The sequence below is a fragment of the Peromyscus maniculatus genome, chromosome 1 (assembly GCF_049852395.1).
Source record: "Peromyscus maniculatus bairdii isolate BWxNUB_F1_BW_parent chromosome 1, HU_Pman_BW_mat_3.1, whole genome shotgun sequence".
Lineage (NCBI taxonomy): Eukaryota > Metazoa > Chordata > Mammalia > Rodentia > Cricetidae > Peromyscus > Peromyscus maniculatus.
Window position 1 is genome coordinate 156,745,685 of NC_134852.1, and position 137,116 is coordinate 156,882,800.

General features: G+C 51.7%; 9 protein-coding genes, 1 long non-coding RNA gene and 2 pseudogenes across 15 annotated transcripts in view; 7 read left to right on the plus strand and 5 right to left on the minus strand.

Annotated features, from left to right (window-relative positions):
* Nucleotides 1-1,961: 1,961 nt before the first annotated feature.
* LOC102905591 (transcription factor BTF3 pseudogene) lies at nt 1,962-2,621 on the plus strand (annotated as a pseudogene).
* Nucleotides 2,622-19,107: 16,486 nt separating this feature from the next.
* LOC121826864 (translation machinery-associated protein 7 pseudogene) lies at nt 19,108-19,448 on the plus strand (annotated as a pseudogene).
* A 14,734-nt stretch (nt 19,449-34,182) lies between these two features.
* On the minus strand, nt 34,183-36,881 carry LOC102905900 (glutathione S-transferase P). The gene is made up of 7 exons (XM_006980525.4): nt 36,741-36,881; nt 36,437-36,472; nt 36,122-36,228; nt 35,940-36,027; nt 35,501-35,604; nt 34,592-34,699; nt 34,183-34,435 (listed from the first exon to the last, which is right to left on the minus strand). Coding segments are annotated over exons 1-7 (633 nt in total). The 5' UTR covers nt 36,742-36,881; the 3' UTR covers nt 34,183-34,246.
* A 17,083-nt stretch (nt 36,882-53,964) lies between these two features.
* Nucleotides 53,965-56,863, minus strand: LOC102906209 (glutathione S-transferase P 2-like). Of its 2 annotated transcripts, XM_006980526.4 has the most exons (7): nt 56,759-56,863; nt 56,604-56,639; nt 56,113-56,219; nt 55,914-56,001; nt 54,771-54,874; nt 54,559-54,666; nt 53,965-54,385 (listed from the first exon to the last, which is right to left on the minus strand). In XM_006980526.4, coding segments are annotated over exons 1-7 (633 nt in total). In that variant the 5' UTR covers nt 56,760-56,863; the 3' UTR covers nt 53,965-54,196. The 2 variants fall into 2 exon arrangements, with proteins under 2 accessions (XP_006980588.1, XP_006980589.1); XM_006980527.4 differs by lacking the exons at nt 56,604-56,639; nt 56,759-56,863 and adding an exon at nt 56,374-56,398.
* Nucleotides 56,864-63,332: 6,469 nt separating this feature from the next.
* Cabp2 (calcium binding protein 2) lies at nt 63,333-68,023 on the plus strand. The gene is made up of 7 exons (XM_006980528.4): nt 63,333-64,227; nt 64,758-64,916; nt 65,576-65,606; nt 66,263-66,397; nt 66,862-66,971; nt 67,094-67,241; nt 67,788-68,023. Exons 1-7 carry the CDS (start codon nt 64,171-64,173, stop codon nt 67,811-67,813), a joined length of 666 nt encoding a protein of 221 aa, XP_006980590.1. The 5' UTR covers nt 63,333-64,170; the 3' UTR covers nt 67,814-68,023.
* A 4,768-nt stretch (nt 68,024-72,791) lies between these two features.
* On the minus strand, nt 72,792-77,784 carry LOC143269808 (uncharacterized). The gene is made up of 2 exons (XR_013046561.1): nt 77,670-77,784; nt 72,792-73,092 (listed from the first exon to the last, which is right to left on the minus strand). It is a non-coding gene; the product is annotated as an uncharacterized LOC143269808 (long non-coding RNA).
* A 245-nt stretch (nt 77,785-78,029) lies between these two features.
* Cdk2ap2 (cyclin dependent kinase 2 associated protein 2) lies at nt 78,030-79,901 on the plus strand. The gene is made up of 4 exons (XM_006980531.4): nt 78,030-78,249; nt 78,560-78,660; nt 78,746-78,878; nt 79,381-79,901. The coding sequence occupies exons 1-4, from the start codon at nt 78,168-78,170 to the stop codon at nt 79,446-79,448; spliced, it is 384 nt and encodes a 127-aa protein (XP_006980593.1). The 5' UTR covers nt 78,030-78,167; the 3' UTR covers nt 79,449-79,901.
* Nucleotides 79,902-80,911: 1,010 nt separating this feature from the next.
* Nucleotides 80,912-94,820, plus strand: Pitpnm1 (phosphatidylinositol transfer protein membrane associated 1). Of its 2 annotated transcripts, none has more exons than XM_006980532.4 (24): nt 80,912-81,121; nt 82,030-82,148; nt 83,589-83,803; nt 83,893-84,014; nt 84,172-84,396; nt 85,826-86,152; nt 86,240-86,335; nt 86,431-86,538; nt 87,510-87,571; nt 87,661-87,911; nt 88,764-88,953; nt 89,057-89,164; nt 89,398-89,555; nt 89,638-89,843; nt 90,603-90,773; nt 91,316-91,480; nt 91,657-91,805; nt 91,894-92,004; nt 92,402-92,518; nt 92,679-92,827; nt 92,912-93,061; nt 93,140-93,323; nt 93,554-93,682; nt 94,317-94,820. In XM_006980532.4, exons 2-24 carry the CDS (start codon nt 82,071-82,073, stop codon nt 94,578-94,580), a joined length of 3,735 nt encoding a protein of 1,244 aa, XP_006980594.1. In that variant the 5' UTR covers nt 80,912-81,121; nt 82,030-82,070; the 3' UTR covers nt 94,581-94,820. The 2 variants fall into 2 exon arrangements, with proteins under 2 accessions (XP_006980594.1, XP_076412716.1); XM_076556601.1 differs by lacking the exon at nt 80,912-81,121 and adding an exon at nt 81,189-81,413.
* A 477-nt stretch (nt 94,821-95,297) lies between these two features.
* On the minus strand, nt 95,298-107,530 carry Aip (AHR interacting HSP90 co-chaperone). The gene is made up of 7 exons (XM_006980533.4): nt 107,508-107,530; nt 102,802-103,011; nt 99,935-100,114; nt 96,887-97,075; nt 96,171-96,347; nt 95,913-96,054; nt 95,298-95,620 (listed from the first exon to the last, which is right to left on the minus strand). The coding sequence occupies exons 2-7, from the start codon at nt 102,898-102,900 to the stop codon at nt 95,415-95,417; spliced, it is 993 nt and encodes a 330-aa protein (XP_006980595.1). The 5' UTR covers nt 102,901-103,011; nt 107,508-107,530; the 3' UTR covers nt 95,298-95,414.
* A 144-nt stretch (nt 107,531-107,674) lies between these two features.
* Nucleotides 107,675-112,726, plus strand: Tmem134 (transmembrane protein 134). 4 transcript variants are annotated; one of them, XM_042258692.2, is made up of 7 exons: nt 107,676-107,930; nt 108,800-108,864; nt 109,291-109,380; nt 109,482-109,558; nt 112,024-112,068; nt 112,217-112,270; nt 112,504-112,726. In XM_042258692.2, the coding sequence occupies exons 1-7, from the start codon at nt 107,757-107,759 to the stop codon at nt 112,704-112,706; spliced, it is 708 nt and encodes a 235-aa protein (XP_042114626.1). In that variant the 5' UTR covers nt 107,676-107,756; the 3' UTR covers nt 112,707-112,726. The 4 variants fall into 4 exon arrangements, with proteins under 4 accessions (XP_042114633.1, XP_042114626.1, XP_006980597.1 ...); XM_006980534.4 differs by having other exon boundaries at nt 107,680-107,930; nt 112,358-112,726; XM_042258699.2 differs by lacking the exon at nt 112,024-112,068 and having other exon boundaries at nt 107,675-107,930.
* A 3,740-nt stretch (nt 112,727-116,466) lies between these two features.
* Cabp4 (calcium binding protein 4) lies at nt 116,467-121,033 on the minus strand. Its single transcript, XM_006980536.2, has 6 exons — nt 120,680-121,033; nt 120,082-120,112; nt 119,857-120,000; nt 118,049-118,158; nt 117,216-117,363; nt 116,467-117,116 (listed from the first exon to the last, which is right to left on the minus strand). The coding sequence occupies exons 1-6, from the start codon at nt 121,031-121,033 to the stop codon at nt 117,088-117,090; spliced, it is 816 nt and encodes a 271-aa protein (XP_006980598.1). The 3' UTR covers nt 116,467-117,087.
* Nucleotides 121,034-136,925: 15,892 nt separating this feature from the next.
* Nucleotides 136,926-137,116, plus strand: part of Gpr152 (G protein-coupled receptor 152) — a 1,656-nt gene continuing 1,465 nt past the window's right edge. Inside the window, exon 1 of the mRNA XM_076567065.1 lies at nt 136,926-137,116. This exon is cut by the window's right edge and continues 985 nt beyond it. Coding sequence (XP_076423180.1) covers nt 136,926-137,116 — 191 coding nt within the window.

The following is a 137,116-nucleotide window of genomic DNA, read 5'->3' on the forward strand; positions in this document are numbered from 1 at the left end:
TTGCCCTCCCCTTTCCAGGGAATCTAGCCCACACTGCAGCCTGATCCCTCCTGTCCTCAGGATCCAACCCCAGCTTGGCATTTGAGGATTCCACCATCCCTTCAGCACGGTCCAAACCACTGTTGTCTCTTCCAAGACCCTTTTCTGGGCCTCAGTGGACATTAGCGCGTGACTGTTGGTTGCTATCTCCTTCTGAAGGGACCAAGCAGATGCCATAACAGGCTGCTCAGTCTTCTCTCAGAGATCAGGCCTCAATTTCAGTTTCCTGAGACTTGAGCAAGCAGTTTCTGGGAGGGCGGTGAACAAAAGACATAGTCCTTGCAGTAGCTCCCCTTCTGCACATACTCTGACCATTCAAGGTTCAGTCAGTTGTTTACAGGTCTGGGACCCCTCACCAACTTAGAGCTACATGCATGGGTCAATGTGAACATTGACCAGCCAGCCTCCACGGCAGCTCAAAGACAAAGCCTGGGACTTGTCCAGGCCTGCCCCAAAATGATAAGTGTAACCCCCAACCAGTAAATTCAAAGGTTATGCACCCTCACCTAATCATATGATGCAAAGGTTTGTGCCATCCTGTTGCAGTTTTTCCCTTTAAAAACCTTACCCTGAGAGCTCAGGGCCGTCCTCCTCTATCCGCTGTGTTGGATGTTGGACATGGACCAAGCCTGGGCTTGCTTGTTATCAATAAACCCCTGTGTGCTTTGCATCAGGTATTGGCTCTGTGGTGCTCTTGCTCAGGGGTCTCTCGACATGGCACAACACTTCTCCTTATTGTCTCTGTCCTCTTCAGTTCCAGAAAGTACTGGGCACTTGATCGATCTGTAGAGGGGTCCCAAAACAGCTTGACCACACAGCTGCCATGACAGGCTTTAGGGGCCGAGACACAGCTTCTGTGACAGGCTTACTGGCAGGCAACACCCAGATCCAGGAAAATCCTTAAGCTGACACCACCCAGAAATTCAGCCAGGGATGGGGAAGTACCTGACACCCCAAATTTTCCAACCATTAGATAAGCTGGCCAGGTGTCTGAGTCTAGCACACTCCTGTGTAGCTAGAGTTTTCCGGCCTTTCCCACAGTCAGGACAAATCTCTGTCACCCGCCAGTCCCACAGCCGCTCAGACCCAACCAAGTAAACACAGAGACTTATATTGCTTACAAACTGTATGGCCGTGGCAGGCTTCTTGTTAACTATTCTTATATCTTAAAGTAACGCATTTCTACAAATCTATATCTTGCTACGTGGCTCGTGGCTTACCAGCATCTTCACATGCTGCTTGTCCTGGCGGTGGCTGGCAGCGTCTCCTTCTGCCTTCCTGTTCTTTTATTTCTCCTCTGTTAGTCCCGCCTATACTTCCTGCCTAGCCACGACCAATCAGGTTTTATTTATTGACCAATCAGAGCAACTTGACATACAGACCATCCCCCAGTACAGCCAAGTGCAGACCATCTCATACACCTGCACTCAGGCCCATGGTCCTAATCATCCTCTATGCAAACCTGCTGGGTAACGCCACAAGGAACCCAAGAAGGGCTCCCACAGCACTCCTGTTTTTGTTTTACAGATACCCCTAGACAATTGCCAGCCAATCAGGGTCCTGGACCCTGGAAATCCCCTCACCCCAAACTCTGCTATGATAAAAACCCCACCCTGCCTGGCCTCAGGGCTCTCTGCTCTCACCGCTGCATCAGACAGACCGAGACCAAGCTCAGAGCTTGAAGAAAATAAAGGCTCTTTGCTTTTACATATAGGATTTATGGTGGTCTTTTGGGGGTCCCCGAGATCTGGGCATAACAGATCAATGCTTGTCTTTCTCAGCCTTCGGACCTTGCTCTGGTGCGACTTTTACAGAACAAAACTAAAAATATTTCGTTTGTTTTTCTTTCAAGATAGGGTCTCGAGCTGCCATCTTGCGTCCCCCATGTGTGTGCCTTATCTCAGCTGGTCTGCCCGAGACCCCCTGAGCGCGAACCCTAGTCCCCCATGTGGCCCCATTTCCACTCCGACAAGATGAAAGAAACGATCATGAACCAGGAGAAGCTGGCCAAACTTCAGGCCCAAGTGCGCATTGTTGGAAAAGGAACTGCTCGCAGAAAGAAGAAGGTGGTTCACAGAACAGCCACAGCAGATGATAAAAAACTGCAGTTCTCCTTAAAGAAGTTAGGAGTGAACGATATCTCTGGTACTGAAGAAGTGAACATGTTTACAAACCAAGGAACAGTGGTCCACTTTAACAACCCTAAAGTGCAGCTGTCTCTGGCAGCAAACACCTTCACCATTACAGGCCACGCTGAGACAAAGCGGCTGACAGAAATGCTTCCCAGCATCCTAAACCAGCTCGGAGCAGACAGTCTGACTAGTTTCAGGAGACTGGCTGAAGCTCTGCCCAAACAATCTGGGGATGGAAAAGCACCACTTGCTACTGGAGAGGATGATGATAATGAAGTCCCAGATCTGGTGGAGGATTTTGATGAGGCTTCTAAGAACGAGGCAAACTAAACTGAGGCGACTTCTGAAGAAGGTGACACCTGCAGAAGTTACGGGAGCTGCTATTTTATATCATGACTGCTTTTTAAAATTCTCTTGTTTATGGATCTGATAAAACCTAGATCGCTAATATGTTTAAGCCCGAGTCCCTTGGAGACTGCAGCTCTCTCAGTTTTTGCTTAAACACAATTCATTCTTTGCAGCAAATTAAGCTGAAGAAGCCTGGGAATAAAGTTTGGGAAAGGGTTAATAAAATTCTTTGCCTAGTTAAAAAAAAAAAAAAAAAAGATAGGGTCTCATTTAGTCCTGGCAGGCCTGGGATTCACTATGTGGTGTAGGCTGGCTTTGAGCTTGCTGTGATCATCTGACTTCCTGTTGCTGGTATTACAAGATAGACCCAGATATAAGATAAGAGTTTTCCCTTCCTTCCTTCGTTCCTTCGTTCCTTCCTTCCTTCCTTCCTTCCTTCCTTCCGCTTTGCCAAACAGGGTCTCACTATACAGTCCTAGCTGGGCTGGCACTCACTGTGTAGGGTCAGACTAACCTTGAGCTCATAGAAATCTTCTGGCCCACGTGCAGTGATTACAGGTGTGTGCCACAGACCTGGCTTTCTTTGGGCCTTTCTCCCCATTTTAATCTTCCATTCTGGGTAGGAAGGAACTGCCCTATCCTGTTGTTCTGAACTCATTCTTTTTAAAGACGTACTTGCAGCAGCAGTGGTGGCACAGGCCTTTAAAATCCCAGCACCCAGGAGGCAGAGGCAGGCAGACGTTGGTGAGTTAGAGGCCAGCCCAGCCAAGGCTATACAGAGAAGCCCTGTCTCAAAAAGAAAGGAAGAAAGGAAGAAAGAAAGAAAGAAAGAAAGAAAGAAAGAAAGGAAGGAAGGAAGGAAGGAAGGAAGGAAGGAAGGAAGGAAGGAAGGAAGAAAGAAAGAAAAGAAAGAAAAGAAAAGGACTTGTTGCTCTTGCAGAGGATCCAGGTTTGGTTCCCAGCGCCCATGTGGTGGCTCACAACCATCTGTAACTCCAGTTCCAGAATATTTGACACCACAGTCTAACCTCTGAGAGCACTAGACACCCATGGGGTACACATATATACATGTGGGTAAAACACTCATGCATATTTTTAAAAATCTAAAAAATTAATTGTTTTTAAAAAACAGAATCTTGCTGGCTGATGATAGCACACAATTTTAATCCTAGCACTTGGGAGGCAGAGGCAGATGGATCTCTGAGTTCAAGGTCAGCCTGGTCTACAGAGTGAGTTCCAGGACAGCCAGGGCTACACAGAGAAACTCTGTCTCAACCCCCCCCCCCAAAAAAAAACCCCAAAAACCCAGGATCTTGTTATGTAGCCCAGGCTGGCCTCTAACTCACAATCCTGCTTCAACTTTCTGAGTGCTGGGGTTGCAATGTGTGTAGGAGACTAGTGTGGGCCTGTTCACTCACACACTACCCAGAGTTAGTTTCTTTGTTTGTTTTTGGTCAACTCAACATAAGCTAGAGTCATCTGGAAAGAGGGAACTTAACTGAGGGATTGCCTCCATCAAATTGCCTGTAGACAAGTCTGTGGGAGCATTTTCTTGATTAATGACTGACATGAGAAGGCCCAGCCCCTGTGGGTGGAGCCATCCCTGGGTGGGTGGAGCCATCCCTGGGTGGGTGGTGCTGGGTTGTATTAAAAAGAAAGCTGAGCAAGCCATGGAGAGCAAGCCAGGTCGTATTGTTTCCTCCGTGGCTTTTGCTTCCCTCGCTTCTGCCTCCAGCATCCTACCTCCAGTTCTTGCCCTCACTTCCCTCAGTGATGGACTGTGACGTGGAAGTGTATGTCAAGTAAACCCTTTCCTCCCCAAATGGCTTTTGGTCATGGTGTTTATCACTGAAATAGACAGGAAACTAGGAAGTGGCCCTAGATGGCGTTAACTCCAGGGGCATAAAAATGAGGCTCTGAGGCTTTCCTTCCCATAGTGCTCTGCATGCAGCAGACCCACAGCACTGCCGACATGCCTGTGGCAGTCACTGCATTCATCAAGGCTCCTGAAAGAGGCACCAAGAGCATCCAGGTTCTGCCTGAAGTTTCACAGCCTGGCAGGACAGTCCCAGCCCCCCTCTCACGGGTAGAGGAGAAATGCCTGTGTAGAGCTAGGGATTACACAGTTAATCCAGGGCTCAGACTTAAGTCTCTGGATCCTTTGGGGACAGAAGGAGGGGGAGCAGGATGGAGCCAGAGGATTCCCCAACCCCCGTCTCTCATCAAGAGTACTCAAGTCATAATGGGAGGGGGCAGGGGTGCCAGGGACAAGAGATGGTGGTTATGGAAGTGGTGGAGTGGAGCCTGAAGGACAAGTCCCACATTTGTCTAGTGTCAGGCTCAGTGCCAAGGCTTACCATGTGCTGTTCCCTTAATCCTTCCACATACAGAGTGTAAGTGATGAACCTGATTACAGAAGCAGACAGTGTAGCTCTGATGCCGAACGGTCCACCCAGCATGTTACAGCTGCCAATGTACTTGCTTGCCCGGTTCCTCAAGTAAAGAAGGTCTGAGGCAGAGGCAGGAGGATTACTAGACATTCAAACCATCCTGTGTATGTAGTGAATTCCAGGCCAACCAGGGATACATAGCAAGACCCTGTTTCAAATAGGGAAGGTTGCTTGCTTGTTTGTTTGTTTGTTTTTAAGGAGGCAGCTGGAGATGTCCCTTAGCTTGCCTAGCATGCTCAAGGCCCTGCCTTTGACCCCAGTGAAAAGAAGTGTGTGTGTGTGTGTGTGTGTGTGTGTGTGTGTGTGTGTGTGTGTGAGAGAGAGAGAGAGAGAGAGAGAGAGAGAGAGAGAGAGAGAGAGAGAGAGGCACACAGAGAGACACAGAAGTCTATAAGCTGGCTGTGCAGACTCACATCTGTACTTCCAACTCTTGGCAACTAAGGTAGGAGGATTGTCAAGAGTCTGAGGAGGCCAAGTTAGGCTAGAAAAACAAATCTTTTGGAAGGTCCACTCTGGTGTCATCTCCTACGCAGGCTCCTCTGGGGTGCTTCTCCTTTCTCAGCCTGCTCCTTCTGTGCCACTCTCTGTCTGTATACCAGGAGTCCCGAGGGAGGCCTGCCGTCCCACATGCCCCACGGTCCTTTCCATACACTCCTGCTTCCGTGTCCACAGGCTCTTCCTCATAACCGTGGCTTTTTGTTTTGTTTGTTGTTGTTGGTTTTTCGAGACAGGGTTTCTCTGTGTCATTTTGGTGCCTGTCTTGGATCTCGCTCTGTAGACCAGGCTGGACTCGAACTCACAAGATTGGCCTGGCTCTGCCTCCCAAGTGCTGGGATTAAAGGCATGCACCACCACTGCCTGGCATAGCCATGGTTTTTTTTATCTGCCACCTGGACATTTTCATATCCTCTAACGACCCCCACCCTGCTTCTCAGCCATTCCAGTTCATTCTCTGTAAGTGTGGAGAAATGAGACAGCTTTCTAGCTACCTAGGCAGCAATCCCAAGTCTTTCCATGGTTGTTGGGGGGTTGGGGGGATGACAGAAGCCCCAAAGGCAGCAATTGTTCAGCTGATAGGCCCAGAAGGTCTGACAGAATTTTTGTGTAGAGTAGAAATTTGGGGAGACTGACCCACCTTGACTTTGCAGTATGGGGCAATTGGTCCTCCATTGTTCCACTTATTATTATTATTCACAGTCTGGACAGGATCTTAAATTTTTGCTGTGTGGCCAGCCTTGCCATAAGCTTCCGGGTAGAAGTTCTTCTGTGGCCATCTGTCTTCTTGGAGGAGATACAGGATGCTGCCAGGAGCTGACATGGCTTTTATACTAAATGCCATATTCTCAGATCTCTACAGGTGTTTGAGGATGGGGAACAAAAACTATTAGATGTATTTATAACTTTGAGAGCGTATGTATGACTTAAATCTGGATATACAGGTTTCCCAGTTAGTTACAGTTTAATGAAGTTATCAGGGACAGGGATGTTCAAATTCTTAAGCTGAATAGACCTTGAGTAAGGAGAGACATTTTTTAAGCTGTTGGCAGTAATATCTGAATCTATTACCATTTTTAAGGCCCTGTAGCTGTAGTTCTGATCTTTGAGTACAGCCAAATTATAATCCTGAATGACTTATATAGAAATAATTATTTCTTTTTTTTAAAGATTTATTTATTTATTATGTATACAGAGGAGGGTGCCAGATTTGATTACGGATGATTGTAAGCCACTGTGTAGTTGCTGGGAATTGAACTCAGGACCTCTGGAAGAGCAGTCAGTGCTCTTAACCTCTGACCCATCTCTCCAGCCCTGAAATAATTATTTCTTAAGCTGTCTCCTGAGAAGGCAAAGAAGAGCAACAAGGGAAGGATCCCAAGGCTAAATGAGAACAGGAGAAAGGGGCTGGTGAGTCAGGGTGCAGCCTAACTCTGAGAAAAGGAAAAGGACCCTCTTGGTGGACTCTATGCCAGGGTTTCCATCCCTAACCTAGCCCTCCAGCCTGTCCTGGGAAGAACAGAGAGCACAAGATGGTGTATTCTCCACAGCTGCTTCAAGCTGAAACAGGGCACAGGTGGTTAAGAGGACTCTGGTAATTAAAGGTAAGGAGGAAGCCAGGCATGCGGTCATCTGACCTGGCTGTAGAGGCAGGGAACAATTACAATTGGCTGGGCTGGTCCATATCACATAGACCAGAACCTCTGCTGGCATCCACAGCAGGGGAAGCGCTGCAGGTTGTGGTCCACACTGCTGCTCCGATGTTTCTACCAGCCTGCTGAGATGTAGACTAGAGAAGGGAGTTAAAATGTATGAATTTATTTGGAGCCTTTGGGCCCATGGTCTTAATAATTGGGAAGAGCAAGAGTCCCAGGACCAGGAGAGAGAAAAAAATACCACCCTTATGCATAGACAAGTGAGGAAAAGATAGAAAATTTAGATAAATTAGTATTATCAATCAGTACTGAAATTCAAATTGTGGAAAAGCAGGTAATGAGTAGCCAAAAAAATTTTTTTTAAATCCTAAGCTTGTGGCCCAAAGTGTATCAGAATTGTATTAATATTAAAATCTGAAATTTTAAATCTTAATAGAATGATACCGCTTGCATGTGGTTTCGCTGATACCCCAGAGAGGAGCCATACATCTCTGGGCCCACCCACATGAGCAATGAACACCAGGCCACGACTGGACCTCTGCCCCCACCCAGATGGCTCCAGCCTGAGAGAGGCAGACCAAGGCTGGAGGACTTTCCTTTGGCCCATAAAATGATGGTGATTCCATAACCTCCCTCTATACTGAGTGCCAGGTGCCCCACCCATGCTGCCCTTAGTAAAGATGGCAGTGAGGCCATACAACCTGTCTGTTTTGACCTTATTTAAGATGGCGCCTAACGTCATGTTCATGTGTTTTTGTTTTTGTTTTTGTTTTAAATAAACTGAGCAGATAAGGAACAGATAAATTGAAGCATTTAAAGTCAGTCAGAAAGAAATAGAGATGGCCATATCAGTCATACATTTCCATTCACACATAAGAAAAAAAGATGGAGAAGTAGCAGTGCAGCCGGGCAGGAGGGACGTGCCCCCCCCCAATGCGGCATGGTGCGAGCAGCTGCAGGGGAACGAACCCAAGCCATGAGTCAGCAGCAGTAGTCAGGGCGGGGGGGGGGGGGGGCAATAGGTGTCAGAGGATGAGTGAGGGCCAATGATAACCGTGCAAGATAGCCAATAGACTGCTGTCACAAAGGCTGTGGGCCATGGAATTGAGAGTTATTCACTAAGTGGCACTGTTTACTGTGTGAGAAAAGCCACAGGTACAACAAAACCCAGGGGAAGGGAAACAGAAGGGATGTGCTTAGGTCTATTGAAAGATCGTGCAGGAAGGGGAGAGGGGTATGTGTGACCCACTTTTATAGATGCCCCCCACTCCGCACAAGCACATATGGGCTCATGTAGCTACGCCACACATGCACATAGATTACATGATCATGCTGTGCACAAATTATGTGACCATGCAGCACGAGGATTACATAGGACATAAGGCCCTGGGATGACTAAGTGTCTTGCCGGTGCATGCGTGGCCATGGCGGAGTGCTAGGGATTTTATCAGAGAGGGCACAGGCTTCTCCATATGCCAACGCATAGGGATGGGGGCCGAAGGGCTATGAGCCCAAAAGACATGGGATGCCAGCAAGCAAAATCAGACGAATCTGACCCCCAGTGTCCCAGAGAGTCAGCAAGGACTGATGAACAGTGTAAGATAGACAACGGACCGTCATCACAAAGGCTATGGGCCGTGGAACTGAGTGGGCACAAGCTGTGTCCATATGCTGTTGAAAGAACAGAGGCCGAGGACTAACAGCCCAAGAGAGACACAGTCGCCTGGTACCAGGACTTCGAGAAAAGCCAGAGGCGAGGAGAGGACTGTGCTCAAGAAATGAAGCCTCACATCTGGGGAAAACGTCAGAGGTGGGCGGCCCCACCACAGACCCAATCGTTGTTATGGAATGGAAGACAAAGTTGGTGAGTGAGAAAGCAGATTTATTGCAGGTGGAAGAGAGCGGATCAGGAAACAGATGTGTTGCAGGTGTGAAGGAGGGGGGAGCGCAAGAGTGAAAGTCTGCTTTGGAGTGGGGACTTAGTAAGAGAACGCTTGAAAGCAGGGTACCCCTTCCATCTCTCGGATCCCTGGCAGAAACTGCAAAGGTCCTGTAAATACCAGGATAGGAAGAGCTGGTAAGCGGCCATTGTGATTGGTGGACGGGACAAAGTCTAGACCCTTATGGATGGAGGTAGGCACATTTTCCATGAGTGAGGTAGAAAAAGTCCAAGCCTGGAATCTCTAGCGTCCCAGAAACTCAGCGAGGACCGACAAGGAGGCTCAAGCTGCTCAGTGGACCGTTGTCCAAAAACGCAGGGGCCGATGGGCTAGGAGCCCGAGTGAGACAGTCACCTGGTTACCAGGACTTCAAGAAAAGCCAGAAGGCGAGGACTGTGCTTGAGAAACAAAGCCTCATTTGTGGGAAATGGGGCGTGGCGGGGGAGGGTGGGGTGGTGGTGGTGGGGTAGCTTACCAATCGTTGGTGTTAATGGAAAGTCCCAGCGATCCTTGGGTGGGAAGGAGGGCTGTTACAGGCAGACCAGGTTCCAGGGTCCCAGCACATTTCAGACTACCGGGAGAGCCTTCCCGGTCAGGGAACCAATGTTGCATTTAATGAGCCGGCAGACAGGAGTCACACCATACAACAGGGCCCACGTAGGAGGTTTATTGAGGGGAGGGAGAGAAGGAGGCAGAGAAGGGAGCAGGGACTGGTCCCTGGGAACAAGGAAGGGAAAGAGGAGAGAGAGAGGGATGGGAGGTGTCCAAGGCCTGCCTATTATACCGGAACATGACGAATGCACACAGGGGGGCCTCTTAGTGGCTGCAGCTGAGGTACATCCTGTCAGGACCCCAAGAGTGGCCAGTACAGATGCCTGAATGTTAACACGGATGGTAGTTTTCCCATTGTACTTTGAAGCCTGTGTTTAAACTCTAAAGTCTCTTCACTACTTTTTTGTTTATATTACATCTATGCATGTATCTATGTATCTTTCTATGTATCTGTCTGTCATCTATCTATCATCTATCTATGTGTGTACAGACATGTAGCTGCCATGGCATAAGTGTGGAGGTCAGAGGACAACTTACAGGATCAGTTCTTTCCTTCTACCACATGAGTCCTAAGGGTTGAATCCAGGTCTCAGACCTGTCAGCAAGCACCTTTACCAGACCCGCCCTGGCCCTGCTTGTTCCCATTTGCTTGAGAGTGGGCCATTCTGTGTAGCCCAGGCTAGCCTCCAGCTCACCTTTGTCCATAGTCAGCCTGGTGAGTGCTCAGAGCTACAGGAGTGTTCCATAACACCCGGCTTCCCTTTGTGAATTCCAGCCATGTAGTTCGGTGCTAGAAGCTCTCCACGGCATTGCTTCACATTTTACTTTCGTGAGAAACTGAGACAGGCTTTTGTTCTTGTGGTCTTTGTGGTCAGTGGGCGGTCAGCCTCTTGTGTGGGAGATTGCAGGCATTTCCTCTGAACTAATCATCTCTGATAATCGGATACTCAACAATGAGCCTTGTGCAGAGGAAATCCTCAACTGTTTTTTGGGGGGCCTTGTTTAAGAAACACACCCCAGGCCTAAGGTCACAAGGGCATTGTCTCCCACTGTTACTGTTTCTTCCTTTATTTATTTGGAGACAGGGTCTCACTATGTAGCTCATGCTGGCCTTGATTTTGGAATCCGAGATTACAAGTGACTGCAGATACAATCTGACCACCTGCCTCTTGCCTCTGCTGCCATGACTTCCTCATCATGATGGACTGTGTACCCTTGAACTGTGAGTCAAAATGGGCCCTTTCTTAGGTCGCTTTTGTCAAGGCATTTTGTCAGAGAAAAATGAACTAACACAAGGGATGTGATGTCTTCTAACTGGCCCTTGGAAGCCCCTCAGGGTCACTCTCTCTGCACTGCCCCCCCCCCCATGCAGTACAACAGCTCACCCCCTTCCACAGAGAAGCTGGAAGACAAAAAAAATTTTTTAACTTGTTTGAAAGTCACCCACCCCACCCCCCAAATCTAACACAATTCCCTGTCGTCTCGTGCTTTGCTCTTCCGTGTCTTAAAGGTCATCACGTGGGACAGTTAGTGTTAATGCTAACTTCACAGAATCTGGAGTCACCCAGGAGATGTCCAGGCCTGCCTGTGGTGACCTACCTTATTAGGTTAATAGAGGTGGAAAGACCCATCCTAACTGTGGACACACCCATATACTGTGGATATTGCTCTATATAAATAAAACACTGATGGCCAGTGACCAGGCAGAAAGTAGGTTGCCAGGCAGGAAGTAGGTGGGACAAGGAGAGAGGAGAATTCTGGGAAGCAGAAGGCTAAGGGGGGAGACACTGCAGCCACCGCCAGGACAATTAGCATGTAAAGACTCTGGTAAGCCACCAGCCACGTGGCAAGGTATAGATTAATAAAAATGGGTTAATTTAAGATAAAAGAACAGTTAGCAAGAAGCCTGCCACGGCCATACAGTTTATAAGTGATATAAGCGTCTGAATGATTATTTTATAAGTGGATTGTGGGACTGCGGGGTTTGGTGGAACCTGGAGAAAAGCCCTCCAGCAACACCCATACCCTGACAAGAGCTTCTGGACTGTGTAAGCAGGGAGGGAGCTGAGCTAGCAGGCTCTCATGCACCCCCCCCCCACCGTGACTGTGACTGAGATGTGACCAACTGCTTCATGCTCCTGCTGCCTTGACCTCCCAGCCGTGATGACTGGTGATCTTGACGTGTGACAGAAAACCAGCCCTTCTCCCTTAACTCACTTTTGTCATAACAGGAAAAAAACCAAGACACTGGGTCTTCACTCCTGAGAGTTCTGGACTCCACACGATGGTTGCTGTCAGGCTTGGTTGCTTCTCTGCACTTCATTGCTCTGGGTGCTGAGTGTCCTTTGTTCTTCAGCCCTGGGAACCCAACTCTGTGTTCAGTGAACACTTGGGACATCCAATTAGAGTCCTGCCTGCTCCTCTCTCCCTCTCTCTGGACTTCATCAAACAACACTCCCCTTTTCTTGTATTATCACAGCTTTATCTGCTCCATTTTACACATATTCTCAACTTTTCCTCCCAATATTTCTCATTATAGGCTACCCTATAATAGACCCCCAAACTCTTTCTCGTCTCGTATTTATATCCTGGATGTAGTAGTATCCCTGAAGAAATTATTAATGTTGTCTTGGAGGTGTGTTTCCATTGTCTCTGTTTTCTCCGGCTTCATTTTCCTCCTTCTGTATTACAGATTGCTCTTGTGCCAGTTGTTTGTCAGCTTGAGAGCACTTAGGAAAGCCAAGTTCTTCTGCTGCAGAACAACCCTTCTCTAAACTATGAATATGTATTATTCTCATTGGTTAATAAAGAGCTGACAGGCTGGTAGCTAGGCAGGAAGTTAGGTACAAAAGCCAAACTGAAAATGATGGAAAGAAGGAGGGAGAAGTTGGGGGAGACACCAGCCAGCCACCCAGGAAGTAAGACATGCCAGAGGACAGGTAAAGCCTTGAGCCATGTGACAATACATAGATTAATAGAAATGGGTTAATTTAAGTTCTAAGAACTAGTTAGTAATAAGCCTGAGCTACAGCCGAGCATTTTTTTTTTTTTTTTTTTTTGGTTTTTCAAGACAGGGTTTCTCTGTGTAGCTTTGCGCCTTTCCTGGAACTCACTTGGTAGCCCAGACTGGCCTCGAACTCACAGAGATCCGCCTGGCTCTGCCTCCCGAGTGCTGGGATTAAAGGCGTGTGCCACCACCACCCGGCCAACAGCCAAGCATTTATAATTAATATAAGCCTCTGTGTGGTAATTTGGGAAGTGGCTGCCAGATATTTGGGAACAGGCAGTCAGGACAAGAAAACATCTGTTTAAACTTTCTTTTTTAATTTTAATTTTATTTGTATGTGTATGGTGATATTTTATTTGTGCTGAATTGTGATTTTATTTGTATGTTAATAAATAAAGTTGCCTGGGGGTCAGAGCTAATAGTAAGCCATAGCAGAAGCCGGATGGTGGTGGCACACACCTTTAATCCCAATCACATGACAGGCAGATCTCTGTGTGTTCAAGGATACAGCCAGCATGGAGACACACGCCTTTAATCTCAATACCAACCATAGAGACCTAGAGGTCTGTATAGACAGGCAGTGACGAGGAGGTCATATGGTTGGGTTTACAACCAATAAGAAGGCAGAACAGAAAGTCAATAAAAAGATAGACACACAGGAAGTAGGCCTCTTTCTGAGGGGAAGGACAGCAGCGGCAGGAAGGGTAGGAAGGAGGTTTTACGTCTCAGCTCTTAGCTACTGCTCTGACCTCATGGGCTTGTAACTCTGTATTTGGCTCTGTGTTTCTTATTTAATAAGACCGTTCCATCTACAGTGTGGGTGTTTTGCCTGAATGGATGTCTGTGCACCACTTGTGTGTCTGATGCCTGTGGAGGCCGGAAGAGGTCCTCAGATCACCTGGAACTAGAGCTGCAGATTGTGAGCTACTATGTGGGTGCTGGGAATTGAACCCAGGTCCCCTGGAAGAACAGCCAGTGCTCATGACTGCTCAGCCACCTCCCCATCCTGATATTATTTCAGTTTTGATTCACCTTACCTGAATCCAAAAGCCTATGGTAATATGGGCTGCAGCCACTGGCCTATTTCCTTGCCCTCCTGGGCAATATTTGGTGTTATCTCCAATTATTCTGTGTACTTGAGATTTGCCAAGTTGTTCAGGCATCCTACCTTGATGCATCATCCAAGATGGTTCTGTTTTTTTTTTTTTTTTCTCTGTATAGCTTTGGAGCCTGTCCTGGAACTCACTCTGTAGCCCATGCTGGCCTCGAACTCACAGATCCACCTGCCTCTGCCTCCCGTGTGCTGGGATTAAAGGCGTGCGCCACTACCGCCCAGCCCAAGATTGTTCTGATATTATAAACAGCCTCTATACATGTACACAGCCATGGCCATTCCATGCCCAACCCCACGGCCCCATGGCACCTGGGCAGACCTTCTCAGTCAGGACATTAATGCTTCTTTCTTGGCTCTCTAGTGACAGTTCCCATAAGGTTTCATTTTATTGCAATGAGGTTTTTGTTTTGTTTTGCTTTTAAGAGACATAGGGAGGGAATTTGGTGTCTAGATGGGCTCCAGTATGTGGGGTCTGCCTTTGGGCCAACAGGGGCTTCTGGTCCTAGATAAGGCTCCTCAGAGATATGCTTTCTTCCCTTTGGGCTGCTTGAAGGAGGCCTCAGTGGCTTTTTCTTCTCTCCAATTATCTGGGAGCACTGAAGAACACACCCTGCAGGTCCCTGCAGCCCTGACCTGCTCACACCCAGTGCCTCTGTTTTGACCTGGCCTCCCTCTGTGCTGACTACCCCTCCTCCAGTCACTACTTTATCCCTTTCCCTCCCCTATCCTCCAGCAAAAAGGGTGATAAGAGGGGGCAGTGGAGAGCTGGGATTGCCCAGTTAAGATGTTCAATCTACTGTCAGTTTCACTGAGCCATGGGATGCTTAGATAGACATATGAACATTATTCCTGGATACTCTATAAGGGTGCTTTTGTAAGAGACTAGCATTTGAGTCTGAAAAGGAGACAGGTGTGGTGTTGGGTTTGGTTCACACGGGTCTGTGGAAGAAACAGGGTCACTCTGTAGAATGCTTACGTCAGTCTCTAGCAAACTTAGCAGTTTGAATCTCTTTATGAAGTGCCAGTCCAGCTGTTGTAGCAGTAGCAGTCAATAAATAATTCCCATAACCAGAGTGAGAACCTGTCCAAACATTTGTGTGTTCTTAATATTCTCTCAGTGAGCTTCTATACCAGGATCATCACGGGTGAGTCTTGCCATGGCCTCGGCAACTTCACCAGTATCCAGACTGCTGTCCTTGCTCAAAGAATGTATAAACTTTCAGAGGTTACATTTAAAGACATACTAGAATTAACACAGGTATGAAGGGTACAGTGTTCACAAGTGATGCTACAATTATTAGTGTACCATTGTACAAGCTCCTTCAGTAGCAAATAATGGTACACATGCTATAAAAGGATGGCTTTGAGCTGGACAGTGGTGGCGCACGCCTTTAATCCCAGCACTCAGGAGGCAGAGCCAGGTGGATCTCTGTGAGTTTGAGGCCAGCATGGTCTACAGAGTGAGATCCAGGACGGGCACCAAAACTACACAGAAAAACTGTGTCTTGAAAAACCAAAAAAAAAAAAAAAAAAAAAAAAAAAAAAAAAAAAAAAGGATGGCTTTGATTTAGTCTAAAGGACAAAGTATGCTTATCATCTTTTAATGTTTAACTCTCCATCCCATGCTTTAAGAGAATGGAAGGCACTTGTTAATTTTCACAAGTTAGTCTGAACTGAATTGCCAAATTGTAGGAGAGGACTTGACATTCCAATTCCATGCCATTGAATAGGTTCATTAACAGTTGAACTAATTTCTACAATTCCATTTGAACTATACCTGTGCCATCTTAATTCTGAGTGAGAATATTTTCCTTGAGGGATGCCATAAGGGCCCCAATCAATGGCATTTCCATAGGAGATATTAATTAGCACTCAAGGTTTCTCGCTCTTACACTGTCACCAATGTACCCAGTCAGATTCCTTCTTTGTAACCCACGTCTCACAAAGCGGTAGATCTATGGAACTGATAGCATTACTCTCCTGTCCTTTAAAACCAGGTGCATGAAGCATATAAAACGTATTATGATAATCTTGGTAATTAACTATAGATAGCCACATTTGAAATGCTATATTTAGACATTGAATTTCATTTCCCATGCAAATAGCAATTCCTTGTACCCCCTAATTTCCTTACCCTCCTCCATAGGCTTATCAGGTCCTCAGTTGTCATAAGGACCAGGTAGCCAAGAAGATTCACTAACCATCACAGAGATATCCATCTCTCCCTAACTTACTCCTGTGTTAACTGGAGAATCAGGAACATAGACCCAATATGTATCGTTGGCCCTGGTCACCTGCACAGTTACCACCGATAGCAGAGCAAGGCACAGGTCTGTGGTGTTCAAAGGTTTCCGAGCTGGTCCAAGCACCGTCTCCCTTTCTCACACAGTTTTTAATGTGTCCCCAGATGGGAGGATTATCTGTCCGCATTTCTTTTTTCCCAGAGTCACGTCACTCATCTCAGCAGCCAAAGCTTCCTAGAGACTCCTCTTGTTCATGCTGGACTTTTATCAATTTTGATGGGATCCATAACTTCTGTAGAAATACAAGCATACCTTCAGCCCCATCTTAATAATTTTCCTGGTTCCCATTTTGATGTTAAAACATCTTTATAATACACAGGCTGACTCAATCCAGCAGTTTTTTTTCTGCAGTCCAATGCCTTTCAGCAGCTGGTGTCCCTGTTTCATTAGCGTTTAAAAAAAATTTTAAAGTTAGTAAAGCATTATGGAATCTATCCCTGGGGGGTCCTCATATCCCCTTCTGTTTAAAATGCATCTCTTTTAGAGTGTGATTAGATCTTTCAATAATTGCTTGTCCTGTAGAATTATATAGTATCCCTGTAATGTGTTTTGTGTTGTAATGTGCAAAAAATTGTTTCATTTTACTGGAAACATAAGCTAGGGCATTATCAATTTTAATTTGTATCAGTATGCCCATTATGGCCATTGTCTCTAATAAATGTGTAATTATAGAATCATCCTTTTCAGAACTTAAGGCAGATGTCCATTGAAATCTAGAGTATGTATCAATGGTATGATGAATAAGTTTTAATTTTCCAAATTCTGTTAAGTAAAATACATCCATTTGCCAAATTTTAGTGGTGTGTGTGTGTGTGTGTGTGTGTGTGTGTGTGTGTGTAGGATTATTTCCTGCATGTAAAGGAACTTGATTATGCAAAGAACAAGCAAGATAGTTTTTTATAATTTCCTTAGCTTGTTACCAGGTAATGGGAAATTTTTTTAAGTCTTTACTGTTATGAAATTCTGAAGCTTCCAACACATTTCCTATCATAATTGATCAATTTCTTCGTTTCCTTTTGTTAATGGCCCAGGCAATCCGGTATGAAATCAAATATGAGTGATACATAGTGGATAATTTCTGTCCCGGATTGTTTGTTGCAGTTGCATGAATAGCAAAATTAATTCTGAATTATCAGGAATAAGTTCAGCAGTTTCTACATGCAATACAATCCTTTCTGCATATTGAGAATTAGTAATCATATTAAGAGATTCATTGAAGTCTAATAAATGTAAGCATTGCAGCTTGGATGGAAAGGGATCCCCTGGCAGTTGGGAGCCAAGGAATACCACAAAGTCACTGTAAGCCTGGCTCCAGGGAAAAGTTCCCAGTGCAAGTGTATCAACTCTGCTCCAGTAGGGGAGGGTTTCCCCAGTGAAATTGTAACAGTTCCAGAGAAGGGTTACAGCTCTGCTTGGGTCCCCTGGAGTGTAACAACTCTGCTCCTCTAGGCAACCGCTTCCCCTGTGAAAGCGTTACAATTCTGTTCTTCTCCCCTCTGCTCCCGCTCTTGCAAAAGTTGTTATAGCTGGGCTCTGCTCTGGCGAAAGCGTCCACCGGGCAACAAACCTCACTCAAGAGATTTATTGGGAAGGAAGAATCCAGGAGTGTGATTGCCTCAGGTGAGAAACAGCAGCAAACTGAACAGGTTACAGACCTTATATTAGGATTGCTTGGGGGCCGGGCGGGGGGGGGGGGGGGGGGGAGGGGCTTGGGATTGGTGGATTTTTATAGCCTGAATCTGGGGCAAACTCAGGAATTAGTAGGATTTCATGTTCAGGGATTGGGGGAATTCTGCAGCCTGGCTCTGGGGCAAGCTCAAGGATTGGTGGGATTTCAAGCCCTGGTTCTGGGGTCAAGTCAGAGTCCGGGTGTCTTTCCTTGCCCAGGTCTTGGATCTAGTCAGGGGCAGGGTGTTCTTTCCTTGGCCTTTTTTACCCTACAATAAAACCATTAGAATGGCATATAACTCTGATTTTTCAACTAAAGCATATGGACTTTGAATTACTTTACTGATGTTTCCTGCTTTATAACCAGCTATTCCTAATTTATTTGCATCAGTATAAAATGTGAGAGCCCCAGAAATGGGTGCTTTTTTTTCATTATGCAGGGAAGAACCCATTCAGCTCTTTTTATAAACTGAAGTCACTTACTTTTCAAATATTTGTTGTTAATTTCTCCTAAGAAATTACTACAAGCTCTTTGCCAATCATCATTTATCTCCCACAATTGCATGATTTCAGCATTACTATAAGGTACTACAATCTCAGCTGTCCATTCCTGACAATTGACAAAGTCTTATTCTTCCCTTTATAATTAATCCAGAAACCTTTTATATATAGGTTTTTAATTTTTTACTCTGTGAGCTAGGAAAATCCATTATAAAATATCATCCTCCCTCTGAATAATGAATATAGTAGGAGAATGGCTAGAAGGCAAAATTACTAAAATACATTTAGTTGTGAGATCTAACTGATCCAAATACGCATTTTGTAATTTTTATTCTTCTTGGGCCAATTCCTTTCCAGCCTTAGCTGTTAATTGTCTTGGAATGTTTAAATTTGAGTCACTTTGCAAAACTTGAAACAAATTACTTAATTCTTGAGTAGATAATCCAATGGTAGGCCATAACCAGTTAGTATCACCCAAAAAAAATTGAAAATCATTAAGAGTGTGTACCTGATCTCTTCTAATCTGTATCTTTTGTGACTGGATTCTCTGTTTACTTAATTTAAATTCTAAATTATTAAGAGAATCTCCTCTTTGTAGTTTTTCAGGAGAAATTCGTAATCCCCAACAGTGTAAAAATTTTTGTACTACATTAAACATTCTTTCTAAGGTATCAGAAGCTGCCAACAAAATATCATCCATATAATGATAAATAATAGATTGAAAAAATTATTTACGAACCATTTCCAGTGGTTGATGCACAAAATATTGACATAAAGTTGGACTGTTTAACATTTCTTAAGGAAGTATTTTCATTGATAACTCTTTACAGGCTGGGATTATTATAAGTAGACACGGTAAAAAAAATTTTTTTCTCTATCTTGTCCTTGTAAAGAGATAGTGAAGAAAGAATTCTGTAAATCAATCTGTAGGTGCCATGTCGGGCCTCGAAGGTGGCAAAAAGAAGCCCCTGAAACAGTCCAAGAAGCAGGCCGAGGAGATGGACGAGGAAGACGAGGCTTTCAAGCAGAAACAGAAAGAGGAGCAGAAGAGACCCGAGGAGCTAAAAGCCAAGGCCGCGGGCAAGGGACCCCTGGCCACAGGTGGAATTAAGAAATCTGGCAGAGTAAGCTGTTCCTCATATCTGAGGTGATGGTGAACCTCTTCCCTTCCTATTTAAACATCTGGATTCCCTGCCATAACATCTTTGCCACCTACAGCTAGAATGAAGTGTTATCCTGGAGCCTGGTGTACATTGTAGTAAACTTTTGTAAATAATAATAATAATAATAATAATACAACAGCTCATTGTCTCTAGTGTTCAGCAATTCCTACCTCAGCTGTGAATTTAAAGTAAACCCAGTCAGAAATCCTACCAGAGCTGTTTCATCTTTGTTGTACTCTGAATTCTGTATCACTTCAAATTAATTAAGCCAACTCAATAAAAGGCTAAAAAAAATTCTGCAAGTCAATAATTATACTAGGCCAATCTTTAGATAATAAAGAAAGTAAAGGACTTCTAGGCTGTAAAGATCTCACAGGTTGAATTACCTTATTTACAGTTCTCAAATAAGTTAATATTCTCTATTTTTTAGATTTCCTTTTTATTACAAATACAGGAGAATTCCAAGGATGAGTAGTTTCCTCAATGTGCTTAGCATCTAACCGTTCTTTTATTAGTTGTTCAAGTTCCCAAAATTTTTCTTTAGTCAAGGGCCACTGCTCCACCCATACAGGCTTATTAGTTAACCATTTTAAAGGTAGAGTAGAGGCACTTATTCCAAATTTGGATAGCCAATTCCTATTTTGTCTTGCTGTTGAACAACCTGTATAGCCTGTGATTTTCCTTAATACCTTTTTCAGGAGCATATCCCATTTTTAACATCATTTTATGAGCTGTTTCCGAAATTATAGGAATATTAATTTGAGTTCCCCATTATTGTAATAAATCTCCCCTCCCCCATAAATTCATGGCTATATCAGCCACATAAGGCTTTAATATCCCTATTTGTCCTTTAGGCCCTATACATTTAATCCACTCTACAGTTGGTTTCACCTGAAATAATAGTTCAATGCCTAAAAACTGAGTGGAGACTTCTTATAAAGGCCAGTGGGATTTCAAGATTCTTGTGAAATTACAGACACACTTTAGGATGGTGATATTTTATTTGTACTGAAATGTGATTTTATTTGTATGTTAATAAATAAAGTTGCCTGGGGGTCAGAACTAATAGCAAACCATAGCAGAAGCCGGTTGTGGTGGTGCACGCCAGGCGGATTTGCTGAAGGAGGCAGAGCTAGGCGGATCTCTGTGTGGTCAAGGATACAGCCAGGATGGAGACACACGCCTTTAATCTCAATACCAACCATAGAAGACCTGGAGGTCTGTACAGACAGGCAGTGACGAGGCGGTCATGTGGTTGGGTTTACAACCAATGAGAAGGCAGAACAGAAAGTCTATATTAAGATAAACACACAGGAAGTAGGTCTCTTGGCTGAATAGGCTAGCTGCAGCAGTGAAGGGTAAGGCTCTTAGTTCTGACCTCTTGGGCTTTCATCTCTGCATTGGCTCTGTGTTTCTTATTTAATAAGACGGTTACTTCTACACTTTAGTGTCCACTAGGTCTGCAATCTCAATGCTGTTCACTTGTAATTTTAGCTTTGGCCTCTCGTCACTAATAACAGTTTGCCAAAATGCCTTTTTTTCTAGTGTTTTCAAAACCTCCTGTTCTACATATTGGAGTTGTTTTACCTTTAAAACATTGGAGTAATAACAAGTGAGCAATTTTATCACCAACTTTCATCTGTACAGTTCTTCTTACACAAGCCATCTATAAAAGCATTAAAAACAATCTCTATAGGATTTTAAGAGGTAACTTTAGGCAATACCTATGGAGTATTTTTATAAAATCTTAAAAAGAGGGTCCTTTTCTACAGATCCCAAGTAACATGTTAATGTAATTTGCCAGTTATTAACAATGTGGAACAATTTACCTGTATTTTATTTAGTGAAAAAATAATTTTTGTAGGCTCTGTATCAGTAAGAGATTATTTTTTTATGAGTTTTTGCCTTAGTAACCACATTATCTAATAAGCTAACAACACAATCTGTTTTGGGTATTACATTTTTACAGAATTTAACCAAGAATTTCCAGAAAGTAACTTGAAGAGCAGAGCCAAATTTTCAGTAATGATCAACAAATGAGAGCATATCCAATAATATAGTTTAAAATCATGAATAGCCAGGCAGTGGTGGCGGCGCACGCCTGTAATCCCAGCACTTGGGAGGCAGAGGCAGGTGGATCTCTGTGAGTTCAAGGCCAGCCTGGTCTACAGAGCTAGTCCAGGACAGGCTCCAAAGCTACAGAGAAACCTTGTCTCAAAAAACCAAAATAATAATAATAATAATAATAATAATAATAATAATAATAATAATAATGATGATGATGAATTTTGTTCCTTTAGTTCATTTACTATGAAAATTAAACATTCATTTAAAATTAATTAGATAGTCAAGAGGAGAGAACATCCTCCATATAATGAATGACTAATACCGCAGAAAATTCAAACAGCATTGACTTAGTACTTTATGTCCTGACCACAGTTGTATTTTACCTTTCCCATGAACTCTGAGGGAAAAAACAAAAACATTTAAACCAAAGTTAAGCAAATAAACAACAAGGGAATTCTGAGCTCTGAGGTGGCCGTGCCAGCTCAGGCCGCAGCAGTGAAGCCCACTCAGCATCGTGAAATTCGGATGCCCCAGCTCTCCGCTGTCAGGCAGAGTGCAGCCAGAGAGCCCTGAGTTCCAGCTAGCCTTGATTTCTTTCTTTTATTGGAAAGAGCTCAGTTTTGTTCTCTATTTCTACTGGGAAGAGGATTTTTCCTTTCCTTTATTTTTTGTTTATGGGGCCTTTTAATTTTTAGACCTTAATTTAACATTTTCCTTTCTTTTTAACCAAAAAAAAAAAAACTTTTTTTCTTTATTAAACATTTTTCCCTTTTCCATAGAGAAATGCCCCTTTTGAGTTCCTTCCTTCCCTTTTCTCTACTGAGAAGGCCTTTTTTCCTTGATTTTCTCTTTGTCTCAGAGCCATTCTATTCTTACCTTTGATATTTGCAATGACTGTGCAGTTCCGAACTTTTTCTTTTGACAAGCATTTTAGCAGCTGCACACTTTATTGCTCCTGAGATAGGAGTTTAAATTCCCCATGACCGTGCCAAAATCTGGATTCCTCTTATCCTGCACATCGTTTACTTCCTGTCCTTAAGAGTGTCCAGATTCCTTTCTTTTCAAGCTTCGTGTTGGCTGCCAAATGTTGTGGCAGGCGGATCTCTGTGAATTAGAAGCCAACCTGGTGTACAGAGCAAGTTCCAAGATAGCCAGGGCTACGCAGAAAGACCTTGTCTTGAAAAACTTTTTAAAAATTGCTTGTTTATTTATGTTTTTTAATGTGTATGTAAATGTGTCTGAGTGTATGTATGTGTACCATTCATGGGCAGCAGATATCAGAAGAGGGAGTTGAATCTCCTAGAAAGGCAGTTGTGAACCACTATGTGGGTGCTTGGAATTGAACTGGGGCCTCCAGAAGAGCAGAACATTCCCTTAATCTTTGAGACATCTGTATTTTTTTTTAAACCAGGAATTGAAATTTAAAAAATATTTTTAACTTTATTTTTATGGTAATAGAGGTTTAACTCAAGGCTTCAGACACATGCTAGATAAGTGCTCTACCACTGAGCTACATCTCACCCCCCTTTTATTTTATTTTATTTTATTTTATTTTATTTAAGATTTATTTATTTATTATGTATACAGAAGAGGGCACCAGATCTCATTACAGATGATTGTGAGCCACCATGTGGGTGCTGGGAATTGAACTCAGGACCTCTGGAAGAGCAGTCGGTGCTCTTAACCTCTGAGCCATCTCTCCAGCCCCCTTTTTTTTTTTTTTTTTTTTTGGTTTTTTCGAGACAGGGTTTCTCTGCGTAGTTTTGCGCCTTTCCTGGAGCTCACTTGGTAGCCCAGGCTGGCCTCGAACTCACAGCGATCCGCCTGGCTCTGCCTCCCGAGTGCTGGGATTAAAGGCGTGCGCCACCACCGCCCGGCCTCACCCCCCTTTTAAAACACTAATTATTTTGTGTGTCAGCATGTCATGTCCAGAGCCAGCTCTACCCGGAAGATAGCTCTGGGATTCAGCAGAAGAACAGTAAGAACCTGTCTTTGGGGCTGGGGTGACAGTCAGTCAAGTGCCTGCTCCATAAGCATGAGGACCTGAGTTCAATCCCCAATGTCCTGGAAAAGCCAGGTGTGGCCAAACACGCCTCTAATCCCAGCACAGCACGCAGCAGACGCGCCCCCCCCCCCCCCCCCCCCCGGGCTCACTGGCCAGCCAGGCTAGCTGACTCAGAGACCTGGTCAATATAAGTTGGCAGCAGGGAACAGTGGCACACACTTTAATCCCAATACTTGGGGAGTAGATGCAGGGGGATCTCTGAGTTCCACGTCAGCTAGGCTAGATGATGAGGCCCTGTCTCAAACAAACAAACAACAGCAGCAACAACAACAAAACCCAAAACAGTGGAAAGTGAGGAAGATACCAGCTGCCAATCTTGAGTCTACACACACACACTCATTTGGACACACGAACACACACACACACACACACACACACACACACACACACACACACACACACAAACCTCCCCTTGTCTCTCTGTCTAAATTTAGATTGGTGGGAGAATCTGGATGATTCCATCTCGAGGACTCTTGCTTCTCTTGGTCCTTTCCACACAGTTATGGTCATTGTTCTTTGTCTTTTGTGTCACTGGTCATGTGGCGGGGAATCACAGGGTAGAACCAGCAGTGATCTGTGAACTTGTGACTGCAGCCCACTTGTGGACTGTTGTGGGATATTTGTACACTGTATGAAGATATAGTGCTGTGATTGGTTTAATAAAGAGCTGAACAGCCAATAGCTAGGCAGGAGGTATAGGCGGGACTTATGGCAGAGAAAGAAGTAGGAGATGAATCTAGGTGCATGGGCAATGCCAGGAGAGACAGAGAAAAAACCACAGGTGCAAGATGGAAGAGAGGTAACGCCACGTGACAGAACACAGATTGATATAAATGGGTTGATTGAAGTTATCAGAGCTAGTTGAGACAAGCCTAAGCTAAAGGCCAAGCTTTCATAATTAATAAGAAGTCTCCATGTCATTATTTGCAAACTGGTGGCCCATGAGAAACTATGTCTACAGCAGACTAAAAAGCCGGGATTCTTGCCCAGCTTACATCTAAATGGACAAGCTTTGCTGTGATCCACCAATAAAATGAATCCGAATGGTTCTGTCCCCTTATTTCACATGGAGAACCTTTATCTCAGTGACCACCAAGAGTATCCTTGTAGCTGGAGAGTTTTCTTTCCAGCTCCTCCCAAGCCCCTGCAGTCAGACAGCCCACTTATAAAATAAACACATAGATGCTTATATTATTTAAACTGTTTGGCCTAATGGCTCAGGCTTCTAGCTGTCTAGTTCTTACATCTTAAGTTAATCCATTTCTATAAATCTATACCTTGCCACATGGCTCATGGCTTACTGGCATCTTCACATGCTGCTTGTCATGGCGGTGGCAGACAGTGTCTCCCTCCGCCTTCCTGTTCTCTCAATTCTCCTCTCTGTTAGTCCCGCCTATACTTCCTGCCTGGCTACTGGCTAATCAGTGTTTTATTTATTGACCAATCAGAGCAACACATCTGACATACAGACCATCCCACAGCATATTCTCTTTAGTCTCTGTCATTCAAGGGGGAGAAATAGTTGGCCCAGGTCATATGGCCAACAGAACAACCTGGGAACCCAGGTCATGAGGGCACAGGGATATTTTATTCACCTGTGCCAAGTCTCTGGGGAGCTTGTCATAGGGAGATGTTCCAATCTGAATGGCCATTCTCTCCTCAGCCTTCACTGTCTCCTACACCAATCTCATCTCTGCCTTCACAGGCTCCTCCTATACCCATCTGGTTCTGGAAATTGGCCAGTCTCTGGCTTGGGCACTTTCAGTCTCCAAATGGTGTTTTTGCTGTGTGTGGTGACATGGTCTTTGCTTTCTTGGACTGTCCTTGAGATGACCTCTTGGGTAGTGGGAATTGTGTCTTTTGCATCTGCTCCAGGAATACCTTTGCCTCCCCCCACAGGAGAGCTATCTTAATAGAACGAGACTGACACACATCTGTAGTCCCAGCATTTGGAGGGAATGGACAGGAAGACCAGGAGTTCAAAGGCATCCTTGGCTACATAGCAAGTTTGAGGCCAGCCTGAGCTATAATGAGACCCAGTCTGGGGAGAAGAGGGAGAGGGAGGAGAGACAGAAGAGAAGAAGGAGGAAAAGGAGAAGCAGGAGGAAAACCGTTTTGATTGATAAAGTGGATAATCCCTAGGCAGAAACTAGCTTGCAGTTTCTGACAGCTACAGTTTGTATTTCTTTTTTTTTTTAATTTATTTTTATTTATTATACATACAGCGTTCTGTCTGCATGTGTCCTTGCAGGCCAGAAGAAGGCATCAGATCTCATTACAGTTGGTTGTGACCCGCCATGTGGTTGCTGGGAATTGAACTCAGGACCTCTGGAAGAGCAGTCAGTGCTCTTAACTACTGAGCCATCTCTCCAGCCCCTACAGTTTGTATTTCTACTTTACCAATTATACTCAGCTTTATAGGAGTCTATTCATGTAGGAATTAGGATCATAACATGCCAGCACATTCATCGAATGACCTCCAAATTAGATGATGATGATGGTAGTGGTGGTGAGGATGGTGAGTTTTAGGAACACAGCATGAAGATCTTCACACCCACAGTTCTCCAGAGAAATCAGGAATGTTAAACAAACAGGATTGTCTTTCCAATGGGAAAGATGAAAAACCTGTTCTTCCATCCAGGAAGCTGGAAATTTATGTGATTAATAGCCTGGTGATCTGTGTTATCTTTTGGACCAGGCCATATCAAGCTCCTACAACCAGGACCAGAGGTGGCTAGTAATCTAAATGAACCTTATAGCCAGGGGCTCCCCAAGCTCCCACAACCAGGACCAGAGGTGCTAATAGCGCAAATGACCTCTACCCTATCTGTATGACTGAGACCAGGCAAGACGGTTAGGCCCTTCAGCTAGTACAGGTAGTCTATCTCTAGAACACATTTTTGTTTGTTTGTTTGTTTGTTTGTTTGTTTGTTTGTTTGTTTTTTGAGGCAAGATTACTTTGTATAGCCCTAGCTGTCCTGGAACTTGCTTTGTAGACCAGGCTGGACTTAAACTCACAGAGATCTGTTGAAGAATATTAATTTAAGATGTGTTACGTTTGTTTATGCTGTGGAAATTTGTTTAATGTTGCAAAGATGTGTTGCATTATTTTATGTTGCATTTGTTTAACTCTGAGAAGCTGTGTTTCTTTGCTTGTTTAAAACACCTGATTGGTCTAATAAAGAGCTGAACAGCCAATAGCAAGGCAGGAGAAAGGATAGGTGGGGCTGGCAGGCAGAGAGAATAAATAGGAGGAGAAATCTGGGAAGAGAAGGAGAGGAGAATGTCAGGGGTCAGCCACCCAGCAAATAAGAAGTAAAGAAAGGTACATAGAAAGATAAAATCCCAGAGGCAAAAGGTAGATGGGATAATTTAAGAAAAGCTGGCTAGAAACAAAACAAGCTAAGGCCAGGCATTCATAACAAAGAATACTTCTGTGTATTTGGGAGCTGGGTGGTGCAGCCTCCAAAAGAGCCAAAGAGCAAAAACAAGAGAGATCCACCTGCCTCTGCCTCCCAAGTGCTGGGATTCACACTGGCTTTTTAAATTGTTTTTTGTTTGTGTTTATTCTTATTTGTGTATCTCTGTGTGTGTGCATGTTAGTATGTGTGGGTGGGTGCCTACAGAGGCTAAAGGAGTGGCAGCCTGTTGTGTTGGCACAGGCCAGCAGGGTTTGCTGAAGGAGGCAGACACAGTAGGATCATGAGTTCAAGGCCAGCCTGAGCTGCACATTTTATGGCCGGGCGGTGGTGGCGCACGCCTTTAATCCCAGCACTCAGGAGGCAGAGCCAGGCAGACCTCTGTGAGTTCGAGGCCAGCCTGGGCTACAGAACAAGATCCAGGACTGGCACCAAAACTACACAGAGAAGCCCTGTCTCGAAAAAACAAAACAAAACAAAAAAAAAAAAAGTGGAAAATCCCTAAAGTTAAAGTTATGTGGATACTGGGAGCTAAACTTCAGATCTCTGCAAGAGCAATGTGTATTCTTACCTGCTGAGTCTTCTCTCCAGCCTGCCCCTCCCCTGTAGCAGGAATCTTAGAAGGTCTTATTAATAAAATCAAACCTAAGGCCAGTTATTGGGGTGAATGTTGGAAGATCAGAGAAACAGAACAAGCCACAGCTACCTCACCTCGCCAGTTCCTCAGCTGGTCCTGTTTCCTCAGACTGGAAGCCTCTGTGTCCTCATCCAAATGGGTCTCAGCTGAACTGCTGCTCAAAAGCCTAAAAGCTTAACCAGTCAAAAGTTTCTAGTTCCTGGTCTTCATGCCTTATAAATCTTTCTGCTCTCTGCCATCACTCCCTGGGATTAAAGGTTCACTTCTTGGGATTGAAGGCGTGAGTCACCATGCCTGGTTGTTTCCAATGTGGCCTGGAACTCACAGAGATCAGAGGGATTTCTGCCTCTGGAATGCTAGGATTAAAGGTGTGTGCTACCACTGCCTATCCTCTATGTTTACTATTGTGGCTGTCCTGTTCTCTGACCCCAGATAAGTTTATTAGCATGCACAATATTTTGGGAAACACAATACCACCACACTCCCCCCACTTTTTTTGGAGTCAGGATCTCATTTCATTGACCGGGCTAGCCTGGAACGCTCTGTGTTACCAGGAAAATTCAAATTTAGAATGCTTATTCTATCTCAACTGGCTCAGTGCTGCACTGTGGGATGCCTTTCTGTATGCTATGAAGATTAGTTGCTCTGGTTGGTTGATAAATAAGACTTTTGGTCTACGGCAAGAAAGCTTACAGCAAGGTGGGAAATCCAAGTAGAGATACAGAGAGAAGAAGGGTGGAGTCTTGGAAACGCCAACCCACCACTGAAGGAACAAGATGCCCACAGACCAGTAACATATAGATTAATAGAAATGGGTTGACATAGAACCATGGAGGCTATATATATAGCATGGAGGTCCCTAGGACGACTGTGGCTTATAATAAATTTTGGTTTTACTCAATTATAAAAAAAATAGCCAAACAAATGGAAACACATGAACTATGAACCAAAGGCTGAGGGGCCCCCAGCTGGATCAGGCCCTCTGAATAGGTGAGACAGTTGATTGGCTTGATCTGTTTGGGAAGCAACTAGGCAGTGGGACCGAGTCCTGTGCTCATTGCATGAGTTAGCTGTTTGAAACCTGGAGCTTATGCAGGGACACTTGGCTCAGTCTGGGAGGAAGGGACTGGACCTGCCTGGACTGAGTCTACCAGGTTGATCTCAGTCCTCGGGGGAGGCTTTGCCCTGGAGGAGGTGGGAATGGGGGGTGGGCTGGGGGGAAGGGGAGGGCGTGGGAGAGGGGAGAACAGGGGAACCCGTGGCTGATATGTAGAACTGAATGGTATTGTAAAATAAAATAAAATAAAATAAAATGAAAGGAAAAAAATAGAAATGGGTTGAGTTAAGTTAATAAGAGCTATCTAGCAAGAAACTTGACCCATAGGCCATACAATTTATAAGTAATATGAGCCTCTGTGTGATTACTTGGGGCCACGCAGCTGTGGGACTCAGGTGGGAAAGACTCAGGTGGGAGAGACTCGTCTGGACCCAGAGAAGCTTCTGGCTACAGTGCTGGGAACCAGATGTGGTAGCATGTACTTGTAACTAATCCTATCACACAGGAATCAGAGATAGTTGGATCGTAAGTTCAGTACCAGCCTGGGCTACAAAACAAGACTATCTCAAACTACCAAAACTCAATTATACTGGTTTGAAGGTGAAATGTCCTTTACAGGCTCATGTGTTTAAACCCCTGGTCCCCAACTGGTGGCGCTGTTTTAGGACAGGGGCCTAGCTGGCTGACTTAAGCCCTGGAGCAGGCCTTGAGGGTTATAGCTTGGCTCTGGTTTTGGACTGAGTTCTCTTTCCTGATCCACCAGGACGTGAGCAGTCATGGCTGATGCTCCTGATGCCATGAATCCCACCACGACTTCCTGCTGTGGTGGACTGTAGCTTTGGGCCTTAATAACCCCACTCCAAGCTGCTTCTGTCAAGTATTTTGTCCCAGACAAGAAAAAAAGTCACTGATGTCAAAAATGAAACAAGTAACAACAACAGCTAGTCCTGGACATCATTCCTCTGGTCGCATTCTTCTGTGGGGCCAATCAGACGAGGAACTCACTTGATATCAGGAATCCGCCCCACCCCCCACCTCAGGCAAAGACTCGGGCACTTTCATCAACATTCACCCCATACCACCCCCATGCTCAGGGTGAACATAAAAGCCAGATTCAAACACACTTGAAAAGCCAGTTGAGAAGCTGGGTTCAATTGGCCGGCAGCACTTATAAAAATTCGGACTGGGGCTGAAGCAATGGCTCAGTTATTAAAAGTGCTGTGACTCTTCCAAAGGACCCAAGTTCATGTCCCAGAACCCTCATCGGTTGGCTCATGACTGCCTGGAACTCCAGCACCTGGGAGCCTGACACATTCTTCTGGCCTTCAAGGGTAGGTGCTCACACTCACGTGCATGCCCGCCCTCCATACTCAACCATATACATGCAAGTACACATGCATGAAAACACACAAAATAAAAGACACACGTAATTCAAATGTTTCCTTTTATTTTTATTTTGTGTGTTTTGCTGGCCTGTTTCTGTGCACCATGGCATGCATGGTACTCATGGAGGCCAGAAGAAGGTGTCAGATCCCCTGGTACTGGAATTACAGACAGTTATGAGTCACTATATGCATGCTAGGAACTGAACTCTGCTCCTCTGGAAGAGCAACCAGTGCTCTTAACTATTGGACCATTTCCTCAGTCCCAAATAAAATATAATTAAAGCAAAAAAAAAAAAAAAAAAAAAGAAAGAAAGAAAGAAAAAGAAAAAGCCTACCTAATATAACCTAGCTCTTCTATATGAAGTAGTCTAAATTTTTAAAATTTATTTTATTTAGTTATGTGTAGGAGCTGGAGACTTGGATTCAAGTCTCAACATCCACATGGCGGCAGCTCACAACCATCCTAACTCCAGGTCCAGCAGATCTAATGCCCTCTTCTGGCTTCCACGGACACTGAATGTTGTGGTGTACAGACACACGTGCAGGCTAAACACCCAAACACATAAAATAAATAAGGCTGGAGAGATGGAGAGGTGGCTTAGTGGTTAAGAGCACTGGCTGCTCTTCCAGAGGACCCAGGTTCAATTCCCAGCACCCACATGGCAGCTCCCAACTGTTTATAACTCTAGTTCCAGGATTTCCAACACCCTCACACACACACCCTTGCAGGCAGGCACACACACACACACACACACACACACACACACACACACACACACACACAAAAGCAAGCGCACAGGCAAAACACCAGTGCAAATACAATAAAGCAAATGACAGAGCGGTGGGGGTGCACTCCTTTAATCCCAGCACTGAGGAGGCAGAGGTAGACAGATCTCTGTGAGTTCGAGGCCAGCCTGGTCTGCGGAGCTAGTTCCAGGACCACTAGGACTACACAGAGAAGCCCTATGTTGAAAAACTAATTTAAATAAATAAAAAAAATAAATAATTTTGAAGAGGTGTGGGGGCGCTATGTGTGTGTGGCTGTGTGTATGTGTACATGAATGTATCTGAGGGTGGGTGCTGTGTTCACAGACAGGCTAGAAAAGGGGGCATCATGCTTCGTTCTCTATCACTCTATTACTTTGAGGCAGGTTCTCTCCCTGAACCTAGAGTTCGAGTTCTTAGACTAGGCTGGAAGTCAGAGAGCTACAGCAATCCTCCTGACTTCAAGCCCTCTCTAAGCTGGGCTTACAAGTGCACTGGCTTATTTCCTAACTGCTGAGACCTCAAATTCTGATCTGCATGCTCAGAAGAAGCTCAGCTTAAGAAGGACCGAGGACGAGGGGTCGGCTTCCCTGAGCTCTGCTTTGATCTGTTTGCTCATCGTCATGCTCTCTCTTTGTTACTAATCCACCTCTCGCTCTCTTTAGCACATTCAGCTTTTTGTTCTTTTTGTTTGTTTTGTTGGGACAGGGTCTCTCTGTGTAGCTCTGGCTGTCCTGGAACTTTGCAGACCAGGCTGGACTCAGAGATCTATCTGCCTCTGCCACCAAAGTGCTTGGATTATAGGCATGCACCACCACCACCTGGCACAATCCAGAAATTTTACTTGGGGAAATTTCGCATGGGGGATAAAGGAGCTATGCGTGTGCCATCCCCCAAACACAACTCCAGCCTGTTGACTATTTTACACTAAAAACATGTTAAGGATCTGGTGAGGAGGTGGCTCAGTGTTTAAGAGCACTAGCTGCTTTTCTAGACGACCCAGGTTCAGTTCCCAACACCGGTGTTGCATTTAGAAGGTAGAGACAGGAGAATCTCTTGAGTTTGAAGCCAGCCTGGTCTACAGAGTTCCAGGACAACCAGGACTACACAGAGAAACCCTGTCTTGAAAAATAAAAAGGGAAAAAGGAAAAAGAAATCTTGGGGTCAGTAAGAGGTGTTGGGTGTTGGGACAGACCCTTCAGGAATGCTTTTTCCATGGGGTGAGTTAGTTTGCTCGACTCCCATGACACCCGTGTCCTTCCTCAGGTGTGTGCCTTCCTTGCCGGAAGCAGCGAGGATTCAGATACTATGCTTTCCCAACTCCAGAATTCTGAGCCCAAATAAGCCTCTTTCCTGTAGACAGATGTGTATTTTTTTCAAGGCCTTAGAATGTATCAAATAACGAAACAAGCCTCTTTCCTGTAGACAGATGTGCTTTTTCAAGGTGTTAGAATGTATCGAATAACGATGGCTCATACTCAGCATTGTCTCTGCGGGCTGTGATTTACCTAGTAATTGCAGTTCCCTGTGACAGATTGACTGTTGGCGATAGCTTCTTTCCTCTTAGTCCTAATTGATAATACTAATTCTCAGAATGCTCCTTGGAGGCTACGGACTTCAAAGAGGAATTACTGAAGGACACGCAGAGAGCCAACGCAGAGGCAGAGCAACAAGCAGGTGGTTGGATATTAACAAAGCCAATTGAAGAGGATTGTAGGGCTCAGCCTCACAAGTGCAGGACCCTCAAGGCGAAGACCAGGGGTCCAGAAGGATGGAAAGCTTTTCAAATGGGCCTCATTGGAATGGGGCCATGCAGAGCGGGAACTCAGAGCACAGAGATTTTCTGCCAGGCGGTCACTTGATGCCCATACCATGTGTTTGGATGACAGGCTGGTAAGGCCATTGCCATGACGGTGTGCTTCTTTTTATGGGGTCTGGTAAAGGTGTGGCACTTTTCCTTAATCTGGGGTGTTTGGTGAGTTCATGGGCCGGTTTTTTTTCTCACATGGTTTTAGTATACCCGTGTTCCCAAGTGTTCCAGTATACATTGGTACATTTATAGATGGTGCCAGTCAGTGACTCATGGTGGTGCTGGTCAGATAGTGGTACTTATATGCACAAAGGAGATGCAGAGTCATCCTGTGTCTGCATTTACACTCCACATGGAACCTCCCAGCCTGAAAGGCGCTGTCTCATACAAGTTAAACACGGTAGTGACTCAACAGTTGGAGTGTGGCTCCAATCTCCACAATTACCTAGCCTTGGGTGTTCTGTTATAGCAATAAAAAACAGACTAAAAAAGCAGAAGACTGTCCTTCTTAGCATCAAGTACAGAATGTTGAGGCCAAGGGAGATCTGCATGAACAACCTGAGCATGGCGCTCCACACCTGTAATCACAACACTGGCAAGATGGGCGGACACAGGAGTCTTGGGAACTTAAGCCAGTCCTGGTTCCACAGAGCTCGAAGCCAGCCTGGGACATAGCAGAGCCTGTCTTAAAGGGCTGGGGAGATGGCTGAGTGGGTAAGAACATTTGCTGAACAGGCAGGAGGATCTGAGTTTGAATCCCCAGTCCTTACAAAAGTAAGAAAACTGGACAAGGCCACGTGTTAAGTACCGTGTAACCACAGAGCTGGGTGGGGAGGGTGGCAGAGATAGGGTCTGGCTGGCTGCCAGCCTAGCTTTACTTTTAGAGAGATCCTGTCTCAAGGGAACAAGGCAGAAGGTGGTGGAACAGGATACTCACCTCTTGCCTCTACATGTGCATGAGCACACGCATGTGCACACACCCCTTTGAGTCTGGGTCTCACCGTAGCCCAGGCTAGCCTTGAACTCAAGGTAATCTTGCCTGAGTTGTGATTACAAGTATGACCTACCGCACCTGGCTCCTTCTTAATATAACTCTCAGGCCTAGTCACACCAAACAAAAACCACTAAAAGGTTAGCTGTGCTTAGGGTAGGATTTTACCGTCTTGGTATCTTTCTTATTCTAAGAACTCTTGCTAACACACCTTGGCTTGTATGTGTAGGGTGCAACCAAGCTCATGCATCATCAGCAAGCCAAGCAGAGCTCCTCTGTAGAGTTTGTGACCCCCATCAGGCCAGCCTGGGGGGGGGGCGGTCACAGTGCCTCAGCCTGTCCCAGGCCAGGGAACTGACTCTGGCTTGCAGCCAGGTATTCTGTTGTGTGCTCCTGGGACTGACTGGCAAATGAACCCAAGACCCTGCTCACTGGGGTTGGATTATTCTTCCTCCTATTGCTTTTCTCCCTTCCTCCTGTCTCAAAAGATCAGCAAACATTAAGCGGGAATGTGCCCTGGTCCCACCCTTGTGTGCAAGCTTCCTGGTCCTCTGCCCTTTCCCAGCCTGACTGAGGGTCCCAGAGTTCCCTGCCCAGGAAACAGCATCTGCAGGCCCTCTTCTGTCTTACAAACTTTATTAGTCCTGGGAAGGGGGACAAGCCGCTTTTATCTCTCCCGCCCATTACTGTTTGCCATTGCCGTTGATGGGACGGTTCACATGGTCGGGGGAGGACAGGAAGGCCTTGATCTTGGGCCGGGCGCTGAGACGTGCCACATAGGCAGAGAGCAGGGGGAAGCTGTCCAAGCAGCCAGGGGCCAGGACCTGGTGGATCAGCAGCAGGTCTAGCAAGTTGTAATCGGCAAAGGAGATCTGCATGGGTGGAAGGTATGGGTATCAACAGGGGGAGCAGACTGGGGCTGGGGAGCAGAGAGCCAACCCCCCGCCACCTCCTCACCCCCACCCCACCCCGCCTCCATTTTACAGCTGGCTCCTAAGTCCTTATAAGACAACACAGGAGTTGCTCACCTGGTCACCCACGATGAAGGCTTTACCTCCTTGGTTCTGGGACAGCAGGGTCTCAAAAGGCTTCAGGTGCCCAGGCAGGGCCTTCACATAGTCATCCTTGCCTTCCTCCTGCCCGAAAGATACCCAAAGCTGTACCACCCTCCCAGTGCAGTGGGCACTGGAATCCTGCTGCCCTGTAATGAATTCTACCCTCTCTGGATATACCCCACCCCCAGGGACATGCCCCACCATTAACTACCTCTTAGGCTGCCTGGAGACAAGAGCCCTAGCCACCCCTCTGCCTGCTGCCCACACCCAGGCTATGACCTGGTCTCATTCACTTCAAGTTGCTAATTCTTTCCCACTCCATTCTACCAGTCCATTCCTGCTAAGATCTCCCTGGATACCCTAGGCTGGCCCGGACAACTCACCATGAAGTACAGGCTTGGCCTTGAACTTGGAATAGTCCTCCTGCCTCAGCCTTCCCAACTACTGTGATTGCAGGGATGTGCTACCACCCCCAGCTAAGACCTGTTATCTTTATTGCTGGAAAACTCTCAGAGCTGGTTCCTCTGAGGATCATTCTGTGCTTCACGTTTAGATCCAGCCCCGAGCAGACTCAACAGCTCCTCTGGCCTGCCAGGTCCAAGCCAACTGGTGCAAAGGCTGGAGGACCTGGCCTGCTGCCCCCAGCTCTGTTTCCTCATGTTCTGCCCCTAGGACACACCCACACACTTGTGGACTTCCCACCTGCCACCACCAGCCCCCCCACTCCTGAAGTTGTCTCCTGGTCCTCTAGACACTGCCCCAGCCTGCCCCAGCCTGGCCCTGGAGCTCTCACAGAGGGAGGGAAAGGATGGAGTCAAAAGTGCACAAAGCCCCTTTGCTTACACCCCCAACCCTGTGTGTGTGTGGGGGGACGGGACTCACATATTTGGTGTAGATGAGGCTGATGTATTTGCAGCGAAGGTCTTCCACCCCATCATTCACCATGTCCACCAGAGAAGCCTCCCTCTGGTCTTTCCCATAAAGCCCTGCGGGTCAGGAGAGAATGGCATGACAGACATCTGATTTCTCCACCTCAGCTCCCTTCCCCCAGGCATATCATGGCTGTCTGTGGGTCCCAATCTGGGAGGGAGGGGGATATGGGCAGTCATGTGAGTCCGGAGCTCATGAGAGGCAACAGGAAGTGATGGCAGGCAGAGCACAGCTGCAGCCTGAACAAGTATGATCTCTGTGTATCCCTGCTTTGCGGTCTAAACTGGAATAAAATGGGAGTGGCTGGGAGGGTAGATACCCTGAAACCATGACTGATGCCCCACCACCACCACCCTGCCCACCGCCGGACCACCTGAGGTTCAGGACTTACCCAAGGATCGGCCCAGGTGCCTCAACATGGCATTAGATTGGTACAGGGTGAGGTCTCCATCCTCAAACTTGGGGAGCTGCCCATACAGCTGTGGGGAGGGGCAAAGCTTGGTGAGGCTGCCGTCTCCCAGTTACAGCCCTCTTAAGGCCCGGCCTGTGGTCCCCACCAAGTGTGTCACTCACACAGGAGGACTTGAGCGAGCCTTGCTTCCAGGTATCCACGGTCACCACCTCCTCCTTCCAGCTCTGGCCCTGGTCAGCCAGCAGGATGCGCATGGCCTCACAGCGCCCTGTATGGAGGGTCAGTGCAAGGGTTTGGGGACGGTGTACAGGCCCAGCCTCAAGCACCTTGGGGTGGGGGGGCTGGGCACGGTGAGGGAGGCACAGACTTGCAACAAGAACGGTCAAAGATGAACTGGAGTTTCCCCAGGGTGGATGGGAACGGTGGGCTGCAGCCCCAACCAGAGACCTCCCCTTCCTGCAGTCCCTGGCTCATACCTCGAACTGGGAAGTAGACAATGGTGTACGGCGGCACTGGGGATCACAGGAGAAGAATGTTAGTTGGGAGAAGGGGACTGACTAGGGTTCAGAGTTATGCACCCTCCTGCCCATCTCCCGGATCCCCTTCCCTGCTCTGGGCTTCCCAAGACCTCCTGAAAGTCCCTCCCCACCCCCTCCGCGCCCCCTCGCCGCCCCCCTCCCCCGCGCGCGCCCGGTGCAGGGAGCTCTGAATTCCGAGAGAGCCCAGGACCGGGCCAGCTGCATGCTGGTAATCTGGGGAAGCAGGACAGCGCGGACTCACTGGCTGCTGCGTAGATGGAGGCCCGGACTCCTGAGCTGCGTAGACGGTAACGGATCTTGGGTGCTGGAAACGAGCACAGGCCCCAGGGCCGCCAGCCTTATAAGGGGCATCGCGCCCCGCCCCGGATGCTGAGTCAACAAGGTGGGGGGAAAAGGGGGGTTGCGGAGTTCCGCAGCTGGTGCCTCCGACCGGAGACACTCACGAGCTGCACCCGAGTCTGCAGCACGGGCTGGGTTCATTTTTGGGTCAAAGGTAGGTCCTGCTCAGAGAGGGGTGTGTCCAGTTCCCTTTCCCTTTGTGCTGGAGCTGGCCAGCTCTTTGCAGCGTCCATCAAGCTCTTCCTGCAGATCCCACCAGTGACTAACCTAACTCACCAACCTCCTCCTTTCTCCTGCCCAAAGAGCCCATTTGACCTCGCCAGAAGTAGCCAGAAAACTGTGGTCCTGGATCCTCCATTTTTTGATCCTGGATTCTTCCTTTTTGAATCTGAGGAGCTTCAAAAAGAGAAGAAAAATGAATCGAACGGACAAAGTTGCGGTTTTATGTCAAAAACCTTCACAGTTGGTGCTTCCTCTACTTTCTGCCTCGTTCTTTTCGCCCTTCAAAAATAACATCTGGAGCTGAAGAGATGGCTCCGAAGCTAAGCGCCCTGAGGACCCAAGTTCACTTACTTCCCGGACCCCACATGAGGTGGCTCACAGCTGTTTGGAACTCCAGGGCTCGAAGGATCAGACGCCTTTGGCTTCCTCAGGCGCTTCACTCATGAGCACAAACACAAGGACATTTAAAAAAAAAAAAATCCAGCCGGGCGTGGTGGCGCACGCCTTTAATCCCAGCACTCGGGAGGCAGAGCCAGGCGGATCTTTGTGAGTTCGAGGCCAGCCTGGGCTACCAAGTGAGCTCCAGGAAAGGCGCAAAGCTACGCAGAGAAACCCTGTCTCGAAAAAACCAAAAAAAAAAAAAAAAAAAAAAAAAAAAATCCTAACGAAGTAAACATCCGTCCCCAAAGGCTACCACACACAACCTCACTGTTAAACACATCCAAGGGTGTGAGCACGCATACAGAGGCGGCCATGCTCCTGTCTTTCCTCAGGCTGGAGGCTGCTGCTCTCTTCAAGCTACCTTTCTCCCTGGCATCTCTCTGCCCTGCGTCTCCCTGTGTCAGTCAGGACTTGGACTATGGAAGCAGCTGTGGGTGGCTATGACTGCGTCTCACCCTTTCCTCCCCAGCCCTGCTGGTCACTGTCTGGGGGGCCGGAGGAGGGGAGCAAAACCGCTTGACCACACAGGCAACACCTGGACCCAGGAAGAGCCATAAGCTGACCCCACCCAGTGGGGCCTGCATCTAAGAGCAATACCTGACATTCCGAACATTCCCCATACTCCTAGACAAATGTCAGCCAATCAGGGTCCTGAACCCTGGAAATCCCTTCACCCCAACCTCTGCTGTGATAAAAACCCCACCCTGCCTGGGCTCTGGGCTCTCCGCTCTCACAGCTGCATCAGACAGAGTCCAAGCTCTGAGCTTGAAAATAAAGGCTCTTTGCTTTTACTTACGGGGATTTGGTCTCTGTGGTGGTCTTCTGGGGTCCCCGAGATCTGGACATAACACTAGCTGGTGTCTCTGACCCCTCCTCATTTCTCCCACTCTGGCTACTTCAAAGGAGCCCGAGTCAGCGTCTCATTTTGGACTGAAAGAAACATTTTACACCCTGGCTTTGTCCCTGTGCCCTGTGGACCATAAATATTGGCCAGTCACTCCCTCTTCCCACAGCACAGGCCGCGCCTCTGTCCCCTCAGCAGAGCACAGACTCGCGTACGGGGCTGGCAAGATTCCCTGGATTCCTGCTCCATACTGGACCCAGGTCTGAGGCCCTCTGTTCTTACAAGTGTTCGTCTACTCCACTCTCCCTTCCTGGCTGTGTCTGGGATGCCCTGGGTGGAAGTGCTGGTTCCAAGGTCTGTGGACCCTTGATTTGCATAAGTAGAACCAGGTGGCCCTCAGGAAGAGATGTATGTGCCTCTCCAAACCTCTTCCCGTTCTGAGCTCCCTCGGGGCCCACTGTTCATTACTGAGGATTTGGGCTCTTCCTGTGCTCTTTGGGTTTTTTTCCTCCCCTTGTGGAAATAGCGTTTTCCTAACTTTGGGCTTTGTTCCTTGAAGTTCCTGCTCTCTGTTCCTAAGCATGAGGTCTTCTATCCTACAGGTTCATCTCTTATTGATTTTATTGCTTTTACTTTTTTATTTATTTAACAAAGCTCAAGAAGCCCTGACAGGTCTTGAACTCACTATATGGCTGAGGATGACTTTCAACTCCTGATCCTCCTGCCTCCACCTTCTGAGCACTGGGATCACAGGCTTGGGTCACCTCCTCGGGTTTGTATGGCACTGGAGCTTGATGAACCCAGGGCTCCATGCATGCTAAGCAAGCACTATAGATTGGTGAACTTTAGTTTATCAGGGGACTCTGCCTCAATTAAAAAAAAAAAAAAAACCAGAGCAATTGAGGGTGATGGCCTGGTGTCAATTCCAGACCCCTACACACATGTGTACATGCATTCATACGCATGCAAACACACACACACAGATGTCACATACACATGCAAAAGAAAATTGATCTGAGCTGAGCATAATGGTGCATGTCTAGAATCCTGGTGCTCTGGAGGCTGAGGCAGGAGGATTGTGACTTCAAAGGAAACCTGATCTATATACCAAGGCTCTGTCTAAAATCACTTCCTAAGATGGTGTGGAGGGCAGAGAATTCTGTTTCCACCAATGTCATGGAAGGAATTTCTGCATCCTCTTCAGCAGGAACGAATCACATCCCAAGGAGAGATGAACTCCAGTTCCAGAAACTGCATTCTCACGCCTGTGGAAACTGCATTCTGAGAAAAAGCTGAAACTCAAAGGAGGAAACAGGTGAAGGATGGCCAGGAGCAAGGAGGCGGGTGAGGATGTGATAATTTTGTTGCTGAATCATAGTGAATCGACTAGATTGCTGCAGTTCATGCGTTTGCCAGACGAAGCTCGCTGGAGCTCATGGAGAGGCTGGAGCCAGCCACTCTAAGTGGCTGCATGTCGGCTGAGTAAACAGCCGGGCTCACCAACGAGTATGAAAATGGCTGAGTCATGCAGGAAGAACAGGTTTAAATAGCTGAAGAACATGGCGAAATAGCCGAGACAATGCGCCGTTGCCCTTAACAACCCAACAATCTGCTGACGATTCCGTAATTTTCTTGCTTGCTTGTCCGCCCCACCTTGTGCTTTTAAGAATTATAAAATGAAAATACAAACTGGACCCAGAATCAAAGCCTCTTGTGAGCTATCCTGGTTTCTCTCGGAATCTCCTCTCTTCCACTCTTATTGACACTGGAGTGCTTATTCCAGAAAGAGCCTCACATTTCTGGGGTCTCACCCAGCGAGATCTCCTTCACCAATTGGTGGAAAGAGGCAGCAGCTCCCAGGACCTCTCAGCCCACCGAAGGTCTCAGGAACTGGGAAGGGCACGCCCCCAAGGGGATTCCCGGGTCCCCTTCCAGTAGCTTAAAGGAACTGTAAGACCCAGGACCAGAATCTCTTGGTGGAAGAGGAGACTAAGCTAGGCGTCCGGACCAGATAAAGTCGCCCGCATTAGGAGACAAAATTAATAAAAACAAACAGTTTAAAATGTATCAGTTGTGGGCTTTTTGTTATTGTTGCCTTGTTTCTGGATTTTTGTTTTTGAGACAAGGTCTCTCAATGTAGGGTAGGCTTGCCTGGAATTTTCAGTAATCCTCCTGTCTCGGGCTTCCACATGCAGGGATTATAGGCATGAGCCACCATGAATGAGAATCATCACGGTTTGTCAAATTTGAGAAGTCTGCCTGATCTAAGAGAGAGGGCGATTTCTGAGTCAGGCATGGTGGGGCACAGTTGGTCTACACCGGAGGCCTAGAGAACGATGCTGTGTTCTGTCTCTTGGCTTGTTACCACTTAGAAAACATACACCATGGTTCTGGTGTGACTTCTCTGATGGTCCCCACCGCATCTGCCGCTCACAATTTTATTCTGCAGTTTAAGCTCCTTGAAATGCTATTTATTTGTTTATTGGCCATGTCCACTCTAACACAGGCGACCTCAAAGCCCCCCTGTAGTGGAGCATGACCTTGAACCTCTGATCCTCCTGCTCCTGCCTCCCTGGGAACGCAGGTGTGCCGCCACACCCAGTTTCTATGGTGCTGGGGATGAAACTCAGGACTTTGCACATGCTAAGCAAACATTATGCAAAGGCCCAGCACCCTTGATTTGTATTTAAGACAGGGTCTCGGGATGTTGCTTAGGTTGGCCTTTGGCTCCCGGACTCTAGCCATCCTCCTGCCTCAGCTTCTCATGTAGCTGTAACCAGTGCCCCTTACTGTGACCAGTTTTTTTAGCCATCAGTTTTATGTGGCAAATGACTGTTATTCACTTTCAACTCTGAAAACTTATTTATTTCTCTACTTATTGTGTTGTGTGAAGGCATGCCACAGCAGGCATATGGAGGTCAGAGGTCAGCTTGCAGAAGTCAGTTCTCTCCTTCTACGCGGATTCCGGGCACTGCAGGTGGCCAGGTTTGGCCGCGAACCGACTTTCAGCTCTTACTTTTGCATCCACTGTTTCTTCTGTTTTGTATTTAATAACTGTCCTTTTGGTGCTTCTGTGTTTCTAGAATGGGTGTTCTTGTGATACCTCAGTAAAACCCCCCACTCTACCCCCTACAGACAAAGAGAAGCTTAAACCAGGATTCGTAAGTGTAGATAAGAACTTAGACCCCTTTTCCCCAGGTGGCTGTATCTGCTACAGGGACTTTGGAAAACAGTCAGGATATTCGACCAAAAGACTAAAAAGGGAGGCGGGTTAAAATAAATTATATGGTCTGTGCCTTTAAGAACTAGCCTCACAAAGAAAAGGGAGCGCTCCTTCCAACCTCCCTGCTGTGAGTGAGAGATTTAGAAGAACCTCCCTGGAGGCTTGTAAACTTAGAAAACACCTTACTTTTGCATTCTGTACCTAAAGTCTCCAGTGGCAGCTTTGGGGATGTGATCTCGGCACAACAAGACCCTCACTCTATTGTCTCAAAAAGGGGGCCTTAGACAAAGATATCTCAATATAGATAGACCCAGGCCAGTTTCAAGTCCCCAGAAATGATGGCGCCAGCCCCAGGAACAAAAGAACAGAGTCAGGATGTCTGATGGTAACCAATTAACCACAAGATGCCCCTCTCCGGAGATAACATGACCAGACCCTGGAGAGGAGTTGTAAAACTCCTGACAGGGCAAACAGATAAGCTAGAATAAGATAAAGTCCAGGCCCGGGAAAAACTGGACCAATCAAGGATGGACCTGTACTACCCCCCTCCCCTCTAAGAAATTTTATGGGTTTTGTCTATACAAACAAACTTCCCCAAGAAAGAGTAACTCTTCTCTGCCTCACTTGAGATGGCTTGAGTTGAGTTCCCTGTCATGACTTGAAACAGATAAACCTTGCTTTTGCATTCTGGTATGCTCATCCTTGGTGGTCTCTCTGGGGGTTACGATCTGGGCACAACATTGTGTGTGTGTGTGTGTGTGTGTGTGTGTGTGTGTGTGTGTGTGTGTGTGTTTCTGCAGAAGGGTGAGATGTCATCTGGGACTTGTGAGCCTGGGCCCCTGGTGGGCTTGATTTAGTCTGTAGTTGTTTCCTTTGTCAAACTATGCTTTACTAAAGCTCGGGTTTTAGTTGCCAAACAAGCCAGCCTATGGCTTCAAGAGGGAAGGAGCTGAACCGCAGGGTAATCTTGTATGCCTCCCTTGTCACCCCCAAGCAGAGACCCTGGGGGCAGGGAGGAAGCTTCTGGGCTCTAATGTGTCAGTCCTAGGGCATTTCAGGGGAGAGGAATTCCTCGGCCCCCAGTGCCTCAGCCCAGCAGTCTGCGGCTGTCCCTGGGACTGGGAATGCCCGAGGGCGGCTCGGCTGCGTTAGTGTGGGCGACAACAGTGACAGCCCTCCCCAACCCTGGCAGTGGTAAGGACCGAGTAACAGTGGCCTCTTAGCTTCCCTTTCTCAACACACACACACACACACACACACACACACACACACACACACACACAAACCTATATACACAAACACACAGGTTCAAACCAACCATCTATCTCTAAGAAGTGTCTGCTCAACAACCCCCAATGTTTTATCATTTTCTTAAAATATTGATTTATCTTTTTTAAAAAAATTTAGTATTTTTTTAAAGATTTATTTATTTATTATGTATACAGAAGAGGGTGCCAGATCTCATTACAGATGGTTGTGAGCCAACATGTGGGTGCTGGGAATTGAACTCAGGACTTCTGGAAGAGCAGTCGGTGCTCTTAACCTCTGAGCCATCTCTCCAGGCCAAATATTGATTTATCTTATTTTATGTGCACAAGTGTTTGCCCTGCATATATATATATATGTGCACCACATGCATGATGGTGCTCTTGGAGGTAAGAAGAGGGCATCAGACACCCTGGAACTGGGGTGGTGTATGGTTGTGAACTACCCATGTGAGTGCCGGGCACTGTACCCAGGTCCTCTGGAAGAGCAACTAGTGCTTTTAACCACTGAGTCATCTCTCCAACTCCTGTCTGGTTTTGTTTACTCCATTTTCCCCTGAAACTCCGCTTCTCTCTGCAGTTTCCTGCTGGAGTTGAGGTTAGTGTGTGCTAGCTTACCATACAAAGTGAGGGCTGCCGTATGGTGAACCTTGGCCATCGCCTCCTCTATAAAGTTTTGTGGGATCCTGGTCATATTTGTTTTTATATGGTTATCTGTTTGCTTTTGTTAAACAGCAGCAGGGACAATGGCCCCCCAGCTTTTGTTCTGTTCCCGGGATTGAACAATTGCTCTCTGCCCTGTATAGAAACCATGGAACCATGGCGACCCCTTATACAAACTCCAGTCTTCTGAGACACTGAGTCGCCAGCAACTTTCAGTATCATTTGCTTCACCAGGTCGGTTGCTTTGGGGTGCCCCATAGCAAAGCCCAGCAATTCCCAACATCCCTGAACAGACCCCAGGGTCCAAGCCAGGGTGGGAGTCACAGGGGTATTCCTGAGGGTGGGACCACAGGGGTATTCCTGCAGGGTGGGAGTCACAGGGGTATTCCTGCAGGGTGGGAGTCATAGGGGTATTCCTGAGGGTGGGACCACAGGGGTATTCCTGCAGGGTGGGAGTCACAGGGGTATTCCTGCAGGGTGGGAGTCATAGGGGTATTCCTGCAGGGTGGGACCACAGGGGTATTCCTGCAGGGTGGGAGTCACAGGGGTATTCCTGCAGGGTGGGAGTCACAGGGGTATTCCTGCAGGGTGGGACCACAGGGGTATTCCTGCAGGGTGGGAGTCACAGGGGTATTCCTGCAGGGTGGGACCACAGGGGTATTCCTGCAGGGTGGGAGTCATAGGGGTATTCCTGCAGGGTGGGACCACAGGGGTATTCCTGCAATAGGCTCAGAGGGTTGTCAGGCAGCTGAAGATCCTACTTCACTGCTCCAGGTCACCAAGAGAACCCTGCTGAGCTGGCTGAAGACTTACATTTTCACAGACCATAGTCCCCCAAAGTGAGCTCTTCTCTCCCTAGAAGAATTAGGGCAGATCCCACTGCCAGGCAATGTGCTGAGGTCATGATGGCCTCCCAGGAAGCAGAGGGCACCGGTGGGCTCAGCAAGGTTCTCTGCACTTTTTAAACACTTTTCTGGTGTGTGTGTGTGTGTGTGTGTGTGTGTGTGTGTGTGTGTGTGAGAGAGAGAGAGAGAGAGAGAGAGAGAGAGAGAGAGAGAGAGAGAGAGGACAATCAGCTGAAGTTGGTTTTCTCACTGTACCTTGTGAGATCCAGGGATAGAGCTCATGCCATCAAGGTTGGTGGCAAGTACCTTTATTCACTAAGCTATCTTGATAGCCCACGATTCTCAGTTCTTATTCTGTGCAAGTTAGACTTTGATGCAGAAGTCCAGATAGAGAAGTGTTGTGGAATATTATTTTAAGATGTGTTATATGTGTTTATGCTGTGCAGTATTTGTTTAATGATGCAAAGATGTGTTGTATTCTTTTATGTTGCATCTGTTTAACTGTGAAACTGTTCTACTTTACCTGTCTAAAACACATGATTGGTCTAATAAGGAGCTGAATGGCCAATAGCAAGGCAGGGGAAAGGATAGGCGGGGCTGGCAGGCAAAGAGAATAAATAGGAGGAGAAAAAAGGGATCAGTAAGCAAGAGCGATCAAGGAGTGAGAAAAGAAGGGGCCAGCCACCCAGCCACCCAGCCACCCAGCCACCCAGCCACCCAGCCACCCAGCCACCCAGCCACCCAGCCACCCAGCCACCCAGCCACCTAGCCACTCAGCCCAGACACCAAATAAGAGGGAAAGAGAAGATATACAGAAATAGAGAAAGGTAAAAGCCCAGAGGCAAAAGGTAGTTAAGAAAAGCTGGCTGGAAATAAATCAAGCTAAGGCCAGGCATTCATAAGTAAGAATAAGACTCCACGCGTATTTATTTGGGAGCCGGGTGGTGCCCCCGCCCCCAAGAAGCCAAAAGAGTAAAGAGTAAAAAACAAACACCAGAGAAGCATTTCCACCTTCTCCCTCTCACTCGTCACCTCCAAGGGCTCGATTTAGAGGTGAGGAGGAAAGGGGGAATGAAAGCTGTGCAATGGAGCCAGTGAACACTGGCGTCTCCTCCGTGACAGACGCTGTGAGGATCACCGTAGCTTAGAATCCCAATTGTAGTGACAAACTAGATGATCACCATCGTCAACCTTGACTTTGAAAGACGTTAGTAACAAAAGTTAGGGGTGGAGGCTGAAAGGGAGGTGCCATCCCCGAGAACTTTGCAAAGAAAACGATTATAAATTGATATTTGTAATGTACTACATGAGTAATGGAGACCTTGGTTTTTGAGATAGGGTTTCACTGAGTAGACCAGACTCACAGATCCATCTGCCTCGGCTTCCTGACAGCTGGGGTTAGAGTGTGTCTATGTAAGTATAAATAAAAAATAAAAATGTTATTTTTTAAATGTGTGTGTATGTGTACCCACATCTGTGTATGGGTATGTGCATGAGAGTGCAGTGCCCACAGAGGCCAGAAGAGGGCATCAGATCTCTTAGTGCTCAAGCAGTTGTGAGCTGCCTCACCTGGGTACTGGGCTCCAACCGTCAGTCTTCTGCTGTGGCATTGTTTATTTTTTTTTAATATAACTTGTTTATTTTTATTTTGTGTGCATTGTTATTTTGCCTATATGTATGTCTGTTTGAGGGTGTCAGACCTTGGAGTTACAGACAGTTGCTAACCGCCATGTGGGTGCTGAGAATTGAACTCGTGTTGTCTGGAAGAGCAGTCAGTGCTCTTAACCACTGAGCCATCTCTCCAGCCCCTCATTATGTGATCTTAACTGCTACACCCTCTCTCCTGCCTCATAGTTTTGGTTCTGTTTGTTCAATTTAAATTTTTCATTTTGACTGTGTGTGTTTGTATGTGCATGATATGTGTTCGTGGGCATTTGAGTGCCACGGCACACGGGAAGGTCAGAAGACAACTTTGTGGACTCAGTCCTCTCTTTCTACCTTCTATGGGCTGTGGGGATTGAACTCAGGTGGCCAGGCTTGCACCACAAGCCCTCTTACCAACCAAACCATCTTGCTAAACCTACTTTTAGTTTTTTGTGTGTGCGCGAGTTAAATCTCAGGGCCTTGGACTTGCTAAGTTATTACTCTCCTGCTGAACTCTAACCAATGACATGGTTGTTTGTTTTGGATACAGTGTTCTTTTTCCTTTCCTGAGACAGATTCTCAGTATGTACCCCAGACTGGCCTTGAACTAATGACCCTTCCGTCCCAGCCTCCCAAGTCCTGGTACTGCAGGCATGTTTCACCACTCAGTCCAGTTCTACGTAGTTGTTGGGGTTTCTTGTTGTTTGAGACAGGTTCCTCTTTGTGGTCCTGGCTGTTCTGGAGGTGTTTTTTGTTTTTCTCCTAGTTGAGGAAGCACGACTCTATATTAAGAAGGTAATGTGGTTACTATAATCTCATTTCCAAAATAGAGGAACTGAAAATGGTGTTGTGCTCCCTGGGCGAGAGTAGCAAAAGGGATGGGACACTTCCCACCTAGGAAGCAGATCTATAGAGACCACTCCAAGCTGACAGGTTAGAAAACAACGGTAATAAAGAGTAATTAATTCACTTTCTCAACAAAGAGTAAACCGCTGGAAGCCCAGCTCTATGAGTGTTTGCCACCAGAGGGCGCTGGCGTACAGAGGCCGAGACAGGGCCGCTTCCATCCACCTGCTCTCCTGAAAAAAAAATTTTTTTTTTCAAGACTGCTAATATTCTATCAACATGTTTCTATTTTTTGAGTCTTGCATCTTGCAGGCTCTCATGGCCACAATTGCAGGTGACAAATGAAAGTCTAGGTCCCCAAGTGCTTTCCTGCATTCTGCCCAGGAGAGGGCGTGAGCATTCCGAGTCACTCTGTCCCTTCCACAACTCGCCCCTTGTAGGGCTTCATCCTGAAGATTTTTCTCAGTTGTGCCTTTTTTAGCAACTACATGATGTGAGTGAAATTTTGCCAGAGGTCTGAGAGCCATTTCAGCAATTTAATGAACCTGCTGAGGAGGCCACTGGGACCCCCAGTTTTGTAGTAAATTTGTCAGGGTACAGGAGGTCTAGGCTTGCTTTCAAATCCCACCACTGGGGAGACAGACAGGTGGATCTCTGTTAGTTTGAGGCCAGCCTGTTCTACATAGTGAATTCTAAGCCAGCCAGGACCACATAATGAGACTCTGTCCAAAAAAAGAAAAAGAAAAAAGGCAGGAGGCCCGAGGCTTGTGACTGGTGGACTGGTTCTGAAGTGGGGGTGGTCAATGAGACTAAGTCCCCTTGGGGATCTGTGCTGGCTTGGGGCAGCTGAGTGTCAGAACGGAGTTGAACTGTGAGCCTACAGCTATGTTGGCCATCTGGTAGTGAGAATGGAAACCATAGGTGAAATCCCTCTGATCCGGTGCCCACACCACTCCACTGCCTGCTGGCACTGCCTGCTTTGATCCCCTTGTAGAAAGCCCACTCTCTGCCCTGGGCACTGGTGCATCAGCCTGTGCTGGAGTGTTTGCCCAGTGTGCATGTAGCCCTGGGCTCCACCTCTAGTGTCACGTTAAAAAAAGGGAAGAAAGGCGGTGGGGGTGGGATGGGGGGTGGGCAGAGGGATAGGAGAAAAGAGAAGGGAAGGGAGGTTAAAGGTAGAGGAATGTAGTAGGTAAGAGAGCAGGCACTCGAAAATACTCGACCCAGTACCTGGCATACAACACATCATCAGCAGAGATCTGAAGACAAATTCTGTGAATCAAAGGTCTGATCAGAACCATTAGCTCTGTGGCTCTGTGTCATATCAGCTTCTTGAGAAACCAGGGTATTTATTATTATAGCATTTTCCTTCTCGGTTCTTTTTTTTTTCCCCCAAGGCAGGGTTTCTCTGTGTAACAGCCCTGGCTGTCCTGGAACTTGCTTTGTAGATCAAGCTGGCCTTGAACTCACAGAGATCTGCCTAGCTCTGACTTCCATGTGCTGGGACTAAAGGCATGTGCCACCACTGCCCGGCATTTTCCTACATGTATGGCTTAGCTAGTATTCACCCTAATATTTTATTTAGTATTATTATTACTATTACTATTACTTTGGGTTTTTGGGACAGAGCCCTGGCTGTCCTATGTAGACCAGGCTGGCCTTGAACTCAGAGATCTGCCTGCCTCTGCTTCCCGAGTGCTGGGATCAAAGGTGAGTGTGGCGCTGCCACCACCACCACCAAGCTCTTACCCTAATATTTTGTTTGTTTGTTTGTAATTTTTTCTTCTATTCTTTTTTCCTCTCTCTCTCTCTCTCTCTCTCTCTCTCTCTCTCTCTCTCTCTCTCTCTCTCTCTCTCGGTCTCATGTAATCCAAGTTGGCCTTGAACTCTGTATGTAGCCCAAGTTGGCCTCAAACTCATGATCTTCCTTCATCAACCTGCCTACTGCTATGATTACAAGCAAATGCCACTATGCTGAGATTGACAGTCCTTTTATTAAGAACTAGAACCTCACAAATCAAAACCAAAGAAGCCTACAAAAAGTTTGCTCAGGGCCGGAGAGATGGCTCAGTGGTTAAGAGCACTAGCTGCTCTGCCAGAGGACCTGGGTTCAATTCCCAGCATCCACATGGTGGCTCACAACCGTCTGTAACTCCAGTTCCAGGGGATCCAACACCTTCACACAGATGTACATGCGGGTAATACACTAATGCACATAAAATAAATAAATCTTTAAAGAAAAAGTTTGCTCTCCAGAGGCTGAGAAAACCCCTCCTAGGCTTTTCTATTTGTGTGTGTGTGTGTGTGTGTGTGTGTGTGTGTGTGTGTGTGTGTGTGAGTTGTATGCACATATACACGTTTATCCACAGGCTTGTGTGTGGAGGCAGGGGGTTGATGCAGAGTACTTCCTCTGTTGCTGTCCACCTTATTTTTTAAGGCAAATTGATTTGATTGACTAGGTGGCCCCCAAGCTCCAGGGATCCTCCAGGCCCTGCCTTCCCAGCACTGGGATGACAGGTGTATTCCCTGTGTCTAGCTTTTTACCTGGATATTGGTGTCGTGGAATATTATTTTAACTAGGCAAAGATGTGTTACGTTTGTTTCTGCTGCCTTTGAACAATATAAAGATGTGTTACATTTGTTTGTGCTGTATTTGTACAGCCAATAGCTAGGCAGGAGAGGGGTAGGCGGGGCTGGCCGGCAGAGAGAATGAGTAGGAGGAGGAATCTAGGCTCGAGAGAGAACGGGGGAGAAATAGAGAGAGACACCTGGGGCCAGAAGCCAGGCAGCTGCGCAGCCAGACATGGAGACAGCAGGAAAGTAAGACATAGAGAAAGAGAGAGAGAGAGAGAGAGAGAGAGAGAGAGAGAGAGAGAGAGAGAGAGAGAGGGAGAGAGAAAGAGGGAAAGAAAGAGGGGGCGGTGGTGGCGCACGCCTTTGATCCCAGCACTTGGGAGGCAGAGCCAGGCGGATCTCTGTGAATTCAAGGCTAACCTGGGCAACAAAGTGAGTTCCAGGAAAGGCACAAAGCTACACAGAGAAACCCTTTCTCGAAAAACCAAAAAAAAAAAAAAATTTTAAAAAAGGGCTGGAGAGATAGATCAGTGGTTAAGAGCACTGGCTGTTCTTCTAGCGGTCCTGAGTTCAATTCCCAGCAACCACATGGTGGCTCACAACCCTCTATAATGAGATCTGGCGCCCTCTTCTGGTGTGCAGGCAGAACACTATGCATAATAAATAAATCTTTTTTAAAAAAGAGAAAGAGAAAGAGAGAAAGAAAGGAAGGAAGAAAGGAAGGAAGGAAGGAAGAAAGAAAGAAAGAAAGAAAGAAAGAAAGAAAGAAAGAAAGAAAGAAAGAAAGAAAGAAAGAAAGAAAGAAAGAAAGAAAGCCCCTCAGCAAAATGTAGATGAAGAGAAACAGGTTAAGTTATAAGAGCTGGTGGGACAAGAAGAAGATAAGGCTGAGCATTCATAACTAATAAGAAGTCTCTATGTCATGATCTGGGAGCTGCTTGGTGGCCCAAAAGAAACAGCCTGGTACATACTGGGACTCATTACCCAATCAGACTCAGTACCCACTGGGACTCAGGTCCTCATGCTTGTGGGGCAAACACTCTATTAACTGGTTTGCCTTCCCAGCCCCTATCGCTCCTTCTTGTTTACACACTGGGTTCTGTATAAATCAGATCAATTCAGATTCAGTGACAGAGACTTCCAATTATGGCAGCTAATGCTTAAACACTTTCCTTAGGCCGGGCGGTGGTGGTGCACACCTTTAATCCCAGCAGTTGGGAGGCAGAGCCAGGTGGATCTCTGTGAGTCTAAGGACAGCCTGGTCTACAGAGCCAGATCCAGGACAACACCAAAGCTACACAGAGAAACCCTGTCTCGAAAACAAACAAACAAACAAACAAAAAACTTTCCTCATTCAGTCACAAGTCCAGGACATCTGGATGGGCTGGTGTACACCTCATGGTGTTATGTGCCCAGTCTGCCATCCCTGTCACAACGATGGCTACCTCCATATTCCACATCCCAACCCCTGAGATGGGAGGAGTTGTCCTCTGAACATCCCCTTCTGAGGAGGCAGATTCTAGGGCTTACAATGTCAATGGTAAAATATTCCATGTGCCTGTTTTCCCACCGTGTCTATGAGGTAGAGGCAGGAGTTCAAGCCTAGCCTGGCCTATATAGGTAGATCCTGTCTCAACACTTGTCAACACACAGCCTGACCCATGGTGTGGTGTGGAAATTATGACTCCCAATTGACAATGACGTCTAGGGATCACCACACAGAGAGTGAAGAGAGGTCCCAATGTCATTAAGAAGTGCTCTTTTCTCCCTCTTGTGGCTGATTTATAGCCCACTCATTATTTAAGGGATCAAGCAGAAGTAGGTGGGAGATATCACACCACATGCAGGTTTTTCCGTGACATCTGTCTGCTCCTGGGTAAGCTCCCGGTGGTCTCTGATTTTGTGAGGTCACAATCTTGACTAGTAGCACAGTACTGGGCTCCAACCCCAGCACTATACACTTGCACATATGAGCTTGCACATGCAATTCCTTCAGCTTTCATGGGTTTACATTCTTTTCTTTTTTTTAATAGGCTAATGAGCTCCAGGGACCCACCAGGTTTCCGCCTCCTAGCTCACAATTGCTGAGAATTCAAGCACGCGGCTGCTACAACTCGGCTTTTACGTGGATTCTGGGATGGACATCAGATTCCCACCCTTTATTTATTTATTTTGGTTTTTCAAGACAAGGTTTCTCTATGTAGTCCTGGCTGTCCTGGAACTCACTACGTAGACCAGGCTGGCCTCGAACTCACAGAGATCCTCCTGCCTCTGCCTCCCGAGTACTGGGATAAGGGTGTGTGCCGCCATGGCCAGGCACAAATTGTACTTTCAAAGGGACGTGTTTGTGGTTCACACCACCAACCAGGAGAAAGATGGAGAGAAGGTAATGTCTCAGGCCTGGAACCAAGAACCTAAAGTCTCTTCATCCTGCTCTGATGGTGAAGCAGAGAGAGGATAGAGATGTATATTTACGTGACCAGAATGAAGCCCACCCCACCTGACCCCCACCTCAGAGGAGGCCTCCTCTCTCAGAAGAGGCTCCACTGCAGAGGAGGGAGAAGGAAGGGCCACGGAGGGGGTGCGCCTGGCCTCTGACCAACTGTGCCAGCGAGATGAGGCAGTCCATCAGTGATGACTCAGTTTGGCCCAGTTCCGTTCCTTGGGAGCTGACCTCTCTCTGCTTCCATCGCTACATTCAGAGCTGGGGCTCTGTGATTGGCTAGCCTGGGGTCACATGTTAATCCTGCATCTAGAGCGCAAGGCCTGGCACAGGAGGAGATAGTGGAGCAGGGAGGAAGAGGTGCCCGGGTGGTTGCCAGGTCGGAACTGGGCAGCCATCCCAATGTGCATGCAACTGTTGCCTTGGCCGAGTTTATGAGCCGAAGGTCGCGGCCGCCCTATTTTTGGAACAGCAGGAAAAAGCAACTGCTTCAAACTTGCAAAATGGTAACTTTCCACAAAAACAGCCTAGGCAGATTCGTGGGAAGGCCTCAGCCTCCTGCACCTGAACCTTGGAGAGGCGGCTACCTCAGGGGGTCACCACACTTTTAAGATCAAAGCAGTCCCAGGAGCAAAAGTCTTCCTGTCATTTTTCTCTCCTGCTCTGACAAGAACCAGGGTCAGGACAGAAAACAACAAAGCTTGTGCCCATGGGTCCAGGGCCACATCTCTACCTTGTGGTAGAAAATAGCCATGCAGGCATGAAGTAGAGCTCCTTCCTCGGGGCTCTGTCCAAAGTCGGCAGGAGAGTGTTCAGAGCTCAGGGGCGGGGGTGGGTTTGGAGGACTGGAATGTCCGTGGGTAGGTGAGAAGAGGCTTGTGGCTCCAGCCACACTCCGCCCCCAGACTTCATCCCCCACCCAGGCTACCGGAGTTTGGACGTGACCTGAAATTTGTACCACTTGACTTCAGCCTGAGTAGTTAATATCTAACCACCGCCCGTTTTAAATAGCCACGGCACTTGTCCAGGGGACATGCAAAAGCAGTTCCTGGGGCTGGTTGGGAAAAGAATGTGGGCTTAGTATCCACCTGCCTGGGTGCAAATTCCAGCTCTGGTCTCAGTGTGAGAGAGCACTCCCAGAGAGGGCTAGCTACATTTACAAGGGCCCACGTTAGGTATGAGCAGTCAGAGTCCCCTCAGGGTATGGGGAGTCCTCAGGACAAGGTGGGGGCAGATGGCAGGTGCTGTGGAAGCACCACTGAGTGAGACGGTGGAAATTCCCATAGATTTCCTGCCTTCATGATGTAGCTGAGGCATGCAACCCAAAGGGTAAGCTCTGATCCCAGGACTGAACCTTCATCCCGGAGCTAAGCTCTGATCCCAGGACTGAACCCTAATCCCTGGACTAAGCCCTGATCCCTGAGCTGAATCCTGATGCCAGTCCTAAGAGCTGCTCTTCATGGTGAGCCCTGACCCCTGGGTTAAACCTACTGCCTGAGCTGATCCCTGATCTCAGGTTGGAGACCTGGGCCGTTCTTGTTTCCCAGCCCTCTCCATCCTGGGAGGGCTATAAAAGGACGAATGTTTGTAGAATGAGGCCAGGCCCTTACGGCCACCCTTTCTGCTCTATCCCAAGCCGCACTGGGCCAGCGCTTTCCACCTGTGAGCACAGATCTAGCCACTAGTCTCCAAATGTTCCCACTTTCAAGTCAGCGGGGAGTCCTCGGCCTGCCTGCCTTGGGACCCTTGCACTGGCGACCTGCTCATTGGCTGTCCTGGGACAGAAGCATCCAACTGTCCTCAGAATGCACATGTGACACACCCAAGTATGTGTGTCACTCCTGAGGGTAAGTGTCCGCCCAGAACCAAACGGAACAGCAACTAGCCGATAGCCTTAGGGCTATAGCTGTCTTTTTCTTGGATGAAAGAACTCTGGGCTTAAAGGTCAGCTATTCCCCAGCAGGGACCCTCCAGTGGGACCTAGGGGTTTAGATCCCCAAAGGCCTTCTTCCCCAGCAGCTCTGGGCCTGATACTGTTGCAGGGGTGACCTAGATATCAACCCTGAAGGTCCCCAGTGCCCTCGCACCTACCCGTAAAGACCACAGTACAGCTTCCTGCTCTTGTTTTTCTTTTCTTTTTCAAAGTTTTTCGAGACGGGGTTTCACTGTGTAGCCCTGAATGTCCTTTAACTCACTCTGTAGACCAGGCTGGCCTCGAACTCACAGATCTCACTGTCTCTGCCTCCTGAGTGCTGGGATTAAAGGTGCGCCGTGTGCCACCACCACCCGGCCCCTGCCACTTGTTTTTTTATTGGTCCATGAGTAGGGGTGGCAGGAGGCAGGTGGGCTCATATCTTCAGGCGAGCAGAAATGGGCCGGTTCACATGCTCAGGGGACTCCAGGAAGGCTTTGAGCTTGGGTCGGGCTCTGAGGCGGGCCACATAGGCGGAGAGCAAAGGGTAGTCATTCAAGTAACCAGGATACATGAGCTCATGGTTCAGGAGCAAGTCTAGCAGGCGGTAATCAGCAAAGGAGATCTATGGGACACAAGTGTAGGACAGGGCTTGAGCTGGGGCTGGAGAGAGAGAAGCTCCACGGAGCTAAACACTGGACGCTCCCTGCCTCCACCCCTCCATCGGGGAACTTGGCCTCAGTTCTGAGAAAGGATCTGATATTGAGTAGAGTGGGAAAGGTCTGATCCAGTGCTCACCTGGTCACCCACAATGAAGGACTGGCCACCCTTGTTCTGGGCCAGCAGAGTTTCAAACGGCTTCAGGAGTCCTGGAAGTTCCTTGAGGTACTGGACCTTGGCCTCCTCCTGTGGACAGAAGTGACCCCAGCTAGGGATGTGCAGCCAGACTGAGCAAGGTGATCTCCTTTCCTGACCACCCTGCCTGGCGCTAGCCTGCAGCCCGTACGTACATAGTTATGGAGGAACTGCTGTCTAAGGTGCTGGATGAGGTCTTCCAGGCCATCGTTCACCATGTCCACCAGAGCTGCTTCTTGCTGGTCTCTGCCGTAGAGCCCTGGGTCAGGAGGCAGGCGGCAGGCTCAGGTTCTGGTTCTGTATTCGTCCCTAAATACCCACTCGGACCTCAGCCTGGGCCCTCCGGACCCTACTCTCTAGCTTTGCTTTGGAGGTCTTCCCTGCCTACCTCGGCCACGACACCTTCACAAGGGAAGCGTCTACCAGCTCCCGGGGCCACAAGCCACTGAAGCCCAGGCCTGTTTTCTGAGCCACACCTGTCACCTGGAACTGTCACACCAAGGTAAGACAAAGACTCTGGTTTGTCCCTCCCCTAGAACAAGCTGTCTAAGGACCTAGACAGACTAGGGTATGAAGGTTGCTATCCAGACGTATCATCAGATGCACAAGGCAGATGAGAAGATGGCAGGCCCCAGCCCAAGGCCTCAGTCCGCTCTCTGGCTCCTGCAGAAGTTGGAGTTGGCCCGAACAACTTGCACTACCCATCTACTCCCAGGTTACCACGTTTTTATGGAACTCCAGCATCCCTTTCCTAACGAGGCGCACAGAGAACAGTGCCATTGCTACCTTCCTGCCATTCTTCAGACAGGCTGAGGCCTCCTCACTGTGACTGTGGCTTTCCCAGACTCAGGCATGGCCAGATTAGGAAGAAATGGGCAGGAAGGTCTACTGGGAAGTATCCAGTCCCACTGTATTGTCACACATAGAAGCTGGTGGCCTCAGCCGGGCGGTGGTGGCGCACGCCTTTTATCCCAGCACTCAGGAGGCAGAGGCAGGTGGATCTCTCTGAGTTTGAGGCCAGCCTGGGATACAGAGCAAGATCCAGGACAGTCACCAAAAGGCACTACACACTACACACTACACACTACACAGAGAAACCCTGTGTCCAGAAAATAAGCCCCTGGCCGTGCACAGACAGCTCAGCACCACACCTGGGAGCCTGGAACCTTCCTCTGGGGTGACCCACTTGTCCTTTATCCAGGTAGGATCTGGTTGCTGCAAGTGAGGCAGCTCGAAGCCCCAGGGCATTTTGCAGGACATCTGTCAGGTGTCTTTCAGGGCTGAACTCCAGGACTCACCAAAGGAGCGGCCCAGGTGCCGCAGGATGGCATTCGATTGGTACAGGGTGAGGTCTCCATCCTGGAACTTGGGGAGCTGCCCAAACAGCTAGGAGAAGACAGCTTTGTAAGGGGTGCTGAACCTGGCTGCCCCCAACCCTAGTCACAGCACCCTAAGGCTGCGCCCCAACCCCATCCCTGCTGAAGTATAATCACTCACACAGGAAGCCTTGAGTGTACCCTGCCCCCAGGCATCCAAGGTCACCACCTCCTCCTTCCAACTCTGGCCCTGGTCGGCTAGCAGCATGCGCATAACCTCGCAGCGCCCTGTATTGGGGTACAGGACAGGGACTGGGGAACACTGAAGAGACCTGGGAGAGTTTGGAAGAGTGGAAAGCCGACAGGGGACTGAACCGAAAGGCTAGCTTCGGAGCTTCGTAGGGAGGGGAGAAATGTGGTAGAGGCCATGTCCTAACAGTACCTTGGAGAGCCGGGACCCAGCCCCACAACGGCCCAGGAAAGCAAGCGTGATAAAGTGCAGCGGCCTAAGGGGGCTGCAAGGGCAGTCGTGGCCCCACCAACCACGGCTGTAGTCCCGCCCCAAGTCTCGGTCCCGCCCCAACACGGCCTTGGCCACGCCCCTCCGGCTCGACTGGAGCCCCCGGAACGCTACAGCTTGTGCCCTTCATCTTGAAAGCACTGAGTCCACACCTCGGGAGGGGAAATAGACGATGGTGTAAGGCGGCACTAGGAGAGAGAGACAGAAAGCATGATGAAGAAACCTCGTGGGGGTTGGGGGTAGGTGTCAACTCTGCCCAGACCCCGCCCTCACCGCCCAGACCCCGCCCTCACCACCCAGCTCCTACTTTTGGACGACGCAGAGCGGTGCAAGCTTAGCTGGAAGAGAGGAAGTGACCCAGGGCCTTATATTTACAGCGCAGCTCCGCCTCCTCAGACCTCCCACCGTGCCCCAGGAATATGCCGAGTCACCAGGCAAAGGCCAGGCCCCGAGAGGGGGCAGTGCGGACCAGATCCACCTGTACCTCTGCAGTGCTGTACTAGACTGGGGCTTTGCAAGAGGCACGTGTGCTAAGCCTCACACGTTCACACACCCAAAGCACACGGTTCCTCGTGTCCTCAGGGGCTTGGACAGTGCTTTGCACACATGAAGGTCTCCAGCCAACAGCACATAGTAGATGCTCAATAAATGCTCGTTGTAAGATGTCGCCCGGCACCTTTAATCCCAGCACTCAGGGTGCAAAGGCCCCCAGCTCTCTGTGAGTTAAAGGCCAGCTTGGCCTACACCTAGAACACCAGGACAGCCAGAGCTATACAGTGAGACCTTGTCTTCTCAAGAAAAGAAAAGAATAAGGAAATTTTAACAAATGAACTATCCCCTCCTGTCTTGGTGATACTGTAACAGAAAACTCTTAGGCAGCAAAGACTTCCTGCACCACATCCTCAAGACTAGCACTGTTCCCATTTTATAGAGACGGGAACAGAGAGGTAAAGTGGCATGCCCAAGGTCACACAGCTAGTGAACAGGATTCACACTGGCTCGGTCTGGCCAATTCCCTGGGAACCTCACTTTTTTTTTTTTTTTGTTTTGTTTTGTTTTGTTTTTTGAGACAGGGTTTCTCTGTGTAGCTTTGCGCCTTTTCCTGGAACTCACTTGGTAGTCCAGGCTGGCCTCGAACTCACAGAGATCCGCCTGGCTCTGCCTCCCGAGTGCTGGGATTAAAGGCGTGTGCCACCAACGCCCGGCTGGAACCTCACTTTTTAAGCCCATTACTCTTTTCTCTTTGATACCTTCTTGTTGAAGAAAACCAGAATGCGTCACTTTAAAATATGCTCCTACGACATCAAATGTATCTCTGAGGCTGCCCATGGTGGTGCACACCTGGACCCTTAGCATTTGTGGGGTCCAAGAAGGAAGGTCACAGGTGAGACCAGCCTGGGCTGCATCACCTTTTCTGAGCAGGAGGACAGGTCTCTCACTGGCGGGGCGCAGGGTAGGCTGGTCGGCCAGTGAGCCCCAAGGACCATCCTTTCTCCTTCACCCGTTCTGCCTGTTGTTTGTTTTGTTTTAATTGGGTCCTGGGGGGTTCCAGTCAGGTCCTTGTGTTCACAAGGCAAGCAGCTGACAGACTGAGCCGCCTCCCAAGCCTGGGAAGCTAATTGCTTGAGCCCAAACCTCATCAGCCCAGAGGAATCTGGAGACCAACTCCACTTGCTGGTCAGTGGAACCGCAAGCCGCCGCCTGCCTTTTCTGCCCAGTTTCTCCCATGACTTACTGCTTTTATAGTTTTTGAAATATGTTTTCATCTATTTATTTTTGAGGGTCTCACTATGTAGCCTGGCTGGTTTTCCCACAAAACTCAGCAAGGCTGAGGGAAAGCATTCCATGCCTCCAGTATGGTGTCTCCAAACCACTTCCTGAACGCGTGTGTCCTATGCCCTTTCCATACAGGCCAGATGTGGGGTCAGAACAGAACAGAATACAGGAGAGCTCAGGCCTACTGGCATGCCCAGGACCCTAGCCAGTTCCTTGCAGGGTCTCTCGATGGAGGCTCTCAGTAGGTCAGAGCCACAAGGAAAGTGGAGGGGCAGAACCATCCATCTAGAACTTGGGGGGACCAAAATGACCTCATCAGGAGAACCCCAACAACCAAGGCTCATGCTGGGGAAGCCCTTCCCCTCCCTTGAGCCCCCGGCTTTGTGGGGCTGGGAGCAAGTGGAGGAGGTGGTGCCAGAGCCAGGCTCTCATCCCTGGCTCACAGCTGGAGGAACATCTGCCCAGCACGGAGCCGCTTACTAAGAGCTTTCATAGAAACGATCTCATTTCATCTCCCATGCAACCCTGGGAAGAAGTTAAGGAGGAAGGGAGGGAGGGAGGGAGAGAGGGAGGGAGGAAGAAGGGAGGGAGGGAGGAAGAAGGGAGGGAGGGAGGCTTGTTGCCATTATGCAGGTGGGACATGGTGTCTGCAAGACATTCCTTCATTAGGTAGAAGCATCACAGACTGTGGAAAGCAGGTGCTATAGTTTGAATAGGTGACCCCAAAGGTCTGTGTATTAAAGACTTGGCTGTCAGACTGTGTGGTACTGTTAGGACAGTGATTCTCAAACTGTGGGTCATGCTCTTTACATTACATTATGATTCATAACAGTAGCAAAATTACAGTTATGAAGCAGCAATGAATTTTTTAGTTGGGGGGGGGTCACCACAGCTTGAGGAGCTAGCTGTATTAAAGGGTCGCAGCATTAAGAAGATTGAGAAGCACCACTTTATAGAGTTCCAGATGACTGCCTGAACTCACAGGCCTTCAGTTCTACAAGCCCAGACCTTGATCTGGCTCTGGGGTCACCCCAGAAGCACATCTTGGACAGTTCAATGGACCAAGCAGTTCCCTCTGTCCATCCCCAACATCTAGATTGTGTGTCTATCCACACCTGTTTCTAAGACAGTTTAAAGGCACATACAGCCTTGGTTTATGTAAAATTTACCCTTATATAATGGATGTTCTGTGGGTTTTATTATGTGCAGCACTGAGTAATTGTCACCAAGTCCAAAACATTATCATTGAGCCCAGAAAGAAACCCCATGGCCGTTAGCAGTGGCTCCGCATCACCAGGGTACCGAGGCTTCACTTTTCTGCCAGAAGAGAGGGCGCTGTCTTTGTCACCAGAGGTGTTGCAGCTGACAGTCAGGGGGATGACAGACACATCTTCAGTCACGTGTTGATTAGTGTCAGTCAGTGACATGGGGGGGCACCCACTTTGCTATGGTTTCCACCCTAAGCCATGATTTATAAACAATATAACCCAAGAGCTTGAGAGATGGAAAAATTGGGAAGTGCTTGTGGTGCCAGCTTGAGGACCGGAGTTTTACCTCCAGGACCCATGTAAAAGACACGGGTATGGTGGCATGTAGTGCAATCCCGGGCACGGGAGAGACGGCAGGTCTTTGGGGTATGCTGGCTGGCAGGTCTACCCTTCGCGGTGAGTTCCAGGCCAGTGAGATATCCTGTCTCAGGAAAGCAAAGTCGATGGTGCAGAGGACACTTCTGACATCCACATACATGTCACACACACACACACACACACACACACATACACACACACAGACACACACAAAGACACACACAGCTACACACAGAGACACACACATACACAGACACACACATGTGCACACACACACATACACACACAACAAACACACACACTCACACACATAAGGATAAACAGATTATAACTCAGGCACCGTGGCTCACACCTGTAAGCTCAGCACTGAGGAGGCTAAAGCAGGTGGTTGCCATAAGTTTGGGGCTAATCTGGGCTACATAGTGAGTTCTAGGCCAGTTTGGGCTACAACGTGAGACCATGTCTTTAATATATATATATATATATATATATATATATATATATATATATATATATATATAATCCTGCACTTATTATCTACCTGCTTCCATTCATCTGTCTTCCCATCTATCTAGTTATTAACAAACATTCAGCCCTCAGTCCACATACTCATTTCCCCAGGCAGCTAGCCTCCACGAGCTCATCCAACCCCATTTTCATCAGCCCTTTCAACATCTGTCTGTGCCATCCCCGTCTATCCACCTACCAGCATTTGTCTCATCAGATGTCATCCATCTACCCATTTGTACATCCAGCTATCCAATGTCCCCTCCACCGACCCAACTGCCTATCCATTAACTGTTTGTCCATTCATCCCTCCCTCTGTCCACCTATTGATTATCTATCCTTCCAACTACTACCACTCAAATGTCGGTATATCTGACCATACATCCCCCCATCCTTCCTCTCCTCCATCCATTATCCACCCATCTACCCAGTGCCGAAGGTGCTGCTCCTGCCAGATAGAAGGTTCTAGAAGCAAGGCTAATCTCCTGCACCGAGCACTTGGAGCTGACACACTACCGACACCACCCTCTTGCCGTCCATCCCCTCTGTAGAGGCCACTGACCCTTTTTGTGCCTCCTGAGGGCCTCTGCCCAGTGTGCCCTGACCTATTGATCAACAACCCTGGACCCCAGGGCTGGAACCTCCGTTTGGCTAAGTCAAATTGAGGTCATGGAGATGAGCTCTCCAGGACACTGCTCCCTGAATGCAAGCCAGGAGGGGCTTCCAGCCAGGAGACAAAGCCTTTGTCCCTGTAGAAAACTTTCACCCACTAACTTGTGGCCACCGTGGACTGCACTTTGAGACACACATTTCTCATCACTTCCTTCCTAAAGGCAGACACAGGTTAGCCTCCATTTTTTTTCTTCTTTTCCGATAAATCACTGAACGTACTGAGCGGTGCATGCCTACAATCCCAGCCGCCTGACAGAAGGAAAGGAGAAAGAAAAGAGACGGGAGAGGAGACAGAGCTGGCAGTGGAGCTCACTGGTCGAGCATTTGTCTAGCATGTGTGAGGCCCTGAGTTTAATCCCCAGGGCTGGAAAAGATTGAAAAGAGGGTCACAGGGTAAAGAATTCCCCAGGGGGCCCAGCCTATCAGCTCCCTCTAAGATCTTGGAGAACTCGGGGGAATGTTTTCAAGGATGTCCCTGCCCAGTGCAGAGGGGCTGAAGAAAGTCACATGCTGAGTCACTGGGAACAATAACAAGATGTCCTTCCCCACCTTGACCGCCTTGGCCAGAGTCCACACACCTCTCAGGCTTGACCTCTAAGCTGAGTGCACAGTTCCCTCTTTGTGGAGGCCACCTACAGCACCTTATCTTGTCTCCAAGCACAGCAAGGCCTCCTTCTGACAGCCTTTGGGACTGTCCTCGAATTTCCCATCAACTGTAGTCCGACATTGCTGAAGGTGCTGTTCCTACCAAGCCAAAAGTTCCGGAAGTGAGGCTGGCTGCCTGCTCCCAGGATCAGAGGGTTCAGGGCTGACCCTCAACCGACACCACCCTCTGATGCCCCCATCTCTTGCTGCTCATACCTTCTACAGAGGCCACTGGTGCCCTTCCCTGCCCCCTGAGGCTTCTGTCCAGTGCTAACTGAGGGTTCCAGCACCCAGACACTGCCAGGTCACTAGTGATGACTGTCGGCCTCAACCAGGGCTAGCCTGATGTCAGCGGACCCAGCCTTTGCCTTCCTCTTACCTGCCTGGGTGGATGTTCCCAAGCACACACAGACAGCTTGGTGGCCCTTGTTTGAGTTAGAGTCACCCGAAACTGGAGTCCTTAGGGCAGGTGGGGTCTGTTATGTGGTCCCAGCTGCCGGCCTGGGACTAGATACCACCCTGGGGTTTCATGTAATCCAGGCCGGTCTAGAACTCACTATGTAGCCAAGGATGACCTTGAACTTCCGATTCTTCTACCTCCACCCCTGGGTATTTTACAGGTGTACTCCACTATGCCTGGTTTATTGGGTACTGGGCATTGAGACCAGGGTCTGTCTACCTGCTAGGCAAGCACTCTACCTAGTGAACTAGAGGCCCAGCCTCTCTCTTTTCCCCCATCCCCTGGCCTTGATGTTTGCAAGAGAGTCATTGATGGATGATAGAGTCACCAGCTCAGATGGCAGACATGGCGTGGGATCTGGTTCCCCGGGACAAAGGCTGGTGCAGAGGGCAAGTGAATAAATCATGAGGGGCCCGCAGCAGGCCAGCAGGCCACAGCTGACCTCATTCTGGAAGTGAGGAAGGAGTGAGCAGCTGTGTGGTGAGTGGCTGGGGTGTGGCAAGGGGGAAGGAGGTTTGGTGGCACCTCTGCCCTTGTTCCTTGAGAAGAACTTGCAGGTCGGTGGGGAGGTCCACACGGGAGGTGGGGAGGTCCACACGGGAGGTGGGGAGGTCCACACGGGAGGTGGGGAGGCAGAGGTTGGAACACGGGTGCCATAAAAGAGTAGGAAGGTCAGACAGACAGAACAAGGTGAGAAAGAGCCTCCAAGAAACAATGAAAGGGGCCGAGGGGAGCAGGCAGGGGCCGAGGGGAGCAGGCAGGGGCCGAGGGGAGCAGGCAGGGGCCGAGGGGAGCAGGCGAGAAAGGTAAAGGCACAGAGAGAGACTGCAGAGCCTGAGGGTCATGGGAACACTGCTTGACCAAGACAAAGATGGTCGTTAGCAAAGGCAAAACAGATGGAGAGTGAGCAGGAAGATACTTCTCAGACCACCAGCCAGAGACGTGCAGACAGGACATGGGGACGGAATGAAGCCAGCCAGCTTGGGAGCCCCAGGATGCAGTCTGAAGTAGAGGAGTTGTACAGGAGGAAGGTGAAGATTTCAAAGGTGTACAGTGGGAGGGGCAATGGAAGAAGACAGTGACTTTAGGGGAGTAGGCTCTGCTAACCTCCAGAGCCAGGTGTGGAGATATATATCCACACTGAGCCCCCTACCTACAGGTCGAGACCCAGCAGGAACAGAAAAGATACCACACCCACGTCCATGGCCCTGCCTGAGGGCCCGGCGGATGGCAGCCTCCCTGAAGGGGACTCCAGCCCATCCACAGACACGCCAGGACCCAGCCAGGACCTAGCCAGCCCCACTGCCCGCAGGCGGGCCCTCCTCCGTGAGCTGGAGGCCCAGGTGCAGGCTGCCTATGGGCAGGTAAGGGGCAGGGACTATCCCTTACTAAGGGACCCCACATCCCAGCTAGAAGTAAGACAGACCTAGGGCCAAGTTCATACCTAGGTGACCAGAGGGGTCAGGAGAAGTTAGGGACCCATCTGCCCTCTCTGTTGATACTGAGGGATCCAGTCAGTGCCTAGAGCTGACCTTTATGCAAGGTATCAAACACTGGTCCCAGCACAGGGTTAATGAGCCCTGAATGGAGACAGGGTCCTGGCACAGAGACTTCAGACTGGGCCAAGGTAAAAGCAGGTAGGCCCTCTCTCCAAGGACTTCATCCCCCAGCCCCCAGTTGCCACTCAGGGAGAGCTGGGATCCAGCTGGCCCAGGCACGGGGTGCTAGCTTCTTCTGTGGGGATCCAAGTCTGCTTCTGAAGGTGCTGATTGGGGAGATTAGTGCAAGTCTGAGAGGAGAAGGGCTGGGGGGGGGGGTGTGCAGAACACCGGGAGGCTGTGCCTTCCAGGGGCCTTGACTCTGAGTACCCCCCCACACTGGCAGAGATACTCAGAGATAATCCCGGATTGGATTAGGGCCCAAGCCCCAGGCCCAGGGCTCCCCGCCTGCCCACCCGCCCCTGATCTTGCCCACAAAACCCCAGGAAAATCCTCTCCAGTGCTCCAGGCTGTCCCTGGAAACAGCAGGGGGCTGGCAGAATCCACAGCATCCTCCCAGGACTCAGGGCCTGGCATGGTTCAGGGACCCATGGGGAACTGTGCCAAGCGGCCCTGGCGCCGGGGGCCTAAGGTAGGAAGACCAAGGGGAGACCTAAGGCCAGAAATCTGGGTGGCCCCGTGTGCTGGGCAGGTAGTAGACGGAGACTTGGAGGTGCTGGGCTGGGTTAGAAGTGGGCCACGGGCTTTGAAGAAGGTAAAGGAAGCGTTCGCATACATACCTGTATGCGTTCCTTGAAGGAGCTGTTTTCCTGGACAACACTCCCCCCCCCCCCCCCCCCCCCCCCCCCGCAAGCCTTGGCTAGGTCTCCCCTGCTAAGTTAATAGGCCAGCTGCCCGTTCTGTGCAGACCCTGCTCTCTCAGCCTTGGCCAGGGTGACCAGAGCTACAGGCCACAGGTCACAGGTTTCCACAAGGACCTGGCCAAGGCCCTCACCTCTTAGAGTCGAACCCTTCCAGCCCAGGGTGTTACCGGGTCTTGTGTAGCCAGAGGCCCCGCCCCCTCTGTCAGGCCCTGGGCTCCAGAGAAAGGAGCCCCTGAGAACTGGAGAGGGGTCGGGGGAGAGGGGACATTGCTTCAGCTCATGGCTGGCTTTGCTACAGGAGCGCTGGCAGTGGCCTGGAGCCCCCCTAGGGGACTCCAGCCCCAACCCCGGCCCCAGAGTTGAGGAGCAGGAGGGCACACAGGGCTACTCGGTGCTCGGCAGCCTGGTGGGGCCAGCCTGCATCTTCCTCCGACCCAGCATCGCCGCTACCCAGCTCGTATGTACAGTCACCCCTCTGCCAGCCTGCCGCTCTGGTCCCTTAGCCTCATCGCTGCCCGAACAGGAGGGAGAGGCTGGAGAGGACGCCATGCAACCCCGGGGTGGGGGGGCCGAGCGGTAACTTCAGAAAAAGTTAAGAGTTCAGGGAGCCCCCAGAGCCATACCAGGCATGGGGGGTGGGTAGGGACCCAGAGAAACAGCCACCCAAGGGTTGGGGTGCAGCCCAGTGGCAGAGCACTTGCTTATAGCAAGGCCAGGGTTATACCCTCATCACTGCAAAAATAGAAAAGGAAGTACTTCCAAGAGGAAGATGGCTAGAGGTGGCCGGCTCCTCAGGAGAGGGACAGGGGACAAGGCAGACTTGCAGTGGCACTGAGGCCAGCTGGGTTGAGTCTGTCTGACCCTGGGATCTACCTCTGTCAAAAGGAGGCACGGACCTCAGGAGACAGTGTGGGAACAGGGGTCCTGGGGGTCCCCTGGAAGGCTGCAGGGAAAGGGAACCCCAAGACACTCAGGCAGGTGAGCAGGACTGGGCAGACTATGGTACAGGCCCTGGGTGTGCTGTGGTATGGGCTGGCTGACAAACCCCAAGAAACAGAAGGAAGGTGCTGAGGCCCGGGTGGGCCGAGGAACCCCTAAGCCGTCTGTGCCCTGCAGGACCGGGAGCTGAGACCAGAGGAGATCGAAGGTAAAGGGTTCAAGGAGGGAGGTTTGGGGCTGGGGCCTCTGCAGGGTCCAGGAGGGGTAAGAAGGTCATGGGGTGAGAGCGGGTAGGGAGGGGTGGCGAACCCTCCCTTCTGCTGCTGCCAACCCCTTGGGCTCAGCGACCACACTGGTCAAGGGCTGCTTTCGGTTTTGTCCATCTGGCTGACACTTCCTGGCTGCTCACTGTAGGCCTGGTCCCTCACTGAGAACCAGGAAACGCTGCGAACCCGGTAGATGAGGTCCCCACCTTCTGAGATGGCTGCCGCTGCAGCTGTGTAGAGCACTCAAGGAAACCAATGCATGCGCTGGAGGGAAGAGCAGGGACATCTTCCTGGAGTAGGTGACGTTGAACCAGAGGAGGAGAATGTAGCCACCCCGAGGTCATAGCTTTTCTGTCTTTCCTCCCTCCCTCTCTTCCTTCTCTTTTTAATCCCCTAGAGCAGAAACTGACACATAGCTTCTTAAACATTTCACAAGAGAACAAAATTTTAAGACCATATGTGCAATGGCCCTGAGACAACAAATAGGAACTGAGGCTTAAAAGCAAGAAGTGGTTGGAACAAAGGGAATAGCTGGGCTGGTCCCAGATGGCAGCCAGGGAGGGTTTGGGGAAAGGACTAACCTCCCTCTGCCCGGCAGAGCTGCAGGTCGCCTTCCAGGAGTTTGACCGAGACCAGGATGGCTACATCGGCTACCGGGAGCTGGGTGCCTGCATGCGGACGCTGGGCTACATGCCCACGGAGATGGAGCTCATCGAGATATCACAACAAATCAGTATGTACTTCAGACCCACCCACCCCCCTACTCCAGCCCTGGCCCAGACCCGAGGTAGCTGCATGGGCTGTTCCAAGAGTCCAGGGCATAACTGTCATCAAAAGGAGAGCTGCCTCCTAAGAATGACTAGGAGAGTGGGGAGGCTGACACAACCCCCCCACACCCCCCACAACTCCCAACCCCCCACCCCCACCCCCGTTCACCAATAGAGACTAAAGCTCAGAGAGGTGAAGTATTTATCTAGAGTCACACGGAAGAGGCTTGGGAAAGAACAGTGAGTCATAAGAGCCCGGTGGAGGACAAAGTCCCACCAATAGCTGAAGATGATGCAGCCATTGGTACCCAGGGATGAGAGCTCATCTATGCCATGTAGGAGGGGGCCAGGGGCCAGAGGGAAGGCAGTGGGCTGGGGAAGGCAGGTCAGGTGCTAGGCCCGGGTCTTTAATGGGCGGATGTACCCTCAGGTGGTGGGAAGGTGGATTTTGAAGATTTTGTGGAGCTGATGGGCCCCAAACTGCTGGCGGAGACTGCAGATATGATTGGCGTGAGGGAGCTTCGAGACGCCTTCCGGGAGGTGCACCTGGGGCGGAAGGGGTGGAGAGTGGGTGAGACGGTGGGGCTGCAGGGGGGTGAGAGGCTGAGTAGATGTAAGGCTCAGTCGGTGACCCCCCCATGCCCCCATCAATGCTGCCCCAGTTTGACACCAACAGAGACGGCTGCATCAGCGTGGGGGAGCTCCGAGCAGCCCTCAAGGCCCTGCTAGGGGAGCGCCTCAGCCAGAGGGAGGTAGATGAGATCCTCCAAGACATCGATCTCAATGGAGACGGCTTGGTTGACTTTGAAGGTAACGCCTCCCCGGCTTAGCTGTATGTGCCCTGGAAGATTCTAAACCATCAGTTCTCTACCTGTGGGTCACGACCCCTTCGGGGTTGCATATCAGATAAATATTATGATGATCAGATAACATTATGATTCATGACAATAGCAGAATTGCAGTTATGAAGTATCAATGAAAATAATTTTATGGCTCCTCACCACAACATGAGGAACTGTATGAAAGGATCACAGACAGCATCAGGAAGGTTGAGAACCACTGATCTAAACAGACCCGGGTTAAACATGGAGGATCAAGGAGGCAAGGCTGTTATACTCCCTACTGTCGAGAGAAGAAACTCCTGTTAATTCTCAGGAAAGCTGAAGTGCTCACTTAGGAACAGGAAATGGAGAGAGCCAAGATTGTAATCTGGGCAGCTGAGGCCCCTCCTGCCTGATTCACAGATGTCTTTGAAGGTCTCCTCAAGCACACTCTAGCCCACCCTCGGGCAGGCACATCTGCCATCCCCAGTGGAGTCAGGAGGGCAGACCTAAAACCTTGGCTTTGTCCTGGCAGAATTTGTTCGGATGATGTCTCGATGAGCCTGTATAGAAGCTGGAGTGGACCAGCCCGGAGGAAAACAGCCTCTGAAGCGCAGAGGATCCCATGTGTTCCTTGAAACTCATTATGTACAGGACTGTGTGTCTCCTCTCCATCCCTGCCTGGGCACAGTGCCCTCTCCTGTCATCACCCCTTACCTCTCCCTGGTTCTCTGACAATAAAGCATCTTCCAGCTTGTGGAGAAAGAGTTTCCCCCTACTTGTCCATCCTGGAGGCCTGGCATGTGACCCCAAAACTCAACTCCTGGAGCTGGACTTTCTAACCACAAGTCACCTCAATTGTGAACTCCAGGAGGTATGGAGATCCCCTCTTCTTCCTTTCTGGATCCTGGGCTCAGCCCAAAGCAAGTGCCAAAAGGTATCTCTGAGCTAGGCATGCTGGCACGCACCCTTAATCCCAGCTCTCAGGAGAAAAGCAGATGGATCTCTATGAGTTCGAGGCCAGCCTGGTCTACAAAGTGAGTTTCTGGCCAGCCAGGACTACCTAGGGAGAACTTGTCTTAAAAACAAACAAAACAAAACAAAAACCCAGACATCTTTGGGCTGGTAAACACACACACAAACACGTGCATACACATGCATGTGCGCACACAGACATATGTACATGCACACATCAGTGCTTCTGAGTTCTGTGCTTGAAGTTCCCAGGACAGAGACCTTCTCCCAGCTCTGTCACATGTGTTTTACTGCCACAGGCTGAGAGGGGCGCTGCTCAGAGCTCAGCCTTCACCGTCCAGGAGGGAGGTAGCAGACAGATGAACCCCCCAGGCTGCGCCTCCGTCTGAAAGCTGGGACTTCCTTCCTCCGGGAACCCCCAACACTTCCCGAGCACAGTGGGAAGGGAATAGCCTGGCCAGCCCTGCCCAATTCAAGGCCCATCTAATGGACAGTCTGTGTTGGGGGGCCTTTTAGGTCAGTGTAACCTAAATCTTCATGCTACTAGAGACTCACATCTCTGCACAAAGAGCCTTCACACAAAGGTCTTGTTCTAGCCCTTGGATGCTGGGAAGCTGTGGGTCTCCATCCAATGCCATTTTTGTCTTTTTCCTGAGACAGGGTTTCTCTGAGTAGCTCTGGCTCTTCTGGAACTCACTTTGTAGACCAGACTGGCCTCGAACTCACAGAGGTCTGCTTGCCTCTGCCACCCGAGTGCTGGGATTAAAGGTGTGTGCCACCACCACCCAGCTTGTAGAGATATTTTAATTTAACACTCTCAGGTCTAGAAGCTGAGAAGCCCAAGATCAAGACTTAGGCAGAGGCAGGAGGCAGTGACACACACTGTAACCAGCACTCAGAAGGCTGAGGCAGGAAGATCAAGAGTCTGAGGCTAGCCTCAGCTATATAGTAAGACCCTGTCTCAAAAAGGGGAAGGAAGGGCAGTTGGTGTGGTGGTGCACGCCATTAATCCCAGCCAGTCTAGCCAAAACAGGGGGCTCCAGGTTCAGTGAAAGACCCTGCCTCAAAAAATAAGGAGCCGGTGGTGCACGCCTTTAATCCCAGCACTTGGGAGGCTGAGGCAGGAAATCTGTGAGTTTGAGGCCAGCCTGGTCTACATAGGGAGTTCTAAGGCAGGACTACATAGAGAGTCTCTGATGATAATAATAAGGAGAAGGAGGAGAGTGGTTGGGGAAGGCATCATTGCCAACCTCTGACTCACACACACAGTAAATAAACTAAAATGGCTAGGAGTTGGGGGCACACTGGTCCTCACAAGGTGGTCTCAGGCGGAGCATGCTGGCAGGCCCAGTGCCCTGAGCAGCAGCCTGGGATCTGGACTCTGAGGTGCCAGGGCTGGCTTCAGCAGCCTCAGCAGCACCCACCCATCTTGCAGATCCCAATTAATCCTTAATCCTCAATTAAGTGATCCCTCCTGCCAAGCCTACAGCGCCAGTCCCGTGGCTTTTTCCGGAGCTGGCACAGGTGGCATCACCCATGAGAAGATGTCTCTGCAGGAGCTGGGGGTGGCAACCACCACAATCAAGGGGAAAGCAGGCAGCGTCCATCGCCCACTGCCCCCCCAGGCCCCTCCCAAGCCTCTGTGGGTGGATGGTGAAGGCCACCAAAGAAGATCTTAGTCACTGTGTGTTTGCTGACGCTGAAAGTGCTCATGGATCCCCCAGAGGTCATGTGTGCCCCCCGACACACACGCACAAAAAGGCCTCTAGTACAGATGTCCCAAAAGATCCTGGTTGGAGTGGGTCAGGGCCAAGAGGGGAGCCAAAGGTAGGCCTACACTGGGGGCAGCGGGGTGCTGTGTGTGAGCCTGGGTTTCCCAGTCGTTAATGTGTGCTTCCCTGGGAACACGTCACTGCCTGGCTCCCAGGGCTCGGGTGTTCTGTGGCCTTTGGCCTTCCAGGTCAGTGGTGGTCCACTCCCAAAGTGGCACTCCTTCTCTATCTGTGAAACAACCAGATTCTCCACTTGCTTTCCATGCTCCGTCTGACTTCCTACATGAACATGAACTTTTTTTTTTTTTTTTGCGGGGGTTGAGGGGTGTTGAGACAGGGTTTCTCTGTATAGCCATGGCTGTTCTGGAACTCACTCTGTAGACCAGGCTGGCCTTGCACTCAGATGTCCATCTGCCTCTGCCTCCAGAGTGCTGGGATTAAAGACTTGCACCACCATGGCCCCAGATGAACTTTTAAAATTTATGCACATTAAAGTCTGCTCATTGACAAATATTCAGTGACTTCTAACGACCCTGATAGAATCATATGAAACAGTTTCACGCTCCTTAAAACACTACCTAGACTTAACCCTGCCCCACCCCCAGACCCTTTATCAATCCTATGACAGCTAGTTACCTGCTAGTCTAAGGATAATTTCCCTTTTCTAGCATGCTGTACAATCGGAATCATCCACGCTGTAGCTTTTCCAGGCATTTCTTTTACTTAGCACCATGCACTTAAGATTTATGTATGCCGAGCCAGGCGATGGTGGCTACTGCTGGTGGTTATCTAAAGCTAGGTGGCTCTTTGTTTATTTATTTACTTACTTACTTACTTATTTTTTCTATTTTCAGCTTGATACAATACAAGTTCTTATCCTAATAGTGAAATGTTTCACTGAGGCTTGCCCAGTGATTGAATAAAACCAAAACTTATTATAAGCCACAGTCATCCTAGGGTCCCCCCTGCTATGTAGCCTCCCTGGATCTGTGGGTTGCAGTCTGGTTGTCCTTTGCTTTATATCTAGTATCCACTTATGAGTGAGTACATACCATGTTTGTCCTTCTGGGTTTGGGTTACCTCACTCAGGATGATATTTTCTAGTTCCATCCATTTGCCTGCAAATTTCATGCTGTCATTGTTTTTCTCTGCTGAGTAGTAATCCATTGTGTATATGTACCGTATTTTCTTAATCCATTCTTCAGTTGACGGGCATCTAGGTTGTTTCCAGGTTCTGGCTATTACAAGTAGTGCTGCTATGAACATAGCTGAGCATGTATCTTTGTGGTATGATTAAGCATTCCTTGGGTATATGTCCAAGAGTGGTATAGCTGGGTCTTGAGATAGATTGATTCCCAATTTTCTGAGAAACCGCCATACTGATTTCCACAGTGGTTGTACAAGTTTGCACTCCCACCAACAGTGGAGGAGTGTTCCCTTTGCTCCACATCCTCTCCAACATTGACTGTCATTGGTGTTTTTGATCATAGCCATTCTGATAAGTGTAAGGTGGTATCTCAGAGTCATTTTGATTTGCATTTCTCTGATGACTAAGGATGTTGAGCATTTCTTTAAATGTCTTTCAGCCATTTGAGAATCCTCTGTTTAGCTCTTTAGCCCATTTTTTAATTGGATTGTTCAGTATTTTGATGTCTAGTTTCTTGAGTTCTTTATATACTCTGGAGATCAGTCCTCTGTCAGATGTGGGGTTGGTGAAGGTCTTTTCCCTTTCTGTAGGCTGTCTTTTTGTCTTATTGACCGTGTCTTTTGCCCTACAAAAGCTTCTCAGTTTCAGGAGGTCCCATTTATTAATTGTTGCTCTCAGTGTCTGTGCTGCTGGTGTTATATTTAGGAAGTGGTCTCCTGTGCCAATGCGTTCAAGAATACTTCCTACTTTCTCTTCTATCAAGTTCAGAGTAACTGGGTTTATGTTGAGGGTTTTGATCCACTTGGACTTGAGTTTTGTGCATGGTGACAGATATGGATCTATTTGTAATCTTTTACATGTTGACATCCAGTTATGCCAGCACCATCTGGGGAAGCTACCGTTGGTGGTGAGCTAGAGTTAGGTGGCTCTTGCTCTGATCTCTTTGGCTTTAGCTCTATAATTGGGTCTGTGTTTCTTATTTAATAAAACTGTTTAGAAATTCGTCAGCACACTTATTTATTTATTTATTTATTTATTTATTTATTTATTTATTTATTTATTTATTGAAACAGAGTCTCTCTACGTAGTGCTGGCTATCTTGGAACTTTCTGTGTAGACCAGGCTGGCCTCAGACTCAGAGTTCCACCTGTCTCTACCTCTCCAGTGCTGGGATTAACAGCATGAGCCACTAAATCCAGCTGTTTCTATTCACCTATGGAAGGTGTTATAGTTTGTAAATTATTTTTGATACAAAGTCTGGCTATGTAGCCCAGCCTGGCCTCAAACTCATGGCAATGGTCCTCAGTCTCTCACTGATCTCTGGGATTACAAGAGGGTACCACACAGCACCCCTAAAGCTTGCATCTGAATGTCTCCCCAAAGGGGAGGGTTCGGTTCCCCAAGCTCATGGCACTGCTTGCTAGGGGTGGTGGAAGCCCTGGGATGTGGGGCCTCCTAAGGCGAGGTCCCTGGCATTGTTCTTCTTCTTTTTTTAAATATAATTTCCTTGTTGTTCTTTGGGAATGTCACATCATGCACCCTAATTCCACTCACCTCCCAGTTCCCCCTTATCCTCTCCCTAAGCCCTTCAGCAGCCCCCCCAAGAAATTAAAAAAACAAAACAAAGCAAGCAAACAAACAAACAAAAGCAAAAATAAAAAATCTCTTCAATGCTCCATCTTTCCCGTCTGTCTGATACCTCTTCATTTGTCCTGTGGCATTGGAGCGGTGTGCCACACAGTGTACTCTTTAGTCCAATCAGCTTTACTTGCAAGTGTTCATTGCAATGAGTCCTTGGTCTGGTTCAAGGCCTCCGGTTTCTGGTACACCATCATCACTGGATCCTCACTGGAACTCCTCTGGGATATCCCGAGGCTGCCCCAAGTCATGGAGATCCTGTGGGGGCCCTTCCACACCATTAGTTCCTTCACAAGCTCCAGGAGGTCCTAGATGGGGTAGATGTTAGGGTGGGCCACTGGGTGTGGTGATACTTGGCTTGTAATCTAAGAAATAAAGCTTACCTGAAGATCAGAGGACAGAACAAGCCACTAGATTAAATAGAGGCCAGGCAATGGTGGCACACACCTTTAATTCCAGCACTTGGGATCACACACCTTTAATCTCAACACTAGGAAGGGTGAGACAGGAAATGATATGGCTGGGCGGAGAAAGGCATGTAAGGTGTGAGGAGACAGGAACTCTCTCTTTCAGGCTGAGGAGTTAGTGAGGTAAGAGGTGGTGGCTGTGGCTTGCTCTGCTTCTCTAATCTTCAGGCAAAATTTATTTTATCAAAATACTACCACAGACGGGGGGCTGGGGGTGGAGTCTGCTCCCCTACGCCCATGCCATCAGGGTCAGTTCTCCTATGACAGGGCCAGCTAGCTCTCTTGCTGCAGTGTCTCGCAAGAGGCAGGGCCAGCTTTCTCAGGGCTGGTGAAGGGCAGAGCTGGTTCAGCAAGGCCCTCTGATCTCATCACACATGGTTTCTATGGCCCCTGAGGTGACGCAGGCCACAGATTTCAACTCAGTCCCCAGCTGCAGCTAGACACGGCCCTCACCAGCAGCTGGGTCCTGGAGGACACCATAGCCCCAGGTGGCAGCACAGGCCACCTAGATCAGCATGGCTCCAGCGGCAACCCTTGGACACCTACACAACCACAGTGGCAGCCCAGACACCAGGCATACTTGTGGCCTTTGGCGGCAACATGGATGTCCACAAAGACCCTGGCTGTGGTAGGGCCATGGACCCAGACATGTGGGCACTGTTCTTGGAGGGGACACTGCCTGAACAATTCAGATCCTGGCTCTTCCTCTTTATCTGTTTTTGATTCTCACACACATGAAGTGAACATGTATCCTCTGACACAGGCTCCACCTAGGGTCGAACCGCCAAGAACTGAAACCTGAAACCATGAAACACACTAAGCTTCCTCCTCCTGACTGCCAGAGCAGTGAACACCGACGAACACAGAGCTCATCTGCACCGTTGGAGGTCATGAACTGCCACAGACAGTCATGGGAGCATATTTTGGGGGACAGACATTTTCAAATCATCTGGGTCAACACCCAGAAATACATTCTCTGGGTCACGTGGTATGACTATAGCTCTGGAAGAAGCTGCTGGAGTACCTTCTGCAGGGGCTGTGCTATTCTGCCCACCCACCAGCTGTGCAGGAGACCTCCTGTTGCTGATGTCAGCAACTGACCAGAGCTGATTCTCTAACAAGGGTGTCCAGGCGGCCCCTAGCTCATCCATTCAGTTTTTTTTTTCAACATTCTACTATAAAACTTTACATGGCTGGGTGGCAGTGGTGCACATCTTTAATCCCAGCACTCGGGAGGCAGAGGCAGGCTGATCTCTGTGAGTTCGAGGCCAGCCTGGTCTACAGAGCGAGATCCAGGACAGCCAAGACTACATAGAGAAACCCTGTCTTGAAAAACCAGAAAAAAAAGGGGGGGTGGGGTGGGCTGTGAGTGTAACGACCTAGCCAACTCTCCAGCCCTAAACTTTACAAACGTAAAATGTGGAGAAATATACAGAAATACAAATTGGAACCAGCAAAATGGCTCCGTGGGTAAAGGTGCTTCCTGCCGAGCCTGATGACCCGAGTTTGTTCTCTGAGACCCATAAGATGGAAGAAGTGAACAGCTACCCAGCTCCTTCAGGTTGTCTTCCGATCACACATGCACCATGGCACACCCACCCCACACAAAATAAATACACAAAAAAATAAAAAATTGAAAGGGACTGGAGAGATGGCTCAGTGGTCAAGAGTGCCCAGTGCTCCTGAGGACCTGAGTTCAATCCCCAGCACCCCCATGTTGGATGACTCTCAACTACCTGGAACTCCAGCTCCAGGGGCTCTGACAGCCTCTTCAGGCCTCCTCAAGCACCTGTGCTCACCTGCGCGCACGCGAGCGCACACACACACACACACACACACACACACACACACACACACACTCACAGAGGAACGCACAATTCCAGGCCCTGGGAGGGTTCCCTTGACAAACTGGCCAAGGGGCCTTTGCCATCTTCCCCCAAGCGAGCAGAGTCTGCTCTGGGTAGGCCACAACTGTCTGCTCTAACATCCCTCAGATGCCTCGTTCCTCAGCGAGGACCCACTTTCTAAGGAGGAGGAACATGTAAAATCCCTGTTCAGCCCCATGGTTACTTCCCCCGAACACAGATGTTAGGGCTGAATGTTGTGTGTTCCCTTAGACTCAGACGCTGAAGCCTCGGTCCTCACTGTGGCTGAGTCTGGAGGTCGGTCTCTGAGGAAGTAATCAAAATGAAACGAGGTCAAAGGGCAGGGCTCCTACCTAGAAACACTGTGTAGGGCCAGGAAGAAAGTCCAAATCAGGAGCTCACCAGGCTGGTACCCTGACCTCGGACTTTTAACTCCTAAGCTGTGCAAAAATAATCTGTGATTTAACTACTCAGTCCATGGCATTTTGTTTGCTTTGGATATTAGTCAGCCCCAACTGCTGAACATATGGAGCGATGGAGAACGCAGGAAGGCTTAAGGTTTGCAAGGAGAGGGACTGGGACATTCATAAAGGAATATTTCAGCCGGGCGGTGGTGGCGCACGCCTTTAATCCCAGCACTCGGGAGGCAGAGCCAGGTGGATCTCTGTGAGTTTGAGGCCAGCCTGGGCTACCAAGTGAGCTCCAGGAAAGGCGCAAAGCTACGCAGAGAAACCCTGTCTCAGAAAAACCAAAAAAAAAAAAAAAAAAGGAATATTTCACAGGAGCTGCTCTTCACACACACACACACACACACACACACACTGGAGTCTTTCCCACAGTGCAGTTTCCTGGCACACTTGGGGGAGATCTTGGGTAATCTGACCAGCACTTTTTTTAGACAGGATCTATGTATCCCAGACTGGCACTAAATTCATGATCCTGCAGCCTCACTTGAAGTTACAAGCACTCATCACCATGCTCAGTCCTTATTTTAATTATGTATTAGAGAATTCTGAAGAGGCATTGATTAAATGCCATGATATATATATTTAATTTCAGGTTTTGGGGGGTTCTGCTTGTTTGGGTTTTTGTTTGTTTTGTTTTTCTAGACAGGGTTTCTCTATGTAGCCCTGGCTGTCCTGGAACTCGCTTTGTAGACCAGGCTGGCCTGGAACTCACAGAGCTCCACCTGCCTCTGCCTCTTGAGTGCTGGGGTTAAAGGCACTTGTCACCACTGGTTTGTTTTTTAATAGTCTTAAAAAGGAAATTTGGCCGGGTGGTGGTGGTGCACGCCTTTAATCCCAGCACTCGGGAGGCAGAGCCAGGCGGATCTCTGTGAGTTCAAGGCCAGCCTGGGCTACCAAGTGAGCTCCAGGAAAGGCTCAAAGCTACGCAGAGAAACCCTGTCTTGAAAAACCAGAAAAAAAAAAAAAAAAAGGAAATTTATTTAGCTGGGTGTTGGGGTGCATGCTTTTAATCCTAGCACTTAGAAGGCAGAGAGGATCTCTGTGAGTTCAAGACCAGCTGGTCTATATAATGAGTTCCAGGTTAGCCAGAGATGAATAGTGAGAACATCTCTCTCTAAATAAATAAGAAGAAAAGAGATTTATTTTTGTCCACTAAGAACAGAAGCAGGCATAGGGTCCACTGGAAATGCAGTTACAGGTGGTTATTAACTATGTGAGTGCTGAGATTCTAACCTGGGTCCTCCGGAAGGGCAGCCTATGCTCTTAACTGCTGAGACATCGCTCAGCCTCTTATTTGAGGTTTGTAAAACAGAGCTGGGGGCTGAAGTAGTTCTGCAGACATACATACCGGCAAAACACTCATATTCATAAATATTCTTAATTTAAAAGTGAATCGATTTAAAGGAAGTAGAACTAGATGGCCAGACTCAGGTGGGGGCTTCGTTAGTGGATGAAGTTAGAAGAATGAATATCGCAATCAGCTCAGCTCGGTCCACATGGGGCCAGCTCTCATCTCTACCTTTCTGTAACTTCCTGGTTTGCTTTCCAGGGATTATTGTCTCCGTGTTTCAGGTAAGGAAACAGGCACTTTAAGGCAAGAAACTCTGTGGCGTGTGCCTGTAAATGCCTAGCATTTGGGAAGTGGAGGTTCAGGAGTTCAAGGTCATCCTCACCTACACAGTGAGTTCAAGTTCAGACTGGGCTACTTGAGACCTTGTCTCAATCCCACCCAACCCTCCCAAAGGAGAGCCCAGGAAGAAATTGCTAATGAGGGGGCTAAGGTTCCGACCAAGGGCCTTGACCCAGGTCCTGCTCTTGCCCCAAAGCAGTCCTGGATGCCGGGACGGAGGTGGGAGGCTTAGGGTGCAGGTTTCGAGAGGTGTCGTTGGCTGCCCTGGACCCAGCACCTGTCTAGACCTAAGACTGAAACCAACCCGGAGAAAGAGCGTAGTGATGACTTTGGCAAGGGACCCGTTGCCATGGGAACAAACGAAGGCCTGAGGCGCGCGCATGCGCACAGCCTGAAAGGGGGCGCTGAACCGGTGAAAGGTGACGTAAAGCGCCCGGGGTGGGGCGGAGGGCTCACACTGTAGGAGCTGCAGCCCTTGGTGTTCACAGCAGAGAGAAGGCGCGAGACGGTGAGGACGGAGGGTGTCCGGCGCCCGGCCACACGCCATCCGAGCGAACCGCGAGGACCACACCGGCCCCGCTGCTGAGGCCCCGCCTCTCGGACCTCGGGACTAATCGGATTGAAAGCGCGCCGGCCCCGGGCCCCGAACTCGCCAATTGAGGAGGGCGGCAGTCACCGCCCAATCCGGGGCAGACAGGTGCGAGGTCCGGAAGGTGCAGGCCAATCGGCAGCGGTTGCGGCCTGCGGGGGCTGGGCTCAGCCAATGAGGAGGCTCGAGTGACAGCTGAGCGCGCCAATCGGGAGTGAGGAGCGGTCGTGCCCGCCCGCCCTTCCGGCCGGAGCTCTATTTACCAGGGGCGTGCAGCCTGCTTGCCAATCAGAGTGCGGCTGAGCGGCCGGACAGCCAACCCCGGAGGAGCGGCCGGCTGGCGGCCGCCGCACCTAGGAGTTGGGATGTCCTACAAACCCATCGCGCCCGCCCCCAGCAGTACCCCCGGCTCCAGCACCCCCGGGCCAGGCACTCCGGTCCCTACAGGTGAGGCTCCAACTCCACCCTTGCTCCCCTTGTCCGGGCAGTCGAGGTCTTGGAGAGGAACGGCTCGAGTTTTGCAATACGGGGCCTGCTGGGCGAGCCTTGCTCAGCCTCAGTTTGCTGGGCTGTGAAGTGGGCGTGGTCACGGAGAGATTGTAGGTGGAGCGCAGGGGGAGGAGTGGGCCTCTGAAGTTGTTCGGCGTGGAATGAAGAAGCGTGCCTTTGGAGACAGTCAGGCGAGCGGTCCAGGGAGGGGAAGGCTGTGACGAGGCCCTTGCCACACGCTGACCTCCTCTTCCTCGTGCTTTTGCAGCCGGAAGTGTCCCGTCGCCGTCGGGCTCCGTGCCAGGAGCCGCAGCCCCTTTCAGGCCACTGTTTAACGACTTTGGACCGCCCTCCATGGGGTATGTACAGGTGAGTGTGGCCACGAGCTTGCTTATGGATGAGGACAGGAGGTCCCCTCGGGGTCTGAGGTCACTTCTCTGTCTTCTTTTGACAGGCGATGAAGCCGCCTGGTTCCCAGGGCTCTCAGAGCACCTACACGGACCTGCTGTCCGTCATAGAGGAGATGGGCAAAGAGATCCGGCCGACCTATGCTGGTAGCAAGAGTGCGATGGAGCGCCTCAAGAGAGGTGAGTGAAGACACGGGCCCGCCCTTGCTCTGCCCAGGACACCAACCCTGAACATTAAGACATTTCATTAAGGACCCCTGGGCCAGCCCAGATTGGGTCAGAACCTCTACCCAGACAGGTGTTTCAAAATGAACTCGAGCAGGGCGGTGGTGGCGCACGCCTTTAATCCCAGCACTTGGGAGGCAGAGGCAGGCGGATCTCTGTGAGTTCGAGGCTAGCCTGGGCTACCAAGTGAGTTCCAGGAAAGGCGCAAAAGCTACATAGAGAAACCCTGTCTCAAAAAACCAAAAAATGAACTCGAGTCAGCCTCCAAGGAAGTGCCCGGGACCTCAGGGTGATTGTGAGGGTTAGCTAAACCTTTAATCTCATCCAGCCGCATTAGAGTAGACCTGCTCCTGCTGAACCTTGCAGGGGGTGGGGGAGTGTCTGCCCCAAAGGGTGTGAGTGGTGGCTGTGGAAGGTTGCTGAGACCCCGTTTGTTATTTTCCTGTCCTCACCTCAGGCATCATCCATGCCCGGGCACTGGTCAGAGAGTGCTTGGCAGAGACAGAACGCAACGCCCGCACGTAACAGGAAGCACCTTGGCCTTTTCGTCGGGACCTTTCCGGCCACTGCAGAGCACCTGCTTCTCCTTGGCCTTCACCCCAAGTTGCTTCCTATCCTGGGCTTCCTGTCCTGTGTCCCTCGGTGGGCGTCCTCCAGGAACCAGGTAGCAGATCTTCCTCCAGTTGGCTCTACAAACTGGGCCCCTCCCTCTGCAGGAGTGAGCGGAGAGGCCACCGTGGGTCCCACCCGTGACCTGCTCACAGTGCTGGGCCAACTGTAGCCTGCTCCTGTGTGTGGCCCCACCACATCGCACTTACTTCTTAACTCTGTAGTCCAGGCTTCCTCCTCCCTGTCCAGCTGGAGTGCAGCGGGTCTCCCTGCCTCGTCTCTGGGGCCACAGCCAACTTTTTTTGGTGTGTCTTTTACTAAATATGCCCTTTTTATATAAATAAAAGATGATTTGGAGTCATTCTCTCAGCTCTGAGCTTTTCTGTGTCTGGTTCCTCTGGGGAAGCTGGGTGGCCCCGGCAGGAGGGGAATCGGGGAGGCTGCCTGAACCGAGCTGTGCCTTCCCACCCAGTCCATTGCCACCTCGGGCTCTGCGCCTTCCAGCTGGGGGAGCCGCTGAAAGCAGCTTGGCCAGTGGTGGGCACGCCTGCATCATCGTGCGGTGCCACCAGGGGGCAGCGCAGGACCTTGGCTGCCTTCGCAGCTGGAGGCACCGTTGGAGAGCCACAGCCTGGAGGGCCCTTCCTCCGGATTGGCAGGCATGCCTGGCAGGGTGGAAATACCAGTTCACTTAAGCCTCTCCCTCGAATGCCCTAAGGCCCTTACACTACCTTCCGCTTTAAACTGTCCTTGGAAGGCACTGCATAGACCGGGTCTCTTAACTCCTCGGGGAGGCAGGTAGATGTTCCCTTCCCCCAGCACCTGGGCTTGATGCTGCCATCCGCTGTCCCGACAACTTCCACCAGGCTGGGTGTGGCTCGAGGAGCCAGCCTCGGTGTCTTGGCCTTTGTACGGAGTCGGGCCAGCTCAGATGGGTGGCCAAATTTGAGACCCTAGCAGCCATGAGTAGGGAAGGACTTGGGCTCCGTGAAGGGGATGGCCCAGAGAATTGTAGTGACAGAGACCTCTACCTGGGTATGGAGCTCAGTGGCCCTGAAATCCCAACCCTAGACCAAGGGGAGAGCTACCAGTTCCTGGCTAACTTGGAGATGCAGCGTTTCCTCTACCCTGGGACCCAGCCATGTCCAATTCCACCTCTTCAACACACACAGGAGGGCTGCCCTGGCCGGGCCAGGGTGGGAAATGAAACCTCTGGGTGTCCAGACAGCACAGAAGTCAAGAACTGTGGCATTTGGGCACCGGCCTCTTCCCCATCTGCCTTGGAGAAGGAAGGCAGGGGCCTGCCCTGCTGCGCTGCGGGCGGGGCTGCCCCGACCCTGCCGGGGTGGGGAGGGCTCGCTGGGCCCAGGAAGGGGGCGGGGCGGCCGCAGTGACGCGGCGGGGAGGGACAGCAGGGGCGCCGGCGGGCAGACCGGGAAAAAGGTCGGGACTATGGGCCCGCTCTGCGCCTCCGGAGGGTCGGGCTCCATCTGGAATCCGAGGCCGGGGCTGGGGGCGCAACGGACTCCAACCTTGGGGCCGGCCGCCCCTGCCCGGGCCGGGTGAGGGGCGCCCGCCAGAAGCTAGAGGTGAGAGGGGACATCGGTGAGCGGGCGGGTCAAGAGCGCGCCTGGCGACCGGGACGCTGAGCAGAGGGAAGTGGGGACAGAGGGCCTCTCGCCCGCCCGCTGGGTGGAAGGTGGGGGCAGGAGGGGTGTCTGCAGCGGAACTGTGGCGCCGGGCCGGGACGCAGGTGGGCAGAGCGGGCCTCCCAGGGCGGAGGCCGGAGAGACCGTTCCTGCACCAGCCCGGAATGGGCAACCTCGTGGGAGGATGATGGGGTGGCTGCAAGGACGAGTGGAGAGTCGGCGCGAACCGAGGGTACAGTTCAGGACCCGGGTACCCACTAGGGTGGTGAAGGCAGGTTCGGGGGGCGCAGAGGGGTTTATCTGGCACCGAGAGGTAAGTTAGCATTGGCAGAGTTGCAGAGGCACATGGGGCCGCCCCCCATGAGAGATACCTTGGGGGACGAGGGTTTAGGTGGACGTCTGGGAGTGGGGTATACGGAAACCCCACTGACTCGAGGGGATGAAGTGGTGAAGGGGGCGGGTCCCTAAGGTTCTGGTCTTAGAAAGCGGGCGCGGCTCGGAGGGATGCTGTCTGGGGAGGGCGCTGGACGCGGCCCCGGTGAAGACGCGAGGCTGGCCTTGCGGCGTGTCGGCCCGCGTCCGCAGCTCTGGGGGGCCCGCGTCAGTGCGCGGTTGCCATGACGACAGGCGGGCGGGGGGGCGGGGGCTGCGTGGAAAAGAGGTCAGCTCTGAGCCTCGTTGCTGCTCCGGGCTCCGGCGGTGCGGGAGGCAACACTGGGTTCGCCTCTGCCTCCTCCGCGGTGGGCCCGGGCATGGGGTTCCACGACTCAAGCCCCTCGGCGGGCGTGCAGGGCTCGGGATCGCGCACCGCCGCCCTGCTCTGACTGCCGCGCGGTGCCCTGCGCTAGGAGGAGAGGAGGCCGCACGCGGTCAGCGGAGCGTCTTCAGGATGCTCATCAAGGAGTACCACATCCTGCTGCCCATGAGCTTGGACGAGTACCAGGTGGCCCAGCTCTACATGATCCAGGTGAGAACGGTGGGGAGGGCTGTACTGGAGCCGCGCTTCACGACGGAGTGAAGCAGGAATTCACAGGCCGCAGGGGGTTAGTCCCGCTGGATGCCCCCAACCAGTTCCGTTAGTGGGTTCTGTAGGCCAGAAGAGGAAAAGACATCCTTTGGATATTAAAGCAGAAGGGAGGGACAGGGGGCAGAAGGGCAAGAAAGGCCATCGGGTGCTTCCCATCCATTAAATGCCCAGCCTGCACAGCCCACATATGGTCTCCTTTAATCCTAAGAATCTAATCCCGTGGGGGAAGGGAAAGCAGTCTGTGAGGAGACTGGGGAGCCAGGGACACTAGCTGGTAGGTAGCTTAAGCAGGAAGGGGTTCTGGGGAAAAGTGTAGAATCCTAGCATTCCCAGGAGATCAGAGGGGTGGCAGGTAGATCAGGCCCCCAACTGTGGCAGGGACGGGGCAGGCAGGAACTGGATGATGAGGAAAGGCATCTGGCCTTGGGCTGTGAGAAAGATGCTGGATCAAGACGAGCTATCAGGGCTTCAGGGGTCTGGGCCAGGTCTGTTCCCCAGACCTGTGGAGTATGAGTCTAGGAGTGGAGAAGGCTCCCTCCCACCTCAGTGGGCTTGAGTGAACCACTTCTGGGCTTCAGAGCTATAAAAGGACAGCTGCAGGCCCTCACACTCTGAAGGACGTCCCAGGAGCTGGGAATAAGGTCCCAAAGGGAAGGGGCAAGTCAATTCTGTGGAGAGGTGGACTTGCTGCTACTCCTGAACATATTCATTACGCTCTACTACCAAGCCTGCACCAACTTTTCTGCTTTGAGTCCCCCTGTGTACACACACACCACATGTGCAAGGCCATGGTCATGTTGTCCTCTCGGTCAGATCTTCTGTGACCACCTTACGCATTCAGCTCTTTACCCTTGGTCATGCTTTTCCTCAGAGCACTCACTCACTTCCTGTTTTCTGTTTCCCTCTGCTACAGCCTAAGTTGTGGCAGGTGGAGGTTCTGTTTGTCAACAAATCACAGTTCTACATTCCAAACAATCCACGACCAGATCAAGTGCTAGGTTGTAGAACCCTATGGGAACTGGGCAGGACCTGTGATCCCAACCTCAGGAAGTTGCAGGGACCGGAAAAGGAGGCTGTGCAGGCTGCAGAGCTGCCTCAGGAGTTAAGAGCACTTGCTGGTCTTACACAGAACCTGGATTTTGTTCCCAGAACCCATAGGGCAGCTCATAATCAACTGCAACTCCAATTTCTGGGGGTCCAATGCCCTCTTTGGGCACCAGACAAGCATGTGCTGCACATACATATAGGCAGGCAAACACTCATACATTGAAAATAAACAAACCTTTTTTTTAAAAAGGCTATGCATAGAACTAGAACCAAGCTGAGGACCCCAGGATTTAAGCTAGGGCTGAGGTCCCTCTTCTCTGTCCCGGACTGCAGAAAAAGAGCCGGGAGGAGTCTAGCGGTGAGGGGAGCGGCGTGGAGATCCTGGCCAACCGGCCCTACACGGACGGGCCTGGAGGCAGCGGGCAGTACACACACAAGGTGTACCACGTGGGCTCCCACATCCCAGGCTGGTTCCGGGCACTGCTGCCCAAGGCTGCCCTGCAGGTAGAGGAGGAATCCTGGAATGCTTACCCCTACACTCGAACACGGTGAGTGTGGGAGGTAGGCACAGGCTGGGGACTGTTAGGGAACCAGTGCTTGTGGACACGGCAGTGACTTTCATACTGCCCTCTGCCAGGTACACCTGCCCCTTTGTGGAGAAATTCTCCATTGAGATAGAGACCTACTACCTGCCTGATGGGGGGCAGCAGCCTAACGTCTTCAACCTGAGTGGGGCTGAGAGGAGACAGAGAATCCTGGGTGAGGCCTTCTTGGGCCCCCTGCTGATGTTAAAGCCCCATTTCTGACTCTCACCTTCCTGTCTCTGAAGGGCTTTCCTCCTAACCCCTGGGGTGGGGTGGGGAGTAGAGATTAGACCGGGGCTTGGTTTGCTCAGTGCTGGCTGAAACCTCTTCAGACACCATTGACATCGTGCGGGATGCGGTAGCCCCAGGAGAGTACAAGGCAGAAGAGGATCCCCGGCTGTACCGCTCAGTCAAGACCGGCCGAGGGCCCCTGGCTGATGACTGGGCACGGACAGCGGCCCAGACAGGACCTCTCATGTGTGCCTATAAGCTGTGCAAGGTTGAGTTCCGCTACTGGGGCATGCAGGCCAAGATTGAGCAGTTCATCCATGATGTCGGTGAGCATCCAGACAGGGAATACCCAGCATGCACTAGGCCCATGTTTGGAACCAGGAATGCTCCCATCCACTGGGGACATGGCAACATGAAGCCGTCATTTCCATCTAGGGTAGAACACAGAGTGGGAGGGGGGTTGGGGGGAGTAGTGTAGCCTGGCTAGGAGTCAAGGGAGCCCGCTTTGAGCTACCTGAAAGAATTAGGGACAAGAAGCTGGCAGCATGGTCTCCGAGGCCCATGCTGTCTCTGATACTCAAAGATGTTGCGGTCTTTGTGAAGTTCCTGAGTTTGGGAATACTGTGAGGCTCTCAGGAGGGGTCACCAGCCCTCACAGGATCGGCTGAGGATTGCAGGCTAAGAAGCACTGATTCCGGGACCCTTGTCCATAGGGTGCCCTCCTTTCCCCAGCACCCAGGGTCACAGCTATGGCCCTGATGCTGAAGACCCAGTTCGAAGCCTCTTCTGAACTGACCTCCCCACCCCACCCCCAGAGCTGCTACCCAGCCTTGCTTACTTGTCAGGTCCGAGAGACCATCCCTAGGTGCTAGAGTTCCGTAGTCTGGGTTCTACTTCATCCACTGCTGACCCCCTGTGGCTGTTCCAGCAAGCTGTGAGCCACCTCAGCATCTGAATGTTCCTTTCTGACCCGAGAAGGAGGTGAGGGTAGTGACAGCAGCCAGTGCTGAGCGTCGGGTCGGCATGTACCAGATCCTTGAGAATTCTTTTACTGCAGGACCTCCTGTAGCTCCCATGACATTCCTATAAGAAGGGCTACTGCCATTCCCATTTTGCAGACAAGGACACTGAGTTTAGAGAGTAATTCAGACTCCCTGTTATGCATTTGGAAAAAGACCAAAAAGTACAAATGAGAAAGTGAAAATCACCAACATAGAACCTCTATTAGGATGCTAATGCTTCTCCTTCCAGAGGTTTGCAATTCAGCCATTATTACTTTACTTCCTAGGTTCTTCGGAGTCTCTTAACTTTATTTCTCTCCTTAAGATGAAAATATCCCAGAATGGGTATTGTCTTTCATTCCACCCTCTGAAGACTGCCAGAATTTCCATTAACTATTAACACCTTCCACTAACCATGATGATTTCATTAACTGTTAACACCTTAATTAACGGTTAGCTGCTCAGCAGAAGTCAGCAGGAAGCCGCTGAAAGCAAGCCACAAGCCTTGGTCCTGTCTGCTAGAGTGACGGGGTCAGTGCTCAGAGTGTCCAAAGAAATAAGAAGGAACAGGGAGACAAATGCCCCCGTCTCCTATCCTGCCCCCTAGATAGCACAGACCCTGCTCTACCGCGTGGTTCTTGGTGGGCTGTATGCTTAAGGGAGCCATTACCTAACCTGGCGGACCGGGCATGTGGCTGCAATGGTAGGGAAATGGTGGTGAGAGGCACGGTTCTGACGCCTGGGGCATCTGCAGGTCTGCGCAGGGTGATGCTTCGGGCCCACCGCCAGGCCTGGTGTTGGCAGGATGAGTGGATAGAACTGAGCATGGCTGACATCCGGGCTCTGGAGGAGGAGACTGCTCGCATGCTGGCTCAGCGCATGGCCAAGTGCAACGCTGGCAGTGAGGGACCTGAGGCCCAGACCCCTGGGAAAGCCAGCACTGAGGCCCGGCCCGGGACCAGCAGTGCTGGCACCCCTGACGGGCCTGAGGCCCCTGCCGGCCCTGATGCCTCCCCAGATGCCAGCTTTGGGAAGCAGTGGTCCTCATCCTCCCGTTCCTCCTACTCATCCCAACATGGAGGTGAGACGGGGGGTACAGGAACCAGGGGTGGGAGGGAGCCACTCACCCCACCTGGTCTCCCAAGCTGAAGCCCAGGTGGCCCTGCAGGTGGTGTGTCTCCACAGAGCTTGTCGGAGTGGCGCATGCAGAACATTGCCCGAGACTCTGAGAACAGCTCCGAGGAAGAATTTTTTGATGCCCACGGTCAGCATAGAAGCCATATTTATGGAGGGTGGGGGTACTGGAGAGTACCTAAGACAAGACACCCCACCCCATGACACAACCCCTTGTCCCCTCAGAAGGCTTCTCGGACAGCGATGAGGTCTTCCCCAAGGAGATGACCAAATGGAACTCCAATGATTTTATCGATGCCTTTGCCTCCCCAACTGAGGTAGAGGGGGTACCAGGTAAAGACCTCATTTCAGGGTACCAGACACTAGCACCCTGTGTGCAGCAAGGACTCAGAACAGCTCAGCCCTGAGGAGTGTCAGTCTGGAGAGAGTTCTCAATACTCAGATGGCGAATGGATGGATAAAGGGTAGAATGATGGATGAGGAAAATGCAGACAGGTCCAGGTGGCACCAGGGAGACTCCTGGGTATTGAGGAAGACTTTCTGTTGGGACTGATGTCTATGCTGGGGCTTAAAGGATTGAACCAATGCTGTTCAAGAGAACTAAGACGTTGGAAATGTTCTAGGTCTGAGCCACCTCATGTGGTAACCATTGGCACCATGTGACTTAAAATGTGTTTCTTTGTTTGTTTTGGGGTTTTTTGTTGTTGTTGTTTATTGATTGACTGAGTGAGTGAGGCAGTGTTTCTCTGTGTAGTCTTTGCTGTCCTTTTTGTTTGTTTGTTTGTTTGTTTGTTTGTTTATTGAGGCAGTTGTTTCTCTGTGTAGTCTTGGCTGTCCTGGAACTCACTCTTCAGACCAGGTTGGCCTCAAACTCAGAGATTCACCTGCCTCTGTGCACCATCACTGCCCGGCTCTTGTATTGCATTTTAATTCATTTCAATATAAATAGCCCTGTGTGGTTCGTGGCTGCTCTGCTGTTCCCTTGAGGTGGTTGCTGATACTGTCTTGTTGATCTTTTGTGATTTTATTTGGAGGTAGGATACTAAGCCCTGATGCTTGCTAGGCAAGTGCTGTACCACTGAACTAAATCCCCAGTCCTGTGATTTACTATGTCACATGGGTCAGGATGAGAAATTTGCCAGACAACTTTGTGGTAACATCCCAGGGCCAGCATGAAGAAAAGCCTAGAATATAAAATGGCCTGGAGGTTTGGTTAAGAGTAAAATGGGGAGCACCGGGAAGTCTTCATGACTAGGGTACCTGAAGGGCCTCTGGTCCCTCTCATTGGCTCTCCCTTGCCTTAGATCCTGCAATCATGGCTACCAAAGGCGTTGACGATGGGGCCCGAGCTCCCAGGGACTCAGAGGCAAGTATGTTCAACTACTCTGTGTCCATGTTCTGCTCACTTGCTGACTGGCCACTGATCTGACACCTCATACTTCATGTGTCCCTCAGGGCCTGGATGGAGCAGGGGACCTAGGAGTTGAGGCATGCTCTGTGCATGCCCTCTTCCTCATCCTACACAGCGGCAGCATCCTGGACTCTGGCCCTGGAGACACCAACTCCAAGCAGGCCGATGTGCAAACCCTGAGCACGGCCTTTGAGGCCGTCACCCGCATCCATTTCCCCGAGGCCCTGGGCCACGTGGCGCTCCGGCTGGTGCCCTGTCCACCCATCTGTGCAGCGGCCTATGCCCTTGTCTCCAAGTACTGGCCAGGGGTGGAAGGGTGGAGCACACACAGGGTCCCCAAGGGGCAGTCATCTATTTGGGGGACTCCTAAGATCAGGAAGGTCTGGGGTGGGAGAAGAATCACACACCTGAATCAGTCCTGCTCGTGAATGGGCCAGTCCTGTATCAGTTTCTTTGATTTTGCTTTTATTGCTATTTTATGTGTGTGGGTGTTTTGCCTACATGTATATCTGGGCCCCACATGAGTGCTTGGTGCCCAGAGGCCAGAAGAGGATGTCTGATACCCTGGGCTGGAGTTACAGACAGTTGTGAGCTGCCGTGTGGGTGCTGGGAATGGAACCCGGGTCCTCTGGAAGAGCAGCCGGTGCTCTTAACCTCTGAGCCATTGCCCCAACCCGACTTGGCTTTTTTGAGACATGGTTTCACTCCAGCCCAGACTGGCTTGGGATTCATTAGAGCTGAAGTAGGTCAGCTTGTGAGAATCCTCTTAGCCCAGCCTTCAGAGCAGCGGTTCTCAGCCTATGGGTTGCGACCCCCACAGACCATCAGAAAACACTGACATTTATAATTCATAATGATAACAAAATTATTATGAGTTACTGTGAATTGGCCATAAAATAATTTTATGGTTGGGGGGGGGGTCACCACAACACGAGCTTTATTAAAGGGTCTCAGCATTAGGAAGGCTGAGAATCACTGCTCCAGAGTGCTGGGGGTCACGGGGTGCACCATCATGCCTGGATATGCCTCTCAGGTCTGACACACCACAACAGGGTGCTTGCTAGCAGGCCCAGGGGGCCCGGGGGACTCGGTGGCAGTGGTTACACTGAAGGCCTTTACCCACCCCCCACACCTTCTCCTCCTGCAGCCTGAGCCCCTACAGCCATGATGGCGACAGCCTGTCCCGCTCCCAGGACCACATTCCGCTGGCCGCCCTGCCACTGCTGGCCACCTCATCCTCCCGCTACCAGGGTGCCGTGGCCACGGTCATCGCTCGCACCAACCAGGCCTATGCAGCCTTCCTGCGCTCGTCGGAGGGCACGGGTTTCTGCGGGCAGGTCAGGGGTTAGACGTGCTCCCAGGAAGCGTCCAGTACCCGTGCAGCTGTGGCCCCACCTGGGGGGTGACAAAGCCTCTCAGCTGTGCTGCCTTCTTACCCAGGTGGTGCTGATTGGAGACGGTGTTGGTGGCATCCTGGGCTTTGATGCGCTCTGCCACAGTGCCAGTGCGGGCACGGGGAGTCGGGGCAGCAGCCGCCGTGGGAGCATGGTCAGTGTGGCCAAACCCAGCCTCCTCAGGAGGGGGGTTTTCTCCATCTCTAGGTCTCTGCCCCACTGGAACATGGCCTCTTTGCATGCGGGCAGGCAGGGCCCCGGCTACAAAGTTGAGTCTCCTCTGGGACTCTGCCCGACCCAACCCCAAGCCTGTCTCCTCACTTCCAAATTAAGTGGGAGTCATAGAGTCTCAAGCCTAAGGATGCTTCTGTCCTTTGTTCCTTCTAGAACAATGAGATGCTCTCCCCAGAGGTTGGCCCAGTACGAGACCCGTTGGCAGATGGGGTGGAGGGACTGGGTCGTGCTAGCCCAGAACCCTCCGCCCTCCCTACTCAGCGTACCTCCGGTGACATGGCCAGTCCTGAGCCTGATGGCTCTCAGAACAGGTGACAGCCCTGCCCAATCAGCCCTGCCCTGCGCACAGGCTGGACTTCAGAAGCAATACCCTGAGTTTCTCTTCCCCCACAGCCTACAGGTCGCCTCCACAGCCACCTCCGCCGGGGATCCCCGTCGGGCAAGCACAGCCTCGTGTCCTGCTTCCGCCGGTTCTGAGGCCCCTGATGGCCCCACTAACGCTGCTCGCCTGGACTTCAAGGTCTCAGGCTTCTTCCTCTTTGGCTCCCCATTGGGCCTGGTGCTGGCTCTACGCAAAACCGTGATGCCCGCCTTGGAGGGTGAGCGCTGGAGTAAAGGGGTGCCCTTCCCCTGCTCCTGTTTGCTTCTTCCCATCTCCGCTAGCCTTGCTGGCTCACCTGAGACAGGGCGATTCTTACTGTTCTTCACTGCAAAGTCATAGCCTGGCTAGAAACGGGGAGGTGAAAGGCCCAGGAAGGATATGCCAAGGTTGTGTCCCAGAGTGCATCAGGAGGAACCTCCAGGGAGGAGGTCTTCTCTGTAAGAAAGGGCTCCCAAGGCTGGGAAGCTGGCTCAGTGGTTAAGAGTACTTGTTGCTCTTGCAGAGGACCTGGGTTCAGTTCCCAGGAACCACATGGCAGCTCACAACCATCCGTAACTCAGTCACAGAGCTCACCAGGCACATGCATGGTACACATATATACATACATACATACAAGACAAACACTCATATACATAAGGTAAACAAATCTAAAAGAAACTTTAAGAAATTCTTAAAAAAAATAATGGGCCCATATGCAGGACGTGCTCCATCCCAATACATGGCCACTGGAGGCTTCCACTGCTGCTTGGCCAGGAGACCCGTGCAATGCCTGGCTCAAACCTCCACCTTCTCAGGCCAGGTGGAGTGGCACACGCCTTTCATCTCAGCACTCAGGGGGCAGAGGCAGGCAGATCTCTGAGTTGGAGGTCAGTCTGATCTACAGAGTGAGCTCCAGGGCAGCCAAGGCTATGTAGGGACCCTGTCTCAAAACAAAACAAAACAAAACCCTCCCTTTCTCTACCTTCCGGCTACACAGTGGCTCAGATGCGTCCAGCCTGCGAACAGATCTACAACCTCTTCCATGCCGCTGACCCCTGTGCCTCCCGCCTGGAGCCCCTGCTGGCCCCCAAGTTCCAGGCCATCGCCCCCCTGGCTGTACCACGTTACCAGAAGTTTCCCCTAGGAGATGGCTCATCCCTGCTGCTGGGTACAACTCCTCCCCTAGCCAAAATTAAGGGGAGAGGAACAGTAAAAGACAGGAGGTAGCCCCCCCCATCATAGGTAACCTATCCTGTCACCTCTCCCAAGTACAAGGACCCTCCCTTTGTCCCAGAGGCAGTCAGGATTCCCAGGCCTTTGGACGTGGGTCAAGTAGGAGCCAGTGGTGACTGATGTAGAGAGCAGACTGAGGGGCATTGGCATGCCAGTGTGCAAATGGCTGCTGTGCCTGTGTGTAAGGTTGCACCATGGCCTCCATGTGTACTTGGTTACATGGACTAGAGGGGAACATGTAGTATATGTTTGCATGTTTTGGGGGTAGCAGGCATTCTGATAGGGGTGTAGTTGACTACTGGGTATAACCAGAGACAACACTGTCCGTCCCCTGATAATCTTCAGCCTCAGCCAAGCAGAGAGGCTAGAAGGGAAGAGCGTAGAGGCCCGGGAGCTGAGTTATTGTGAGGCCTCTAGAAGAAGAGACCTGGGGGCATCCTGGCCTCGCCTGGTGCTCAGGTTGGTCCTCTTCCCCAGCTGACACTTTGCAGACCCACTCGGGCCTCTTCCTGGAAGAGCTGGAGATGATGGTGCCCTCCACGCCCACCTCGGCCAGTGGTACCTTCTGGAAGGGCAGTGAATTAGGCAATGAGCCCGCAGCCCAGCCAGCAGCCCCCAGCACCACCAGCGAGGTGGTTAAGAGTAAGTCAGCCAGCTCCTGGCCTGCACGTTTAGCCTGTCTGGAAGAGTATCATTTCATAAAGTACACACCTTCTCCTAGGCAGATGGAAAGGAGGGAGGGCAGAGTCCCCATAGGCCAGGTAGATGGGCAGTGGGCAGCAGGCCACCCTGACTCGCTGCCCACCATGGCTGTGTAGTCCTGGAACGCTGGTGGGGAACCAAGCGGATCGACTATTCACTGTACTGCCCTGAGGCACTCACCGCCTTTCCCACGGTCACGCTGCCCCACCTCTTCCACGCCAGCTACTGGGAGTCAGCCGATGTGGTGGCCTTCATCCTGCGCCAGGTGAGTGAAGCCAGGGATGTGGGCCAGAAGCCAGGCAGCCTAGGACTACGGAAGAGGGCTAGCGTTTCCTACTGGGTGTCCTGAGCAGGTCATTGAGAAGGAGCAGCCGCAGTTGACAGAGTGTGAGGAACCATCCATCTACAGCCCCGCCTTCCCCAGAGAGAAGTGGCAGCGCAAACGCACGCAGGTCAAGATCCGGGTATGTGCCCTGGTGCCAGGGGCCCACCTGAGCATCTCCCAGGCATCCTCAGGGTCCTCCTACCCTTCCTGCCTCCGCTCGGCCCCTGGGAACCTCAGGTTCCCCTGTGTGCCTCTCCTGAGCTCAGGTTGTCAGGCTGGATCCTCGCTCACCCTCACCTGACATCAGCCTTGTGTCCTGTCCAGCTCTGGCTGTCGGAACACTCCCCCGCCACATACACCAGACTTCACATGGGTCTGTAGATGTCCACATGCTCCTCCATTGTCTCCCACAGCAGTTCTACCTCCTCCATGCCCCCCCCCTCCCGAGAGTGGCCCCGAATCCACTCCTACACTGACCCTTCCTTCCTACATCTGCATCCTTATCCAGTCCCAGCTTACCCTCTCTTTCCCACCAGAACGTCACTTCCAATCATCGGGCCAGTGACACCGTGGTATGTGAAGGCCGTCCCCAGGTGCTGAATGGGCGCTTCATGTATGGACCGTTGGATGTGGTCACACTCACTGGAGAGAAGGTCAGGATCAGATGCCCATGCGCCCGGTGTTTCCTACCTTGCCCTAACAGCTGATCTGTGGGGCCTAAACCCCCTCCCTGCCCAGCCAGCCTCTGTTCTCACCTGCCTGAAAAATGGCGCCTGAGAGCTCCGCCTCCACAGCCCTTTACCATCCTTCCAGGTGGACGTCTATGTCATGACCCAGCCACTGTCAGGCAAGTGGATCCACTTTGGCACTGAGGTCACCAACAGCTCAGGCCGTCTCACCTTCCCAGTGCCCTCAGAACGAGCGCTGGGCATCGGCGTCTACCCTGTGCGCATGGTGGTCAGGTAAGCGGCAGGTCGTGGGCTCCTGTGGGTGGGGCTGGGCTCTGCAGCCTCGCCCCGCCTCACTCATGCCTCCCTGGCCCGCAGGGGCGACCACACCTACGCCGAGTGCTGCCTGACTGTGGTTGCCCGAGGCACTGAGGCTGTAGTCTTCAGCATCGATGGCTCCTTCACAGCCAGTGTCTCTATCATGGGCAGCGACCCCAAGGTGCGCGCTGGCGCTGTGGACGTGGTCAGGTAGGAACTGCAGCCCGGCTGGCCACAATGACTGGTCACCGCTCGGGACCGTGGAGCTGACCGGCTTCCACCTCACAGGCACTGGCAGGACTCAGGCTACCTGATCGTGTACGTGACTGGCCGGCCTGACATGCAGAAGCACCGTGTGGTAGCCTGGCTCTCACAGCACAACTTCCCCCACGGCGTCGTCTCCTTCTGCGATGGCCTCACCCATGACCCGCTGCGGCAGAAAGCTATGTTTCTGCAGAGCCTGGTGCAAGAGGTACTGGGACTGAGAATGGGCCCAACGTGCCCTCACCCGACTCCACAGGACAGGGGGCCCACTCCCATCAACCTAGACCTAAAGAGGTCGCTGTGGTCCTTAGGGCCAACAGGGCAGATTGAGCTGTGTTGACTGGGACCCTGCCCCCCTCTCCTCACAAATAGTGCTGCCCCTGAAACAGCAACTGGGGGATGCCTGCCATGCCCCCAGCCCTATGGCTCCGCCCACAGGTAGAACTGAACATCGTGGCTGGATACGGGTCCCCGAAAGATGTTGCGGTGTACGCAGCACTGGGACTGTCTCCGAGCCAGACCTACATCGTGGGCCGTGCTGTGCGTAAGCTTCAGGCACAGTGCCAGGTGAGACCCAAGGGAAGGCTGGGAACAGAATCCTGGGGCCAAGGCTAAGGGCTACCCATTGTGCTGGGTCCCACAAGAGAAGGGCAGATGTAAGGCCTTAGTGGTGCCGGGAACTGTTCCTCCTGAGACGGCCATAGGCTAGACTTGCTGTAGACAGACTCGAAGTGCTCACAGGAGCTGTGACTGCTCAAGGCCTCAGATAAGATCCTTTTACCACGGCCCTGGGCAGGTGCTCTGACCTTGCTTAGCCTCTGCGGTGGGTTGTGAATGATGCTAGCACTGTCTGTACTCATTAGCTTATAACGAAGGTCTCATCATTTACTGCAGGTCAAAGGCTCAGGGCAAAGCCCGAGTGCTCACTAAATGCTAACTGCTGTTATTTCCCCAAGATGCCAGCTGAAGGATGAGTCAGGTCTAGAGAGAGGCAGATTTGGGAGTCGAGCCAAGGTGCCTGGCTCACGGGCCGGGGATATTGCCTATAGGAGGAAGCTTCCTGGCCAGGCTGAGCCAGGCTGCCAACTTGCCAGTATCACTCATTCTACCTGTCCTGTGCAGGAGCCTAGCAAGAGCAAGGAAGGTGGAATATGGGCTTGAGGTTGGCAGTACCCTCATCCCTACCTCCTTCTGCCCACAGTTCCTGTCAGATGGCTACGTGGCCCACTTGGGCCAGCTGGAGGCAGGCTCCCACTCCCACCCCCCCTCAGGACCTCCGAGAGCTGCGCTGGCCAAGAGCAGCTATGCTGTGGCTGCCCCTGTGGACTTCCTCCGCAAGCAGAGCCAGCTGCTTCGCTCCCGAGGCCCCAGCCAGGTGGACCGTGAGGGTCCAGGGACACCTCCCACCACCCTGGCCAGAGGCAAGGCCCGAAGCATCAGCCTCAAGCTGGACAGTGAAGAGTGAGCGGACTGTGGCTGGACCTGGGTTATTGATTGGCACTCATGGGGCCTCAGTGACTGTGTGGAGACTGGGGCCTAGACCTGCGGCCCTAGTCCTGGCCTCACACCCTGTATGGCTACTCCTCCTCAGTATTACTTCCATTTGTTGGGGGAACCCAGCCCCCAGGGTAAGAAGGAGGGAGTGGGCTAGGGCCCATCAGCTTTTCCAGTGTGTGAACCCACGAAAATAAACAACTGCACCCTACCAAGTGCCCACTTGTCTGGGACACTGAAGCGCTGAAAGGGGCCAGGACCCGCTCAGGGTCATGAAGTAGGGCCAGGCTGGAGCCCCCCCTTCACTTTCCCCAAGGGTCCTGAGTGTTTTTCCCAAGGTCACTTCCTTCCCCTGCCCCTAGCCTCAGACAGTGTTGGGAGTTTATAAGTCGTATGGCTTCCTATTCTGCAGCCTTTCTTACCCCTGCCCCCAAGGAAATCTCTGCCTCCAAAAGCCAAAGCTAGGGGACCACGGGACCTGAGGCTGGAATACAGTGGCCTGTATGGGCCATGCCTGCTTTATCTACTACTTAATACTAGAGGCTCCAGGTGCTGCCCAGTACTGGCCAGAAAGAAACACTCCCAGAGACCTCAGAACAGACCAGTAGGAACTAGGATGAGAGCCTGATCTCTTGCCTCCCACTAAGCCAGTGATGAGCAGCCTTTGGGATGGATTAGCTCTGCAGACCAGAGAGATAAATAAGGCCTTTATATACACAGAAGCGCAAAGTGGCAGTGGGGGGGGGGGGACAGGTGGCGGCGGCAGTGGGCTGGGCAGGGCGGGCAGGACAGGAACGAGGCCCTGTCAGTGGGAGAAGATGCCTCGGAAGCGGGCCTTGTCCTCCTCATCCTTCTGCCGGATCCGTGTCTCCAGGGCCCGCAGTTCTCTGCTTACCACAGGCGCCAGGGCAGGATCTAGCTCCAACACCTTGGCAAAGTCAGCCTGGGCTTCCTGGGCATTCCACACAGCAGCATGGGCCTTACCCCGCTTGAAGTAAGCCTTGACATTGTCTGCAGGACACCAGAAAGCAGACGGCAGACGAAGGCATGAGAGGAGACTGGCCAGCCTGTCTCCCGGCACCTGGGTCCACCATGGGGAGATCTGCTCTGCTCTGAACAGCACCCCAACGCCGCTCCACCCCACTGTATCACTCATACGTCCCGAACACAGCCCTCACCCTCTGGGATGGAGGCTCTGGTCAGGCTCTTGGAAGGAACTCAGAATGGGGAGATCTCAAAGCTAAGAGCTGGACCCAAGCGCCCACAGCGCTGGGTGGGAACCCCGGGACCTAGAGCTGCTCACCGTCATACTTGTTGAGGATGGAGGAGCAGTGGTCCAGCACTTCGTAATACTCCTGAGCCACCAGCTTGCACTGGCAGTAGTTGAGAAGCAGTGGTGTGATCTGCAGGTCCAGCTGGATCCAGTCAGGGGACCCAGGCTGCTCCTGGGGTGGGTGGGGGCAAGGAAAGTGGAGACACTGAGACCCGGCCCTGGCTCCCCACCCCCCCCCACCCCTTCCTGCCCCCCCCCCCCCCCCCCCCCGCGGCCTCTGGGATATACCTTCATCTGCAGGTTCTTGAGGCAGGCGATGGCATCATAGTACTTGGCGGCGGCCTCTTTCACCTGCCCCTCGCGGTATAAGCGGTTGCCCTCTTGGTGGATGAGTGGTACGGCTTTGGCTTTCTCCTCATCCGTCATCGCCCACGGGTCCTGCTGGTATGTGCCTGGGCTCTCCACCTGCCAGGGCAGGGAGCACTTCAAGGCAGAGCCCATGGGGCACCTCAGAGTCCACTGCAGCAAACCTGACAGGCTGGCCCAGCCATGCCGAGCACCAAGACCATAGCAATGACGACGGTGGCAAACACCCATGCCCTGGCAGAGCTTACGTCCAATGGCAAATAACCTAGGTGGACGGAAGGAACCACCTAAAGCCCTGGTACTTTCCAAGTATGGCCAGCTGTGGAGGGAAAGATGGGCTCACGGGCAAAGGATGAAGGAGTTCAAGGTGGACGGTCAGTCCTCCCCAAAGAGGTGATCACTGAGGCCTAGGGAGAAGTGTGGGGCCCTAGGAGCTTCCACAAAATTTTCCTGTCCTTGCCCCCTTCCGCAGCAGACCAACCCTGGACAGCAGGGTGTAGCGGGGAGGTAAGGCCAGTGCCCACTTTGGGCCAAAGCAGAAGGCCTCACCTTCCGCATCAGCAGGGGGCCTCACACCTCACCTTCCGCATCAGCAGGGGGCCTCACACCTCACCTTCCGCATCAGCAGGGGGCCTCACCTTCAGCATCTCAATGTGGAAGACCAGGGGCTGAGGGTTCTGCTGCAGGGCGTCCAGGTCCGCATGACCCAGGGAATTATGCTCGTGCATCTGCGCGATCCCACAGCAATGCCGCTGCCCCTCCAGGGGGTCCTTGCCCTCAGCGATGTTGCGCAGGCTCTTGGCCACCAGCGGGTACAGGACTACATGCTGCAGGAAGGCAGCAGAGGCTCCGTCAATGTGTGCGCATGCTCACTGGGCACAAGAGAAGCCTCACCGTCATCATCCACACACGGAAAAACCCTGCTCAGAGGGTTTTCCCCTCTGGTGCCTTGGTTTGTTTTTCAAGACAGGGTTTCTCTGTGTAGCCCTGGCTGTCCTGAACTCACTGTGGAGACTAGGCTGCTCTCAAACTCAAAGTGCTGGGATTCAAGGCGTGCACCACCACCGCCCTGCTTCCCTTGGTGCCTTTCTACTCTCTCAGTAAATTCTTCAGCTTTGCCATGATCTCTGGCCACCAAATCCAGCACCTGCCCAAGCCACAGACAGACAGACCCACAGTTCACTTCTGTTCTAGATCCAGTATTAGTGTCTCCTCTCGGTCCCTCCCCCCTCTCTCATTAGGGATGAACCCCACAAGCCAAGCTCATTACCACATCCTGTTCGCAGCACCCACCCCCACCACCGCACTCCTCTTCACGTCAAGGCTCATCTCAGAGCTGGGCTCAGGGCAGCAACTTCAAATCCCCAGAGAACTGGGAGTGGCAACACACCTTAGCAGGCAGATCCCTGAGCCCTGAGTTCGAGGCCTTCCTGGTCTACAGAGCGAGTTCTAGGACAGCCAGGACTACAGAGAGACCCTGTCTCCAAAATAAAAACAAATCCCCCGGAGGAGCTACCATGTTATGAAATATTAGTTGAAGATGTGTTACATTTGTTTATGCTGAGGAACATTTGTTTAATGATGCAAAGATGTGTTGCATTCTTTTATGTTGCATTTGTTAGACTCTGTGAAGCTGTGTTACTTTGCCTGTCTGACCCACCTGACTGGTCTAATAAAGAGCTGAAGAGCCAACAGCTAGGCAGGAGAAATAGGTAGGGCTGCCAGGCAGACAGAATAAATAGGAAAAGAAATCTAGGTTCAGGAAAAAAAAAAAAAAAAAAAAAGAGGGAGGAGCAAGAAAAGGAGGAGAGGAGGACACCAGGGGCCAGTCACCCAGCTACTCAGCTGACCACAGAGTAAGAAGGAAAGAAAGACATATAGAATGAAGAAAGGTAAAAAGCCCAGAGGCAAAACATAGTTAAAGAGAAACGGGATAATTTAAGTTAGAAAAGCTGGCTAGAAACAAGCCAAGCTAAGGCCAAGTATTCATAAGTAAGAATACATTTCCGTGTATCTATTTGGGAGCTGGGTGGTGAGGCCCCAAAAAGTAAAAAAACAACCAACAACACTACCTGGTCTTTGGTGCACCCATTATCACCTGCTCAGGAAGCTGGGCTGGAGGACCACTTGAGTCTGGGAGCTCAAGAGCATCTGGGTAGTTCAGAGATCCAAAACAACAAACGAAAGACGGGGCCTGGGGAGATGGCTCAGGGGTAGAGCGTAAGCGCCTGCATTTAGATTCCCAGTGCCCATGCAAGAGCTGAGTGTGAGTCCCAGTGTGCCCGGAACTCCAGCACTGGGAAGTAGACAGGTGTATCCCTGGAGTTCCCAAGCCAATCTAGAGCACCCATACACACACACACACACCCCAAAACAATAACACACCTACTTCTAAAGAATGGGGCTGGGTGTGTAGCTCAGAGGTAGCATACTTGCCTAGCATGTGCAATGCCCTGGGTTCAATTCCCAGCACCACAACAAACAAAACTCTGGGAAAATGGGAACAGAAGACTCAACCTAGAACTCTTCCCTTAGAAAGGATGCAGGGATGTTGGAATTCACATAATGGACTCCCTCACTCCCCCTGCTTTCTGCATATGGTGGGCTGCTGGGCAGACACTCACATGCAGATGTGTCTGGACATAGAGCTCTGGGTTGGCCCCATTTGGAAGCAAGAGGTAAGAAACAAGCCAGCTCCCATAGTGTGTCGGTGCGACCAAACAGAAGGCTGGATCCTGACCACACGGGCAGGAGGGTAGGAGGGCCCAGGGGGCGGTTCAAGAGAACCCCCAGCAGTCGGGGGGGGGGGGGGGGCCTTCCCGGGGATGATTACCAGGAACTGGTTTGAAGGAGGAGGGAGGGTCCTGGCTACAGGAAATGAATGAAAAGGGAGGACAAGGGGTTGTATATGAGGAGACATTAGCAGGGACCAGACTCCGTGTAAACAGCCACATTATGCTCCATCCAAATAGTGACCAAGAGCCATAGAAGTGTGAAGTAATGGGTCCTATGGGCCATTGCACTTAAGAATGAGTTCTCTGGGGCTGGAGGGAGAGCTCAGCAGTGAAGAGCACTGGCTGCTCTTCCAGAGGACCCAGGTCCCATTCCCAGCACCCACATGGTAGCTCACAACTGTCTGTAACTTCAGTTCCAGGGAACCCGACACCCTCACACAGACATATGTGTAGGCAAAACACCAATGCACATAAAATAAATATAAATAACTTATTGTTTAAAAAAAAAAAAGAAGTATGAAGTAATGGGTCCTATAGCCCATTTGCACTTAAAAATGAGTTTCCTAGGGCTGGAGAGATGGCTCAGAGGTTAAGAGCACTGGCTACCCTTCCAAAGGTCCTTAGTTCAATTCCCAGCAACCACATGGTGGCTCACAACCATCTGCAATAAGATCTGGTGCCCTCTTCTGGCCTGCAGGCATACATCACAGTAAATAAATAAATCTTAAAAAAGAAAAGAAAAGAATGAGTTCCCTGGCTGGAGTCTAGTTCATGGACAGGAAAAGACAGAAGAGTGGCCAGGATACAAGTCAGGAGACTGGTGGCAGTTTGGAGAGAGTGCTGTGATTAAAGGTGTGTACCACCACCTCCCAGCTTAGTCTGGAGTGGCTAAGCCAGGGCAGGGGCCACAGGGCATGGCCAGACAAACGCCATAGACCCCAGGACTGATACCTTGACATCACAGAGGAACTGGGCAATCTCCCCTTCACGCATGGTGCACACGATGGTCTCCCACACAGGCAACTTGAACTTCTTGCCAATGATGAGCTCCATGGGCTTGCCCCGTGTTCTGCTGTCGTCTAGAATGGCGCCTTCATCATCGCTGCGCAGCGTCCGAAAGTGGAATGTGGCCTGTGGGGCCACATGGAATTCAAAGCTCAGCAAGGTCAAATCTAGCTCTGCTTCTAAAGATGTGGTAAGGGACAAAGCTTCTCTTGGACCACCAGCTGGCTTTATCCCACCACCTCAGTGAGAGCCAGGCCACAGGCAGAGATGTGAGAGGCCCAGGGCACATGGCTGCTGGGTGACAGGGTGAGACAAGAGCCTGTTTGCAATCATGCTTTCAACAAGGATTTCCTGAGCTCCTACTGTATGTCTACATTCAGTGCGGGACACAAAAACCCAGCAGTAAACCACACAGAAGCCCCAGACCCATAGAGCTCTTGTCTTTCTAGAATACAGGAAGGAAAGTCAGACAAAACCTTATGCTATGATGGACGAAGGTGATTTCCTGCTTTCCTTTTTCTTCTTTTCTTTTTTTTTTTTTTTTTTTTTTAGCATTTTGAGCAAAATATATATATATAAAACAGAACTGGAGGTGTGGTGGGGGTGGGGCTCTCCAAGGAGGCAAACTTTAAGCAGAGATCTGAAAGGAATTGAAAGGAATAAAGAAAAGAGGGAACTAGGCAGGAACTAAGTAGGAACGTTCTAGGCCAAAGGAACAACAGGTACAAAAGCCACCCCGAGGGGCAACATGCAGGGTGTCCAAATGCAGCAAGGTCAGTGCCACAGGGCAGAGTGAACACTGAGTGCAGGCTCCCTGGAGTCCCAGGGATGACAGAGATGAAGTCCACGGGGCACATTGGCTTTGGTAAGGACCTGAGTTTTTACTCTGAGATGAAAGCCACCGGGCTTCTTCACCTAACAGAAGTGGAACATGATCCAACTTAGGTTCTGTGGCTGTGATGTAGTCACTTTTAAGAGGGACAAGGACAGGAGGAGAGGCAAGATGGACGGTTTCTGTACGTAGTGCTACAGCTGGGCATGGAGGTGAACACCTTTTATCCCAGCACTCGGGAGACAGAGGCAGGCGGATCTCTGTGAGTTCAAGGCCAGCCTGGTCTACAGTGAGAATCCCAGGACAGCCAGCGCTACACAGAGAAAAACCAAACCAACAAACAAAAAGACTGCAGTGCCATTCCAACATCAAGGTCAGTGGGGCACTGAGTGCCAGGCCGCCACATTGAGAGTAATCTGAGCAAGGAGTCGTTTCAAAAAGTTGACTCTGGATAAGATCATGTCAGAGTGAGGCAGACGGAACAGGGCTGGGCACGGACACCTCAACAGGATATGGTTAGCTGAGCCCACGCCACAAGGCTGTGCTGCCTCTCTGAAGTCAGTTCCCACATCAGTAAAACTGAACCAACAGTATCTGTCTGGCATCGTGGGAGAGAAACCTATGAACATGTACCGCCATGCGCACTGCCGGCTGGGCTTTTCCTCCTTGCCTTCTGCTGGGGATGAAATGCAAGGCCTCTGCGTCTTAGACAAGTACCCGAGTCACATCCCTCACCCTGGTGATATTTTTAAATTACATTTATTTATTCGTTTGGGGGCACACATGTGCCACAGTGCCTGTATGAGGTCAGGGGACAGCATGCAGAAGTCACTTCTCTCCTTCTACCAACTGGGTCCTAGGGATCCAACTCAGGTCATGGCCAGTCTTGGCAGCAAGTGCCTCTACCCACTGGGCCAACTCACCCAGGAGATTGCCCCCACTCCCAAACCCCTCACGACTGTTTAATCCTGCCTGTTCCTGTTTACTGGGTGCCCCTGCTCACAGATTTCTCTACCCTCACATGACTTTATCCTGGTCTGTTCCACCTAGAATCCCCTTGTCTTCCAAAGCCTGCTTTCTACCTCCATCTGCTTTTTAAGACAGGTTGCATTGCTCAGGCTGGCCCGGACCTCATGCTGTAGCCCAGGTTGCATTGCTCAGGCTGGCCCGGACCTCATGCTGTAGCCCAGGTGGGTCTTCAACTTTCAATCCAGCTGCCTCGGCTTCCCAAGTAGCTGGAAGTCTAGGCCTGTGTCACCAGGCCCAGCTTGAAGATCCCTTTTTTATGCACAGTTGATCACTACCACCAAATGCCTGCTCTAAGCATTTATCCCTCAGCACATTAGGCTTACACTACTGGCCAGGGGGCATACATTCGTTCACGTAATTCTTGCTTTTGGCTTCACTGGTATCAGCTCACAACAGTGATTAGAGATCTACAGCAACCGAGCAGGGAAGCCTCGGGATATGGAGTGTTTCGGGGAGGGGGCACCTGGATTTGGTGCCTGGATATAAAAGCAATGCTACTATCAGAAAGTCGACAAAGAGGTTTGGTCTGGAAAACTACATCTCTGGGATCCTCCTCTGGGTTTTCGAGTTCCAGGGCCTGTTTTCCCATCTAAACAATGAGAGTTGTACTAGATGGTTTCAAAAGGCCCTTCACTCATAAACTGCATGAACTTTGAACCTTCTGGTCCGAGTAACAGCACTGAGGTCACACCCACCCCCAAACCAGCTCGAGATGACTGACACCCAGCCCTGTCCAATGCAGTACTAAAACAAAGCCAAGGGGCGGGGTAGACTTATCTGAATTTACTCCCACTTAAATCCAAACCAATCAGCGTCGAGCTCGGCATGCGAAAGGTAGGGTGACTGGCGGCTGCTCTCTGGGCATGCGCAACCTCTCACCTACGGCCTCCTCCCGCCTCGCATGCGCACCGCGCCTCAGAAGGGGGGAAGGGGAGAGAGGATGGACACAAACCTTTGTGCCATCCTGAAAGTCAGGCAACTCTCCTTGGCCCTCCTGTATCACACGCTTTTGGATCCCGTCCTCTCGAAGTCTTGCGATGAGATCCGCCATCCTCTTTCCCCGCTGCTCTCTTTCGGCAACTTCCGGACTCGCTCGGTAGCTTCCGGACCTGCTTCGGCAACTCCTATAGCCTCGGCACCTTCTGAGCAAGCGCCATTTTGGCTGAGGGCAGAAGCCAAAAAGGGAGGAAATGAAGAAAAGAGCTGTGATTGGCTCTCTGTGCAGCGGCTTTAACGCGGCGCCGGGGGCGGGGCCTGAATCTGCCTAGGGGCGGGGCTTGGTTGGCCAGTGGGGCGCGGCCGGGACCTCCCCCAGCAATTGTGCTGTTGGCTTTATCCGGACTGGAGCTCTCAGGGCTGTGTGCCACTCCATTTAAGTTACATATGCCCTATTAATAGCATTCCAGTTAGGAAAATGAAAACCGAAAAAAGTCATTCACCCGTGTATTCCCTTTGGCCCTTTTAATTTTGCGTACTTAGCATACATTATGATTTATATAGATTCTGGCCTTTTGTCTTCAGAAAAAGGGAAGGAAGCCTGGTGTGGTGACACACACTTAAAATCCTAGCGCTCCGAGGATGGCAAGCAGGAGAATCAGGAGTTCAGGGCCATCCTTGGTTATACATAGCGGAGCATGGGGTATATAAAACCCTGTCTTTAAAAAAAAAAAAAATAAGAAAAGGACTGAGTTAGGATGTAGCTCAGTGGTAGACCGCTTGCTTGGACATGCTTAGCAGTCCTCTCCCCAATCCCACTTCTTAAAAGCGAGTTGAGGGTCATGAGAACCCCAACACCTTGGGGGTTGGGTGAGTCTATGGGTGCTTTCGCATAATAGGTGCCCATAAATATCAGGGAAAAAATGGACGATAGGAAAGAGCTACTTTAGGGGAAGAAATGGTCTTTCTCTCCCCCCTGGGAGTCTAGCTGTAAACAACAGCTGTGAGACTTTCCTGCTCTCACAAGGTAACAGGAGTCTCCAGGCCTCTGAGGTGCCTTCATCCTGTCCTCATAACCCGGAGGATTATCGTCTTTCCCATGAGTCCCAGGTGCTAAGTGCCTCACATATTCGGACCGGTTCACTTTCCAGTAAGAAGTCCTCAGAGAGGGCAGGGCTTCTGAAGGGAAGGGGAAACATGCTTGGTTTTGTTTTTTACCAACACAGAAAGCTCTATCAAATTTTAACAAAAAGTAGTCTGCTGTACTCATGTTCCAGGAAGTACAGCAGGAGGAAAAGCTGACCAACATGGCTGATTTACTTTGATCCATGAACCAGACATGCCACAGCAGGAAAGAGGAATATAGATAAGAAAAAAAATATTAGTGCGGGGCTGAGAGTGTAGCTCCATATTAAACACTTGCCTGGCATGTGAGAGGCCGGGGTTCTTCAGCATGCATACCCACAAATTAAGATAACTAAATACACTGCTTTGCATAAACTTATCAGTATTCTCAGTGAAATATCAGTTGTGAAAAATTACTGTATGGGCTGGAGTGATGGCTCAGCAGTTAAGAGCACTAGCTTCTCTTTCAGAGGGCATAGGTTCGATTCTCAGCATCCTCACAGCAGTTTATAACCTGTAAATCCAGTTCCAGAGGATTAGACATGCTCTTCTGGCCTCTGTAGGCACCAGATATGTGTAATGTGCATACATACATGTAGGCAAACACGCATACACATTTTAAAAATACTGTATGATCAGGATTACTGAGGTGTCTGAATAGCCAGTTCATAGAGACAGAGAGTAGAATTGTGGGATTGGAATGGGGAAGTTGTTTTTTAAGTAAGTACTGAGTTTCTATTTTGCAAAATTAAAAAGCTCTAGAGACTTGCTACACAATAGTGTGAATACAAAACAGAACTGTGCAGTTTGAAACCACTGAGGATGGCAAGTTGATGTTATATATACATAATATATATACATATATAATACATGTATACATAAAATACAATATTTTACTTCAAGAACACTTTGTTTCATACACAAAACAATGCATGATGGTAAAGACAAACAGAAGATCAAGTTGGATTTTCCTCAACAATTGAAGACTGGATTAACATGAGAGGTATTTATTGCTAAGGCCAGTGAGATACATCAATGGGAAAAGTACTTGAGACAGGATAGAGAGATGGCTCCGGGGTTAAGAGCACTTGCTGCCCTTCCAGAAGACTAGAGTTTGGTTCCCAGCGCCCACATGGACACTCACAACCATCGATAACTTCAGTTCCAGGGGATCTGATCCCCTCTTCTGGCCTCTACACACACCAGGCACACATGTGACGCACAGGCATACATGCAGGCAAAACACTAATACACATAAATATAAATCTTAAAAAGAAGAAGGGGGAGGGAGAACAGGGAGGATCAGGTAAAGGCATCTGCCACAGAGCCTGACAATCCAAATTAGATACCCTCCACCCACACAGTTGACCAAAAAACCCTACTCCCGTTAAGTTCTCTGACCTACACGTGTGCCAATGCTTGTGTGCACGTGCACAATAAATAAGCAAATAAGTGAATAAATAAGGAAGAGCAAGAGAGAGGAGGAAAGAAGGGTGTGACAGGGAAGGAAGAAAGGACTAAAACTAAGTGTGGTGACGGAGGTCTATAATCCCATCAGGGAAGGAAGAAAAGAATAAAACCAAGTGTGGTGACAGAGGTCTATTATCCCATCATCAGAGAGCTGAGGTAGAACCTGTAGCAGTCTACACAGTAAGCTCTGGCCCTGTGCGAGCTGCATAGAAGATACCAATGTCAAACAAACAAACACAAACCAACCAACCAACCAATCAACCAAGGGAACTTCCGGGAAGGAGTGAAGTACCGCCTTGTACTCATCAGGCCTGCCAGCTCTTAGGAAACTGGATGACACCAGGGGCTGAGAAAAAGCCAGAAGCCTCAGGACGGATGTCAATTCTCCACAACTCAGGGGAGCAACTGCAAGCTCTGTGAAGCCACCCGGGTAAATGCCCTATGGCCTGGACATGCACCTGCTGGAAGAGGAGTCCCCCACCTTTCATGGGAGACAACCGTGATGTGTACACGAGGTCAACCTGAGTGGGCTCCCTGTGGGCCTGAGGGCTGGACAGTCCAACTGGTACCAGACCTACAACTAGTAACTGAAACAGCAAACAAGATGCATGTGGAAACCATTATCACTGAGTGGAAAAACAGAAAAATGTAAACAACAAAATGAGCTTGATACGTGACACCATGTGTGTAAATTGCAAACACATCCACACAGAAGACAACGCCATATGTGGGACAGGACAGGCAGGGTCTGCCGAAGCACAGTAAGGCGAGATCTCGGGAGAAGTGGAGAGCAGAAAAAGTGGGAGGTGATGAGGGAAAATGAATTGCCACAACTGGATCGGAGCCTCTTTCACAGGAGGAAGGTGCCATAAACTGAGAAATGGAGTCGACTCAGTTCTTTATATGAAATCAGAAAATGAGGGCGTGGGTGGGCATGGAGGAGGACGAAAACTTTGTGAACTAGGAAGATGTGGGTTCAGATCCCAGATGCACCACTTTGGCAACCTGCCCATTCAGTCCTGCCACAGATATTTATTGAGCATGTATTCAGTTCCAAACACTCCTGGGCAGTGAACAAAATAATGCCAAAAACTAGGGGATAGAGAAATGGTTTGGGAATTAAAAACAAGCTCTTGAGGAGGACCTGTGTTCAATTTCCAGCACCCACGTCAAGCAGTTCACAACTGCCTATAACTCCAGCTCCAGGGAATCCCGTCTTCTGGAGTCTACTGGTACTCACATATGCACATGCACCACACACAGAAGCAGCCACTCATTAACACAGTGTTGGGAAGATGAGGCAGGAGCATTGAAAGTCTGAGGCCAGCCTGGGCTACACAGTGAAATCCTGGAACACACACACACACACACACACACACACACACACACACACACACACACACACACACAAATGCCTAGAATTCACTGGGCCCTAGGTTCAATTGCCATCATAGAATAAACTAGGCATGTTGGTACAAGGTGGAAGCAGCAGCAGGAAAAGTTCAAGGTCATTATCCACTACATATTGAGATCAGCTGCACTACATGAAATCTTGTTTTAAAACACACACAGAAAGAAAGAAAGAAGAAAGGAAGGAAGGAAGGAAGAAAGAAGGAAGGAAGGAAAGAAAGAAAGGGAGAGAGAGGGGGAGAGAGAGAGAGAGAGAGAGCGCGCAACATGGTGGCTGGTGTATGCCTGTAATCACAGTACTAGAGAAGCTGAGGCAGAAAGATTCAGAGTTCAAGGCCAGTTTGAGCTACATAGACAGACCCTCTCCCAAGAAAAATAAAAGACAGAAGGGAGCGCAGACGCGGTGTGAGAGAGAATTAAAAAAAAAAAAAAATTACTGGCTGCCTCATGGATTCTGAGTTGGAGAAAGCCATACAAGATCTGAGCCTCAGATTCCATAGCTGCAAAATGACAAGAACACCCCTCCACCGGAAGCCGTGGTGAGTAGGATGGAGTAACAGGTCCAAAAGTCTCGATGGCACAGAGTGCAGACTGGTATTCAAGCCAGTTCTTGGGGTCTGAGCCTCTGGGCATGGGCATTCCTTCTCCCTCCTACTCGCCCCTGCAAGCAAGCATGAGCCTAGACTGCGCCTGATCACAGTCCGGGCTGTCGCTCACCAAGGCCGCCTCTGGGTGGCGCAGCGGGTCCCGCTACCCGCGAGACGCTGACGTGATCCCGAATCCACTCGGCGCTCCGCAGCTCAGGCCTGCGGAGGACGAGCGGACAGGGCGGGGCCGTTGTAGAGGGCAGGACTTCTCTCCTAGGGGGACGGGGCGGGGCCTGCGCGGGGGCGGGACCTGTTTGGTGGGCGGGGCCGTGGCGGGCTCAGATGGCGGCAGCGCTGGGCGCCTAGGCGGGCGGGGGCCATGAGCGCCACCCGACCCCAGTTCAGTATCGATGATGCCTTCGAGCTGACCCTGGAGGACGCAGGGCCTGGGCCTGAGTCCAGCGGGGTCGCCCGCTTCGGGCCGCTGCACTTCGAGCGCCGGGCCAGGTTCGAGGTGGCTGATGAAGACAAGCAGTCCCGGCTGCGCTACCAGGTGAACGGCCCGGCCCATCTCACCCTCTTGTCCGGGATAGGGCGGGACCCCAGGCCGGCCCCGGAGAACCCTAATTTCCGGAGACTCTGCCTAGAGACCCCAGCGGAGTGGGAAACTTTCCCCCAGACGTGTCTGCTCATCCAGAATTATATCCTTGCCCTCTGAACTCCGAGTTCGGTCCCCATGCAGCTTTGGAGAGCCGCAAGCCCGGACCAGGAACTCAGACCTCAGCCGCATCAGTGGAAAGCCCACCCATCCTGGATACTGACACCCCATTACCACCCCTCCGGGTTTGGAGAGCACTCTGTATCTAAACTAGACATTGCGGGTTCCTTCCAGCATCCCTTGACCCCAGGCCACATGACCTATGGAGAATCTGCATCCTGTCTGTTTTGAGAATCACCCTAGCAGTGGAGGTCCCACACACATGATGTGTTTGCCCATCTCTTGACTCCAACTACACCATAAATCATTGTCCCAGATAGCCGCCCCCAGCCCTAGCGTTCTTTGAGACATAGGAACTAGAGACCTGTGCTCTGCTACACCAAATCCAGAGCTTCTCTATGTTGGGCCCCAGTAAAATCCTAAGAGCCCCATTTGGGTGGTCACCTGTCCCTGGGGTCCATGCTGAGAGCCGGCCACCCACTCCTGCTGACTTCGGTGCCAAAGCCCCCAGTAGCCACCCTACTTCCTACCTGGGTTTCAGTTTCTGAATCATCAAACCGGTTGTGCTGGGAGGGCAGGGAGAGGAGAGAGCAGCTGCCAGGTATGCCAGGCAGAAGCTGTCTGGCTGCTTTTCTCCTCTCCCCAGAGGGGGAGTGGAAAGGCCCAAACAGAGCAACCTCTCTGAACCCTGTGTTCTGGAACAGAACCTGGAAAATGATGAGGATGGAGCCCAGGCCTCTCCAGAGCCCGATGGGGGAGTCAGCACAAGGTCAGAGCCAGGTGGGGACCCACCCTGCATCCCAAGACCCATGTCTCCGGCTCCTGACTGCAGGAACCTGGCCAGTCCCCACCCCGCTGCACTCAATCTGTCCTATAAGGATTCCTAGCCCTCCTTCCCTCATAGGATCTCCTGTCCAGCTGGGTCACCTCACCTTATGCCCAGTGCCTGCAGCTTACCACTGCGAGGCTTTTTATCTCCTAGGAATTCTCAGTTTAACTCCGCCCCCACCTTCCCTTTTTCATTTCTCTTAACGCACACCCCACTCTATAATTTACCCTCACCCCCAACCTTGTCCCCTTTCGGGGCCCTCTGTCCTGCAGGGTTTTGCCTCAGTCCCTACACACCCTCATTTTATCTTGACTCTATCCTCTTCTTTATCTCCCCCTCCCCGCTCCCCATCCTTCTGTCCTTCAGGGATTCTGGGCACATGTCCATGCGTAGCTCTCAGTGGTCCTTCAGCACCATCAGCAGCACCACCCAGCGCTCCTACAATGCCTGCTGCAGGTGAGAGCCTCTCCCTTGGAGTTCAGCTTCTGCCTGCCAGCCAACCCTGGCTCCCCACTGCCTCACCTCCTTGACTTGTGTCCATCCCTCTTGCCACCCAGCTGGACCCAACATCCTTTGATCCAGAAAAACAGACGGGTCGTTCTGGCCTCTTTTCTGCTCCTGCTGCTGGGGCTAGGTGAGTGTCCCGATGGCCTGTCTTCTCTCCCTCCCCTGAGCAGGCTCTGTCGCTGCTTGGCATGTTGGGCCTTCCTGTTACAACTGAGCAACTGGGGCTATGAGAGGATCAGCCTAGGGTCCTGATCATCTGTCCAGAGAGCACCCAGGGTGACTGGAACCTGATTCAGTGCTTTTTAAATCACTATTTCCTTTTTTTAAAAAAGTTTCTAGCCGGGCGGTGGTGGCGCACGCCTTTAGTCCCAGCACTCAGGAGGCAGAGCCAGGCGGATCTCTGTGAGTTCGAGGCCAGCCTGGGCTACAGAGTGAGTTCCAGGAAAGGCGCAAAGCTACACAGAGAAACCCTGTCTTGGAAAAAAAAAAAAAAGAAAAAAAAGAGTTTTTTAAAGTTATTTTTAATATTTATTTTTTATGTATATATACCATGTCCTTGCAGTCTCCAGTAAAGTCAGAAAAGGCAACTGGATGCCCTGGAACTGGAGTTGTAGAGGGTTGTGAGCCACTGTGTGGGTGCTAACCAAACCTGGGTCCTCTGCAAGAGCAGTAAGTGCTCTTAACTGAGCCTTCTCTCCAGCTCCCCTACCCCTTCTAGTTTTTTGAGACAGGGTCTCATGTAACCCAAAAGTGAAGTATGTTCTTGAACGTTTGATCATCCTGCCCCTACCTCCCATATTCTGGGTTTACAGGTATGCATCACTACGCCCAGCTTATTTTATTTTATTTATTTATGTATTTATGTATCTATCTATTGTTTTTTTGAGACAGAGTTTGTCTGTGTAGACTTGGTTGTCTTGGAACTTGCTCTGTAGACCAGGCTGGCCTCAAACTCAAAGATCCTGCCTCCTGAGTGCTGGGACTCAAGGCTTGTGCCTCACCCCCCTCCCACACCCTACCCCACCTCCTCGCTACTTATTTCCTTTTTAAATTTAATCTGTTTAATCTACCTAGGACCAGAGAATGGAGAGCTAACAGCTTCCATTTAGTCTGTGTTGACTACTGCCAGGTCCATTTCCCCCACCTTACAGAGGTGGCAAGTAAGAGGCAGGGACCAGAGCCTGTTCGTGAAGGCAGGCCAGTGCTCAGGACACTGGTGTCCCTGAGGCCAGGCATCAGGCCTGCTTCTTCTTCTCTGGGGTATGTGATCTAACCAGGACCTTTTTCTACCTCACATTGTTCAGTAGGGAAACTGAGACCCAGCACAGGCAGGTTTCACAGCCAGATATTTCTGACTTCTTTACGGGACGGAGATGCAAAGTCCCCAGAACATCCAGGGTTGAGATCAACAGGGGTCATAAGGAAGGACCAACTGTGGCTGCCACCCTGGGTCTCCTTCCCTTCCTTCTCCAGAAAGGTCAAAGGCCCCAGCCAGCTAGGTCTCCTGGCCAGAAATCCAACCTTCACCTCTAGGTGTTTGAGTGCAGGGGACAGAGCTGCCACTTGCCAGCACCACTGCAGGCCAGGCACTGGTGACACCTACTGCCAGCTTCTCCTCAACCCAGCAAAGCCAAGCATTGGTAGCGTCCTGATTTTGGAAGTAAGGACACAGGCTCGGGCTGGAGAGGGGCTTCCTCAGGTTGCAGCTGGGAGGAAGATGAGCTGGGATTTAGACCCACACCTGTGACTGCCAAGGCTCATAGAGGTCACCAGAGAGCCACCAAGGGCTCTAGGGAATTAGAAAAAGATGTTTACTCTAACAGCAGAATCTGCAGCTCTAAGCTGGGTCAGGGAGTGAGTGTGAACCTCCTTCTGGGTGCTCTTGGTAAAACATGATGTCTACCAAAGTCCTGGGTGGATCATAGCTTTCCGGGTCTCCTTGGTCCCTCCGGTAAGAAGGGCCATGAGACAAGGATCAATCTGCTTTTCTGTTACATTTATGTTTTCATTTGTGTGTATGTGGGGTTGAAGGAGGATGCGTGCCACAGCCCAAGTGGGGTCAGAGTTATTGCACGATTCAGCTCTCTGCTTCCACCATGTGGGTCCAAGGGATTGAAGTTGAGTAGCTTTATGACAAGCTCCCCACCCATGGAAACAGGGTCTCTTTATGTAGCCCCAGTTGTCCTGGAACTCACCCTGTAGACCAGCTTGGTCTCACAGAGATCTGTCTGCCTCTCCCTCCTGAGTACTGGGATTAAAGGTATGCACTACCATGCCAGGCCCCTATCTGCCTTTTATGGTGGAATTCTTGGTACCAGGCATGCAGAGGGTGTTCCGTAAGTGTTTGTTGAGTGACTGAAAGGTCACACCAAACAGCAGTAGAAACTCCCATTTCATAGCTATTTCCCAGGGCCTGCCAAGTATGCGGCCCTGAAAACACAGCTTGGTGAGCATCCTGGGGAGGTATGCTGCCCAGTGGACAGCAGTTTAGGTGGGCGATGCATCAGGTGGGAGCCGGGCTGAGAGTCAGGTGTGGAAGATCCTGCCCTCACCCCGCCTGTCCTTCCCCTCCACGACCCCATGTGTGTGCAGTGCTCATCCTGGTCGGCGTGGGACTGGAGGTGGCCCCCTCTCCAGGTGAGCGCCCCTCCTGCCTGGGTCCTCAGCTAACCCTCCCAACTCCCAGCACGAATCAGCCACCTTCCAAGAGAGAGGGAGGCCTTCCCGGGCAGCCATCGCCCCCAGGAACCCCTAGTCCTGAGCTGTCCGTTTCTTCCCACCACAGGTGTCTCCAGCGCCATCTTCTTCGTGCCAGGCGTCCTGCTGTTAGTCCCGGGAGGTGAGAGTGGCATGAGGTGGGGCGGGGCGGGGCGGGGCATGGGTGGGGCGGGGCCAGGCCCCCTTACTGACAGACACCGCCCCGCAGTCTACCACGTGATCTTCATCTACTGTGCTGTCAAGGGCCACCGGGGCTTCCAATTCTTCTACCTGCCCTACTTTGAGAAGTGAGCTGCAGCGGGCCAATGGGATACCAGAGATCCAAGGCCTCAGGCCACCTCCACATGTCCACAGGGCGGACCTCCAACCGACGCCCAGTTCTGTCCCTTTCGCCTGGAAGGAAAAGGCCCTCTGGGACCCTCATGACCACCAGCCCCCTCTGGATTCGCTCAGGAAGTTTGGGGCATGCCAGCCTGGGGATGTTGCCCCTTAACCTGATGTGTGCCTTAGTTTATTCCTGGGCCCTGGAATCCTGGGTTGGTGTAATTTTGTGCTAATAAAAGTGTCATTATCCCCAGCAGGGACCGTCACTTTTCTGTCCCACCAGGCCTGGCCCAGCCCACTAACAACCACAGCTCTCTTCTGCAAAGGTTTAGTAAAGGACCAGCTGGGGCTGTGGAGGATGACCAACCTCTCACGGCACCTAGGACAACCTGGCGATCTCCGCTGCGCCCAAGGTCACCATCATGTCCAGGGCAGAGCTGGATGAAGAAGTGGTCCCAGCCTCCCTGCCTGCAACCCTGAGGAGATTCAACTGTCCTCATCTGTGTAACAGACCAGCACCTGTCCTAGGCCTTAGCAAAGGGCCCTGAGAGATGACGCAGGCCTGGGGTCTGGAGGCTGGTATCCTGGTTCCAGCCGGGCTCTAGGGCCCGAGGCTGCCAGAGCCATCTCTAAATGTGGGTCATGTGGGACAGCAGTGCCCCTCCACCCACTGCCCTACTTCCCAGGCCCAGAGATTGGGAGCACAACTTCACAGAGCACCCCAGGGACAAGGAGACTTTCAGAGCCACCAAATGTCTGAAGCACCCACCATCTTAGATTTTTGGAAAATCTGGGCCTCTGATATCTGAAACTTAAACAAACAAAAACTAAACAAACAAAAAAACCCAAACTCGCTGGGCGGTGGTGGCGCACGCCTTTAATCCCAGCACTCAGGAGGCAGAGCCAGGCGGATCTCTGTGAGTTCGAGGCCAGTCTGGGCTACCAAGTGGGCTACCAGGAGAGACGCAAAGCTACACAGAGAAACCCTGTCTCGAAAAACCAAAAAAAAAAAAAAAAAAAAAACAACAACAACAAAAAAAAAAAAAAAAACCCAAACACTGTAAGGAAATCCGAGTTCACGGTAGTTCTCATGAAACAAGCTGTGCCAAACACGTCCCCAAATCAAGTCTTGGAATCCTTACTGCCTCGGTCCCATTTCACAGATGAGAAGCCCAAGGCCCCCAGTGTACAAGTGAGGACCAACTCACCAAGGACAAAAACACAACCCAAGCCCCTTCTAAAACTCAGGTAGAGGGGAAAAAAATGAAACAAGGATGGTGTCCTCTGCAGGCCACCAAAAGACTAGCTGAGTGGGTGTTCTGTCTCCCAGACCAAAGCATGCGTGTCCACACAACAGGATGCTGCACACCTGAGTCCATGCCTTTACTGAAGGAGTGGACACCTACTCTTTTGTTTTTCACAACAGGGTTTCTCTGTGTAGTTTTGGTGCCTGTCCTGGATCTTGCTCTGTAGACCAGGCTGGCCTCGAACTCACAGAGATCCGCCCGCCTCTGCCTCCCGGGTGCTGGTATTAAAGGCGTGCTCCACCACCGCCTGACTTGGACACCTGGTCTTTTGACCCGCTCCTCTCCTGACCCACCCAGACCTTCCACCCTCAGACCTCCGGTCAGAACACCTTAAGTAACTCGCCACTCCGCAACTAGCCGAGGCAAGGACTGATGCAGTTATACAATAAAGGTCTGGTGAGATAGCCTAGCGGTGAGGTACTTGCTGCCAAGCCTGGCAGCCTGAGTTCACTCCCTGGGACCCACATGATGGAAAGAGGATGGACTCCTACAAGCTCTTTTCTGACCTCTGCATATGATCCTTGGGACGGACGCATGCATGCATGCATGCATGCATGCACGCACGCACGCACGCACGCACGCACGCACGCACGCACGCACGCACGCACGCACGCACGCACGCTTGCACACAGTAAACGGAGAACTGGGGCTGGAAGATGGAGCAGTAGAGAGGCCTTGCTGTGCGCTTGTGAGGATCTGAGTCAGAGTCTGGAACATACATAAAGCCAGGTGCAGCAGTGGATGTGTCATCCCAGCTCCTATAGAGAAGGGATGTGGAGGCAGGAGAATCCCTGGAAGCCTGCAGGCCTGGTATCTGAAGTTCCAAGACAGCAAGAGCTGCACCTTTCCCAAAGTGGAAGGTGCCGACCAGCTGAGGTTTTCTGATCTCTGCGTCTGTGCTATGGCATCCTCATGCCCCACGCCCAGATTTTTTTAATTTTAGATTTATTACTTTTTTTAAAATTTTGTGTGACTGAGTGTTTTGCCTGCATGCATGTCTGTGGACCACATGTATGCCTAGTGCCCATGGAGGTAGTGAACCTCCACGTGGATACCGGGAATTAAACCCAGGTCCTTTGCAAGAACCACGGCACCAGCTCTCCAACCTGATTTGTTTTTTAACTAGCAAAGTGAGAAAGACAAAATCCGAGCCCACAGTTTGTATTATCAGCACACTCACACAGTTACAGTCCAATAATCACAATGAGAACAAAGAAAGCGAAGGAAAATTTCAAAACTGTTCATGAAGCGGGTAAGATGGCTCATTGGGTCAAAGCACCATTACACATTCCTAACAGCTTGTGTCCAGTCCCCAGATCTACTGCTGAAAGACAGAACTGACCCCCAGAATTGTCCTCCATCTGTGCGCCCTGGCAGGCACTCACTTGTATTCACAAACAATAATAATGTTTTTTTTAAAGACAGTTTCTCTGTGTACCCCGACTGGCCTAGAGCTTGCTATGTAGACCAGATTGGCCTTGAATTCACAGAGATCTACCTGCCTCTGTCTCCCCAGGGCTGAGATTAAAGATATGTACCACCATGGCTAAAAAAAAAATTATTGAGTAGACTCAATTGTGATTCCATTCTTTGACCCAGTATGCAGCACTTAAAACTGTATTGTAACCAATGAGCTTTCTTCTTTTGTTACAATTGCATTACTTACTTGGGAGTAGAGGTTCACACATGCAACATGCCATGTGTACAGCTGGACCAGTCCATTCTCTCCTTCCACATGTGGATCCCAGGGCCCGAAATCCGTCTTCACACTTGGCACCTTCACCTCCTGAGTCGTCTCACTGGGCCTTCTTTTTCATTCTTGCCTTTTTTAGTGAGGCACTCAAGCCCAGGACCTTGCCAGGTCTTGGCAGGCACTGTGCCATGAAGTCACACTCCAACCCAGAGCTTCCTTTTATTGGTTAACCGATCTAACCCAGATGGCGCTGGCCACAGCTCTTCTCAAAGAACGTTGGAGACCTAAACTCTAGACACTCTAAACAGTGTTTCTTTATCGTGAAGCGCACTGATAGGAGGCATAAATGTTTTCTCAGTGGCTGTGGGTGGCTGGTGCATGCCTTCACTCCCAGCATTTGGGAGCGGGACAGAGGCAAAGAGGGTCTCTGTGAGTTCCAGGCCAGCCACAAAGGACAGCTACCCTATCTCAAAGGAGAAAGAAAAAAAAAAAAAGCTTTTCCTCAGACTTCTAGTGTAAATCAAAATTCTTCATTTTCCCCCTTGCCTCCTCTGTTGGACTTTTGAATGGTATATTCTGTGTGTGTTCCCTTCCAGGCTAACCTTAAGTGAAGTCCACTCAAATGGGTGTCCGTCACGGCCGAGTGTGAGAGCCCAGGCCCGCAAGCCTCAATCCAGGACTGAATCCTTCGGTGTCAGCTCCCCAAGGCCCCACATTGAGCTCCCCAAGCTTTGGAGACCTCAGAGCAGCCCCTCCTTTCCAGTTCTTTCGGTGTTGGACCGTCTAACCCTCTTTCCTTGGCCTCCTCTGCTGAGGTTACTAGCATGTCCTGCCACACCCAGATTCACATTCACTTTTCATTCATGACAGAGGGTGGTGGGGCGGTGGGGGAGGGGGTTGACAGAGCATGCGCATGCCAGAGAACAACTTTGTGAAGTTGGTTCTCTCCTTCCATCACGAGAATTTTATTTATTTATTTATTTATTTGGGTTTTTTGAAACAAGGTTTCTCTGTGTAGTCCTGGCTGTCTTGGAACTCACTATTGTAGACCAGGCTGGCCTCGAACTCATAGAGATCCACCTGCCTCTGCCTCTGCCTCTGCCTCTGCCTCTGCCTCCCAAATGCTAGGATTAAAGGAAGGCACCACCACCGCCCAGCCCTCAAGGATCCAATTCAGGCTTGGTGGCAGGAGCTTTTATCTGCTGAGCCATTTTACCTGGCCCAAGTTCATTTTTTCAAAGCAGCACTTTATACACGTAAGTAGTGGGAAATGATCTGGTCACTCTCTCAATCTACCGTGTCCTAGGAATTCCCCCCACAGCACACTCTGCCTGATTTCTTGGAATGCAGCCAATGCTGGGGAACTCCAGGATCTGGAGAGATTCGAATCTTGTTCTCCACTGAGAACTGCAGCCAGCGGCGGTTTTTCCCTCCACAGCTTGGGAGTGGGAGAAAAAGACAAGAGGGCAGACACTGGAGTCAGTTGGTCGGGCGCGGTCACGGTAGAAGCAGCCTACAGTTGGGGAGGATCTCTCCATCCTGGGGAAGGGTGTGGTCGTCTGGTTCCTGCCGGTATCTGGGCCTCAGGGGCAGTAGGTTGTCCCTGCAGGTGCCTCAGCCAGTAGATAGCATCATTACAAATTCTGCAGGAGAGACAGGTCGGGGAAGGCCAACCCAGGTCAGGGATGGAGGAGGTTCAAAGTGCTGGAGGCATGGGAGAGGCGTCTGCGAGGGTGACTCACCATCGAAGTCTATGGTGCCATCCCCATTGAGGTCCATCTCCCGCAGCATCTCATCCAGCTCAGTGCCCTCTAGTGGCTCCCCCAGCAGAGCTGGTGCGGCCTGCCGGAGCTCTGCCACTGTGATCCGTCCATCCCTGTCCTTGTCAAACTGTCAAGACAGAGTCCGAGCAGGGCTCCTACCCACGCTGTCTCCCTAAGTGGCTCTTCTTGTTTTCTTTCTTTCTTTTTTTATTTGAGATAGGGTCTCACTATGTCATCCTGCCCAGGCTGGTCTCAAATTCACGGTTTCTCTTACCTCTGCCTCCCAAGTGCTGGGATTAAAAGCATGGGCCCACATGCTTGGCCTTCCTGGGTTGCTTTAGTTGGTTGGTTTATATTGTTGAGACAGTGTCTCATGAAGACCTGGCTGGCCTCAGACTCACTATGTAGTGGAGTATAGCCTTGACTCCTTAGCCTCCTGCCTTTGCCATCTCCCAAGGCTTTGGATTACATGTGTACCACCATGCCCTGGTTTCGTTTGTTGCAAAGGATTGAACCCAGGGCTTTGTGCATACTAAGTATTCACTTTACCAACTGAACTACACCCTATTCTTGGCTCTACTCCTGCCACTGCCTGGGCATCCAGGGCAATGATGCTTCCCACCAGGTATCTAACCCTTCCCATCCTCAGGAGTCAGGACTGCCTCCTAGAGGAGGATTCTCTGATCGAAGACCTTATGGGAATAAGCCAAGCCCTCTCTACCTGTCCCCAGACCCTAGTCCTGCCTCTCTGGGTCTCCTGAAGGTTCCCAATAAGGATGAAGTCCATGCTTGCCGCCACGTGCACTCCTTACCTCTCGGAAGGCGATGCGGAGCTCACGTACACCCAACATGTGAGCTGTCTCCTCCCTCAGCTTTGGGCTTATCAGCTCCACAAACTCTTCAAAATCCACAAAGCCACCCACTGTGGACCCAAGCAGAGCGTCACAATCTACTCAGTGAGATGCTACATTCTCTGTCTTCCCACCAGGGCTCTGAGCTCAGGAAGGCTCGCCTAGGTCCTTGCTCAAAGAGGGGTTTGTTTCTTGGCTATTGTGGGGGTCAGGGATGCTCCTGTTCTCCATGAAGCCCCAGTGGGCCAGAAAGAGACCAGGCTTCAGAGAAGGCAGCCCAAGTTCAAATCCTGTTGCTGTTTGAGGTTTTGGGTGGCTTACCAACCCTCTTGTTCTCACCCTGGGATGGGCCTGGAAGAAGGTACTCCTCAGAGCAGTGCTCTAGCTGAGTAGAGCTAAGCAGGAAGCTCTAAATTGTTGTGAGATATGTGTACACTGAATATGTGTCACTGTGGTTGGTTTAATAAAGAGATGAATGGCCAATAGCTAGGCAGGAAGAGGTTAGACGGGACTTCCAGGGACAGAGAGGACTCTGGGAAAAAGAAAGGCAGAGTCACCAGTCAGACACAGAGGAAGCATCATGGACAGTATGGAGAGATGAGATAATGAGCCACATGACAGAACATAGATTACAATAATTGGGTTAATTTAAGTTATAAGAGCTAGTGGGACAAGCCTAAGCTAAGATCACACTTTCACAATTAATAATAAGTCTTTGTGCCATTATTTAGGGCTGGCAGTGGGAAAGAAAGCCATCTACACACTAAATACCTTCTAAAAGCACTGTCACGCCATTGTCAGACCTTCATTTCTAAAATGTCACTAGTCCCCTACAATTCCAAGGGACTAGTAAGAACTTTACGGGAAAAGAGATGCATGGCCCTAGAATGTGCATTGTGCTTTTTGAGGCACAATCTCTATTCAGTCTTCACTGGCCTGGAGCTCACTATGTAGAGCAGGCTGGCCTTGAACTCACAGAGATCCTCCTGCCTCTGCTTCCCCAGAGGCATTATTAAAGGCGTGTGCCACCATGCCTAGCTCTGGTTAATTTTTGTGTGTGTCACCTTGACATAAGCTAGGGTCATTTAGGAAGAGAAATTTCAACTAAGGAAATGCCTTCCTCAGAGTGGCCCATAAGCAAGTCTGTGGGACATTTGCTTGATTAATGGTTGATGTGAGAGGGCCCAGTCCATCACGAGTGGTACCACTCCTGGGAAGGTGGTCCTGGGAGGTAGAAGAAAGGTAGCCGAGCAGGCGCCTGGAGAGCGAGCCAGTCAGCAGCATTTCCCTAAAGTTTCTGTTTCAGTTCCTGCCTCCAGGTTCCTGACTTGAGTTCCTGCTCTGACTTCCCTCAATGATAGATTGTAAGTTGTAATACAAATATACCCTTTTCTCTCCAAGTTGCTTTTGGTCATGGTATTGATCACCACAATAGAAAGCAAGCCAGGATGTGTACATCGATGGCAAATCCCATGCTCATTTTGGAAATTATTGTAAAAATGAAAAAACCAAGAGCAGCAGGTAGCTCCAAGGAATAAAGATGCCCGTCACCAAACCTGATGACCTGAGTTTGCGTAGCTCTCTGGGACCCACATGATAGAAGAACTCACTCCCAACAGCTCTATTCTGACCTCCAAATGCACACCATGGCACACACATCCTCCACTAATCATAACTAAAATTAAAAATAACATGACTGTGGCCCGCCCGCCCTCTAGGTAAGCAGGCTGGCTCCCAAACCAATCACCCGGCAGGGCTCCATCACTGACTGCGCATCTTCACGTGCTGTGACACTTCCAAGAGCTCCATCTCCGTGGGCATGTAGCCCAGCGTCCGCATGCAGTCACCCAGCTCCCGGTAGCCGATGTAGCCATCCTGGTCAGTGTCAAACTCCTCAAAGGCAGCCTGAAGCTCTGTAGGGTTAGCAGAAGTCAGACCAGGAAGCCAGATCCAGGGTCACCTTCCACCTCCCAGCAACGGTGAGAGACACTCACCCTCCAACTCCTCGGGGCCCAGTTCACGATCCTGTAGAGGAATAAGCCAACATGTCCCCATTGGCCACAGCTCCTCCAACCCCTCCAAGTTCACTGTGCAGGGCTGGCCCCACCAAAGCAGCTGAAAGACGGCTAAAATTGAGCCGGGCAGTGGTGGCGCATGCCTTTGATCCCAGCACTTGGGAGGCAGAGCCAGGCAGATCTTTGTGAGTTCAAGGCCAGCCTGATCTACAGAGCGAGATCCAGGACAGGCACCAAAACTACACAGAGAAACCCTGTCTCAAACAACAACAACAACAACAACAACAAAACAAACAAACAAAACAGCTAAAATCCTACAGAGCTACCTTTTCTCATGCTCTTGGAGCTTCAAATAAAATTCTCAAAGATGTCTGGTGTGAGGTCTTCTGGCCACTATACCAGCAGGCCCAAAACCAACTTTGTCCTGAATTGCTTGCCCCCCACCCCCGGTCTGGGGTACAAGAAGCCACAACTCTGTCCTGTCTTTCCCAATCTGGCACAAAAAGCAGGAGGCCTGGACAGGTAGGGGTAAAGATAAGCGAAGTTAGCCTCAATCCCCCACCCCTATACCCCCGACCTTTCCAAAGATGCGGTTGAGCAGGGGCCCATAAGTCCTTTGGGCAGCGTCCTGCTGGGGGTCAGGACGATGTCGGTGGGACTGTCGGTGAGAGGCTTGCCCAGGAGGTGCTGAGGATGGCTCATCCTGCCCCGCTCTGGTCTTTGGGGGGTTCTTGCTGCTTCCTGAGGCCTCAGAGCCCCGGCCAGAGGCCTGCTTTCCAGAACTGGCCTTCTGAGACCCTGGCAGCCGCCTCTCCTTCTTGCTCCTTCTTCTGGTCAAGGTGGAGCCCTCAGCAGCACTCCCAGGAGATACAACTCCTTCAGGGGTCTTCTGGGGGTCAGGAACCAGCTGTGAGCCATGCTCTGTTGCCATGTAGAGGATGACGGGACTCAGTGAGGCAGCTCCCTGGAGTGCCCTTCGTTCTCAGGGCCCAGAAAGCTGCTTATAGCCCTCCAGGCTTGAGTTGATCACCTGGGATCCACAGTGAGGGGGATTAGGGTAAATGATTCAGGCAGCCAGCCTAATCCCTGCCCTCTGCCCCAGAGTGGCCTGGCAGCACCAGATGGGTCTTGAAAACTGTTCTCAGGAGTGAGGGTGCCAGGACACAGCAGCTGCAGGGAGCTCATACTTAAGCTCAGCCACTTATCTAGTAGAAGCAGCCAATGTATCCTTCCAAGTCTCAGTTTACCCATCTGTGAAATGGGGGCACACTGCTGCAGAGTTAAGCACTCATCCCGGAGTGCGACGTGGCTGAACTTAGTGCAGCAAAGACCCCTTTGGCAGGAGGAGGAATACTGGAAAAGACTGAGAGTTGTCACCTTGGGTCCCCCATGGAGCGACATCCTAGTTGGGGCAGAGGGCAAATGGAACTTTAGAAAAGAGGCCTTGGATGCTGAGAGGGGCGTGGGGATGACACCACATGCCCTGGGCCTTAGGAGCTCCTGCAGAGGGTCTCCATTATCTAACCCTGCTGGGATGGGGGGCCCTGGCTGGTGACTTAGCCCTATGGGGCCACGGTTAGGGTTTCCCAGAGAGCAGACCCATAAATGATTGATGCTGCCTCAGCTTGGGTTTCCTGCCTGTCTGCCTTCATATTGCCACCAGGCGCCATGCGGCAGGCCCCATCCTGGGGCTGGTTGGTGACTGGACCTTGGACAAGCAGGCAGCACCCTGCTCCTTCTACCCGGCCTGCACCTCCCAGGTAAGCCAGGCAATGCTGCAGGCCCGGAGGGAGGGGTACCCAGGCTCTGGGGCCAGCAGAGCCGGAACCCATAGAGGAGACCCTGCCAAGAGAGAGAGAGGTGGGGGTGGGGGGCCGTGGGGACAGCGGCTGCGACCACGAGTCCAGGTGTGACCAGGGGTGCTCCATAGGTAGATGGTAGCCAGTCCCTCTCCACCTGCAGAGGGATGCTTTCTTCCCTCCACCAGCTGGGGGAGGTAGAATAAGGACAGCAGAGGCGATTGGGACTCCTGCCTGGGTGTGTCCCTCCCCCACTTCATTGTGACCATCCTGGGGAGTCCCCTGCTCCTCTGCACAGCAGCCCACTGCTCCTGCTCCACACAGCAGCCCACTGCTCCTCCTCCACACAGCAGCCCACTGCTCCTCCTCCACACAGCAGCCCACTGCTCCTCCTCCACACATCAGCCCACTGCTCCTCCTCCACACAGCAGCCCACTGCTCCTCCACACAGCAGCCCACTGCTCCTCTTCCACACAGCAGCCCACTGCTCCTCCTCTGCACAGCAGTCCACTGCTCCTCTACACAGCAGTCCACTGCTCCTCTACACAGCAGCCCACTGCTCCTCTACACAGCAGCCCACTGCTCCTCCTCTACACAGCAGTCCACTGCTCCTCCACACAGCAGCCCACTGCTCCTCTACACAGCAGCCCACTGCTCCTCCACACAGCAGCCCACTGCTCCTCCTCCACACAGCAGCCCACTGCTCCTCTACACAGCAGCCCACTGCTCCTCCTCCACACAGCAGCCCACTGCTCCTCCTCCACACAGCAGCCCACTGCTCCTCCTCCACACAGCAGCCCACTGCTCCTCCTCCACACAGCAGCCCACTGCTTCTCCTCTAAACAGCAGCCCACTGCTCCTCCTCCACACAGCAGCCCACTGCTCCTCTACACAGCAGTCCACTGCTCCTCCTCTACACAGCAGCCCACTGCTCCTCTACACAGCAGTCCACTGCTCCTCCTCACAGCAGCCCACTGCTCCTCCTCCACACAGCAGCCCACTGCTCCTCCTCTACACAGCAGTCCACTGCTCCTCTACACAGCAGCCCACTGCTCCTCTACACAGCAGCCCACTGCTCCTCCTCTGCACAGCAGCCCACTGCTCCTCTACACAGCAGCCCACTGCTCCTCCTCTGCACAGCAGCCCACTGCTCCTCTACACAGCAGTCCACTGCTCCTCCTCACAGCAGCCCACTGCTCCTCCACACAGCAGTCCACTGCTCCTCCTCACAGCAGCCCACTGCTCCTCCTCCTCACAGCAGCCCACTGCTCCTCCTCCACACAGCAGCCCACTGCTCCTCCTCCACACAGCAGCCCACTGCTCCTCCTCTACACAGCAGCCCACTGCTCCTCCTCTACACAGCAGTCCACTGCTCCTCCTCTACACAGCAGCCCACTGCTCCTCTACACAGCAGCCCACTGCTCCTTCTCCACACAGCAGCCCACTGCTCCTCCTCCACACAGCAGCCCACTGCTCCTCTACACAGCAGTCCACTGCTCCTCTACACAGCAGTCCACTGCTCCTCCTCCACACAGCAGCCCACTGCTCCTCCTCTACACAGCAGCCCACTGCTCCTCTACACAGCAGTCCACTGCTCCTCCTCCACACAGCAGCCCACTGCTCCTCCTCTACACAGCAGCCCACTGCTCCTCCTCCACACAGCAGCCCACTGCTCCTCCTCCGCACAGCAGCCCACTGCTCCTCTACACAGCAGCCCACTGCTCCTCCTCCTCACAGCAGCCCACTGCTCCTCCTCCGCACAGCAGCCCACTGCTCCTCCACACAGCAGTCCACTGCTCCTCCTCCTCACAGCAGCCCACTGCTCCTCTACACAGCAGCCCACTGCTCCTCCTCTACACAGCAGCCCACTGCTCCTCCACACAACAGTCCACTGCTCCTCTACACAGCAGTCCACTGCTCCTCCTCCACACAGCAGCCCACTGCTCCTCCACACAGCAATCCACTGCTCCTCCTCACAGCAGCCCACTGCTCCTCCTCCTCACAGCAGCCCACTGCTCCTCCTCTACACAGCAGCCCACTGCTCCTCTACACAGCAGTCCACTGCTCCTCCTCACAGCAGCCCACTGCTCCTCTACACAGCAGCCCACTGCTCCTCTACACAGCAGTCCACTGCTCCTCGTCTACACAGCAGCCCACTGCTCCTCCTCTACACAGCAGTCCACTGCTCCTCCTCTACACAGCAGTCCACTGCTCCTCCTCTACACAGCAGTCCACTGCTCCTCTACACAGCAGCCCACTGCTCCTCCTCACAGCAGCCCACTGCTCCTCCTCACAGCAGCCCACTGCTCCTCCTCTACACAGCAGCCCACTGCTCCTCCTCTACACAGCAGTCCACTGCTCCTCCTCTACACAGCAGTCCACTGCTCCTCCTCTACACAGCAGCCCACTGCTCCTCCTCCACACAGCAGCCCACTGCTCCTCCACACAGCAGTCCACTGCTCCTCCTCTGCACAGCAGTCCACTGCTCCTCCTCCACACAGCAGTCCACTGCTCCTCCTCCTCACAGCAGCCCACTGCTCCTCCTCACAGCAGCCCACTGCTCCTCCTCACAGCAGCCCACTGCTCCTCCTCTACACAGCAGCCCACTGCTCCTCCTCTACACAGCAGTCCACTGCTCCTCCTCTACACAGCAGTCCACTGCTCCTCCTCTACACAGCAGCCCACTGCTCCTCCTCCACACAGCAGCCCACTGCTCCTCCACACAGCAGTCCACTGCTCCTCCTCTGCACAGCAGTCCACTGCTCCTCCTCCACACAGCAGTCCACTGCTCCTCCACACAGCAGTCCACTGCTCCTCCTCCACACAGCAGTCCACTGCTCCTCCTCTACACAGCAGTCCACTGCTCCTCCTCCACACAGCAGCCCACTGCTCCTCCTCCTCACAGCAGCCCACTGCTCCTCCACACAGCAGTCCACTGCTCCTCCTCCACACAGCAGCCCACTGCTCCTCCTCCACACAGCAGCCCACTGCTCCTCCACACAGCAGTCCACTGCTCCTCCTCTACACAGCAGTCCACTGCTCCTCCTCCACACAGCAGCCCACTGCTCCTCCTCCACACAGCAGCCCACTGCTCCTCCTCTACACAGCAGCCCACTGCTCCTCTACACAGCAGCCCACTGCTCCTCCTCTACACAGCAGCCCACTGCTCCTCCTCTACACAGCAGCCCACTGCTCCTCCTCTACACAGCAGCCCACTGCTCCTCTACACAGCAGTCCACTGCTCCTCCTCTACACAGCAGTCCACTGCTCCTCTACACAGCAGCCCACTGCTCCTCCTCTGCACAGCAGCCCACTGCTCCTCCTCTACACAGCACCCCACTGCTCCTCCTCTGCACAGCAGCCCACTGCTCCTCTACACAGCAGCCCACTGCTCCTCCTCCACACAGCAGTCCACTGCTCCTCTACACAGCAGCCCACTGCTCCTCCACACAGCAGCCCACTGCTCCTCTGCACAGCAGTCCACTGCTCCTCTACACAGCAGCCCACTGCTCCTCCTCCACACAGCAGCCCACTGCTCCTCTACACAGCAGCCCACTGCTCCTCTACACAGCAGTCCACTGCTCCTCCACACAGCAGTCCACTGCTCCTCTACACAGCAGTCCACTGCTCCTCCTCCACACAGCAGCCCACTGCTCCTCTACACAGCAGCCCACTGCTCCTCTACACAGCAGTCCACTGCTCCTCCACACAGCAGTCCACTGCTCCTCCACACAGCAGTCCACTGCTCCTCCACACAGCAGTCCACTGCTCCTCTACACAGCAGCCCACTGCTCCTCCTCCACACAGCAGTCCACTGCTCCTCCTCCACACAGCAGCCCACTGCTCCTCTACACAGCAGTCCACTGCTCCTCTACACAGCAGCCCACTGCTCCTCCACACAGCAGTCCACTGCTCCTCCTCCACACAGCAGCCCACTGCTCCTCTACACAGCAGTCCACTGCTCCTCCACACAGCAGCCCACTGCTCCTCCTCCACACAGCAGTCCACTGCTCCTCTACACAGCAGCCCACTGCTCCTCTGCACAGCAGCCCACTGCTCCTCTACACAGCAGTCCACTGCTCCTCCTCCACACAGCAGCCCACTGCTCCTCTACACAGCAGCCCACTGCTCCTCCTCTACACAGCAGCCCACTGCTCCTCTGCACAGCAGCCCACTGCTCCTCCTCCACACAGCAGCCCACTGCTCCTCCTCTACACAGCAGCCCACTGCTCCTCCTCTACACAGCAGCCCACTGCTCCTCCTCTACACAGCAGCCCACTGCTCCTCTACACAGCAGCCCACTGCTCCTCCACACAGCAGCCCACTGCTCCTCCACACAGCAGTCCACTGCTCCTCCTCCACACAGCAGTCCACTGCTCCTCCTCCACACAGCAGCCCACTGCTCCTCCACACAGCAGTCCACTGCTCCTCTACACAGCAGCCCACTGCTCCTCCGCACAGCAGTCCACTGCTCCTCCGCTACACAGCAGTCCACTGCTCCTCCTCTACACAGCAGTCCACTGCTCCTCTACACTGCAGTCCACTGCTCCTCCTCCACACAGCAGTCCACTGCTCCTCCTCTGCACAGCAGTCCACTGCTCCTCCTCTGCACAGCAGCCCACTGCTCCTCCACACAGCAGTCCACTGCTCCTCCACACAGCAGCCCACTGCTCCTCCACACAGCAGTCCACTGCTCCTCCTCCACACAGCAGCCCACTGCTCCTCCTCCACACAGCAGTCCACTGCTCCTCCTCTGCACAGCAGTCCACTGCTCCTCCTCTGCACAGCAGCCCACTGCTCCTCCTCCACACAGCAGTCCACTGCTCCTCCTCTGCACAGCAGTCCACTGCTCCTCCTCTGCACAGCAGCCCACTGCTCCTCCTCCACACAGCAGTCCACTGCTCCTCCTCTGCACAGCAGTCCACTGCTCCTCCTCTGCACAGCAGCCCACTGCTCCTCCTCTGCACAGCAGCCCACTGCTCCTCCTCCACACAGCAGCCCACTGCTCCTCCTCTGCACAGCAGCCCACTGCTCCTCCTCTACACAGCAGTCCACTGCTCCCCCTCCACACAGCAGCCCACTGCTCCTCCACACAGCAGTCCACTGCTCCTCCTCACAGCAGCCCACTGCTCCTCCTCCTCACAGCAGCCCACTGCTCCTCCTCTACACAGCAGCCCACTGCTCCTCCTCCACACAGCAGCCCACTGCTCCTCTACACAGCAGCCCACTGCTTCTCCTCTACACAGCAGTCCACTGCTCCTCCACACAGCAGCCCACTGCTCCTCCTCCACACAGCAGCCCACTGCTCCTCCTCTGCACAGCAGTCCACTGCTCCTCTACACAGCAGTCCACTGCTCCTCTACACAGCAGCCCACTGCTCCTCTACACAGCAGCCCACTGCTCCTCCTCTACACAGCAGTCCACTGCTCCTCCACACAGCAGCCCACTGCTCCTCTACACAGCAGCCCACTGCTCCTCCACACAGCAGCCCACTGCTCCTCCTCCACACAGCAGCCCACTGCTCCTCTACACAGCAGCCCACTGCTCCTCCTCCACACAGCAGCCCACTGCTCCTCCTCCACACAGCAGCCCACTGCTCCTCCTCCACACAGCAGCCCACTGCTCCTCCTCCACACAGCAGCCCACTGCTTCTCCTCTAAACAGCAGCCCACTGCTCCTCCTCCACACAGCAGCCCACTGCTCCTCTACACAGCAGTCCACTGCTCCTCCTCTACACAGCAGCCCACTGCTCCTCTACACAGCAGTCCACTGCTCCTCCTCACAGCAGCCCACTGCTCCTCCTCCACACAGCAGCCCACTGCTCCTCCTCTACACAGCAGCCCACTGCTCCTCCTCTACACAGCAGTCCACTGCTCCTCTACACAGCAGCCCACTGCTCCTCTACACAGCAGCCCACTGCTCCTCCTCTGCACAGCAGCCCACTGCTCCTCTACACAGCAGTCCACTGCTCCTCCTCACAGCAGCCCACTGCTCCTCCACACAGCAGTCCACTGCTCCTCCTCACAGCAGCCCACTGCTCCTCCTCCTCACAGCAGCCCACTGCTCCTCCTCCACACAGCAGCCCACTGCTCCTCCTCCACACAGCAGCCCACTGCTCCTCCTCTACACAGCAGCCCACTGCTCCTCCTCTACACAGCAGTCCACTGCTCCTCCTCTACACAGCAGCCCACTGCTCCTCTACACAGCAGCCCACTGCTCCTTCTCCACACAGCAGCCCACTGCTCCTCCTCCACACAGCAGCCCACTGCTCCTCTACACAGCAGTCCACTGCTCCTCTACACAGCAGTCCACTGCTCCTCCTCCACACAGCAGCCCACTGCTCCTCCTCTACACAGCAGCCCACTGCTCCTCTACACAGCAGTCCACTGCTCCTCCTCCACACAGCAGCCCACTGCTCCTCCTCTACACAGCAGCCCACTGCTCCTCCTCCACACAGCAGCCCACTGCTCCTCCTCCACACAGCAGCCCACTGCTCCTCTACACAGCAGTCCACTGCTCCTCTACACAGCAGCCCACTGCTCCTCTACACAGCAGCCCACTGCTCCTCTACACACAGCAGCCCACTGCTCCTCCTCTACACAGCAGCCCACTGCTCCTCCTCCACACAGCAGCCCACTGCTCCTCCTCCACACAGCAGTCCACTGCTCCTCCTCCTCACAGCAGCCCACTGCTCCTCCTCCACACAGCAGCCCACTGCTCCTCCTCCGCACAGCAGCCCACTGCTCCTCTACACAGCAGCCCACTGCTCCTCCTCCTCACAGCAGCCCACTGCTCCTCCTCCGCACAGCAGCCCACTGCTCCTCCACACAGCAGTCCACTGCTCCTCCTCCTCACAGCAGCCCACTGCTCCTCTACACAGCAGCCCACTGCTCCTCCTCTACACAGCAGCCCACTGCTCCTCCTCCACACAGCAGCCCACTGCTCCTCTACACATCAGTCCACTGCTCCTCCTCACAGCAGCCCACTGCTCCTCTACACAGCAGCCCACTGCTCCTCTACACAGCAGTCCACTGCTCCTCCTCTACACAGCAGCCCACTGCTCCTCCACACAGCAGTCCACTGCTCCTCCTCACAGCAGCCCACTGCTCCTCCTCCTCACAGCAGCCCACTGCTCCTCCTCTACACAGCAGCCCACTGCTCCTCTACACATCAGTCCACTGCTCCTCCTCACAGCAGCCCACTGCTCCTCTACACAGCAGCCCACTGCTCCTCTACACAGCAGTCCACTGCTCCTCCTCTACACAGCAGCCCACTGCTCCTCCTCTACACAGCAGTCCACTGCTCCTCCTCTACACAGCAGTCCACTGCTCCTCTTCTACACAGCAGTCCACTGCTCCTCTACACAGCAGCCCACTGCTCCTCCTCACAGCAGCCCACTGCTCCTCCTCACAGCAGCCCACTGCTCCTCCTCTACACAGCAGCCCACTGCTCCTCCTCTACACAGCAGTCCACTGCTCCTCCTCTACACAGCAGTCCACTGCTCCTCCTCTACACAGCAGCCCACTGCTCCTCCTCCACACAGCAGCCCACTGCTCCTCCACACAGCAGTCCACTGCTCCTCCTCTGCACAGCAGTCCACTGCTCCTCCTCCACACAGCAGTCCACTGCTCCTCCACACAGCAGTCCACTGCTCCTCCTCCACACAGCAGTCCACTGCTCCTCCTCTACACAGCAGTCCACTGCTCCTCCTCCACACAGCAGCCCACTGCTCCTCCTCCTCACAGCAGCCCACTGCTCCTCCACACAGCAGTCCACTGCTCCTCCTCCACACAGCAGCCCACTGCTCCTCCTCCACACAGCAGCCCACTGCTCCTCCACACAGCAGTCCACTGCTCCTCCTCTACACAGCAGTCCACTGCTCCTCCTCCACACAGCAGCCCACTGCTCCTCCTCCACACAGCAGCCCACTGCTCCTCCTCTACACAGCAGCCCACTGCTCCTCTACACAGCAGCCCACTGCTCCTCCTCTACACAGCAGCCCACTGCTCCTCCTCTACACAGCAGCCCACTGCTCCTCCTCTACACAGCAGCCCACTGCTCCTCTACACAGCAGTCCACTGCTCCTCCTCTACACAGCAGTCCACTGCTCCTCTACACAGCAGCCCACTGCTCCTCCTCTGCACAGCAGCCCACTGCTCCTCCTCTACACAGCAGCCCACTGCTCCTCCTCTGCACAGCAGCCCACTGCTCCTCTACACAGCAGCCCACTGCTCCTCCTCCACACAGCAGTCCACTGCTCCTCTACACAGCAGCCCACTGCTCCTCCACACAGCAGCCCACTGCTCCTCTGCACAGCAGTCCACTGCTCCTCTACACAGCAGCCCACTGCTCCTCCTCCACACAGCAGCCCACTGCTCCTCTACACAGCAGCCCACTGCTCCTCTACACAGCAGTCCACTGCTCCTCCACACAGCAGTCCACTGCTCCTCTACACAGCAGTCCACTGCTCCTCCTCCACACAGCAGCCCACTGCTCCTCTACACAGCAGCCCACTGCTCCTCTACACAGCAGTCCACTGCTCCTCCACACAGCAGTCCACTGCTCCTCCACACAGCAGTCCACTGCTCCTCCACACAGCAGTCCACTGCTCCTCTACAGAGCAGCCCACTGCTCCTCCTCCACACAGCAGTCCACTGCTCCTCCTCCACACAGCAGCCCACTGCTCCTCTACACAGCAGCCCACTGCTCCTCCACACAGCAGTCCACTGCTCCTCCTCCACACAGCAGCCCACTGCTCCTCTACACAGCAGTCCACTGCTCCTCCACACAGCAGCCCACTGCTCCTCCTCCACACAGCAGTCCACTGCTCCTCCACACAGCAGTCCACTGCTCCTCCTCCACACAGCAGTCCACTGCTCCTCTACACAGCAGCCCACTGCTCCTCTGCACAGCAGCCCACTGCTCCTCTACACAGCAGTCCACTGCTCCTCCTCCACACAGCAGCCCACTGCTCCTCTACACAGCAGCCCACTGCTCCTCTTCTACACAGCAGTCCACTGCTCCTCTACACAGCAGTCCACTGCTCCTCCTCTACACAGCAGCCCACTGCTCCTCTGCACAGCAGCCCACTGCTCCTCCTCCACACAGCAGCCCACTGCTCCTCCTCTACACAGCAGCCCACTGCTCCTCCTCTACACAGCAGCCCACTGCTCCTCCTCTACACAGCAGCCCACTGCTCCTCTACACAGCAGCCCACTGCTCCTCCACACAGCAGCCCACTGCTCCTCCACACAGCAGTCCACTGCTCCTCTACACAGCAGCCCACTGCTCCTCTACACAGCAGTCCACTGCTCCTCCTCCACACAGCAGCCCACTGCTCCTCCTCTGCACAGCAGTCCACTGCTCCTCTACACAGCAGCCCACTGCTCCTCCTCTACACAGCAGCCCACTGCTCCTCCTCTACACAGCAGCCCACTGCTCCTCCTCTACACAGCAGCCCACTGCTCCTCCTCTACACAGCAGCCCACTGCTCCTCCTCTACACAGCAGCCCACTGCTCCTCCACACAGCAGTCCACTGCTCCTCTACACAGCAGCCCACTGCTCCTCTACACAGCAGCCCACTGCTACTCCTCTACACAGCAGCCCACTGGTCCTCCTCTACACAGCAGCCCACTGCTCCTCCTCTACACAGCAGTCCACTGCTCCTCCACACAGCAGTCCACTGCTCCTCTACACAGCAGCCCACTGCTCCTCTACACAGCAGCCCACTGCTCCTCCTCTACACAGCAGCCCACTGCTCCTCCTCTACACAGCAGCCCACTGCTCCTCCACACAGCAGCCCACTGCTCCTCCACACAGCAGCCCACTGCTCCTCCACACAGCAGCCCACTGCTCCTCCTCTGCACAGCAGCCCACTGCTCCTCCTCTACACAGCAGCCCACTGCTCCTCCTCCACACAGCAGCCCACTGCTCCTCCTCTACACAGCAGTCCACTGTTCCTCTACACAGCAGCCCACTGCTCCTCCACACAGCAGCCCACTGCTCCTCCACACAGCAGCCCACTGCTCCTCTACACAGCAGCCCACTGCTCCTCTACACAGCAGCCCACTGCTCCTCCTCTACACAGCAGCCCACTGCTCCTCCTCCACACAGCAGCCCACTGCTCCTCTACACAGCAGCCCACTGCTCCTCTACACAGCAGCCCACTGCTCCTCCACACAGCAGCCCACTGCTCCTCCTCCACACAGCAGCCCACTCCTCCTCTACACAGCAGTCCACTGCTCCTCTTCTACACAGCAGCCCACTGCTCCTCCTCCACACAGCAGCCCACTGCTCCTCCTCTGCACAGCAGTCCACTGCTCCTCCACACAGCAGTCCACTGCTCCTCCTCCACACAGCAGTCCACTGCTCCTCTACACAGCAGCCCACTGCTCCTCTGCACAGCAGCCCACTGCTCCTCTACACAGCAGTCCACTGCTCCTCCTCCACACAGCAGCCCACTGCTCCTCTACACAGCAGCCCACTGCTCCTCCTCTACACAGCAGCCCACTGCTCCTCTGCACAGCAGCCCACTGCTCCTCCACACAGCAGCCCACTGCTCCTCCTCTACACAGCAGCCCACTGCTCCTCCACACAGCAGTCCACTGCTCCTCTACACAGCAGCCCACTGCTCCTCTGCACAGCAGCCCACTGCTCCTCTACACAGCAGTCCACTGCTCCTCCTCCACACAGCAGCCCACTGCTCCTCCTCTGCACAGCAGTCCACTGCTCCTATACACAGCAGCCCACTGCTCCTCCTCTACACAGCAGCCCACTGCTTTTCCTCTACACAGCAGCCCACTGCTCCTCCACACAGCAGCCCACTGCTCCTCTGCACAGCAGCCCACTGCTCCTCCTCCACACAGCAGTCCACTGCTCCTCCTCTACACAGCAGCCCACTGTTCCTCCTCCACACAGCAGCCCACTGCTCCTCCTCCACACAGCAGCCCACTGCTCCTCCTCTACACAGCAGCCCACTGCTCCTCCTCTACACAGCAGCCCACTGTTCCTCTACACAGCAGTCCACTGCTCCTCCTCTACACAGCAGCCCACTGTTCCTCTACACAGCAGCCCACTGCTCCTCCTCTGCACAGCAGTCCACTGCTCCTCCTCCGCACAGCAGCCCACTGCTCCTCCTCTGCACAGCAGTCCACTGCTCCTCCTCCGCACAGCAGCCCACTGCTCCTCCTCCACACAGCAGCCCACTGCTCCTCCTCTACACAGCAGCCCACTGCTCCTCTACACAGCAGCCCACTGCTACTCCTCTACACAGCAGCCCACTGCTCCTCCTCTACACAGCAGCCCACTGCTCCTCCACACAGCAGCCCACTGCTCCTCTACACAGCAGCCCACTGCTCCTCCTCCACACAGCAGCCCACTGCTCCTCCTCCGCACAGCAGCCCACTGCTCCTCTACACAGCAGCCCACTGCTCCTCCTCCACACAGCAGCCCACTGCTCCTCCTCCGCACAGCAGCCCACTGCTCCTCCTCTGCACAGCAGCCCACTGCTCCTCCTCCACACAGCAGCCCACTGCTCCTCCTCCACACAGCAGCCCACTGCTCCTCTACACAGCAGCCCACTGCTCCTCCACACAGCAGCCCACTGCTCCTCTGCACAGCAGCCCACTGCTCCTCCACACAGCAGTCCACTGCTCCTCCTCCACACAGCAGTCCACTGCTCCTCCTCCACACAGCAGTCCACTGTTCCTCTACACAGCAGTCCACTGCTCCTCCTCTGCACAGCAGCCCACTGCTCCTCCTCCACACAGCAGTCCACTGCTCCTCCTCCACACAGCAGTCCACTGCTCCTCTACACAGCAGCCCACTGCTCCTCCTCCACACAGCAGTCCACTGCTCCTCTACACAGCAGCCCACTGCTCCTCCACACAGCAGCCCACTGCTCCTCTACACAGCAGCCCACTGCTCCTCCTCCACACAGCAGCCCACTGCTCCTCCTCCACACAGCAGCCCACTGCTCCTCCACACAGCAGTCCACTGCTCCTCCTCCACACAGCAGTCCACTGCTCCTCCTCCACACAGCAGCCCACTGCTCCTCCACACAGCAGCCCACTGCTCCTCCGCACAGCAGTCCACTGCTCCTCTGCTACACAGCAGTCCACTGCTCCTCCTCTACACAGCAGTCCACTGCTCCTCTACACTGCAGTCCACTGCTCCTCCTCCACACAGCAGTCCACTGCTCCTCCTCTGCACAGCAGTCCACTGCTCCTCCTCTGCACAGCAGCCCACTGCTCCTCCACACAGCAGTCCACTGCTCCTCCACACAGCAGCCCACTGCTCCTCCACACAGCAGTCCACTGCTCCTCCTCCACACAGCAGCCCACTGCTCCTCCTCCACACAGCAGTCCACTGCTCCTCCTCTGCACAGCAGTCCACTGCTCCTCCTCTGCACAGCAGCCCACTGCTCCTCCTCCACACAGCAGTCCACTGCTCCTCTACACAGCAGCCCACTGCTCCTCCTCCACACAGCAGTCCACTGCTCCTCCTCTGCACAGCAGTCCACTGCTCCTCCTCTGCACAGCAGCCCACTGCTCCTCCTCCACACAGCAGTCCACTGCTCCTCCTCTGCACAGCAGTCCACTGCTCCTCCTCCGCACAGCAGCCCACTGCTCCTCCTCTGCACAGCAGCCCACTGCTCCTCCTCCACACAGCAGTCCACTGCTCCTCCTCTGCACAGCAGTCCACTGCTCCTCCTCCACACAGCAGTCCACTGCTCCTCTACACAGCAGCCCACTGCTCCTCTACACAGCAGCCCAAAGGGACAAACAGCTCCTTTGTCCAACTCTGAGGTACAGGAAAGGAACACAGGTGGCATCTCCAGACCCGGAAGCGTCCCAGGCTGCTCTCAGGACCCTTCCAGCCAGCCTGCCAGGCCTGGAGGCTCAGACCTCACCTGGCATCCTCAGGAGGGTACTATTGGAGCTTTCCCTCCGGGAATTGTAAACATTGGAAACCCCAGTATATCAGGATCTTATGAAGGGATAATCCTGTAGTTTTCTTTCTTTTTCCTTCTTCTTGTTTTGAGATAATGTCTCATGTATCCCAGGCTGGCTTCAAAAGCCCAACTCTCAAAGGCTAGCCTTGAACTCCTGACCCTCTTGCTGTACTCTCCAATGCTGAAGTTTCAGATGTCCACCAGTTGTTGCCCTTGTTTGAGAGAGGGTTTTAAAACCCTGTGGTCTAGGCTGACCTTGAACCTATGGCAATTCCCCTGCCTCCACCTCCCAAGGACTGATATTACCAACATTGCTACCTTTAAATGGTTTTCAACCCTGTCTTCTGGAACACTGGGGGGGAGGGTGCCCCCACACCTTGAATTCAGAGCACCCCCTCTCCGTTCACGTAGATGGTCCAATCTAGAACTTTATCTTAAAACAAGACTTGAAACTGTGGGGGAAAAGAGCTGAAGTTGGGCATGATGGTGCACTCCTTGTAATTCCCACACTCAGGAAGCAGAGGCACGAGCATCATTTAAACTTTGAGACCCGCCTGGTCTACATAGTGACACCATCTCAAGGAAACAAGAGGCAGGGGCAGGGGATGTGGCTAAGTCGGTAGAATGCTTCCCAGGGCCGGGCGGTGGTGGCGCACGCCTTTAATCCCAGCACTCAGGAGGCAGGAGGATCTCTGTGAATTCAAGGCCAGCCTGGTCTACAGAGTGAGTTCCAGGCCAGGCTCCAAAGCTACAGAGAAACCCTGTCTCGAAAAACAAAAAAAAAAAAAAAAAAAAAAAAAAAAAAGCTTCCCAGGCATGCACGAGGCCTTGGATTCAATCCTCTCAGTACTGCAGAAGCTGAACATAGGTGTCCATGGCTGTAAATGGCTGTAATCCCAGCACTGGGGAGGTGAATATGGGAGGCCCAGGAGTTCAAGGCCCTCCTCCGTTCTGTAATGAGCCTGAGGCTAGTTTGAGCTACATGAGATCTTGTCTCAAAAATGTAAAAACCGGGCAGGCTGGAGAGATGAGATGGCTCGGCTGTTTAAGTATTTGTTGCTCTTGCAGAGGAACCAGGTTCAGGTCCCAGCACTTACATGGTAGCTCTCAACTACCATGTAACTCCAGTTCTAGGGGATCCAACACCCCTTTCTGGGCTCCACAGGTACCAGCACACACAATGTGCATATATATACATGCAGACAAACACTCATACCCATAAAATAATAATTTTTTTTGAGACAGTCTCACTATGTAGCCCTTGGCTGGCCTGGAACTTGCTATGTAGACTAGGCTAACCCTAAACTCAGACTGCCCTGCTTCTGTGTGTCCTAAGTGCCAGAATTAAAGGCATTTGCCACCATGCATGTCTGCACCCCTGCCCCCCAGAAAAATCTTAAGAAAAAAAAAAAGATGCCAAGCAGTGGTGGCGCACACCTTTAATCCTAGCACTCAGGAGGTAGAGCCAGGCGGATCTCTGTGAGTTTAAGGCCAGCCTGGTCTACAGAGAGAGATCTAGGACAGGCACCAAAACTACACAGAGAAACCCTGTCTTGAAAACAAACAAACAAAAGACTCAAAGCTGGCATGGTGGTACATATTGGTAACCCCAGCATTTAAAAGACTAAGACAGAAGGATGGCCTCAAGTTTGAGGCAATCCTGATCTACATAGTAAGTGCCAGGCTAGCCAGGGTTCCAGAGCATGACCCTGTCTCAAGACAATATTTAACAGTCTCCACAATAAACTTGAAATCCTCTGGCTTAGTCCACTTAGGCACGTGGATTCCATGTGGCAAAATGGTTAAGTCTAGTTTGAGTTGCCGACCATATCTGTAACCTTCACCAAGTCACAGAGTTAGTGGACAATCCTCTCCAAACTGGTAAAACTGACTATAGGCGGACCACATGAGGTTATCTCTTTAAGCGCCTGGCACAGGCTAATCACTGGCCCAGAGAGGAACAGTGACTGGCCTGAGGTGCACAGCACCATCTCTCTCATACCAAGCCGTCACACATTTGTTGATTCAGCAGACTGGCAGTCCATGTCCAGCGCTACCCTGAGGACCCAGAATGGACACTGCCATGGAAGCCAACCTGGGCGCTGCTGGCCACGGTCCCCGCACAGAGCTCGATGACGAGGACTACTACCCTCAGGGCAGCTGGGACACAGTCTTTCTGGTAGCCTTACTGCTGCTGGGACTGCCAGCCAATGGGCTGATGGCATGGCTGGCTGGCTCGCAGGCCCGGCATGGGGCTGGCAC

What these genes read in the sequence shown, in the direction of transcription:
- LOC102905900 (XM_006980525.4), bottom strand. An exon ending in TGTCTACTTCCCAGTTCGAG is followed by an intron (nt 36,229 to 36,436) that starts GTATGAGCCAGG and finishes CCCTCCATACAG; the next exon opens with GGCGCTGTGAGGCCATGCGC. An exon ending in CCTTCATCGTGGGTGACCAG is followed by an intron (nt 34,436 to 34,591) that starts GTGAGCAACTCC and finishes CCACCCATGCAG; the next exon opens with ATCTCCTTTGCCGATTACAA.
- LOC102906209 (XM_006980526.4), bottom strand. An exon ending in CGTCTATTTCCCCTCCCGAG is followed by an intron (nt 56,220 to 56,603) that starts GTGTGGACTCAG and finishes ACCCCAATACAG; the next exon opens with GGCGCTGCGAGGTTATGCGC. An exon ending in CCTTCATTGTGGGTGACCAG is followed by an intron (nt 54,386 to 54,558) that starts GTGAGCACTGGA and finishes TGTGTCCCATAG; the next exon opens with ATCTCCTTTGCTGATTACCG.
- Cabp2 (XM_006980528.4), top strand. Translation starts at nt 64,171, where the DNA reads ATGGTTCAGGGACCCATGGGGAACTGTGCCAAGCGGCCCTGGCGCCGG. An exon ending in CCTGGCGCCGGGGGCCTAAG is followed by an intron (nt 64,228 to 64,757) that starts GTAGGAAGACCA and finishes GCTTTGCTACAG; the next exon opens with GAGCGCTGGCAGTGGCCTGG. An exon ending in CGGCTTGGTTGACTTTGAAG is followed by an intron (nt 67,242 to 67,787) that starts GTAACGCCTCCC and finishes TTGTCCTGGCAG; the next exon opens with AATTTGTTCGGATGATGTCT.
- Cdk2ap2 (XM_006980531.4), top strand. Translation starts at nt 78,168, where the DNA reads ATGTCCTACAAACCCATCGCGCCCGCCCCCAGCAGTACCCCCGGCTCC. An exon ending in CCTCCATGGGGTATGTACAG is followed by an intron (nt 78,661 to 78,745) that starts GTGAGTGTGGCC and finishes TTCTTTTGACAG; the next exon opens with GCGATGAAGCCGCCTGGTTC. An exon ending in GATGGAGCGCCTCAAGAGAG is followed by an intron (nt 78,879 to 79,380) that starts GTGAGTGAAGAC and finishes TCCTCACCTCAG; the next exon opens with GCATCATCCATGCCCGGGCA.
- Pitpnm1 (XM_006980532.4), top strand. Translation starts at nt 82,071, where the DNA reads ATGCTCATCAAGGAGTACCACATCCTGCTGCCCATGAGCTTGGACGAG. An exon ending in GCACGGGTTTCTGCGGGCAG is followed by an intron (nt 88,954 to 89,056) that starts GTCAGGGGTTAG and finishes CTTCTTACCCAG; the next exon opens with GTGGTGCTGATTGGAGACGG. An exon ending in CGTGATGCCCGCCTTGGAGG is followed by an intron (nt 89,844 to 90,602) that starts GTGAGCGCTGGA and finishes CCGGCTACACAG; the next exon opens with TGGCTCAGATGCGTCCAGCC.
- Aip (XM_006980533.4), bottom strand. Translation starts at nt 102,900, where the DNA reads ATGGCGGATCTCATCGCAAGACTTCGAGAGGACGGGATCCAAAAGCGT. An exon ending in AGTTCCTCTGTGATGTCAAG is followed by an intron (nt 97,076 to 99,934) that starts GTATCAGTCCTG and finishes GCCTTCCTGCAG; the next exon opens with CATGTAGTCCTGTACCCGCT. An exon ending in CATCCTCAACAAGTATGACG is followed by an intron (nt 95,621 to 95,912) that starts GTGAGCAGCTCT and finishes GGTGTCCTGCAG; the next exon opens with ACAATGTCAAGGCTTACTTC.
- Tmem134 (XM_042258692.2), top strand. Translation starts at nt 107,757, where the DNA reads ATGAGCGCCACCCGACCCCAGTTCAGTATCGATGATGCCTTCGAGCTG. An exon ending in GATGGGGGAGTCAGCACAAG is followed by an intron (nt 108,865 to 109,290) that starts GTCAGAGCCAGG and finishes TCTGTCCTTCAG; the next exon opens with GGATTCTGGGCACATGTCCA. An exon ending in GGAGGTGGCCCCCTCTCCAG is followed by an intron (nt 112,069 to 112,216) that starts GTGAGCGCCCCT and finishes TTCCCACCACAG; the next exon opens with GTGTCTCCAGCGCCATCTTC.
- Cabp4 (XM_006980536.2), bottom strand. Translation starts at nt 121,033, where the DNA reads ATGGCAACAGAGCATGGCTCACAGCTGGTTCCTGACCCCCAGAAGACC. An exon ending in GGGCCCCGAGGAGTTGGAGG is followed by an intron (nt 120,001 to 120,081) that starts GTGAGTGTCTCT and finishes CTAACCCTACAG; the next exon opens with AGCTTCAGGCTGCCTTTGAG. An exon ending in TCCGCATCGCCTTCCGAGAG is followed by an intron (nt 117,364 to 118,048) that starts GTAAGGAGTGCA and finishes CTGTCTTGACAG; the next exon opens with TTTGACAAGGACAGGGATGG.